The 144,179-nt window shown below is 42.1% G+C and overlaps 1 long non-coding RNA gene across 2 annotated transcripts; it reads right to left on the bottom strand.

Annotated features, from left to right (window-relative positions):
- Positions 1 to 50,069: 50,069 nt before the first annotated feature.
- Positions 50,070 to 127,829, bottom strand: LOC106497617 (uncharacterized). 2 transcript variants are annotated; one of them, XR_001294836.2, is made up of 10 exons: positions 127,765 to 127,829; positions 77,984 to 78,102; positions 74,922 to 74,997; positions 71,973 to 72,227; positions 71,651 to 71,888; positions 64,755 to 64,968; positions 59,824 to 59,892; positions 54,576 to 54,739; positions 53,356 to 53,479; positions 50,070 to 50,094 (listed from the first exon to the last, which is right to left on the bottom strand). It is a non-coding gene; the product is annotated as an uncharacterized lncRNA (long non-coding RNA). The 2 variants fall into 2 exon arrangements; XR_001294835.2 differs by lacking the exon at positions 50,070 to 50,094 and having other exon boundaries at positions 53,234 to 53,479.
- Between the last annotated feature and the right edge of the window lie 16,350 nt (positions 127,830 to 144,179).

Genomic DNA, 144,179 nt, shown 5'->3' with positions numbered 1-144,179 from the left:
CAGGCGGGTTGCCGTGTAAACAGGGCATCAGGAAAAGACGTTCCCGAAAGGGCGTTCGAAACGCAGATGTACGCGAGGCGTCCCAACCATCACGTTCGCTCTGCCTCCGCATCACTCAAGTATGTATCACCCGGTCCAAGCCGCGCACGATGAGGCCGGGGGGAAATGCAGCTAGCAGCTGACAAACTGTTGGTAAATCGCATGCCTTTCAACCTTGCACAGCAGGACAAAATAAATACGGATTAGCGCTGAGGTCAAAGTTTTTATTACGTGAGGTATTGGATGTGCAAGTGCCTGGGTTTCTGATGTTAAAGAAACCCCAAGTACTAACTATATATATGTGTGTGTGTGTGTGTGTGTGTGTGTGTGTGTATATATATATATATATATATATGTATGTATGTATGTATGTATGTATTTTGCAACAGCTCCCTCAGACACAGTCTCAGCTAATTTTTAAGCCTCCGCGGCATTGCTCTTAACAATTTAATCGCCGTATGACCTTCGGCGGTGCCTGATGCTCTCTCTCTGCTCTGGGCACACCGGGGCTGCTTTCGGCAGGGCGGCCCGCCAAGGCAGGGGGCTCGGCGCCCGAGCCGCGGTCCCTTCGCGCCGGCTGGCGACATTCCCGAGCGCTCTCGCTGCAGCTGCCCGCCGGCCAGCCCGCGTAGGGCCGCGCGCCGAACAATAGCGACTCGCCGTTGTTATTGTTATACGCATCGCCAGATGGGTTTATTAGAAACAGCGCTAAAACGATGACAGGCTCCTTCAGCTCTCCCCGTGGCTCGGGTGGAAAGCAAGGCAAGGGAGCGAGCGGGAGGGCGAAGCGCTCGCCCCGGCCCCGCTGGGAGGTGGGCATCGGTAGGAGACCAAAAATGTTCAAAGGCTGTTTTGTCACCAGCATGAAGACTGGGGAGAAAAAGCGCACCGGGAGGGAGTAAGGGCTGTGCAGAGTGGCTGGACGAAGAAAGCTGAACTGAACATTCGAATCCTTGCACATGCCAAATTCTGTATTTTTTTTTTCTTCAGTGTTTGCTAGGTTTTAAAGCCAAAAGAGGGAAAGTGCAACTCTGGGAGGGAAAAGAGCAGAGGCAGAAATGTGATGTATATAAAAATATAATATATGTAATTTGGAAATCCTTGATTTCCAAATAAGCTCTGCCTTCAGATGCATGGAAAGCAATGGGACTGAGCGCTTCTGTCCATATTCAGAGGTTAGCTACTGCATTCATGAGCTACATAGCGTTTTCATGTTCAAAACTTGTTTTTTCTTGACAAATTATGGCCTCTCCATTTCGCTAGCTTTTTCGTGACTAAATTAACAGACCTGACCCGTTGTAAAAAATAAAAATAAAATAAAATAAAAAATCAATTTTACAAATCAGTTAGCAGTGCGACATTGTATTGCTTTTACTGTGACCTTCCAACTGCGGTGAGAATGACATTTCCACTCTTACTTCACTTCTTTTTTACTTCCTATCCATAAAAGTAAACAATTCAGGACAATGTTTTACATCTTTGAAAAGGTCCCAAAACAGGATTTTCCACTGAGGCTGCAATTCCTTTGCTTGCTTTTTCTTTTCTTTTCTTTCTTTTCTTTTCTTTTCTTTTCTTTTCTTTTCTTTTCTTTTCTTTTCTTTTCTTTTCTTTTCTTTTCTTTTCTTTTCTTTTCTTTTCTCTTTTCTTTTCTTTTCTTTTCTTTTCTTTTTTCTTTTCTTCTCTTCCCTTCTCTTCCCTTTTCTTTTCTTTTCTTTTCTTTTCTTTTCTTTTCTTTTCTTTTTTCTCAAACATCAATTTTGCTACCATGCTTGCAACTAGCAATGTTAAATTCTGTTATCTTTGATTATGCTGCTAACCCAATGAATTGTATGCCCCTTAAAAAAAGAAGCTAGGGCTTTCAGCACATGAACATTACCCCAGCAAAGTCCCTGGCTTATTCTCTCTGCAGGTTCCATCTGCACATAAACTTCTTTTTACATACTATTGTTTCCTCACCACAAAAATCCAAACCTTTTTTTTTTTTTTTTTTTTGAATGAACCCATCCACTACCTCTCCACTTATCAGCCTGGAAATGTTGCTGTATTGATTTCACACAGTTTGGTAACTTAATCTTGAATAGATCTTTGTCTTGCCTTATTTTGTCAGAGGAAGTTGTTTTCCAAGAAGCACCTTTAATTCTGCTTCCTTTCAGTTATTGCCTCCAGAAATATCAACATGTGGATTAAAAACATCCCGTTTATACCTTTTGAAGGGCAGCACTGGATTAGGTATTACTGGCTTTTTAACTTCAAAGAGCTACTTTGTATTTGTAGTACTTATTTATTAGGAGTAATCCCCATCCCGCACCCACTAAGGATAATCAGAGCTTTGCCATTGAGTAAAATAAAAGCAGGATGAGACCATATGGTTCTTGTTAAACAAGCCTCATCTTCCCATTGTTAATGCTTATCTCCAAAATAAAGTATTTCTACAGAAAGCATATTCCCATAGTGTGTTTTGTTTCCAATGACCAGCTGGTTGCCAGTTTGTTATTTGCACCGCAGTAGACCACTTTCATCTACTCCTCTTGCAGTCCAAGAACACCATTTGTACGTTGTCCAACTTGGAAATGTTCATCTGACTCCATTGGTCATGGGCCTTTTAACTTGAAGTGGCAAACTTCCAGCTAGCTGCCAGTTGAGTATTTACACTGGAATCTTTCTGAGCCCAGAAATAAACTATTTGTTCGCCATAAACATCAGCAACATGCCAATAATTTCTGCAGCACACATGGAGGAAGGTACAGCCTACTGCACTTCAGCGTTGGCTTTTCAATAACCTCGCAAGTAGCTCCTTGGGGAGATGCTGCTTGTCTTGAGCCAAGACAAATGGCTCTATTTCCCCCTCGATGCGTGCACATAACTTTTATTTACATTCAGGGGAGTTGCACATGCATATTGAGAGGGAAGCACGGGAACCAAAATTAGGATAGTTGGGCAGGCGGCTGACAGCTTCTCCTGAGACCCAGCACTGCCCATAAGGGCCAAACAGCCCGGACGGCCGTAGTGCAAAAAATCCGGTTGCGGTGGCACTGTGAGCAGCTTGCTGTGCGTGCCCGCAAGGCGCAATGCTCAGGATACTTGCCGGGTAAGAGGTAACGCTGCACGTTCCTGAATGCAGCTTTTCAGAAAATAGAGTGGCCTGATTCCTAAGGGATTTTGCTTAGGAGATTGCTATTACTTCCAGCAATACAATTTTTGCTTCCTGAAAGAATATTATACTTTGGGCTCTTTTCAGTAAAATAAAAGATCAGTATGAAAAAAAAAAGTTATGCTGGGTTCTGTGATTTAACTTAAGGAATGTTATGCAGTGGCAAGGGTGTGTTTCATGTACTACTTTGTTCAACTCTGTTAAAATAAAACATTTCCTTTTTACATATTCCTGTGGTGACCTGCGGATGGGAGAGGCCAAGGAAAGACTTTAGTGAGTGCAAAATGTAAACTTCAGAAATGAAAAACACCTCTTTTAAACAAAAAAATAATAACAACAACTCCCCTCTCCCCCATTTGCTTTTCCTATACAGTCAGGCAACTTATGGATAGCCCCCCCTTTTTTTTTTTAACCTTGGTTGCTCCAAGAAAATAAATAAAGTATTGGGTTGGAGGAGAACTGGCACTACCGAAGTATTTCCATGTGTATTTAGAAAAAAACTCGAAGGGCCATTCGGTATGTGGAAATGCCCAGCTCCCCATTGACTTGCAATGAGATTTGGGTTCTTAAGGGCTCAGATGCTTAAAAAAATCCCCTTTGCTTGTAGAGGTCACTTAAAAAAAGGTACAGTTCATATTGACCTAGAGCGACAGGTAGAGAGAAGATAATACACACTCACTGCTGCCAGATACTCCATGACCTTGGGGAGAAAGCGTCTATACAGCACAGCTAAGGACCTCTAATTCCAGCGCCGCAGCCTGCATGCGCCCACAGCCAATGAGATTTCTATATAAGACCTATCAATCAGCTTTAATTCTCACTTCGGCTAACTTCTCAGTGCTTGAATCTGCACCCTCAGCGTTCTTGCAGTTTGGGTGTATGAAATACATACAAACATATAGCCATATACCACATACCAAAATTTGATAAACATACATTTTTCATACCTCACCTAAGGCTTCTCTTACAATTGAATGAAGGCAAACAAAATATTTTGACGTCTTAAAATACATTCTCTTTTCCAGGAGGGCAAATAAATAGACCTGACATAAAATAATGTCATAACAATCAGCAACTACAACTCGATTGGAGCTGCTGTAACTTGAAACTCTTAAGAGAAGGTTAAAGTAACTCATGTCTGAATTCCTGGCCACTAAAAAGAATCCACTCCTTCTGCTGTGGGTTTTTTTCCTGCATTGGTAATCCTATCTACAGCAATCTCCGAGTTAGCTAAAATAGCAAAGCATTTTCCCCAAATGCTTAAGGAAAGTTGACATTATGAAGCTGCTCTCAGGTACCGCAGCCTATGGATAAGCGCCTTCAGTTTGGGAACTGGAGCAGACAGACTCAAAGAGTGAGCCAGGGCATTTGGACTCAAAGGAAAGGGGCAAATCAAGCCCTTTTGGAAGAAATCTGGTTACCAGGGGAAAGCTGTGAGTGTCTGCAGAAGGCTAATGGGCTTGAGGAGAGTGATTGGGAGACTGGGAAATAACATCAGGTTTCCAGAGAAAAAGTCGAGCAGTTGAGGAAAGACTCTGAGAACTTAAAAAGAGAGGCAGAGAAGCCTGGGGCTAATCTTTTTGCTGGTTTATTTTTTGCCCTGTTTGTTTATTTGCTACAAGTCAGATTTTGGAGCAATTAGTAAAATATCATGCAAATATTCCCTGTGTGACTGCACATGAATAAGTTTAATTTTGCTGAACATTTGTCTCATTGTTCCCAAATACATCTGCTGTTTGCATTAAGATAATCTGCTAAAATATTGTGAAGTAAATTACAGTTTTTATAAGATATTTATGAAACAACTTCTTATTTGTATATTAAATGCCTTGGACTACCCTGGCCTGCTTTTTTGGCTTGTGTCTTCCTTCCCCGGGAGCATCCATGCCCTGTTTCAATTACGCGCAGTCTGCAAGCAACTGGGCTGAGTACCATCTTGTGGAAAACTTCCAACTGGCTGAGAACGGCTCAGTGTACACTCATAATAGGCTAAGGGAATAACACCATATCTGCCAGCAGCCTATGACAAAAACAAAACAAAATACAAGGTTGCAAATTCGCATAAATTGCCTTGTATTTGCATCAGTCCTCCTGGCACGAAGCAGCCCAAGCATGTGCTGCTCCATTCGGAGCCCCGTCTCCGTGAGCGGCATTCCTCCGCTTTGCACTCCGTGCGAGTCTCCACCGTCCCCGGGCCGCGTTTTAAAACCGAACGCGCGTTTGCAAAGTGCATGGGTCGAAATGAGAGAAAGACGGGGAGCCGCGCTGCCCCTTGCGCTGCTGGGGATCCCTGCGGTGCCTGCGTCTGCACTCGCGGGATCCGAAGTCTGCGCGAAGAAGGCTGAGGCAGAGGTGATGGGACCGAAACATTTTAACGCCGCTTAACGCCTGCACCCACGGACCCCTCTCCGGTTTTGTATTAATGCTACCTCCACGGAGCTCAGCTTAAAAAAAAGCACCAGCCCAGCAGCACCGGTCAACGGCTTAGTTTTCCCCTTGGTCTGCAGAGGAAAAAGCAGCGCCGGCAGCCCTGCGGTATGCGGCGATCGGCTTCTTGCTGAGCGAGCCGGCGTGCGCAGCAGTCAGCGCGAACGGCCGCGGTCGCCCCCAAGACGCACACGGCCACGCTGAGGTACGGAGCAGCCTGCCTGGTTTTGGAGAAACCGTGCCGTGCCGTGCCAGGGCGTACGCTGCCGCGGCCCTGCCGGCCCTTCTGCGCCCGGCAGGCTTGAAGCGGCACGGGGACTACCACCGCGGACGCGGAGGGCGGCGCGAGTCTGCTCGCCCTCGCGCTTGGCTGCGATAGCCCCGTGGCCGGCTCGCTTTGATAAAGCAAATATCGTTCCGGCGTGGGTGGCCGTGCGAGGTTTCCTGCGGCAGCGAGAGCGCGCTGGCGGGCTTGCTTGCAAGCAGGAATCGTTGCCCTGCCTCGTGAAATCGTTCCCCGATACCAGGCCGCCTCCCCGCGCTTCCTCCCCTGCCCACCCCGCTTTATGCGGTCGTGCTTTCCTGCTCCCCGCGGGCCTTGCTTGCCTCGCAAAATGACAACGCAATAAAACAAAATAATAATCTAATCCATGTAAGGCTTGATGTCTTCATCCTTCCTTCGAAAAAGTGCCAAGGGAGCTTTGGCTGGATATGGACGGCAGGTTCTTGGCATCGGCAAGGACTTTTTAAGAGGGGTACAGAACATTTTTCAAGCCCCGAGTGCCAGCATCCATCTCACGCTGTATGGGCTCCAGCGGAGAGAAGCAGGCGGTTCGGGGAGATGCGTCCCCCGGTCGGCTCAGGTCATCCCAGCAGCTGAGGGCTGCGCGGGAAGGGGGACGACTGCCGGCAGGCACGCCGGAGAGACTTCAGCGGCTCCTGGTCTCATGACCCCCGGCTCCTTGAGGACCTTCGGGTTCCCGAAGAACATTTTGTGGCCGGGGTAATTGCATCGTGCTGACTTCAAACTGCCGAGGTGTGTCCGGAAATAAAACCAGCCCAACACGCCAACCCCAAACTTGCTGCGCATGCAGGCGGCCACAAAGCCCTGTCCAGCTTCCAGGCCCTGCTTTTCTGTTTCAGTTGCATGATTATTAATGAATTTGTAATTGCATAGGGGACAAAAATGATAAACATATGGTTTAGGGCAAATAGATACGTGTCATGAATATATACATATACACACAGGCATACGTTCTCTCTCTCACATATCTATCTATATATTTTTGGCCGCTGGTGTCTTAGAACCCAAATACACCATTTCATTATTTGTGCTGGGAGTGCTGAAGGAACCTACAATTTATTTATACAGTTAAATCAGCTACAGATGTGTGTGTGCTTTTTCCTTCTTTCTTTCTTTCTTTCCTTCAGTGTTGGCATTTACGACATCCCTAGTTTTTTTCCCTCTCTCATTCAATAAGGGCATCTGAAAAGCATTGAGAAACAGTCCAGCGCTCCCTCTGTGATCCTGTCTGCAGCAACGGGGATCCCACATTGCTTTGGCAGGGGTGCGCTTCTCTACCTCCCCAAAACGAAGGGTTTGACAAATTGAATGGGCTGCAAACACCAGGAACTGAGGAGAAAAGGAAGGTTTCTGCAGCAGGACAGTTTTGGTTTTCCCCCGGTGCTCCACCAGTTTCCCATTTATTGACCGAGGGACTGTAAGGGATTGCACCGTGCTGTTTTGTGAGACACCTAGCATTTTGGTCACTGAATAGCTATGAATGAGACTAAGGAGCACCAGCTTCCCCCCTGCATTCACTGGAGCCCATAGGACGCCGAGGGTGGCTTCTGCTTGTCATTTTTAGTGACAGGGAGAGCACCTAGTCCCTCGCCGTGCTGGGGTTTGGCAACCCCTTCTGCCTTCATGGGCCCTGGAGCTGCAGCTTGCTTACACCAGCCTTGCTTGGCATTTTGGGTTTAGCCCTGTGAAAATCAGGCTCAGCTTTACCACGTTAGGTGATGCAGCCAAAGCTAGATAGGCCCATTCGATCTCTAGGAGCGTTATTAATTTTCTCATTAATATTTTTCCCCATTGTTGTGTTTTTTCTTTGAATGAGATTCACAGGAGCAGGGCACCAGCCGTTCCAAGCAGCATGCAACAACTGCCAGCAGAAATCAGGACAAATATTGCTCTATCCTTTTTGGCAGGATGAGGTCTTTGTTTTACTGTGGGTTTTGCTTTACCTGGAAGATAGTCATCAAGGCGTATTAGCCCCAGGAAGCAACTTAACGCTGAAGCCAGAAAATGTAGTTTAGATTCTTTTGGCAAGAGACTGATGTTTCCCAATATCACTCTGGATGCTTAAATGATGTGATAATAAGTATATTAGAAGCATTTAGTAGCTATGACTATTAACCAATGATTCATTTGAAAACTTCCGAAAATGCCTAAATCTGATGTAGGTTGAGATCCTTTTCACTGCCAGGGAGGAGCGGAGTTGAGTCTGGCACGCGTTAGCAATGCCACGAGGGACAAGTTGCAGCCCCTGTGGCCGCCCCTGACAGCCCCTTCCGCTCCGGCGAGGCAGGCTGGTCCCTTGTGCAAGCTCGAGACCATCATCACTCCAAGGACATTTCCAAGCAGGTGCTGAAGACACCACCACGGAAAGTCTCTCAGGAAAGCTGGTCACTGAGTCCCCGAGGCAGTCTTTTTTACATTTTCACGTATTACGAGGAGGATAACTTGGTTGCACTGATTTGCTTTGTAATAATTTTCCAGTACCAAAATTATTTAATCATCTGGCTCATCCTATGTTATCTGAAAAGGTACAATATTTCTAGAACTGTATCATATATACAACTGTATGTATGCAAGTCCCCCAAAATGTACACTAGATATATATTCATTATATATTATTATATATTGGTATTATATATATAATTTTTCTTAAAAAGTCTTGTGTATTGTCTTATAAAAACATGCATGTATGTATACAGGCATAAGCACATACCTGTACATACATACGTATAGCATGTATATGCAATAATATGCAGCATGCCTGTGTGTATATATAAATATATTTCTATGTGTATGTACGTACACCTGCTGGGTTATGTAAAGAAGAGTGAATATCAGAACAATGGTTCAAGGCACATCGACTCCCATGGTACATAATACGAGGCTTCACAACAGCTCACAGGCTAGACAATATAAGCAAGTTCACTTACACAAAACAGCATTCTGTTGCACATTACGAGCTGCTTTCATTAAAATTCAACACTTCTTTTAAGTGGCTTTTCTTGCAGACACTACGCACAAGCCCATTTTCCTTTTGCGCTCAGCAGAGCAATCCTCCCCTCTGCTTGGCAGCAAACTCCTCCCAGCACTCCTGGGGCAAGGGCAGCCAAGATAAAGATGAAGCACGAGCAAAGGTAAGGCTCAACGACGCCCTCGCATTGAAACCGCTCATCTCCTTCCGAATGGAGCTTCTAGATACGGCAAAGTTGAGAAATGGTTTGATATTTGGGATGGTTTTTGCTCTGTGCTTTTGTACCCTGGGTGGATGGGGTCTGCATGATCAGGAAACAGATTTTATTATTTGATATGAAGCACTGATTGCTGAAACAGTCCGTGCAATGAGCCTGCACAGCCAGAAGATCTGAAACATTTTAAAAAAGTACTAATACCTGGACTGCAGCACTGTAAGGCACTGCAGTGCCATTCTGAATCAAAATATTTACTCCTGACATTTTGCAAGAGGGAAAAAAAAACACAAAACAAAACTGGATGTAATTCAAAGTCTCTGCACAGTCACTGGGAATCTTCCAAAAGACTTTAGTGAGAGCAGGATTAGACCTTCCCCTATATCTATATAAAATTTGTTGCCTTTTGCATATCAAAGTGGCAAAGCCTCTGTTCTCTTCAGCTATTGCTTTTAAGTATTCTATAAACAGACTTTTATCTGTCTAGAAAAAATGCTTAGACAAGAAAGACGTGCTCAGATGCGAAGACAAACTTGGCTGGGTTCCTGAAGTGAAAGCAATGCCAATAAGATGTGGGTTGGTCTCTAGATAACTGTCGATAACGTGATTTGGAGAGTTGTTAGAAAATCCTGATGCTTCATGGTTGCTGTTTACATCGATAAACCCTTCATCATTCCTTCCTCGTCCCTCTCTCGTCCCTTCCTCCCACAGGCGCAGGGCACCATATCGCAGCCGGCATGCGACTGGCTGCAACAACTTGATATTTCTTTCTGACTGATGCCCACAAGGAATACAGACAAAAACAAGGTCCCCCCACATGCACTTCTCTCTCCTGAAAATAGACCTCTGAGAGTGGGATCGTGAGGTGTCACATTAACTGTGACCCAGTGACTGGCTGCCAATAAAGCTAAGTTTCAAGAAAAAGAGGTGGTTATTTTTAGCCTGGTTTAGTCCGCTTTGAGAGCGAGGAACTGAGATTCATGCGATGGTGCTGTTTGTCTGTTTATTTGCCTGTTTGTCAGTCCTGTCACCCTTGGGCAACAGTTTAACTGCCAGCCTGTTTCAACTAAAGCAGGTGCCACAGTAGAGCTCTGAAGGATATTAAGTTCCTAAAAAGTTCAGGAAGACACAAGCTGAACTGAGGAAAAAAGATGCAACTTAGTGCCACCACTGAAGGAGAAGCTGCGTGCTCAGCTCAGCCATGGTATTAGACACTAATGAATCCACAAAAGTGAGAAAATAAAGTCAGTGAAAGGAGAATGTTGACAGTTATGGCGCTTGTTGAATTACTTGTTTCACTCAACTCCATTTCTTCAAATGCCACCTTCAGCTCTATTTCCTTTAAACAAGTTTCTGTAGACCAGATAGGACTTCACCTCCTATATAATTTCTGTGAAATTTTTGGAACCCTCCTCTCTTCCATCGAACTGCTCATTGATGCCTGTGTACCCCATTAATAGATTAAACCTACCAGAAATGCAATAATTTGGTTGATGAGACAACTTATCAAAAGAAATTGTATGCAGTCAGGCTCCAGCCACACCAAAAGCTTCTCAGGAACAGCACGAGTGGAAGCGATAAAACCAACCATCCCCCTTCTCCAAATAATTGCGGGTCAGAAATTTGAACAGATGTTGCTCCAAATCTGTGCAAGGAACCAGTATGCTGGGAAGGAAAAGGTACTTTTGCAAAGTCAGTTTTTAGACTATAATTGACCATAAGAGTAAATGCTGGAGGGAGTGAGGTTGCAGAGGGTCACTCTGGTCTGACGACATCCAGGCTGCTCAGTGGATGTAAACAGAGTGGTGAAATCAGAGCAGAAGTGGAACATATTAATGTTTCCCATAAATTGTACCTCTATATTCATATACATGCATACTCACATGCACATGCACACACACATATAAAAATCCTCTGTGAATCTATGAAAACCCTAAGGATACTCATGGGCTGGTCTTCATTAGCATTTGGATGGAAAAAGTATTTCCTTGTCTTGTTTCTGGACACTGAAAAACATCAGTGCTTTTTGTAACAACTTCTTGAAATATTTTCAGCATGTGCTGTCACAGCTTTCCTCTGCACCCAGGGAATTATGGAAAAAACAAAGACTGATGGATCTGCCAGAAAGAGCAGTGGCACAGTTATGCCCACGCCAGGAAACAGAAGAGCATTTCAAGCTTATGCTGAAAATTCAGATTCTGTCCAAGTCTTTGGAGAGCAGATGTCAATTATGAATCACATGATTACTCTGCCATATTTTTCCTGGTTATGCTCATTGACTTAGATAAGGCAACATTTTTCACCTACAAAATATGTTGCCTATACAATAAATAATATGCACAGTACCACAATAAATATTCAATATATATGGTGTGTTCATTATAGTGGTCCTGGTAGAGTTACAGCAGAGCATTCAAGGCTGAATTGGCATTTTCATTATAAAGGCTGATAACTCAAGATCAGTAGCAAAAGACAATGAAATACCATCTGCTTGCATGCAAACAGCTTTTACAGAGGGGGTTTAAGGTCTTGATGTGAGCAGTTCTGCATAGAGGGCAAAAAAGAGAGAGCTCATGAGACGCTACCTCTCACTGTCAAAACTCTTCATCTGCTTTTGTTCCTACTTAGACAGTAGTTGATGCTTTTCCTAAATCTCCAGCTTCCGGAGCCATAAGATTTTGTGAACATCGGCATTTTTGTAAGAGAATATGAAGGGGTATTTTCTAGACTTTCTGGCACAAGGGAAAAGCTTTGTGAATGTGAACTCTACGGCTCAACAAACAAGAACACAAAAACAATACCTACAGGTTTTAAAAGTCGCACAACTTCTCTGCTGCTCTTGGACTTAGCACTGCGGACCAACCACACTGCCAGCAGACCCCGGTGCGCTCAGTCCTCGCCGAAGACCAGGACAGCTTGGGGCCGGGGCCAGTGCAGACCTTTGCCATGGTGCCACATTCAGCAAGGAGAATCAGACCTACATCCACTCCCTTACACCAGCCACCGGGGCTAGGCCAGCTGTGGCATGTTACATACTTCCAAAAACGTGGCTTCTTTAGACCCAAAATTGTGATCTGTCTAAGCAGTGTAGCCTCTTCTCCTCTTCAGTGCCATTTCTGCCATAGCTCAGATGTGATGCGATGACTAGAACTCAAGGCAATATTCCTGCCTCAGCTTCATGTCTGGCTTATACAAAGTCTTCCCGATATTTTTGGCCAATCCTTCAATCACCTTCCAGCTTTCTTCCAATGGCTGCCTCAGGTGGAAGTTTGCACATAAACAGCGTCGTTTCTACAGGAGGGTTTTGAAGAACGGTCTAGTGGTGCCTGAAAGAGGGTCGGACAGGCTCGGGTGAGCAATGTTGCTGGTGGATCAGAGAACACGGTATTTTCCAGCAGAGGGTGTTAAAGAACAGCCAGGAGTCATGATGGTAGGGGGTAACCTCTTCTTTCAGCACAGCTGTTTGCAGAGGGCATGTCTGTTTACACCTTGAACTAATCACAGTGACAACCAGCAGGGAAAACCTGGATGCGGGGAAATCCATGGGAATTTTGCCCAGATTTTTCCCTTGAGCTGTTACACTCCACATGGAACCCAAGTGGTTCAAACGCATTTCTTCCAATATATGATACCTTTCCCTTCAGCAACGGAAGTCATGCATCCAGACAGATTTTTAGCTCCTACCCAGCATGCACCTTACATAGCCTCATGCTCCTAGCGCAGTAAAAGGAGGGCAGCGAGGCCACCAGGCGTAAATACAGTTAAGTGGAAGGACCCACTTCTACCTGGGTAATGGCTCGTTGCCCATCTTGACATTTCTACCAGGTGAGTTCCTGCTGGTTCTGTAATTCACCCCTTCCCGGGTGGCTCTGTATTTGTGATAAGTACTATTTGCACATCATCACAGCTCCAGTTTGGCAGCTTTTAGAGTCTGTTTCCAAAAGAAGCTGTCACAGACAATAAACACCAAAGTAACCCCACTTCCAATTTAATTGTTTTCTCAAAATATCACTAGCAATTAGACTATATTAGCAACAGATTGTTTGCAGTAGCTCGTTCTCTGAGTCCAAACTGGTTTCTTTCTGTCTTACAGTCACACAAAACATCTGAAACTAGGAAGCACCTAGGGTTTCTTCATTGTCAGAATCAAGTAAACAACTGGTAATACTTCTACAAAGCCAAAGTGTCTGAAAAACACAGGAGAAAAATATGCAACGGCTGGATTTTTTTCATGTTTATAAATTTATTGGGAAAGTTTAAAGAAAATACAGTGACAGCCTTGCCTGCAGTACAGTAGGGAATGACAGTCAATAAATAAAACTAAAGGGCTGTGCAATAAATAAATACAAAACTAATATAATATGTCTGCAGCAGGCTGATCAGTTTTAAATCCACTGCCTTGGGCTGAATTTTACAGTAAACAAACCACGCCTGTATGCTTTTCTCTTTCGGTGATGTGCAAGCCCATTTATTTGTGGTTGGGCTCACCTTCCACCCCCCGACTTTTTGCCCAGCTCTGTTTTCCTTTCTTTTCTTTTTTTTTTTTTTTTATTTTGGTAATCCCAGTAGAATTTAACATTGCCCAAGGGACTAGCTTTAAGATACCGCTCCTCTCCTCCTGAGGTGGCATCCGGGCTTTGCAAAGCTGTGCATGCCCGCAGGAGAGCAATACGCGCGCACACGCGTGCTCGCTGGGAGACAGCAGCCCCGGCGTTATTTTATATACGCGCCCTTCGCTTAAGCAACTGTGCGGCGAGCGTCAAACGCGTCAGGCGGCAGCCCTGGGGCTTTCCTTGAGCTTGGCTTCTCCAAGTAAACGTGCCCCTGTTATTACCTTTAGCCCTTGCTCGGGAGCCCCGCCGCACGGTTGAGGCGGCTCCTTCCAGAGCCGGCATCCGCGACAGCCTCCCCGGCTCGGCGACTGCGATCACGGGCGAGGTAATTTGCTCGATGAGAGCAGCCGCCCCAGACAAAGGGAGCGCAGCGGGGTGAGGCGGGCGCCGGTCTCGTTTGCAGGTCTGGAGCTGCCTGGCGAAGCTATTACAAGTGACCTGTGCCCCGGCCCACCCTCAGGTGAAACGGCTCTGCCCGCTCGCCAAACGACAGGCTTGCGGGAGCCGGGCTGCCGCTGCGTTAATCATCCCGACGGTATCAGCGGGACCGCGGGCCCGGCCCGGAGCTATGCAGATGCAAAAGCAGACAAACTGAAAAAAATAACGGCTTCTCAAACTTATTACGGTGATAGTGTTACTTACAACCAATCTGTCTGCAGTTTTTTGGGCTGCAGAGATAAAAGCCCTCGGGAAAAAATGTCAGTGGCTTGAGTTTATTTATATGTAAGGTAACCATGAAAAATGTCGGCGTACCACTAATTGCAGGGCATATTTATTCTGCACAAGTTGTTTTCCACATTAGCACAGTTGTTAAAATGCAGTTTTGCCTCAGGAATATTATAACTTTATCTTCTGTAATTATAAATGTGGATGTTGCTGGGGCACTATATACACTGAGGAAGAAATGTAAGAAACGGGCAACGCAAAAAGGAAAACAAACATAATTAAAAATGTAATGTAGTAATTATATGAAACATACTTAGGAAGTGGAGACCCAAGGATAAGACAGCAAAGCAAGTACGGCGCATTACGTCCTGGTTTTAGATTTGTAGGCTTTCTCACTTCAAATCTCTCCCACGGTTTTCAGTCGAAACCAACTAACAAGGACCAGTTGGCAGGGCTGAACACTGATGTGCAGCATCATGTTAGTCTGTGTTGTTCAGTCATTAAAGTATAAAAGCAATCCAACTGAGAGAAACGAAGCACAGAAACCTGGAACACAACCTCACATTATAGTCACAGTATGGCAAATGATTAACAAATGACAGTATAAAAGTATCTTCTGATAGAGCAGGGAATATTCTAATACTCAGTAACTCATCTGCAGAATATTATGCAAAATCCTTAGTATTCCTTGATGAAATCATAACTAACTCTGTATGCTTGAAGCAGGCAACACTAAGGGTCCCTGATTTGCCATATGTTACAGGTAACACGCAAAGTATAGATGCAACTACTTCCCCAAGAAAGACTTGTCAAATGAAATGTGTAATTTTCATCACGGTGATAAGAGGCAAAATTCAGAAACAACTTGCTAATCTGGGCTAAATAATGCCAGAACTATCTTCCAGATTGGTACAAGCTGCCCCATCCCCACTTGCCTGGGAGTGAAAGTTTTCGGAAATGCCAAGAGCATGGCTGTGGTGCTGGCCATAGCCAGAAAAGCAGGGGGCAACTTTGTGCGTCACCTCACTTCGACTCTTCCCATCGGGGCAGGCGGGTTTGGCAGTGTTTGGAGGGGAGAGTTGCTGCCCACTGTGCCATGGTGTAGGCATTTAATGGAGCATGAACGTGCACTGTACTATTTCAAGGTTTTAAGTTTTTGTTTGTTTGATTGATTCCTTATTCATATACCAAAGTGTGGATCATGCCATCCAGAGCTTAAAAGACAGATAACACCAAATTTCCATTAGCATCTGGGCAGGGACCAAGCAAAAACATATTTATTATACACCTACAATTCACATAGGCTTATGAGCAAGTGAACCCATTGACCTACTCCACCATGCCAGGCCACGTGGCATTACCAGAAACCAGGCAGGTATAAACAAGCTGGAGAAATTAGCTACTGTCTGGAGGCTTGCCAGCCTCCCTGGCCAAAAATCTTTACAATTTCCCTCCATCTCCCACTTGAACACCCTGTCCCATATGCTACCGACCACATACTCCTTTTCTTTTTTTCCCCCCTCCGAAGAAACTTACTGCCCTCTAAAGGCTCCTCGTGCTTTGCTATCCCTTCTCTCACCTCAGCACTTCCTCCTGCAGCTATCCCTCGTTACAACCTCTCCACTAGGTTTTTGGCGATCATCTCCGGTTCACCTAATAAAACACCCCGAACTCTGTCCCCTTCTTCTGGTCACAGATATGTGGCCCACCAGGAAGCTGTGCAATGCTGCACCCTAAGACTTCATGAGGAAAATTGAGAGCATTCATTAAAAGACTTGGGCCTGATTCTGCCTGATTTGCCTAAGCTAAATTTTTCTGAAACTGGCTATGCGCTTCTTACTTATGTTCCTTCTTATTTATCTCCTCCAAACTCATTTATCCCTCTTTAGGGTAAATTCAGTGGTCCCTCCCATCATGCTATTACTGCTCCCCAGGCCAAACAACACAGTGCCCCATCATGTCCCATGCAACAACCAGTAAGATGCACGACTCTCCGGTTGCTTCATGCAGCAGAGCGCCCCAAATTGTATCACCTTAGAGTCATCATCACAAAGGGCTGGAGGGGATTTCATGAGGTCGCCAGTCCATTCCCTGGCCCACGGCAGGATCGTTTCTACCTGGGCCATTCCTGAGAGATGTTTATCTCTGGGGTTTTAAGGTCTTCAGTGCTGGAGGCACTGCAGCCTCCTCAGGCACTGTCTGTGGTGCTTCACTGCCCTTATCACAAGAAGGCTTTAACCTGAATCCTCCTCAGTGCAATTAAAGCCCATTACTTCTTGTCCTATCTGCAATAGGCGTGGAGAAGTGATTATTCCTTTCCTCTTTGCAGCAGTCCTTTACATATTTGAGGACTGTTCTGTTGAGACAGACACTTCTCTGCACCAAAAGCACATTCTCATACAAGGTTTATCTCCCCATCACTGAAAACAGCATACTTTTGGCTATAATGTCCAGTGGTAGCATTTCTATTGTAAATTCACTTTACAAAATGAACTCAAAACTGAAATGCAACCTCAGTTAAAGCCTCACATTAAGGGAATTTAATTTTCTCTTTTTACTGTCCTTTAAAGTATAAACAAGACTATTTTTGACTTATGTGTAATTAAAATAAAAATAAGTAGTCGCAGCTTTGCCAAATGCCAGTGCTGAATACTCATCATTTAGGCCCCCAGAAGTTATCAACTGGGCTTAAAAATAATAAAGTTTCAAGGATGCATATGAAGCTCTTTGTAATTGTTGTCTAGGCCATGTTCTTTGAGACCTTGAGTTGGGCTTCTACTCATCTCAATCACCTATTCAGCCACGAGAAAATTAGGTACCTTGTTCATCTGATTTGAGCTAACGGGTATGGAAAATACCACATATCTATTTAAGGCGGCATGAATGACTCCCTGGAAATGTCCTTCATCTAAGAGGGAGCCTAGGTGCTAAAAGCCTGGCTTTCAGAGCAAAAAATTACCCATGTAGGGTTACATTTTCATAGCCTTTCTCCCCAGTGAAGCAGCACACTCTCTGTTGGTACGCTTGCTTGTTTCAGACAAAAGCTGAGATTCTCAAATCAACTCACATCAAGGCCTTTAATAAAGACACCAAGTATCACAAGACCCGTGATAAATTCACCAGCAGGTTAACAACTTCTACAAGAAGCTTAAGAGTAATGCAGCCTAAAAAAACCCATGTTCATTCCAACAGACCTTTAACCACTTTGCAGATGTCATCATCTCAGGAATACACTTCTGCTGAGGAACAGCCTGACGGCTATTTTTCTGCTTCCATGCTACAGGTACCTTCTTCTTCCTGCAGAGTTCTAGGAGCTATGACTTTTCTAAACTGAAGCTGCCTGCATTTCAGAGGAGAACAGGCTATACATCTGCTTGATTGATGGCCAACCTTTTGGTTGACTTCTGGGAGTGAGCCTTTCTTCATGAAGTACTGAGCTAGCATATACTGCCTGGTCCCAAGTGTGGCAAGCAAGCTCGGCATACATTTAAAGGTGTCTCTTTCAGAGGGCTTCTGGGGCCAGATAATTTTGAGGCCAAGGGCTCTGCTCAGGGTCCTTGCCTTGGGACAAGATAAAAAGAAACAAAGCTGGAGCAGTGTAGAGAAAAGGAATACGGGTCTCTCCTCCCTCCGCTGGTGGGAGCTGAGGAAATAATGAACTTAGGTCAAGTATTATAGCGCTTGGACGTGGCTGGGGAGGTCTGTCAAAAAAGTCCATGTAAGCCCCTTTCCCATGTCTGCCAATGGTTGATTATAGGTGCTTAGTAACGACTACGGGAAATAGGGTACACACAGAGAAATCTTCCCCCGGGTATATTCTGCTTTGGGAAACAGCAGTCTAGTGCCCCTGAGGTTATATTCACACAGTTATATTTAATAATCATCAATCAACATATCTGCCATGAACTTGTCTGTTTGCTTTTTGAGCCAATTTATATTTCTGGCTTCCGCAACATGCTGTACCAATGAGCTTCACAGTTTCATGAGGCCTTGTATGCAGAAGTACTTCCAAACGCGTTTGCTTCAATCCGGCTGCCTGGTCATTTTGTTGTGTACGCCCTGGCTGTTGCAAGAAACAGCAAATAAATATTCCCTAAGCACTTTCCTCCACGTAGACATCTCCCCCATCTCTGATTCAGTGGTCTTTCTTTCTAAACTGAGGTGGCCTTTTCAGAGGTGTCAAACACCGCTGGCTCCATACGAGCCATAGAAATGCAGCAGGCTCCCTCTGTCCCCCAGCTCGGGACCACAGCGCCGTGGGAAAAGGCCTACAGGCGCCTTTCCTAAGTGACAGCATGCCCAATTTGGGCCAAAACAGCACACGGTGACCTTTAAGCTTTTCTTTTCTTTCATCAGCTCTAGTAGTGAGGTGCACTTGTCCTCTTAAAGAAGTTAAAACGACAAGAAGAGACCCTCTTACAGCCAAGTGACACAGCTCTGGCAGTTGCTGTTAGTGAAAGGCTCTTGAAGTATGTCCAGTCGTTTCAAGCTAAAAACACATTTGGAGCTCAGGAATCTGCTCTTGGTCTTTCCACAACAGTGAAATTAGTCAGATGAATTATGTATTTTTTTCTCTTTGCTCCAAAACTGAGCTGGAAAGTCTTCCTGGGCAATTCAGTTGTTTTTGGTCACGCCTGCTTATACCACGACACCAGGAAGCTGGGGGAAGGCGTCAATGCAAAATGGTTCAAAATGTACTGCCTGCATCCAGATTTACCTCCTTTCTATCAGGAGAAATCCACCGGGAGAGACAGCTGTGCTCAGCCGCAGGTGTACAAGCCAGGCCCGAACTGCTCCTGGCGGAGCGGGAGGTTGGGATCACCTTCCATTCGCGCGAGTCCCTGCAGCCTCGGCTGCTGCCGGCCCGCGATCCGGGGGGGCGGCTGTCCCTCCTGCTCAGATGCCTGCAGAAAGGCCGATCACGGGCATGCTTCGTGCCCGGGATGTCCTGGCAGGGGGGCTGGATTCCACCCATTTTATCCAAAATATTCCACCCATTTTACCCCCATCGCTTCCAGGGCTGTCGAGCTGCGATGACTTGGAGGGAGGCTCATTCTATACATCTCACCGCAATACGTTTCAAAATCCCCCACCACAGAACTGAGGCGCTTTCAAAGCGGACTGAAAGTTAATCCAAAAGAAGGATTTGTTTCCTGCCCTGGTCTGAAGCCAGTTGAGGGTCCTTCTGTTAACTTTGACGGGCTTTGGATCACTCGATAGTTTGCTACATCAAGTAGGAAGAAAAAAACACATCTTTGATTTTCTTGCCTCATGCAGGTACTGCGCCCTTTGAAACCCAGCACAAACAAATGAAAAGCTTTAGATATTGCCATTTAGTAATTGCCTCCTGCTCAGGAGTAGTAAAGCTTTTTCTTTCCTTTCTTCCCTCTCCCGCACAACAAATTCTCCCTAGGATTTTTTTTTTCACTACAGACAGCAAACATAATTACACAACAGATCAGAACAGCTTACATAATGCCCTTTATAAAAACCTGCCTTACCTCAGAGGCATATTAGCATTTCTTATGGGTTTAAGGGGTGAGGGATTAATTACAGATTTTCAAAATATGCCTAATTACATATTTACTGCAGGAATAAATAATTCACGTTTCATAACTCACCATGAAATGACTATTTTCTTTTGAAGATTAAAAATTCGAGGCTTAAAGGATGTGAAAGTTCAAACTCTGAATAAAGGCTTCTAATCCTTTATAGATCAGCATTTTCCCCACATTAAAAATACAGTAGAAACTTGCTCTTTCACCTGAATGACTTGCAGACCCATTGAAATTTCTCACTTGGCAATTTATCAAACAAAATGAGCAAAACATTAAAAATGTAATTTGTTCATTTACTTTGGCACTTTGGTAGCTTAGGGTAGGATTTCTGAAAGTACCTAAGTGACTTAAGAGCACGAGTTTCATTGATTCCCGGGTTCTGCAGCGGGAACGGAGCAGAGGTGGGACTGGCGGCACCAATGTCTCTCGCGCGCGGGAGGCGGCTGGTACCCGCCGCTCCGGGCTGGCGCGGGGGCTGCATTTCTGCTGTGCCTGGCAGTGGCAAGCCGGGGACTACTCACGTGCTCGCGAGTTAGCATGCCTTTAAACGCTTCATGGGATTGGGTCGTTTGGAAGCATAAATCAACTTGCCCCTTTCCTGACCTGCCCTAACATCCAGCCAGTGGTTTCCTCAGTTATATTTTATTTTATCCAGAGCTAGCGAGAAGACTATCCCTTTGGCATTTAGGGAATATACAAATTATTACAGAAGAACAAATAATTGCCTCCAGAAAGAAATAACTGCTTCTGAGCATTTTACATAAAAGCTGTCTTCAACAACAATTAAAGTGATGTTCATTAACAGATATCCCGGAAAATAAAGAAGGAGCGTCGGACCCCACATGCCAGGACAGCTGGTGCGTTTTCAGGTTTCAGTAGACTTGCAAAGGAAGAGAGCAGACTGGAGAATCAGGTCCAATATTATATCTGTGTAGCTATACTTGCCAGTCAAAACCTATACTTTTCAGTTTTGGTGCATTATGGAAACCATAAAGGATAGAGAATTGGTTGGAGGAAAAAACAGTAGGGAATGGCAAGAGAACGACTTGGCTAACCCACCCCTGATCCCCACCCCACAAGACGGCTAGCTAAGGGGCGTGCTGAAAACTCCTCTAATGCCTGGCTCACACTTTCCACTGCACTGTTCTCCTGCTTTGTGAGGATCCTTAACACAAGGCCAATATTCCTTTGCAAAATAAATATATACAAAAAATATTCATAGCATGGACACTGCCAATGGAGTCTACCTATGCTTCTACCAAGATGCCTAGAAAGCATGAAAATAAACACTAAAATTATAGTAGTTGTGATAGTATAGTAGTGATTAATTTGTAGATTTGAACAAGCCCATGCATTTTGGACACATATATGAAAGTAGAACCTGCTAATTTTAGTTCTTCATGGATAGAGCTATGTATATAGAGTAATGTTACCCAAAAAATCCTCATGCTTGGATATAGGTCTGTTCTCAGTTTGGCTTTTGTCTTTTTATGTCACCTTTTTGGAGTCATTTCTTCCCAGGAGGGAAGGGGGTCCATTTTTTCATACATTTTATGCATTTTTCAATAGTTTAAAATCTAAATGTCTCTGGAAAAAAACATGTTGGTTTTCTTCGTAGAGCAATGCCTTACTTTCAGTCCTGCTTTCAATAATAATTTCAATAACAATGTATACCTTAAAACAGGAGAAAACATTCTGGGGAAAGTACTGATAAGATTGGTACAACCTAAAGAGATGACTCCATTGTAAAATTTTGTCTATCACAATGTTCTGTTTTTCTGGAGAAAAGCCCATGCACTCCACCAACATGCAGTTGGTTCTTTTATGAATAGTCATTTATGTATAGGCAGTATTTAAGTGTAAAAGCACAGTTTAAGCTTAACAATTATTTAAAGCAGGTAAAAAACCTACAGTAACAACATCACCAAATGGAAAAAGTCAGTCAGTGATATGAGGTGGGTACATCAAGGGTTGCAAGGCATCCTCAGCCATAACTACAAGGGGTGAGTACTGTAGGACAGATTTATAAATGTACTGCAAGCCATTTCAAAAGTCTTCTCCCTCTCTCGCCCACACAGTATTAATTACCTGTACAGGCTTGTGCTGATTCATTTTCCTTCCACCTCAGTAAAGGAAGATGGTGCTCAAAACACATAGCGTCAAGAAGCTACGGATACGCCGAAATTGCACTTTTGGGGGCAGGGGGAGAGGGGGAGCGAAAAAATAACACCTATAAGTTATGCTTCAAACTCGGTTTCATTCCCTGAGTCATGTAAATAAATAGGCAGGCAGTTCAGTCCCCATCCCACAGCTCCAGCGCAGTAACTCTAATTACTCATCTATAAACAATGCAGACAAGGCATCGCTCAACGCCGCGCTACGCCTCGTGGCCACACGCTTCGCCTTCTATCTAGGTAAATATTAAAATGAATATAATCTACTATATTCTAAGGGTGAAGTTATCTGCAAAGCCCGGTGATTCATGAGCTCTCCGAACGTACATAAAGTGCTTTAGTGAAAGCATTTCCTAAGGGCCTGATCCAGTCATGCCTCTCAAGCCCTCTGCAGCTGTCTAGACTGGAACAGAAAGGTCATTCAGCCACTGAAGGCCAATCCATCACTCCCATTAAAAAAGAAAATACCCAAACCGCTCCAAAGGTTCAACTTGTGGATGTGATGGGGAGACACTGAAAGAACAGCAAAGTTACCTTTCCCCGTGGGGAAGGGGGCCGACACACAGCCTGGCCCCTTCGCGGGGCTCGTTTCGAGGATTCCCGGAAAACTCCGGGCGGCTCAAATCGCACCTCTGCCGTTGATCTAGCCTCTTTAAAGCGCAATGCAAGGAGCTGCCGTGCACTTCCCCAGCGGGAGCTTTTCTGCCTGCTTGCCTCCCCTCGGCACCGGGGGGGCACGTCTGCAAAGCCCAGAGCTTACGTCCTGCGACGGGAAAAGCCAGCGCTCATCCCGAGAGACTGTCCCCTGACCTACGAGTAAGGACGGAGGATCCCCCTTCTCCCGGCCTACGCCTGGCCCCGTCGCCGCCGCCCCAGCGACGAGCCCGCGGCCCCTTATCGTCCTCTAAGAGCCGTGCGCCGAGCTGTAAAATCGCCCTTCGCTGGGGGATAGCCTGCACGCGCAGCACGGGGGACCCCGCGCCGGGGCCGCCGGGGCCGCGAGGCCGCGGGCACCTCCGCGGGGGTCGGCAGGGGAAGCCCGGCGAGCGCCGGCACAGGCAGCGAGAGCGGGGCGAGAGCGGGGCGCTCCGGGCACCTCGCCGCTGCGCCGCGGGTCAGCGGGAAAGGAGGCCGGCGAGGCTCCCGGCGGGCAGCTGCCAGAAAAATGCGTTCCAGCTGCTCCCCGTTGTTTGCCATCATCAGCGTTTTTAACGGGGTGTTTCTGGGGCCCGCCAAGGCAGCCGCTTGGGAGAAAGGGAGGAGAAGGGGAAAGAAGCCCTCCTCTCGGACCTCATCTTCTCCCTTCGGAGCCGAGCCGCCAGGACCGCTACCCAGCAAAGCGTCCACTTTTCCCCTTGCTCGTTAACTTCTGGTGCTTCTCGGCCAGGCAGTTTCCCTGCGCGCTGGGGAGCCGGCGGGCTCGCAGCGCGGCACCCGCTTTCCTTCGGGCTCAGGCGGGACCGAGCGGCGGCGGGGCAGAGCAGCGCCCGGCCGACGGCGGCGCTCGTAGACCCAGCCTGCCTCTTCAGCGGCTTGCACGTTTAGTAAGGACCGAGTTCCGAGAGGGAGAAAAACCCCAACCTCGCCATAATTCCCTTCGCAAGTTCTGCTGTAATTAAAAAATAGAGGCGAGGTCATGACGAGGGCTATTGGAAATAACAGGCAGCCCCGTAATTATAGCAGGGCCAGCTAAACCAAGGGTGAAAGGTCCCTTAATACTCTGTCAGCATTTCCACTATAACCCCTCAGTTTCAGGGGTTTACAGCCTGCACATAAATATTTGCTGCAGGCCAAAAATGGCCCTTCAAGGGGTCAGCAGAGGGAGGTAAATTTTATTTACATATTTATAAAAAACGGCCCGGCTCCATAGGAGTTGCCTCTCCACCACCAAGAGTGTGTTTCATTGGGAAAAGGAGGGCGAGTTGACAGGCATGAACCTGAGCATACGGGGTGGGTGCAGAGGCTTGAACTATATTTTATCCGGAGCAAGTGGCTCCGACTCCGCAGAAACCCATACAGAGGCAAGGATCTGCAAATAAAGTATATATTATAAAAACGAACCCTTAAATAATAAGGCTGCATTCCTACCATGAATTATACAGATAATCACTCCCACTGTTCAGCCAAGCATGCACGTAAGTCTTTGAAAGATGAAAACCTAAGGCCTTGCTAGCATATTGGTTTAAGTTAAATCAGTATTTTAATTGATTTATTTAGGCCAGCGTCGAACCTGGTGTGACTCCCTGATTTCTGTGGAAGAGTAGTGTCTTGCATCTTAGTTTGCAAAAGGGCGTCTCCGTTTTTTTTCAAGGCATACCCCTAGCTCCCCTTTAAAAGAAAACCCTATGCTTCTGGCCCCTGAGGAAAAAAAAGAAAAAAAAAGAAAAAGCCTCACAAATCCAAACTAAGATTATCCAGAAAGCTCAGAAAATGAGGCAGAGTCCCCAATGCATGAAAAAAAGCCACAACACAAACTCTTCGCTCAAACTCGCATGATACGTAAGTGAGCCTCCTGCCTCTTGGGAGGTTATCTCATGATTTTCAAACACTTGCCATTAGCAATCAAAATAGAGGTGGTTTAATTTGCAGTAAGAGCTTCTACGTTGCCTTCTGGTTCAACCGGCCTGCCCTTCTCACGTGGCCTCACGTCATGCACGGGCTCTCGATGCTCATTTAAAGGGAATGGTGACAGATAAGGGAGAGCACTAAATGATCTTGGAGCCACTGAAATTAATTTACTAGAGCTTTTTCTGATGAACACAGTGGTCCAGAGGTGAAGAAAGGGAAAACTCGGCTGAAATGATTAGCCAGGCAAAACCTTCCAGACACTATTCTTTTCTTCTGTACCCCAAAATGTTACAAAATAATACATTTATTTTCCCAGGTAAGTTCAGTTTCTCTTTCAATGTGATCCTAGAGGGGCTTGGTTTTTTTTTTTAAGCCAAATTATACTGAGGATATATAACTTTTTTTTTTTAAGTTTCTAACAAAATATTTATTGTGCAGGGCCCAGAAGATAAAAAAGATGCAACTGTTATTCTTGGTTTGTTTTGAGGTTATTTACTTAGGACTAAGCACCTCATTTTTCTTGGGTACAAAAAGTAATTATGCAGTCAAAAGAATTATAGCCCACATACTTCAAAACATATGAAAAATGTAAAACTTTATTACATACATTAATTTCTAACAAAGGACGTCTCCAGCATCAGGGTAACTGGTACAAGGCAGATAACTGATGTATGGTATATTTGTGGATGTTCCTCCCAAATGGGTTTTATAAAGGCAAACAAACAAATAAACAATTTCTTTCGTTATGTCTCTCCCTCTCTTATAAATTTCATCAGCCTCATCCAGGGGACTGTAGGCTTGGGGAGGGGGGGTTGTCTTCAGTTTTGTTTTTTTTTTATTAAGCTAAAGTATTCTGCTCAAGCAATCTGCGCTATCAGAGCCCCCCCACGAAAAGCCGCGCATGGGACAGACCCCAGCTTTAGGGAAGGCTGCAGAGCCAGGATGCCTCTCCATATCCCGGCCGCAGTTTCCTTCTTGCCTTCGGAGGGGAAGTCTGTGCTGTACTGCTATTTTTCTCCCCCCCCTTTCTCCTCCCCCAGTTGAATTTCTGCGAGTGTGGTGTTATTAATACTAAACCAGCTGGGCTGGGAGGCCAAGGTAGGAGTTGTAAAACCAAAGTTCACAGCATCCTTATCTTTAGCCGAGCCACTTTAACTTTCTAACTATACATCTGGGTACCATATCCGAGAGGAAAAGGATGGCCATTTAACATGTCAGGAATAACTGAAATCAGGTCTCCTCAGTGCCTCTCTTGGAGAAACAAAACAAAACTGAAGTGTGAAAGACAGATTCAAGGTAGTCTCATTCTTTTGTTTTAAATGAATGAAAAAAGTGAATCCTGACTGTTTTATGTTAAGACGATGACCTAATCAAACAGCCTGTTCTCCTTCCAACACGTGTTTATTAGTCTTTGCAGTTTTCAATGTAATAGATATAAATAAGTAAATATATTGTCATTAGGCCAAACCTTCTGCTCGTTGGATACATGTACCAGAAGTCTAAGCGACCAGAAGAGAGAAGATTCACAGCATCCAACAAATAGCAGCTTCCAGTATTTATTTGTATGTGTTATTTCAATCATACAGAGTTACCCACTAATTCAGCCAAACACAAACCTGTGTATCCTGATAGTCCTCCTTCAGCATGGATTATTCCAGGATTTCCCAGCCCTCTACCAGGGTCCATCTGTGCAAACTCAGAGGAGCGACATGGCAGCAGAGGAAGAAGAGGGCTCTGCTCACGTCCTGCTTCGCTCGCGGTCTGCTCTTGGCACACCCGGGCACCAGAGGGAAAGCCACCCTGACGGCACTAGCAGCGAGGATGCAGTTGTTCATTTGTCCCTCGGTCCTCACCGAGATGGACCTGGACTCAGCCAGCCACATGGAGGTCTTGAAAAGGCAGAGAAATCCCCAAATACAGTTCTGGATCTGACCTCTCCAAATTCGGTGGAAGGCTGAACTCGGTACAAACTTGGGGGCCATCTTTAATTAAAATGTAGTATTTGGGGAACTTGGGACAGAGGGGAGGAAAAGACCTGTTTCAAATTAGACCTAACTCATGACACCCAAAGCAACACAGAAGGCCGACAGCTTTCAGGGCAATGAGTAACCAGACCCTGCTCTTTCCCAGGCTACCCGCTAACTTTAACATCTGAAGCCACAAGGCTCTTTCTTTTGCCCCTTGTCTAGTCTTCTCTCCCTCCTCCCACTCCTCCCCACGAAAAAGCTTTCAGTGTTTCAGACATGCTCATCCCAGGTATCAGGAGGAAAGCGGACCGGTGCCAGCTCTCAATGGTTTGTTTGTTTGGGGCTGAAATCTATCCACTTCCATTTCAGCCGTCCATCGGCTGAGCCACCATTTGACATGCCTGGCCCCGGCAATCACAGGGGCTTGGCGGGTTAAAAATGCTAGGATTTCATTTTATTGCAGGGATATTATTCATTCTTGGGAAGGTTCAAAAGTACATGCGTCAACTTATGTCATCAGGGTCAAACAAAGTGGCATGCAGAATCACAGCCAGCTTGCATCTGCGGAGGGCTTGGGAGGCAGAGCCGAAGAGCAAGGAGAGAGAAAAATGCCTTCCAGGACATACCCTGCACCCCTCCATCCTTTGGCAGTGGGAGGGCAGAAGGTAAAGGAGCTCCTCTGAGGCCTTTGCCCCGAACAGCCTCAACTGAAAGCGACTTGCGCAAATTTTGCTGAGACTTCCTTTGCTTCTCATCCAGCGACAAGTCTCCACGTAAGGCCATCAACTAACAACGCCCGCCGAATGGCCAAAACGTGCCTCCGACGCACACCAGCAAGCCCCCAAGTACGCACACGCTAGCACAATAACAGCATTAGGATGCCATTAACAAGCTTTAGCCTTGTTTCTTTTCAGGGGAAAAACTATTTGACATCCCTCAAGCCTGGGCTCAGCGCTGCTTGACCCTTTCCCTTCCCTGCCTGCATTCAAAGAACAACTAAATAGTTGCACATAGAGAGCCCGGCCCCTCCTCGCTCCAGGTGTCTGTATTTTACTTAGGGCCCCAAGCTTGATTCAGCTCATACAGTTTCTGACAAGCTTCAGCTGGCCCTCGTCACCAGACAGGCAGATCAATTAACAGAGGGATTTTTCTTCCCCAGCTCTCTTCCTGGACCTTTAACCCCTTGTGTGTCCTAATGCTCTGTGAAAGAAGGGCAGAAAGCAAGCGCTAGAAAAAAAGAATTGCCATTTAAGGCTTTCTTCCCCCCTCCAGAAAAAGCGGTGCTTTTTCTTTTTCTCCTTGAAAGAAATCCATCTCAAACTCCCCAGCTTTTTGTAAAAAAAAAGCTTCTGGTTTTTCAAAACTTCTCATTTTTTCCCATCAGAACTGAAAATTTTGAAATTCCATTTCCCCCTTCCTCCCTTTTTTTTTTTTAATCTCTTCACATTTTGCTATTGTAGGTAATGAAAGGAATAAAGTTTAACATATTCTTTGCGGTGGAGAATTATGTTCTACTTGTTCATTTTTGTTTCTCTTTTTCCACTGCACCAGTTTTTCCAAATTGCCACATGGAAAAGATAAATTCTGGCTAAAGAAGCCAAAGACCAAGTCTGTAGCTGATGCTCTGCAAGCTTTCTTGAAAAGTTAGTGGAATATGAAAACAAAATAAAGAGATTTCTTGGCCAAAAGGGCAGGAAGGCATTAAAAGAAAGAGGAGTGAGAAGAGACCAGGGCGAAAAAGTGGATCACCAAAAACTATAAAATGAAAAACAAGTGAAATAATTTCTAACTGGAAAAAAGTGTAAATGGTTACAAATTACCCTGTGAAAGGGAAACAATGTCAACACTGACAATTTTGTTCTGCTATTTAATTTTACCCCAATTAGTCTTTGGTGCGAGTGTACAAGAGAGCATGTCAATGGCATGAGACGCTCCTTCAGCAATTCAGCAATAGCAAAACATAATAAATAAATTTAATTGCTAGTGATAATAATTAGACATTTCTGTGAAAAACAGTTCCCAGAACTACTGAAAACTATTGAGAAAAATAAATGTAATGGCTGCTCTAGAGAAATCCATTTAAATGAATTCATAGTGATAAGCAATTAATAAGTCACACTGATAAGAGTTTTTTATTATTCATGCTTACTTTTTGAAAAAAGTCTTACAATCCTTAGGACAAGGACTAACCATTTACAGTGTATACAGTTACTAGTAAAAATAGGTCCTGTCCATCACTTTAGTATCAAGGTAGTACCACCACCACCACCACCACCACCACAATAATAATAATAATAATAATAAAATAAAAATAAAATGATAAATAATAAAAACATCACACAATCTGTCAATTTAAGAATGCCATATCAACATGATACGAAACAATAAAACTAAAATGTGAAGAAACAAAGGTTGTCCTTTCTCTAAATAGCCTTCACCTAGTGAAATACGTCTCAGCATTAGCACACTCAGGCTTGCGTAGAAAGGAAAATGAGGACAAAAAAAATTCCCCCACTGAAGTGGGCATGAGAAACTTGAACTGTAGGGCAGAGTTAAGGTTATCGTGTCTTCTCTACTGCTTAAAGCACATGATTTTCTTAGCAAGGAAGGAGGGGGAGTGCAATTGATCATCTTTCTCTCTATGCTGGCAAACCCTCGTCCAGGACTTGGCAACGGAGGGTTATTTCTTTGGCTGGATGCTGTTTACTGTTTTCCACACTTACTCATCAGAAAACACGAAGTCGCTGCCGTCCCAGCTTGGGACGGTGGTAATAGCGAAGGCAGGGCACTGATGCACAGAGGAAGCAATAAGCGCAAGGAAGGGTCAAACGCTCTCTTGAAGCGACCAGACTGGGGGAACAGTTACAGGAGGGGAGGACTCTGTCCTGGGAGGAAACGGCTCCAAAAGGAACATGGATGTGTTGTGGTGGATACTCAGCTAAACATTAGCTCTGTAGCTGGAAGGGTAACTTCAGTCCTTAGGATATGTAAACAGGGGGATATAGCCTAGAAGCCTGAAGTAAGATTATCTTTGCCTGTGGCACTGGTGTGACCACTAATGGAACAGCAAAGCCAGTTCTGGTGCCTGTGCTTCAAGCGGTTGTTGATAAATTAGAGAGAAGAGCCATGAGAATGGTTAAAGGACTAGAAAACACTGGGAGGATTAGAAAACAATTGTGAGAGGCTCAAGAAGCTCAGACTGTTTAGCTTAATAGAGAAAAGGTTAAGGAGTGACTTGCTCACAGTATACAAGAACCTTCAGAGGAAACAGAAATTTGATGGAGAGCTCTTCAGTTTAACAAAGCCGTATATAAAACAAGATCCAACGGCTGGAGGTCAGAGCTGGACAAATTCCTGCAAGAAATTACCAGGAGATTTTTAACTGTGAGCATTTGGCAATTGGAGCAGGTTACTCAATATTGGGGTGGCTTCTCTGTCACGATATTTTAACGTTAGTTTTGAAAGGTCTGCTGAAAGACATGGCATCGTACAAAGAGAAACTTTCAAGAGGTCCTGCCTTCTTTACTAGGCAGAAAGCCAAACTGGGTAATGGCATTGCCTCTTGCTGATTTTAGAATCCACCAATTTCTAATCTATGCCTTAAGTCTAAAACATACACAGCTACCTTCACTGAAATATAACGGTGTGCCTGTTATTAAAAAAGCCATTTTTGGTCTGCTTCTTAAACTGCTACCAGGGAACACAGAACATGTCTCTTAGGTGAGACGAATGGCTCTGAAAACTTTTCAGAAGAGGTGCTGCTTCCTCTCAGATTAAGCCTGCTTTAAGAAAGCTAAAAAGAATGATCTTAAAGTGTTAGTCCTTAACAGCAAATTTGGGGTAACCTCAGAAAGCTGATGATTCGTTCCATTTCTCTCTTTCAGTCAGCTGATGCCGAACCTTCACTTTTGCGCGTAGATTTTGCCAGCAATTAATATTGTTCTCCTGAAACGGCCCCAGAGGGAAGCTCAGCCAGTATAAAATAACACGGTGTTTTCAAAGAAAGTTTGGAAATGTGCCACTGCAAACTTAAAAAGTGAACTCTCTAGAATGCAGAATGGCATTATCAATGCCAATGTATCTATTCCCAGACTCGCAATCCTCCTCATTATCTAATTCTTTAAAGAGCAAGTCAAATGAGCAAAATGAATGCATCCTTCTACCAAAGTTTAGATAACATTCCAGAGAGTAAACCTCTCGTTTTTACTTCTTCGTTCATCCCTACAACCCTTCACAGGCACAATCAATTACAGCAGACTGGTTTCTTGTTGACTCAACATGGTTTGAAGATAGTGTCTCTTTGAAAGTTAAAGCTAAGATGAGCAACGCCACGGGCTGATCAATCCCGCGGTCCCAAACATTTGTCAAACAGGATTTAATGAAAGAGGAGGGGCCTTGCTAACATGCTAAATCCAGCCTGTAATCCCCAGTAAAACAAGAAAACAAAGACGTTTCCATCTCCTCTTAGAGCGGGAAGAGAGATAGGATGCTGGAATGAGGCGGACATAAAATAATTGTGCACGCGGCGGCCGATGCGGGGAGGCTTTGTTGGCAAGCGCTGGCGAGGCACTCACCCCGAAACAATGGGGGCGAATTAGCATGCCTCCAGCCCAAGGGTGCGGGCGGCGCGCACCCGCGCTCGCCGTGACGGATGCTGCGCTCTTGCTGGGAGGTCACCGCTGCGAATCGCTCTTGAGAAGGCGGCATGTGACATTTCAGACACTTTCCCTACAAATGGGCTTTTGCAGCTCAAAGGAGGAGGGGGGGGAGCTTTTCGATCCAGATAATAAAGTCCATTTACATGAAAAGATGCCGCTTTCAATGACATGATTAATTTCGGAAATACCTGGCATCTGAATGAAGCAAAGACTTCAAGAGATGACTGATGATGAGAAAAGATAATTAGGCAAATGTCAGGAGTCAGTGTTTTGATTGGTGACTGTGAGGCCGGTCTGACGAGGTTATCGTACACTCGTTCCAGATGGAAATGAAAGGTCTTTGTAGGGAGTGCAGGATGAGCCTCTCATGGTTAAACATAAACTCTGCTTAAGCCTTGATTTTTCCTGGGTTTTCCTCCATTGCAACCAGCAGGGCAGCCTGCCCAGCCCACCAAGTGCTCTACCTGAACGGCTCTTCAAGTGCTACGGGGCCAAGCTTGCCCTGGCTGGATCTTAAGATGTTTTAAACACGATCAATTTATCTTTTATTCTATTACTGACTAGACTGGTCTTAGCCCTTTCAAAAGAAAATCTGGCCAGTTTGCAGCAAGGGCAAAGAGAGGCCCTTTCTCAAACGCGTCCAGATGTCCCTCCTTGGCTTGCAGCATGCAGGGCAGCGACACGGCGCTGAATGCTGGTGCCCTCCGCCGGATGGACACAAAAGCGGACAGGCCGCCGGGGCCCCCGGTGCGGCATCCCCAACAGGATTCCCCTGTTGGGATTGATGGATTAGCTCCTTTGCAGAAATGGGAGCGTTCCCCAGGCGTTCGTCTTCATCCATCACGCCACCCGGCCGCGCTTGCCACCATGAGCCCCCTCCGCCCGCTGCTTTCCATCCGTGGGATCTGCTGGCTTTGGGCGGGCGCTGTCACTCCTCAGCGGGAAAACTGCAGGCGCTGGAGACCTCACTGGGTCTCTAAAATGGTTTTTAGATGGGCTCAAGGCACCGCTCACTTCATTTCTTTACTGTTCTGGTGCAGACCGAGTATTCGCCCTGGTTCATCACTGCATTGAACCAGCCGCTAGTGAGGACCTCCTCTACGAAGCCAGGCTAGAAAGAGCAGTAGATGAAGCCCCTGCCTGATAAGTCGTACCTAATTTGGCCAGCCATCCGCCGCCGAGGTTGCTATTAGTTCATCTTCATATAATTTGTTAAAGTCGGCTTTATGAAGTACTGGAAAAAGTGGTCTCCCTCCCCCTGTCTGAATGCTGCGGCTGGGCACGGTGCGGGCTTTAATAACAGACTGGATCATGCAGTCAGAAATGGTGAAGGTTTTATAGCAGTGCATTAGCCAGAGGTGGATAACCTATCTCTAGAGGCTTGATTGACTGGAAACATATTCTTAGCCTGCTTAAAACTGCTTAGAGTGTGTCACGGAGGTCCCCCAAAATAAAACGTTCAGTGTATTTAGTGAAACCCTACACCCTAAGTACATGTAAGGGCACTGTAAGATACTAATTAGGTTGTAACATAAAACACCGTAAAAAGCAAAGCATGACACACAAAAAAAATGTTTAAGCTCTGGCCAGCTCTTTTATGTTCGAGAAATACATTAAAAATATATTCATAGCAAATATAGCAGGGCTTTAAAAAAATCTGTTTCTAATAGTAGCTCAAAGCTGGAAAGGATAGCTATTGCTCATTATGGAGAAATTCCTACTTTAAATGGTCTACAAATAATAGAAATTGTCCTTATTTACATCTTTTTTTTTTTAAATTATCATTTACCATAAGGATCAGCAAATGATCATTACCATGACACTGGTAAAAATATGCATGCCTGGTATTTTTTCCCAACTCTTTTCCCAGGAAATGTGAGGAGAAGGATGATGTCAGACAAAAATAGTTATTCTGCATGATGGCATACAAAGCTTGTATTATAATATTAATAATATGAATAAGAATAATAAGAATAATTTCAGAAGTGTAAACAAGGTTCTGAAAAATTTTTCTGGAAATTTAAAGTTCAAAGTATTGCTCAAACACCTTTCACTGAAACCCTAGCAGAAAGTCACAGTTTTTAAAGGTGAAGTCTTTAGTTCTATCTCATGAAATCACTGAAACTATAAAAGCAATGTCTTACTTCTTTTTTGAGTATCCATAAATTCTGAGATTCTTAGTATTTTCCTTTTTAGGTATTATTTCTCAGCCAAAAGACTTTCTTCATGATTATGCATATTTCTTCTGTTATGCAGTGTCACTCAACTATAACGCATTGTATAAATTAGAAACACAACCCCCTTAATAATGTTGGAATTAGTGTAATTTTTAAACATTTAAGAATATAATTATTTACCTGCATCAAAAATATTAACTACTAACATAAAACATGTGTGATGTACTGAGAGAAGTAGCACTGTCAAACACAAATTTCAGTTGATCTGACAAAATAAAGGGTACATATATAGTTTTCTAGAAAAAAATCTAAGTGGGATAGATCCCAATGCTTTTCTAAACATCTCTAATGATATACATGTATTTGTGTTGGACAAAAATAACTCTGTATAGATTTAAATATTATCATCATACCACTACCAAAAGTTTCTTTTCGAAAAAGCCTTGACATTGGTACACATCACTGAAAGGAATGAAGTGCTAATTTAATAAATATGTTGCTAGCTGTGTTCGAACTAAACACCATTAATGTATGTTTGTTGTTGTATGTGCATAAAGTTAGAGACTGCAAAAACCCGTATCAGGAAACAAGCTGCATTTTATCAATATATTCTTCCTGGGATTTTACGGCTTTGCTTTAATGTGGACGGTCACTTTTCCTCCTTGTTTGGAAAGGTACAGTTTATATTTCTTCCTAGATTTAGCATTTCCCTTGAAGGTTTTTGTGATTAACAATATAATATTTTTATTGAGTTATTTCACACATAAATGACTGGGCCCGAAGGGTATTTGAGGTTTACAAGATTTTACTAATAACTATGCTCCCCTTTGTATTAAAGCTGCTAATTAGTGCTTTTAAACAGCTCAACATTTAATTCTTTGAAGGCACCATATCAAGGGCTGATATAAAGCTGTTTATGTAGAAGGATATATAAAATGAGAAGGTGTTAAACCCAACACAAATTGAGTGGCAGGGGGTTCCCTAAAGTGCTAATTTTATGTTTGTTTTCGTCTCATTTAAAGTTAAGATGTCTGCATTATAACAGTGATGTGTAACATGCTTTACATACAGATTAACCAAAACGTGTCAATTTATGAGCCTTATTTGTATAGAGAGGTAGTCACCAGTAGTTTCATCAGTGTTTTTATGTGTGTGTGTGTATATATATATATATATACACATTTATTTATTTATATTTATATATATATATATATGCATGTGTGTGCACGTGCTTTTGCATGCAGAGATAGAGATTAAAAAAAATGTGTATGTATATATATACATGTGCAGGCACCCACACACAGATGAACACATTTTTATATCCATATTAGCCTGCCTTGATATGTCCCCTTACTTTACTGATTCTGAATAACTTGTGACTGATTAATTATGTGAGATTGCTCATTTAAAAATTTTAACTATTTCATTTCACTTAAATACACTGTGAGACTTTAAGGGCACATTTTGCTTAATTGGTATTCCTAAACTGAACTGATTTACACCCACTGAGGGTAGTATTTTATTTACATGGTGGTATTTTTTAGATGGTGGTATTTATTTAAATTGGTGATATTTTATATTAGATGGCTGTAGCAGAGAAATAAATGACCTGTAAACTACATTTTTTCCTTTTTTCTCCAAATTAGTCTTCAAAACACCCCAGAACTTCATTCAAAACAATAGAATTTTCATTTGAAAGTGCTGGTTTCCTATTTTTAACAAAAATTGAAAAACTGTTGCTTAGGCAATGGAACACAACAATTTCCATTCTGGTCAAAGCCATCATTCACATAAACAAAACCGTGAACACTCTGCGTTCAACAAGGTTTTTACAAATAATCTCATCAAGTGAATTTCTGGGTTTCACAACAAACAGTGAAGTGTGTGAAAGTCTCAACTGACCATTTTTGCCCAGACCCCGCTTCACGTCCCGCGAGCACCACCGGAGCCCTCTGCTTTCTGGGACCACTTTCCGACATGCAGTTTTCTGATATACCTCGCCATACCTCTATCGGAAAACGCAATTTCCTGCAGACACCAGCGATCGGACCATGGAAACGGAGTAACTCGGTGCAAATTCCACCCGAGCTAACTGTTCCTGGTGCAATTAATCAGTTTACAGGTCTTGAGCTAGTACAGGTGTAGTCATTTCAGGGTTCACATGCCACACTGATGAGAATTTATTTATGTAACTTAGTGGCTGTGCATAATTATGTGCTAAATGTAATGTACCAAAAGCGTTTGATGCAAACATTAAGAAGGAAAATGTCACTAAGGTAAAGCTGCAATAGGGGAAAAACATGGAAAACTATCTACTGGGGAGGATGACAAATACATCAATGTCATCTTTTTAATGATAAATTTTATTGCAAAGCAATGGGGTTTAGGACATAAATATCCACCCTTTGCATGGTATAGTAAACTTTTTTGAGAGTTCCCTTCTTAAACTGTACTCAGTCCTGTCTTTTCACTCTCGATAGGCTAGTATTAGACATCTTATCAGGATCTGGTTGTACTGGCCAACGGACAAACACAAGCTAAAAATAGACTTCCCCCACAGATATCAGTCTAAGTAAACTGCCTGTTCATGGAAAGATGATAATGTAAGTAGAATAGGAGCAATAGCATCTTTGTGAGGTTGTAACTTCAAGAACAGTGCTTCACCACTATGTTATGTTTATTTGGGCAAGCGTTCTTCTCTTTTGCAGGATGAATCACTTCTTTTGCAACCAATACTAAACTGAGCTCTAACGTCTGGGTCTGTTTATTTTACGTGCATGTATGAAGGCAGTGGGTGGAAGTGAATTGGCTAAACCCAAGATTTTCTTAGCATGATCTTGAGTAAAATTCAGTGGTTTTTTTTTTTAATTTATTTCAAAAGGCCTGTTACAGCCTTATCTCATCCCCAAAGTATATGATGAGCGGGCATTCTCAAAGCAGAAGCAGTAATGCTGTCCCCACAGCTTCAGGAGCAAGCACTGGCATTTGTGTCCGATTTATACTCTTTACTGCATGCTGGAGTATCTAGAAAGATATGTATGTGGTTTTATACTTAAAATATAAGATGAAATTCCATATATACTGCTCTATACAGCATTAGAATCTAAAATACACAGATCTCCCATTTTCATGGTCTTTGCTTCTCTGTTCCTAAAGTCAGTTTCCCCGGGAGAGCGTCTGGGAGCAAGAAAAACTGGAAGGTTGCCCTGACTCTCATTCTACCCTGACACATGTGTTGGTATGCTTTAGAGCAGCCTAGAGGCAGGTTCGACAAATAACATCTGGCAGTTTGCCTCCTAGACATGGAGTTATCCTACCTAACCTAAGGCACAGACACTAAGGCATCTCTGGTAGGAGCCCATCACTTTGTTTGCTCTCTAGGCAGTAAGGAAAGGCAGACACATGCAAAATGGGCACCCATGAGGCACATGGGATTTGGGTTTCTTTATAAATTCATATCGTAAAAGAAAAAGAAAGCAGTTATGATGTGACCTCTGGATCAAGCAGAAATGGGAGAGCAGCTCTGTCATTTCTCCTCTTTGTAACTTAGGAAGCCTGCCCATGAATCCACCTGCCATTTGTACAAGTCCTTGGGTGACACTGGCTTGTAGTGTACAGGGTCAAAGTGTCTCCACAGCCCAACATTTAGGAAAGCCAGAAGCAAACTGCCCGTATGGTCTAAGTCATTTATATTACCACAAGACGTACCAGCTTTCTCCTTTGCTTCTCTGTGAACTTATTGTACTAAAGAGTTGCCTTGTACTACTGCGTGACAGTCCAATTCCTAATAAATCCCACCTGACTGAAATGAATTAGGTCTGGGAATATGTGTTCCAGATTATTAACCAGCACCTTTGCAAGTAACTTACCATCCACATTTATTAAAGATATTGGGTGATAATTTGTGCAGTGTTCTGGATCTCTCCCTGGTCTAAGAATTATGATAATTAGTGTTCAGAGAGAACATGTCACTCATATGTTTCTCAGGGTGCAGAGAATAGCATATCATTACACTCCTTGTAGATTTGAGACAGATAACTCCAAGGCTATTCCTATTTTTTAACCTTGGTCAGCCAGGAGGCCGTGTGGCCAGAGTATCAGAGCGTGGTTCAGGAGACCCATAGTCCATCCTCAGCTTTGCCACACACGCAGCATGGGACAGTGGGCTACTTGCTTTGATCTGGCCCTGAATTTCCAGTTTCAAATTTGAATAAAGATCCTTTAGCCTGGATTTCAGTTTCAGGAGACACTTGGCCAACAAGAAACACTAGGCCTGGCAGCCTGTGGGGAATAAAAGGTACCTGCATCTTTGTTCCACTGTTCCAGGTGAGGATCTGACTATAATTCAGAGAGCTGCAAAGTGAGGACCACTCCAGGAGGAAGGATTAGTGAGGAGTCCTGCCTCAGGCTGACACATGTAATGGTGCTGCTGCTATGGAGTGACCACTCAAAAAGCTTTCTAAGAACTTCTTAAAGAAATGCAGAAAAGGGTAGAAGATAATAAACTACCAAGTGCATTTGGAAACACCAGAAAGCAGGACTTTGAAATCGAGGAGATGCTTTAACCAAGAAGAAAATGTTAAACTTCCCCAGGAACTTAAATATTACATTCAACCCTCCAAATGGACCCACAAAGGTGGGTTCATTGCTAATCCTTCTGAAGACTTTTCACTTTGCAAAGTCCTCAGAACAGAGCCCGTAGTGGCCCCAGGTAATTGACCTGCCAGAATTACGCAAATCGAAGGCTATACCGATACACTCACGGTTCAAAGTTTCAAGAGCCTTAGCCATATACTTCACCTGAGTTACACTGATCTTGGAATGTTATCTAAAAATCTTTGGTTGTTGGATTCCTCTGTCTGTTGGAACATGACGTCTTCACACCACTTTCCTGGAAGAGAAAGTAATCTACCTTGCCATATCTTTGTTTCCCTGTGCACTCATGCATATGCACAAAGGACTGTGATAACAGGACTGTCAGCTCTGCTTTCTTCACCCTTCTGAAAAACTTTGCTTTGGCTTATTTCATCGCTAGTCATTAAAGAGTGCAATAATTTCCATGATGCTATTTTGGGGAATGAAAAAAACCAACTTTTCCCTTCAACAATGTATTCCTGCTTGACTTTCATCAAAGAGTTAAACAGCCAAGGGCTTTTAGCATCTCATTTCACTTACACACACAGGCCATTATAACCTGCATAAACAAGGATGACAAGTTGAGATTAATGAAGGTCCCAAAGTGACAGAACAATTTAATTGTCAGAAATCATAGGAGGTGAACTTTGCCAGTGTATTTATATAAGACTGCCATAGTCTAAAAACTTCCCTAATTGATTATGACCAATAAGTAATAACACTGGAAGCAGTTTTCTGGTATACAAATAAGAAATGACCCAAAACAGTTAACAGTGATATTAAGATGCATGATATAAGAATATTAGATTGATAAAATAAATGACCAATAACACTCTACAAATAATTGTAGTGTTTACACTTTGAAGTTGAGCGGAGGAAAGCTGCAGCTCTGAAGAAAGTCAAATGAAATGGTCTGGCTTTAGAAAAACAACTTGCAACAATCAAGCAGAGTGCCTTGCACCGACAAAATTACAGCAAAGGCAAGCAGGAACCATTTGGATCTGAAATGGAACACCTTTAGGTCGTCTCTCTCTCTCTCTTGTATTACTTTAAGAAACTTCAAAACTTATTTTTTGAAAGAATCTTAAAACTACAGTGCATTTTTTGTTCAGAAGGAGTAAAACCAGTGCTGTGTAAACAAACACAAATACACACACAAATCTCTGATATTAAATAAGGGGGAAGAGCTCTGTGAAATAACTCTTCTAACCTTTGAAGGGGTCACCAGGTAATTCAAAGCTCAAAAAAACAACCTGCAGCTCTGTGTATTTTTGAATTCCACATGCTCATTCAGTTGCTGCCTAAATATACTGCTGCCTTTGGAGCTCACCACCTCAACTGGAAGCCTGTTCAACCTGTTCCCTTGCCTTTCTGTAATCATATCTCCTGATTTTCACTTCCATATATCCTATCTTATCTTCTAGTCAGGCTTCTCCAATGATCCCAAGCAAATCATTAAACTAATTTGAACGATAACTCTTAGAGAACTGAAATAACCCCTCTTCTATGTTTTTTTTCTTCTTTTTTTCCAGAAGGTAAGTAACTAACTGTGCTGGCAGTATTCCCCCTTCTAAATATAAAGAATATCTCCTCATTCCAGTAATATGTTACTTAAATGGCTTTGAGGGATGGCCGTATAATTGATCCTGCCTTAGAGCAGGGGAACAGAATATATGGCCTACGGAGTTTCCTTCCAGTCTTACATTTCAATGATTCTCTAATGATAAAGGAAAAAGGCAGCACTTAATACATTTCACTCCTATCACCTCATAACTGTCCCTTCACATGCCTAAATCAGGCTCGTTTCACCAAATTGTCCTCCTATTTACAATGGCACGCGTCAACGTAGCTCTTCCAAACTTCTTCCAACACACAAACCAAACAGGATACTGTAGCCCAAGTTCTGCCTCAACATTCACGAGCTTTTCTCATTAGATCAAAGGGAAAGGTAAATATAGCTGAGGCAGAAATTGTCTCCATATGTCATATGCAGCCTAACTGGTGTCTTATAAAATGATACTTACTGTCACTAGCAATCTGTGAAAACACTCCCAAATTCTGTGGGATCTTCCCCTCATCATTCTTCTGAAATGCTTGGAAAAAAGGTTAGGTTTTAACAGGAACTTTTGCAAGCAGAAAGTCTATGTTTGCTTTTCAACAAGAGCTTGAAAACGTCAGTCCCAAATGCATTGCATGTTTTTGGAGTTCAGAAAGAAAGTGCCTATATTTCAGTTTAAATTCGTTAGACACATCTTGATAAAAGACGAGGTCTGACTAACCCTCCTTACTGCTGCTTTGAGCATGGAGTAGCGCCAAGGGCAAACTCTTTCCTCTTAATTTTAGCTTCTCTCTTTATGAATAGATTGTCTACAGGATTTTTAGCACAATCCTTGTTTTTGAAAATGGCCAGAAAAATACATTATTTAAACCTCTTTCAGAAAGGAGATAACTTCTAGCTGCTGCTTGGGACATGTATTCTGAACAATGAATATTCAAAATTCAGGATGTCCTGTCTGGTCCCTGATGTATTTTAATTCTTTGATCAGATAAATGTAATTGTTTCAAAAGAAGGTATGTGCTTTGAAGGATCAGGAAAAAGAATTCAAAATGTGCCTTCACAACCAGTTAAGGTTATTTACAGAGAAGTGGGGCTTCTACAACCTTTTCCCCCTAAATTTTGGAGTTCATTTATTTATGGAATGTGAAGAAAAAGGAGCACAAGCATAACGAAAAGGGTTAACAGAATTTAGTGTTTGGGGAAGGCTCAGGTCACACTCCTACTGAGCCAACTTATGCATTCGTGACTTTTAACATCACTAAAATCCTCACAGATAACAAAACCAGAGCTCCTTAACCTTCTAACGTCATTCCAGTTTGAACGTTGGAAGCCCAGCGAGTAACGGCATTGGGGAAGCACAAGCTACAAACACCACAGTTTGGCTCTGGCACTTTTGCTTGATAAGTCCAAAGCAGTCCCGTTTGACAGGCCCTTTATATGCAAGCTTGAAAAATAACCTATTTAGCATTCCCCAGCCCCAGCACATGATTTCACTGGGAAACTATGCAAAAGATACTTTGGAAATAAATATGCACAAGAAATTACAACTCTGTCTGAATGACCCCCTACCTTGGAATGTCTAGAACTGTGAGAATTATAAGGTCAGGAAACATGTACAGGCCTTGTGCCTTGAAAAGTTACTCTTCCTTATTTGGAATCTGCGCAGACATGGAAGCAGAAGTTGTATAAACTAAAAGGAAGATTTTTTTCCTGTCGCTTACATGCCTAGTCCTTGACCTCTCCCATTTATAGTTTCCTTTAAGATACTATGCATTGCAAGTTCATTTGTTTCCTAGTAGTCCTCCAGCAGTGATCTTCGGATCCAGCCAATACTTCAGACAGAGCTAGGCTATGTAAGCAGAAGCTCTAGATTTATATGCCTGTAAAATCACAGGTATTCATTTATATGACTGCTAACAATTTTGAGCTCTGACTCTACAATTTCCAGGTAAAAGGTATCCTTACTCTCTGTCTGAAAATTTTAAACGCAGACATATAGAACTGTTTAGTCTGCTTTACTATAAATAGGAGGTAATATGTTATTTCAAACAAAAAGCATACCATAAACTACGCACTTAATTTTGACAGATTGCGCTTTCCTATATATGGCTCGGTCCTGCTGTGCTTTCAGAGATCAAACTCCCATCGGCTTCAGCTGTGTCTCCTAACAGTGCAATTCCAAATACTGCCTTTTGCTATATTTTACACCTTAGTTTTTTTTTCCTAATCCTTTTCTCTGCATAGAAATACTGTATTTTGTGTTACCCAATTGTAGGTTTGCACAGGCTACACGACAGCCTCTTAAGAGCTGAAACGTGTTTGCAAGAGGAGATTCTCTCCTTCCCCTTCCCTCTCCCCCCGCTCAAAGGGCACGGTAGGCACTGAACGCTAGACACCACCGCTGCGTAGCGCCTGACCCCAGATCTGCACAAACACGGCCAACCCCATTCACATCCTAGACAACCTTTGCAGCTAACGTTCTCCTCAGTATGTCCCCTGTTTGCAAGGTACGTTGCACCGTGTGTTTATCCTTCCGGTGAACAGGCCCATCGTACGACTGGAAGTGTCAGCGTGCCCGGCACTGACACTTCCATTACATCTAGGCACACTGGTACCTAGATTACCGGGAAGTTCAGGTTACCCAGTTAGGAACCTGACCTGCGTTTCAGAAGCCCAGAGGCAGCCGGGAGCTCCGGCTGGGGCGGCTCAGCACACGCGCCGCTGAAGGCACCGTCCCCTTGTGGGATACTGCTCCAGCTCCGCCAGGCGGAACCGGCTCTTACTCTGCCGGTGCCTCATGGCTGCGGCGTCAGGCCCAGTTCTGCCACCCAAGCCTTTGCTATGGGAGCCCTCAATCGGTGAGTTTATCAGAGAATGTCAGCTTTAGCTAAAATAAACTGAAAACAGGATGAGAGCTTTTCAGAGCCTTTAGTTAAGCTGAAAACCTAGGTATTAATAACTGTCAAAGATGCCCAGGGACTTAGTGCTGGAAGACTGGAAAAACTCACAGGGCAGGACTAAGGCTTGCGTCTCCGACGCTGCTCTTGCAAGGGCCTCGAGCCACGATGCTGAGCGCTGCGGGGTGGCAGGACCGCGCCGCGCTGGCAGCAGCAGCTCCCTCATCGCGGGGCCTCGGTGCCGCTTCCTCCGCACCTGCAGACGGATCCTCTTCGCCACGGTCAGGCGAAGCTTGACAGTAGATTCTCCACTGACTTCGACAGGACCAGAAAGGAACCTTAAGCAGTTGTCAGAGGACGACAGGGATAAAGGCAGCTCGAGCCACTTCCATTTTATTTAAAGATGTTGTTACGTGCTTTGACAGCTCAGCCCTGCACATTTAAACATCCAGTTACTGTAGCTTTAGTGAAAGTGATTCTCTCTAGCAATACAAATCTCTGGTTACCAAACATTTACTTTATGCTCTCAAAAAGATAATCTAACAACATTCGGAGTTTTCTGTTTCCAAATAAAATGAATTCAAGATATCCCCTCAGCAATGTGTTATTGTTACAGACTGTACAGCTACATTTAACTCCTTTATCTCATGCTGATCTTCCAAATAAAGTTCATTATTGTATCAGGTATGTTCACGGTTAGCAATGATTGTTTAATATTAAACACCCTTTGCCAATAAAGCTCCATATATAATTGACTGTTACAGTCTTGGTTACAGCTGTTCCAATAATAAAAGCTCTAATTAAAATCACATTCAGATCTCTAAGATAATCATTTTGGCCTCACTCACATAAAGAGTAGTACCTTGTAACTGTCCTAAAGACTGTCCTAAAGAAAGCCACTCCTCAGTGGAAGATGGCAGAATCCGTTCTTTGGTTTCGTTTGCTAGTAACTCCTCTGGGAAGCAGGGAGCTGAAATTTTTGTGCTTTCAGACATATTTTTAGCTGGTCAAATTCTTTAGAGGCAAGAAGCCCAGGTGAACTTTTGAAATATGAGAGTTAGCTGGAAATCTGTATCACTTCCTATAACTTTCTACAATGCTTTTATAACAATAATATTTTTTCTATTTTTTTCCTAATACCAATATTATTAAGCTTCATATACTTGAATTGTGAAATTCCCCTATTCCCTCTGATATTTTCTCCTCTATTGCTTTTCTATCTAGCCCAACCTTAAAAAACTTAAGAGGAAATCTACTCACACATATTTGAGTTTGGAGTAGACGATGGCATTTTGTTTTCCAAGATTCAAAACAAGAGAATCTTCTTTGCTTGTGACTGTATCAAAATGCCTACTGAGGAGATTCCCCTCACACGTGCGTAACATGCCACAGTGCAGACATAACATGCCATCTCTAAGAAACTGGAGATAGGTGCGGAAAACTGCAGTGGTTTAGAAAAGAAAATCAGTGAACTTAGAGGTTAATTTTGTGCCATGGGTTTTTTGTGCTGTAGAAGAAGCAGATCATGGCCCAAGCTGTGCATTGGCTTAATTGGATAAAGGAGAGAGAGATGCCTCCTTACACATGAAAGCGTATGTAACTCCTAAGTAGCTGCTCCCCAGAGGCAGGAGAGCACGGCTGATGCTTGAGAAGAGCAGGAATCTGGACCTCCTGTCCCCAAGACCTGCAACCCCGTAACCTCTGCATGCCATGGGACCTCCTTCCCTCCAGCAGAAAAGAGTTTATTCTTCTCTGAATGACAATCATTCTCACAGGCTGATCGAGGTGCAACTCTGTGTTACTCTTTTATATGGGAAAGGTCATAATATCTGTCCACCCTTAAGGAAATGTATCAGTATATAGTAATAATAGCTAAAACTGCCATTGCGTGGAAGAAACCAATAATCTCCCCCAGACCAGCCGGCCAGCCCTGCGGCAGGTTAAGGGGAGACCTGTAACGAGTGACTTAGGCAGAGCTGAATCTGCTCTGGATCTACCATCACCTCACCAAAACACACTCATGTACATGCCCCACAAAAACAAGCTCAACACTGCCATACACAGCATAAAGAAATCCTACGTAGCTCGGAGTGCTGCTCCGCTCCTTCATCCCCCACCTCCACATACTCAGCTTAAAGAGCTGAGATCCTCACAGCAGCGGGAACAGCCAGCCATCACTGTAGAAATGCATGGGTTCTGCCCTGATAATCTAGCCCTACAATAAACCTTTCCAAACAAAATTTAGCAGAAGCAGATGTGTGAAGTAGCCGCTTTCTTCAGCCAGGTCATCTCACTGCTGCATAGTCCAATTTTCTGAATATTAACATTACAAAGCACTAGCAATTCAACTCTTCTCTTGTTCTTTAAATAAAGCAAGTGCACGGGGAAACTGAATGCACTACATGTTTAAAGTGACAGAAATAAACATTCTTAAGTGGGAAAAGGAAACGAATAAAGTTCCCACCAGAAAACTAGCGCACTGACAACGTGATTTCGACTACAGGCCGAAACTTCAGCCAGTGCCAGCGGGTGTTATTCCAGTAACTTCAACCACACTGATCTAGTTCACACCCTCCGAAGAGCTCAACCCTTGCACATGAGCATGCAATTATGGTTATGCAGCTCTTGACCAACCGTAGGGTTTGCCCATTGCTGGGTCATCTTGAAATATTCCAGGAAAAGATCTGTGGCTCTGAGATGTCCTCTTTCCTCTTCTTTATCCAGTACCAGTCCAGCTATGGCTGGCCAAAGCTTTCTTCTTTGCTCTCAGTTCACCTGTTTATCCCGCTGGCTTGCTGGGACGGAGTGGGGAGGCAGTGTCAGAGGTACCCAGCAGAAATGAAACTCTGCCAGTTTTTGAGCATGTTCCTAACTCATCTGAATTGCTCCACACTGGGTGGGGTGATCTAGGAAAGCCCTGCTGATGTGCAGAGCAATTTTGCAAATTGTGCCTGTGTCTGTCCCATGCAAGTGAATGAACACTACTGTGAAAATAATTCCTCCTTTGCTTCTGTGCTTCCTTGCATTTTAAATTTATATTCAAAATCTGCATAGAGAAAGGGGTTTGCTGTTTCCATATGGAAATAAAACAGTTTGCTTTTACGATGATAACGTGCCAGGCTAAATAAAAGTAACCTCACATAGCACTTCCAAGTGCAAATGAATTTTGGGTAGTTCAAAACAGTGACATCTATAGAGAAACTGTAAATCCACTCTTCCCCTGCCCTTTTGTGCAATAGTTACATAGGATAATACTAGGTTTTGTAGCATCCTTCTCATTGCATCATTATAAAGTGCTTTACAAAGCAGCTCCGGTATGTCAGGTTGAGCACTTATGTTACTGTATGTTATGGTCTGAATATGCACAATAAAAGGTATCTCTTGGACCTGTGGCATCAAAAGGGAAACAAGCTTCACACCTGGTCACTGCAGCTTCCACCACACATCTGCGGTGAGACTTTTAATGTCCATCTGGTCAAATCTCAGAGTGTGAAAAAGTGGCTTTATTCAGCAGCAGATCTGAACCTCTCACTCACCATAACAACTGACCCACTTCCCCCCCTCCCCCATCTAAGAAGTAAGTATAACATACACATGCTGTATGTTTTAATGTAATACAGGGCTCCCCTAGTTGTGTCTCGTTCATTCAACAGCTTCTTCTATCTGGCACCAAAGCCTGATTAAATATTAACATGGGGTGGGTCCCATTATTTCCTGACTTCCGAGAATCCATTGGTAAATTGAGACCTAGCTGCTAAAAATTTCTGACACAACATAATTTGTATTGAACCCCCTTCCCATGCCAGAGTGCCAGCGCTAATAAATCAGGCTGTTCACATTGAATAAATCTATTTAAATACTTATAAAATATTAAAGATGCATTTGGGAAAAGCCTCTAAGGTGATTGTTGCACCCATGCACCTCACAGTAACTAATTTATTAAAGAGTTTGCAAACCTGGGAAGGAAGGCAAAAGAAAAATGGTTTCATAAACCAAGAGCAGAAGCCAATTTTTCAGCTCAGATGATGAAAGGAAGCATGCATTTCTAATCAAAAAGACAGATACGCCTTTTCTCTCCCACCATTCCCTCAACGGCAAAGTGCCTTTTCATCATCAACAACACTCCATTCCTAATGTCTGCAGAGGCCTTTCTGCACCTTCTCCATACACTAGTAATGTACACACAGCATCCCTTTGAAACAAGAGCCCATTAGCCGTGGCAGACTACCTTTTCACATGAAGTCCTTCCGTTGGTAGTCATCAGCAGAGTGCTAAATCATCCCAACTGGGCATGCTCACATCATGGCAGTGGGATAAACAGATATTTAGAGCCCCAGAATGAAAATTGCTTTTCTACCTCTTTTGAAGGGTGTTTTTTTTTTTTTTTTAAGAAAAGGTCATAAACTACCCAGGGAACATCTAGCTCTCCTCTCTCATCCCCTTTCCCCCCTCCCTTAAATACAGATTTTTTTAACAAATCCACTTTTGCTTACACCCAGGTCATCTGTAATTTTAGACCTTCAACCACCAGCCAGTCCCCTTTAAAGATTACATAGTAAACGCGACCATAAATTTGCCCCACAATAAGAAACGAGTTTGAGCGTGCCCGGGAAGAGGGATTTATGTGATTGTTTGCCTTCCAGTGGGCGTGGGGAAGGGATATAGAAACTGTCAGCGAGCGCGGCAAGCGGGGCGATACTTCACAATAGCTACCTGAGTAATGCAGGGGAGATTAAGCCTAAATTGAGGACTGCCATTTCAGAGGACAATTAATTTTCAGGCTGTCGTAAAAGCTCTGTTGACATTTCTCAGCCGAGATTTGGCTTCTTGGTAAGGGTTTAAACAGCTTCGTTCAATGACAGACAGGGGTGCTGCTGCCATTCTTTCGGCTAAGTCTGGACGCTCCCACTGCCAAAAAAAAGCATAATGCCTTCTATTGTATTTCTGTCTTTGACATGCAAGAAAGCTTTCGCGTATTTTGTTAACGCTCACTTCCAGATCTTCACCTGAGACCCCCATTCCAGAGTCAGTCTCTCAGACAGCCGTTCTTCCCTAAGCAACGGATTCAGTATCACAACGCAGAATTGGGCACACCAAAAATGAAGCAACCAAACTCCAAGTGGCCACCTCTGAACCCAGCTGGGCAGGAGACCACTTGAAAGACCCCTCTGCTGCTCCCTTTCTTTTGAACCCCATCAAGCAGCTAGGACCACCCTGGAATACACCCAGGAACAGGAGCTCCCCTGACCTTTGACGAGGCAGTATGTAGGTAAGATATGCTCTTGTGCACATTTGGGCCATTTCACAAGTCAGTAACTACTGGCACCGCAACAGATGAGCAACACCCTGGAATCATTTAAGACTCATTGGCCACTCTGGATGGGGCACATTTTGTCAGGAGTGTGCCTAAAAGCGGGTGCTTAAGTGAGCCAGTGAGCCTCTAAGAGCGCCCACAGACAAGACATAAGTGAGCTAAATCTCCAAAAAGGTCTTCTGCTACAGGTAGGCCACTGCAAAACTCCAGATCGAGGTACCTGCCTGTAAGCATCCCCGTTGGAAATGGCTGACCTTGCCCTTGGGGCCGATTTATTACCAGTGACAAACTGTCTGTCATGAGATAGCTGCTTTGTACGAATATACAAATGTTTGCGTACAGAGACCGAAAGACGAAAGGGTTAATTATCCAACAAACTCAGGCAGAGGGGGAAAAAAAAGTTTCAAGCTCAGGGAGGTTATCATTGCCTTTTGCGCAGGCTGGTTTTAATCACTTTCTTGTACCTCTCCCTGACTTCATTTATCAAGCCTTCACATAAAAGTTGCAAAGTGAGGTTATTCAGCGGATACCTCCATTCATCTCGGATGATTGACCAGGGTGGTTTGCAGTACAAGCCAACCTGGGTGATGGCATTCCTCTTGTTTTCATTGCACAGCCTGCTTTCATTTTATGCTGTAATTGTGTTTTCGCAAAACCATAACCAAGCAGGCTGCAGATCCCAGGTTCCAGATTTATTTACAAACACCCCTGACCAGCCCCCTCAGCCTTCTCCTGTTATCTGCTTTATGCTGCTTTGGATCTTACCGCCAGGAGTCTGGGGTGGATTAGCACAAGATAGGAACTAGATCCAATCTAACCGAGGGGACCTCATCAACCCATTCTTTCATCCCCACTTCGCCTCCTCAGAATAAATCCAAGTCCTGCTTCCACACAAACATTTTGTGGGAATTGGCATATTAAGGACTTCTTTTTGACTCTGCAGGAGTGGTGTTGGCCGCAAGCAGGTAACAAAAGTGCCCGTGTTAGTTGATAGAAGGAGGTGAACTGCTCCACCAAGCAATTCAGGAGACCTAAGCGAAGAGGCTACCTCTCTCAGACGACTGTTCAGGAAGCTGAGGACCATCATCTATGCCTTTGGGGTGAATGAGGCAACTCACAGATACACTCACTATTCATGGTGAGCGTATACGGATGAAGAGCAAGGAGAGAGGCAATAGCTTAACCATCTTTGTATTAATACAAATGAATGAACTGAAATTTCACCCACCAGGTAAGGCTTCAGAGCTGATCACAAGGGAATACATGATAAAAACATTCTTCCTGCCTTTTGCGGAAGTAAAACTTTCAGACTCTGGATCCTGCTGATTAGTAAACAGCTGATTCACATGTAATTCAAGGGGGCTTACTGTGAAGCTCAGGAACCTCACCTGGGGTAAATCAGCAGCACTGACAGCTCTAAGGCAGTTCACACCACTCCATTTCAAAACGGAATACAAATTTTTCGGTGTAATTCCTTTGGTAAACGTACATTGAGTGGGAAGAGCCCAGTCAGTGATTATGAAGAGTTCCTGTCAGCACCGTCCATTTGCAGTCACTTTCTAGGCAAAAAGCCTTTTAGATAAAAGTTGCATTTCCATCCAAACAACCGGGCCGGGGTGGGAGGAGAGGAAGGGTGCCGGGCAGAATAGCCTACCAAGCCTTTGTTCTATTTAAAGCATTCCAATAAGAACTCAACCACAGAATATGGCAGCAGAACTGATCACAGGGGAAAATGCAATTAAAATACCTTTCTGCATTTTGCAGCCGCAAAATCGTTGGCAAATCGCTGTAATCTGGCTTTGCTGAAGTGGAGGGCATGAGTCAATGCACCAGGAAAGAGTTTCAGCTAAGTACATTTCAAGTTAGTAAGCTTGCTCAGAGCCAGTTCAGGGACTTTTACACCTTCCCCCATAGACACTGGGATCATGAGTGTCTTTTCCTGCTGCCCTTTGCCTCCACTGCAGTGCAGAAATGCTGGAGAGACTCAGTTCAGAGACTGCATATGCCTGTTCAAGTGTAGCAGACAGGAAGATCGAAGCTCCAGGTTGATAGAGATTCTGTTGCTGTTTTTCTCCTTAAAGTTTTGCTCCTGTCTCTTAATGGCAGATTGGCTTTGCAGATTACAAATTAACTTTGAGCAAGAACAGCAAGCAAATCCACCCGGCCTCAAGCAAGCAGAGCCTTCAGGCAGGTATTTGTAGGCTCCCTGGACACAGAGAGAGAGTTCATTAGCACGAGTTTGTATATCACTGCCACTATCTTGTTGATAGCATGTTTGTCTCCATTCTTTTCTGTCCAAGGCCAATTTGAACTGGAATTCAGACAGAAATAATAACCAGAGAGGGCTTCTCGTTCATTTTTTCATCTCCTTCCAAATTCCTTGCTTGCAAAGGTAGTTCTTAGAATGCACCTTTGACAAAAAATCTTCCACTATTGCTTGTTCCTGGACTGAGATCAGTCTCCCTGACATTATTTATTCTTTTTTGTGTGTGTGTGTATTAAAGTTGAATATTAAGATTAAAAGGAGCTCTTGCTTCTTTCTCATCAAAGACCTGTGCACTCCCTGACCTCTCAGTGACCTCTGAGGTGACGCATCGAGGAGCCTAAAATCTTAGAAAAAGCAAAAACTTGAGACCATGACTGTTATTAACATTAGATGCTGAGAAAGCCTTTGATCGGGTGGAGTGGAATTGATAATAGTCTTAATACAATACTGAACTGGAATCGCTTTTGGAGGTAGATTTCTCTCTTTGTATGACCTCTAGCAGATGTCAGGATGAATGTAGACAAGTGAAAAGTTTTGTTCTTTTCTGGAAATATTTATAACACAGGCATATTTTATCATGAAGCCAATGAACAGGGTTTTAGCAGAAAGATTATTAAGGTTGCCATCCCACTGAGATGATCATACCTCACTATTACCAATGTAAATTGAAACGTTACCTTCCTGAAGAGATGAGAAAAAGATTTTGCTGCTCAGTGTTTGAGACAATAAACTTTGGGACAGAACGGTAATGGAGAAATGAATGCATCAAATTAAAACTTGGCAAGAGAGAAAAAAAAAAAAGAACTTGGGTTTTTTCCCCCTGAATTTTCAAAAGACGCATTCTCCAGATGTAAGGAAATGAACCATTAGAGTGTAAACCTGGCATTATCCCTGTATTGGATCTGAGGAATGAAGCAGATTCATTCAGGGCTGCTTTTTCTTCGAGGATGGCAAAGATTAACTGATTTATGTGAGAAATTTTAAAGGAATTTTTATTCCCCCTAAGATTTCACAGATTCCCCTGTTTTTATGACAAAAAGCAAGTCTTGAGGGCTTTTTGGTTTGTTTTCTTTTTTCCCCCCTAATTGCCATTGTAAATCAAGACCTCTAAAAGATTCTTCATAAATTAGTAAGTCCTACTGGCAGACGTTCTTCTCGATAATCACCCTTTTTGTTGCTCATTTCAATGGGCTAGCCTATTTTAAATCTCCTGATACCAAAAAGGCAGAAAAAAGCCCTATTTGAACTTTACCCTGTGATGTAATATCTCTTTGTTTGTACTCCAGAATTTTATAGGCCTCCTTCGCTATTGTACCTTATTGAAAACTCATGCCTTATTTGCTGTTCATTATTATCTTTTCAATATTTCTGCTTCTTAAGATTCCTCATCCTATTCAACATTTGTTTCAAATGATCTTTTCTGCAAAGGTATGCACTTGCATTTTTGAAGGCAACTGGCACTGTATTATTATCTGTCCATTTTCCTAATTCTCTGGGTCTCTGTCATGAGCCATTTGTTGTCCAAACAGATGTTTGCAAAGTATATTACTTAAGAGTCTGCAGATCTCAAATGTGTGGCATTCGTGGATGTTGCAGACAGTTTTAAAGACAGGAGTAGGTAGGCTTGAAAGTTCATTTACTTGTGAAATAGTAAAAACTCATAAATTGACGTGGAAGAAAGTCCATTTTAAACACATATGATACTGTGTTAAAGTCAATACTAAAACACAGTGCTGCTGTATTTTTAATGCACTTGCAAAATTGCATCTGCAAATTTCATTAATATGCTCCTGTAGATCCAGGATGGCTTCTCCTCAGGAGTCTCTACTTTCTGGATCATAAAGTTGTCTTCACTGTAATTTAGGAACCTCTGCGATGATGCATGTTCAGCTGTATTCGTTACTCAACAGATGTCTGGGTAGTTAAATTCCTCCATGAGCCTTTATCAGTACTTCTATTCTGGGATTCCCAACTGGTTCAAGATGTACCTCTCCTAGTCGGCAGCAGTACCAGTGCTCAGAAATCGATACGCACAGCTTGGGTCAGACTCATTCAGAACAGCTCTGAGGCCGCTTTTTGCCCTGACCGCCACCAGTTGAGCTGAACGAGTTGACCCCATAGGCCTTGGAGGCAACATCTCATTGGGCTTTGGTCAAGAAGGACTCGTTTATATGGACAGCTGGGGCTGAGCCCCACATTCATAATTCTCAAGACCATCTGCTCCTGTAACTGTCGCTGCTCTTCCTGTGGGGCTGCCGCCTGGGCTTGCTGCTCCTCCATAAATTTCAACAACACCTGCTGCTCTCGCCATTCCCTCATATATTACATCTACAGCAGAAGCTCTAAAGCACGCGCTGCTCACACCTCATTTAAGCAGCTACCTTTCCAACATAACGCGCCAATTCCAAGCTCGCCCTTTAGAGGAGTTTGGTTTCAGTAAAAAAGGCATGATAACGAGTTAGCAACGCTCAGGGTGAGGCCTCCTCTTCAGCCCCATCTCGGGTTCCTCGGCCGTCCCAGCCACTCTTCCCCCACCCTGGCTCATTGCTCGTCCTGGAGAGCTGCTCGGGCCCGTCTCGGCCACCGGGTTTGAGGAGTCAGCAGGGTGCATTTAACCTTCTGCCAGAAGGATCAACACCTGATAGCAGTGTGGGAAAGTTATAGGGAAACACTGCCAGCCTGCTCTATTCCCTTAGGCTACTTCTTTGCATTACATATTAAGGAGCTCTCCCTAGAGCTGGTCAAAGAGTAAAATAATAACCTGATTTGCAACTGAAAGTGCTGAATCTGGCTCACTATGATTCACAGAGTCATAATATTAGCTATTAATGAGTATTCAGCCTACTGCTGGGTATCTGTGAAAATGCTCCCAAATCTTCAGTTTAAGGAATTTTAGCCTGAATGATATTCATCCAGGAATTTATGTGTTGTCTCTCCTCTGCCTAGAAATATTTGTCATCCAGAGAGCAAAAACAATCCCAGCCACTTTTTGGTTTTCTGAGCAATCAGAAATGAAGAAAATAAACACAGTCAAAATAAATTGTTTATTTTGAATAAGCTGAAAAGCAATCGTCCACATTCTGCACTGGCTATGCACACATAATTAATTAATTTACAGGTGGCAGAATTGGTTTGCAAAACATTTCATATTAAAAAGAGGATTATATTCCCAGGTCCCAGCAGAGGGGTTGCTAAACTCACCTGTGATTTCTGCTGGTCCCGTTCTGCACAGCAACAACTGGTGAAGTTGTTGCTCTGGCACGGGAAGTTTTGACTCCATTAGAGGGACCTCTCACTTCCTCTGAAGCCAAAGTGCTTCCTTCTCCTGCTCAAAACAGGTAAGAAATGAAGGAGGTGAGACTATCGTACGAATACCCCCATTCTCAAGAAGCAGTTTTGGGTTTTTTTGCCCCTTGACTAATTTTTCTTCCAGATCAATTAGATCATGTGGCCTGATCTGATAAAAGGCAGGATTAGTTTCAGTACACTACTCATTTTCTATTTAAAAAGAAGATAAAGTGGAATCAAAAATAATTGTTTCTTCCTTTTCAGCAACTAAATTGATCTCCTTTCGTCTACACCCTTCACCAAGAATCTGACCTCTCCTGGCTAGCTAGCAAATATAAAGTCAAACACCTGCTTACCAGACACAGAACTATGTGTCTGCCATTGCTGATCCATCTGTGGAACATAAACATAACTTTCACCAGCTGCTTCTTTTAGCCTGGGCTGGTAATGGAAGCCATTATAGAGCATATCAACAACATACTTTCCTAATAATAACAGGCCAGAGCATCATGGGGTGCAAACTGGCATAACCTCACCGAAGGTGATAGTGCTGCACTGATTTACGCCATCGGAGGACCTCACCCTACTGCTTGTTTGTTTTCTTCCCACTTTTCTCATTTTACCACCCTTATTTCCCTAGTTTCTAGTTTGTTTCTGTTTTTCCATTATATATAATGAGGCAACATGTGGTGGAATAATTCCTGGGCCAGGCCCAAGTAGTAATGGATAATTACTTTGGGTACCATACAGCCTCAATATTAATGATGCTAAGAAAACCTCAGAAGATTCAGAGGTGTGATACTGCAGACTCCAGCTGGATTCAGGCCAAATGCCCCACTCATATAAACACACTCAACTCTGTTGACTTCAGTAGACTTATAACTGCTTTTGTTCTGGGTTTTCGGTTGTTTTGCAAATGTTTAGATGTTTCACAAAAGCATGCCCAACCGCATCCACACTCACATGATTTGAGTCGAGCTTGAAATCTCACAGTGCAAACAACAGATTCCTTTGCACGTCGCATGAAGGCTAGTGTACTACAACTATAATTAAATTGCTGACAGATCCCCTTATCTCTCGCTCTACTCCAGGAGGCAGTAGCGAAGCACAGCTCCTGATCAGCAACAACATACCTCTTTCCCTGTATCACATCAGTTAGGCAGGTCAGGATTCTGGGGTGACCCAAGACAACGTTTGTCCGATGTCCAAGCAGTTCGTTTTCCTTTTAGTATAGAGTGTAGAAAGGCTGTGGGGCATTTTGACCCTTCACTTTCCAGAGGGGAGACAAGGGGCAAACCTGGGAGTCAGAAAAGAAATTCCTTTAGTACTCCAGACTCCAAAATGAAATGAACTCATACACCTGGAGAGAGTTCAAATTTGGGGACACCCATCCTTTTGAGCTGAGCCCAGAAATGGTAGCAACCTCTGAGATTTACCCATTAGAATTTGCTTTCCTTTTAGTAATTTTGTAGCATAAGCTGAATGCTGAACAGTGCTTTCCAGGACTTTTGCAACTGCTAAAGTCAACGCTCACCTCTAATATATTCCGACTTAAAGTGTGCAACCTCGTTTAAAATGCACTGCTAAAGCATATATTTTCATGTATCGTTATGTCTGAATGCATGATAACCAGGCTGAAAATCAAATTATGTGTGTTAAGGTGAATATTACAATGTGACTACTGCCTGCTGTGCTGTGAATGAATCTTGTAAACACAATCAAATCTCTCTCTTTCTCTCCCTCTCACACACAGAGAGAGACACATGCATGCCCTTGCACAAGAAAAGAGATTCTTCACCTTCTGCCATCGTATTGTCACAGCAGCTCATGTTTATTGTGAATGACATCTTCAGCTACAACTCAGCATGAGCTCCGGGATGCTGGAGCTGAACATCCTACCAGGAAAATCAGCAGTGACATTAAAGTTGTTTCATGAATAATGAAAAAATAAATATCACACTTACTGTAGGTACACAAAATGCTTTGTTTAACTAAAAGCGTTTGCAGAGAAATTCCAGGTCTCTGAGGGTAGATACTATTTTATTAACTGTGGATGGAGAAGTTATTTAGATGGAGTTGTTTTCATTACATTGGTAATTTTCTAAATTATACAAATGAGAGAACATGCGATCAGTGCTGCTGGCAGGATACAGATTTCTCTCTGTACAAAACTCCAAACTGTCAGAAGATCACAAAGCAACAAATCCTCTCTACTTGCAGCTGGCAAGTCTTTCAGCAATTCACATTCTGTATACGGACATAGCTTTAGATATGTCTCCCAAGTCCAAATTTGTGTAACAACAGTTTTAATCATTTATGGGGGAAAAAGGCTTCAGAGACAGTAATACAATTGCATAAATGTATAATGCGAAAGAGAATTCAATTGTCTCGATGCCATACAAGGCAAGCTTATTACAGGATCCCAGCAAAGGATGCTCCAAACATGACTGCACTGGATCCTCAGTTTTGCTGGCAGCATCAGCATGTGTTCCTGCCAACCATCAGAAGTTCATAATCACAAATTTCAGGGAGAAAGAAACAAGCCTCATTTGAATTACGGGGTTACAGTGACCAGAGATTTATATAGAAGTTATTTGTAGTGGAAATGCTACATTTTGCCCTATTAAGGACCGAACAAACAAACTTCTTACATAGCATTAAAGTGTCAGGCAAAAGTGAAATCTCTCAGTGATTTCGGGCATTGTGCAAGTCTGAAATTCGTGAATCTAAAATGCAATGGCTTGTACTGAGATACAAATACACTTGCTTCCAAAAGTGGAAAACAGTCTTGCTACTGTCCTTTAAAATAAATACGAAGAGCTGTTACTCTCTTTTTTTTGGAATGTTTCATCCATATTCATAGCAAAAACATTGAGAAAAGCTCCAAAGTGCCAAGTATGAAAACTAATACTAAACACATTGTCAATAGCCTCCTAACTATTGCTTATGAACAGTATCTCTACTTATCAGCATGGAAGTACTTATTCTCAGAACTTTCTGAGTGGCAACCATAAATAATCAACTTCATAAACAGTGCAACTAGTAAGTAGAAGCTTACTATCAGCAATTCAAATGATCTACCTTCTCTCTCAAGGAGTGTGAACAGACTTGTTGAGGCAAGCAGAATAATGGCATCTTTTCCATAAACCTAAGGTCTTCCCTTTTTTATATACACTAGTATACTTTATGACTCTTTTTTTGTGAGTTCAAGTTGACTGCATTTCCTATTCATACAAAAATGCAAATTTCCTGTCTAAAAACACATGCATTTATTCATATTTGCTTAACAACATTCTAAATGACAACAACAAAAAGACCAGTAAAAGGAAATATTCCACTTTACTGGTAACAGTACACAAAGCCTCTGCTTTTCCGGATTCTCTCACCTTTAAACAAGACAGCAAATTAAAACGCTTTTTACAACCTGTGCCAATGCTTGCAGCAAAAGATAACAGAGACAAAAACCTAAGGTATGCATCTCTGTACGCTCCTGCTATTGTCAGGTGAGCTTAGGCAGGTGGTTCATAATTCCTCCTTACTATCTGCAATGCCAGATCATGAATTGAGGGAGAGTCAACATGTAGATCTGACACATACAAAGAGGAATATCAGGTATCCCTTGACATGTCAAGAGAGTTAAAAGCAAGCAAAGGTAAAAGCAAGTAAGCCCCACATGTTACTGGGGAGCAGTCAATTGCAATGCAGGCTGTGCTTCTATCTATTATACAAGAAAGGTAAAAAGTATCCTAGTCGGTCACTTAGTTACTTCAACCAGATGGAATCCAAAATGTTCAGAAAATTAAAAATCCATTTATTCCTCCAAAGTTGCATTCCATCTGTTTTCAGACATTTATGGAATCTTTTTGCATACAGGATATGGCAACCCCTGGTGCCTTGGAAATGTTTCTTCCCTGTGCAGCTCACAGAAAGGCAGGCTGGATATAGACAGCACTGGGGTAAGCCTTTTTTTTCAGGTGCTCTTATTTCTCTTCAAAATATGGGAAACTCTAGTCTTGTTTTAAATAGAGGAATCATAAAACTCAGTGTATTGCTGTCTGTAAAAATACAACAGGAACTTTTAATCTTAAAGAAAAAAATCAGGCTCTTTCCTACTCTTTCCACCTTGAAAATTTTAACTTTCCTGCCAGTCTGTTTCTCATTTTCAACTTGTGGAGACAATAAGAATGATTCAGATGCTATGAAGGAATGTAGCCTGGCATGTAGTGATCTCCACCCTGAAGATAAAAGTGACAAAATTACCCCAGAAGTTATGAGCTTTAGTCTTCATCAATCATTTTTCAAGAAATATTTTACTTCATTCAACTACACACTGTGCCTAGAACTAACCGGGGTATGGTCCCCTTCCTTCTAGCGTTGTCGGCATCTTCAGCCTCACCAGATGGAAGTATATCATCTGGCATGCAGGCCAGGCTGAATTTTCTGTATATGACACAAACATCCACATTTCCTCTGTTGCTCAGGACTTTCTTTCCTTTGCAGTCAGTGGCTCATATAATAGTTCAGCATCACTGAGCATTATCCTGCTTGCTGCTGAGCATATTTTATTTCCTGGTGAAGCTGGTAAGCACAGTAAGTAAGTACAGGCTGTGTCTATATTGTCAGCTAAGTTATATTCCCAGTTCTCTCCTGATCATCCATAACCTTATGTTAAATCATTCCCAGTTTCTGGGTTGGAATGAACTGACTGTACTCCTCCAAGCTGAAAGACATTCTGCATAACTCTGCCTAAGGACTGTGTCTTATAGGACAAAACTGCACCAAGTTTGGTGGTCCTACACAGTCCTCCAAAGCTATATCAACAGTCTTTTGCACCACAAACACCCTTACGCCAAGGCACAGACTGCTCTGGAGTACGTGATAAACCTGGGATTGTAAAAGAAAACCCAAAAAACAAAAACCAAGCAAACAAACCCAAAACCCTGAAAGAGAAATCACAAATGGTTGATAATTTGCGTCTGCCTTTGAGTTTGGTTTTGAATGTCGGATCATGTTTTTCACATTTTATTTTGCAACCCCAAGGACCAGAAAAAAAAGAAGGAAATTAAAATTCATGCTTAATCACATGTCTCCCAAAGCTGACACTTAAAACAAAACAAAACAACCCAGTGAGAGTATTGCAAGACTCTTACTGAAAACTGGTAGCAGTGACATCCAGCCCTTTTATAACAAGCCTGTACTTTTCATCACTCCCCATCTGAACTCCACAAGGTTTGACTTCAGGCTTGAGGAACACATGCTAAAAGACAATATTCAGCCAGCAGCAGAACTGGAGCCTAACCTTCCTCTTTTTTCGGGGCCAGTGGTCCCCTTCGGTCGCTGAGAAAGCTAACACTGGGAAAGCCTGCTGCCCAAGACGGACACAATGCAAGAGGCAAAACAACAGAAACAGAAAAAAACTACCTGGGGCAAGAAGGGCTGCTGAGGAGCCTGCTTAGAAGGCATTCATCCACGTAAGGTAGGCCCACATCTCCCTAAATGTCTACCTGCTGTCTAAGGAAATACCCATCTCCCAAGACTTGGAACTAATTAAAGGTTTCTTTCGATGACACAGAGGGACTCGGACCCGCACCTCCTTGTCAGTTCAAGTGCCTCTTTAGTTTCATCCATCCCCTGCTAAGTTTAGAAGAAAAGGCAAGAGCTGTGGCTACTGACAGAGCAAGGTTGGCAGCTGCAAAACTGAGATGCCACATTTCAGTATATAATTTTCTTTCTGCAGTGTCTCTCCCTAACTTTCCTCCTTAAGAGGCACTTAAAATCCATGTGTCTGACTCAATTATTGTTATTGTAGCTATGGAACAGAATGTGATGCTGATGAGGGCCTACCTGTCTAGTTAGCTTCCCTTTCTGGATGCTTTCTTTCTTTGATTCATCATTGCTTGTGACACATGTATTGTCTAAACTATGTTCAAGAACAAGTCTCTAATACATTCAATGGGCGAAGGTGAAAATCGGAAAAAGGAATATCAGTTGCATGCATAAATTTATGCAGTAGCTTTAAACATCCATTTCCTGAGAAATATCTCATAGAGAAACCATGTTTTCATTGTAAATTAAGAATAACATTTACATTTCTTTTGCTTCCTTTGATTAAGGGAGCACCAGCACTGCATAAATGCTCTGTCTTTAGAAACTCATTTAGAGATTCTGCGTTCCTTCAGCATTCGGTACATTATCGAATCATATCTGAAGTACTATGAATTCATACCCCAGAGGGCATGAACCCAAATTTAAAGTCATCATCATTCTGTATATTTTTGACTCAGTTGAAGGTTTTATGATACAGACTGAATGTCTTTTCAGGACAATCCTAAAAATAAGCTAATGCAGTGGGGACTGAATTTATTGGACATGTACACTCACCTTCAGTTGATGTTCTCTCTAGGTCAGTTCTCATGTGATTGGCAAGGGATCATGACAGCTTGTATCTTCCTATGAGAAACATGTGTAGACACCGGTAATTAGAACTGCCACTCAGTCTTTCCTGACAACAGCTAGTGGAGTGGCGCTGGGTCTCTGAACTAGCTACTACCTCTGGAAAATCCTGTTTCCCAATGTCTTCTTCTCTGTAGGCAAATACCTAATTGTAATACCTGTAATAATTAATTCCTGTAATTTATTATATGAAACAAAAATAGAGGTACCTTCAAGCCTAAAAATACAGCAGTTGATAACTATCTGAGAACTATGACTCCAAAGGTGCCACCTATAATGCAGCTCTCCAGACAGCTTTCCTTGACAGGTTGCTGAACGAATGACACTTCCTCACTTACGGAAATTTTTAGACGGTTCTAAGCCACTTTTGTTAGGAGTCCAATTCTTAATCAAAGTTAGTAGCATTGAGGCTCATTGCTCAGTTAAGTTTTGAAAAAATTACTGCATTTGAAAATATCAGTGTATTTTTGCTATAGTTGTCTATCCTAATCAGCACAAGAGTAAAAGGGCTCAATTGACTATTAGTGTATTTTACTCATAATTAATTCATTCACAGGCTGTTAAAATGACTGCAACTAAGAAAGAAAAGGAAAAGGAAAGGAAAGTAATGCAACAGGAAAGCAAACGGGAAGCATTTCCAGTTCACTGCTATATTTGCAAGAGGGTAAGAATAAGGCAAGATGTTTGGAAATATTTGCAAATGAAAATGATGCTGCAGTATTCCTTTGAACTATGTACCTGTTCAAAGCACAGAGGGCTGGATGCCTACAGAACGAAAACTGGATTCTATTCTAGGCTTTGCCACAATTTTGAGGAATCATTTTAGATACAGCTTCCTTGTCTGTGAAATGGGGCTAACAAGAGATCTGTAGTTTCCAAACACGGTGCCCAGTTATTTAGATCTCAGCATGTTAAATAGCATGTTTTTCCCTCAGAAAAGGAAAAAAAGACAGCCAGAATGAGGCATTCAAGCATTTGGAGATCCAAGGTTGAAATGGCAGTGAAATCTAATCTACGGAGCATGGAAATCACTGGAAACTGCCTTCAAATCACTCCATTGACTCCAGTGCATTTTGGATCAAGGTTTAGGAGAACGAATTTATTACATGAAGACAATTTTCCAGAGCAATGCTTGACTTCTCCTTGACAGAAGCAGCATGAGTGCTGAGCTGGACTGTATCTTTGGGGCAAGACTATGCTATCAAGGGTTGTATGCTGACGTTGGGTGTTCCAGGAGCATCCTAGGGAAGGAATCCCTCTCTTTCCTCCCCACAGCTTGTTCAAGAAGATGGGGGATGTTACGCTTAGCCCAGGGGTTAAACACTAAACATTTGGCGCCAGCCCAAGTGTGCTGAGCCCTGAGGAATGAGGAAACCTGGCTGCATGGGAAGGGGCAGGCACAGGTAGCTTCTTCTACTTCCTCTCTCTTCCCACCATGTCAACACCAAATTCACTGGCTACAGGAGTTTCTATAGTGGTATGCAGAGCCACTTACAGATCACAGAGCATGCCAGAGTTAGGAAGCATTGCAACTATTGCAATGTTGAATTCATTTTCCTAGTAACAACCTAGCCTAAGAGCACAGCACCAAATTCCTCATGTTAAGCGTTTTGATAAAGTATTATGCAAACGCTCTTCAAAAACCAACCCAAACATGGCAGTGCTATAATTTTAGACAGATAATTACAAGGGAACTCCCATATATGTGCTTCAGAACGAATCCAGTAGTGTAATCATGCAACGGGTCAGAAATTACTGAGTGAATAGTATCATTTCCATTTTAGACTTTTATTATAGCATGATGGTAGTGTAACTGTGCTGTATTTGGGTAATGCTTCAGCCCAGTGCACAGGGAAACAAGCGTGGAGCTCTGTCCCTTCCTTGCTGAAGTGGACACCCACCACAAACACAACACACCCTTCATTTCTATCATTGCCAAATTATCTGTTCCTGCTCTGGAAACTCTCTCTAAATTCAACACCAAGTATGCAGATTTCTACTCCATCAACTGTACCCAATTTTCAGAGGACAGAGACCCCAATGTGTTAACAGTGCCAAGCCAGACAGATCATTTATGTTAGCCTGTAATCCTTTTTTGGGGGCAGTGGGGGAGAATACAGTTAAGATGCAGGTAACTGAAAGTACTCATTGTTAATCTGACGTAAAATACATTTTAGAAATGTTACAAATAGCTCAAAAAATATCATTGCAATCCCAGGCAACACAGGCTAAAGGTTAAATTTAAAGGAAATCGCAACGTCTTAAGTGCTGAAGTAGAGTTATGGCAGCCAAGTAATTAGAACACTGCCCTTTTAGATAGCATGTAGTATCATTTTCCTTAAGAGTTCCTGATGTTCACAGTACATGTTTTAGAAACAAATTAGCTTTTTCTTATTCCTTTCCCCCACTACCCTTCACTATTGTATAATAATCTTTATACTACTTTTCCATGTACTAGTAGAACAGGTATCTTTTGAGAATAATGTTTTGAGTTAAAGATGATTGCAATAATTGATTTTTTTTTTAATGTAACTGTTTATCTGTTCAAGGCTGCTTTGTGGAAATTTCTCTTTTAGGGAAATTTGTGAAGAACTGTCCCTTTTCCAAATGGCTCTTTTCTGCCACTCTTTCCAGGGACCACTGTGTGCCAGCTGCAGTCTTTCCTACACCTTGTTGACATGGTGAAGGAACTGGAGTAAGCGTGTACTTAAAACTCCTCTTTGTAGGAATCTAAAAGTATGCACAAAAGCATGCACAGGCACTAGTAGTGCAATCCTAATTACATTTGAGTCCATTTCAATTACTGTTTAATTCCGGAAATCTTATTAACATTGAGAAGTCCCTCATTTCCACGGGTGTGTTTATGACTATCAGCATGGCTTCTAGTAGGAGAACATCAAAACCATCCTGAAGGTCTATAACGGCACAAAGGGCGCTGCAGCTGATGCCTTGGAAATGCTCTTAGTTTAGGTAGCACACAAAGGCATCTAGAGAATGATACTTCTTGAACCTGACTAAAAAGTATGCTTGCAAGATCATTAATGTATTCTATTTCCTGTAACTGAAAGGCAACCTGATAAACCATCCTTTGCCAAATTGTGCCACTAATTCCAATGGGATTGGAGGGAAATCCAAAATTATTCTTTTAAAAAACCCTCACATCCTGAAGGTACACTGCTGGCAAGTCCATGAATGTTTATGTTACACACCAAGCAATTTAAATAAGCCCCAAATCCATTACACTCACATAGATGCTCAGGAGAGATCCTCTTTTCCACTGGTTTGCAAGAATACACTAATATAGGGCCTCTTATTTTCCTCGACAACTGATAGACTCTGTATGGCTAGGAGTAAATTACAGTAGCAGTATTTTAACAACTGTGGAAAAGACTATAAAACTTTCTGCCCCTTATTAACTACTGTGTGACTATTAGGTTTATGGGCAATGTTACCATTGCAGCATAGGAACAATAACATTGTAAATGGTCTCCAAAATGCTGGGAAGCAATTTTCCCCAAGAGAGGCAAGGGGCCCTTCCATTCCCTGTAAGGTATGGTAAGGGTCACGTGGCACACACGTAAAACTAGATTAAATTCTCTGTTGCTAAGTAATTAAACCTAATTGTAAACCTGGGCAAGCGTTAATTTTAAAACCGAGCTCCCTGTTCAGAACTCCAAAATCTGTATTGAAAGTTCATGGAAAATGAAAACTGCCTCTTTAAAAGAAATCAGCTTGCAGCTCCCCAGAACGGAGCCCCTGGGCAAGTGGTTCAAAATATGATTTTTATAAACAAATCTGACATAGCAAACTTAATGCAAAACCCTATGCATATAACATCACTTATGTGTGCAACTCGTTTAAATTATAGCTGTAGAGAGAAGGGAATAAAACTGGCAAATTAACCTTTGGCACAACAGTGCTCACATACGAACAACGTTCTGCAGCAGATGATATTATTGTGACTCCCACTAGTATTGTCATAGTGAAGGGTCTGTCAGAATTTTTGTTCTAAACCTCTACAGTCAGAGTTTATTAATTCAGCCATGAGCATCCGTTCCAGACCTACCTTGGCATGTACAGTCTTAAGAGCAAAATTTTTTTTAGCACAACTTCCCTTCCCCCCGTCACCGTTTTAAAGTCACAGAATGCAAAAATAAAATATAATAAAACAGAAATTTTTGAAATACAGCATTCCCCAGCCGTTTGCCTAAAGCTCATTGGATGCCTTGCTTTTCAGTTATCCTTTATACAGAACAGACTGCTAATTCTTCCTTGAGAGAGATGACCCTTTGCAGCAGTTATGCTTAAATATGTTCAGATATGTTTTTGGCTGCAGACTGTGGGGGGGGCCAGACAAGCGGTCGCAGTTGCACTGTTATACAGCATATCCACATCCTCCCCTAACCCTTCCCAGCTATAGAGAAGATAGAAGACACATTTTCAATAGGTCAGACTTGGAAGTCATAATTACACTCACAGTTTTAAGGTTAAAAGGGCTTTAGCTCTGAAGTACATATGGCACTTCTGAAAAAAAGCCTTCATGGTATCATAACATGGAGCAAACGGTACCTACCTATCTTAAAATCCAGCCACAGAGTTATCACAGCACTATTACAAGAGAGCAATTCACAAATGAAATTTAACACACGAAGTTCTCAGCCTTTTTTTGGTGAATGCTCCACATTACTGAATATATTTCTGTAAAACCAACAAAAGCATCATATAAAATGAAACCTCTTTGTAAAATAATGATGTACTGTGAGTAGCTTTGGTAGTGTCACTCAGGCCTTGGCATATGTTTTGCCCATGTCTATATGCTCTAAAACATTTTGGTCAGAAGTTTCAGACACAGGACTTACAAAATAACTTGGGGTATTCCTTGGTAGGGCTTCTTTGCGCTTCTTGAAAGTGTGAAAAGTGTCTCCTGCCTCCTTACATATGAAAGCCACGAGGTTTACACGTTCCATGATGTCACCTGGAGAACTTGCTTAACCTTCAGGGGGACAGTAACTGAAGATACACCCCAGCCCAGGTCCAAGGAGAACGTACCTTGACTCTGCTCCAGAAAGTGACCTATAAAAGGGAAAGCATTAAGACAAAATTTCAGAGCTAAACAAGTCCACAAAATTGACATCAAGTGAACTAATGCTGAGAGATAGTAAGCAGGGCAGGTTTTAGAACCCCAACGCGTTTCCTTTGCCTGGGCAATGAAAGTGAAACAAGTGCAGATACGCTCTTGTGCTGGAGGACTCAATGACCGAAATTATCATCGGACTAAATGGCAAAACTGTTGGATAAGGAAAAAGTTACTTTACTGAAGTTACACAGAGTCACAGTAAGGCACATCTATACTATATATATATTCAAATGACATCTAGATAGCTTGGTCTGAGCAATCCTCTCTTTCTCCACTTTGTGGAAGAAACCTGAGAGCCACCTCTATTTCCTCTTCTACCTGCGGCCCTTGGGCCAAGCCAGAACCTGGGCAGAGCTAAGCAAAGGAATATGCATTGCACCTGGGACACACTCTCAGTATTGCTGGGTTAACTGTGTGACACCTGCTCTATCATCACCTCTCCTGATGAAACGGGGGCAAATCAGGACTGCAGAGTCAGTCATGCTGGCTGTACCTAGCATGTGGCCAAAGATCAGTGCACATGAAGCAGAAGGGGAAAAAGAGAGAGATTTTCAGAACCAACAGTAAACTGGGAAGAAACTTAATCCTCAAAGGTCAGATGTGCACCTAAAAGGCCCGGGCCCTGTCTTTGTATCAGAATGTTACAACATTAGCCGTAATGACAACAGTTTTGCCCTTGTGTCAACAGGACCCTATCTTCTTACATGGTAAATTAGTTGCTTCCAGCCTACCCCAGACTCCTAGGCTACAAGAAAATAGAGGCATGGCTAGCAAGATTAGAAATGTAACTTGGCATCTAAACAGTGCTGCTTTGCAGTATTTAGTGGTCTTTTAGTCCGTGTGCATGTGTGTGCGGAGGAAGGCTGGGCAGGGAGGGGGGAAGAAGCTGCCGTGTTTGGCATTCGGGAGCCAAAATCACACAGAAGGCATCTCCTCTGTGTGCTGTCACGCAGTGTCCTCAAAGGTTGCTGTCTGCTGCAGATATCAAGGGATAATGAGCTAGGGTCAGGCGTCATGATGGTAGGCGCTCGGCAAGAGAAGAGGCATTTTTATGTTCTTCGCTCCTGTCGGAGAAGTCTGCATCCTTTAAAAGCTTCAGTCACATCCATGCAGACACTGTTTCCGAGCTGCTGGGTGACCGAGGTGCTGTAGGTTGCATTAGCGCCTAGTTATTCAGAGCCTCTCCCCGCATAAAACAAGGATAACCAGGAGTTTCTGAAAGAGTTACAGTGCCCAGGCAAGTGTCTCATTCTGTTTAAATCCAGAAATTCCCTATTTTCTTATTTAACTGGAAGGCTTTGTTTCACATCTGTCCTGAAAACCTGTCTTCTGTCAGCTAGACAAAGGGTTAGTTTTCACAGTAAATACAGAAGGGAGAGAGATGCTTATATGGTTGTGTAAGTCTTTAAGGAGTTTTACAGGCAAGTAAGATGCAGCTCCAGACACTAGACCTTTTAAATCATTTAAAGCTGACATAAGCTGATCCTATGCACAGCTTATAACCATGTTTTTACTTTTCAGCTGTGACAATTACAAATTGTTTGTATTAGATCCGTAAGTATTCCTGTTCAGCAGCATTGTCAGAGTCCATTCACCCCAGTCTCATAACAGCACACTAGTTCTTTGCTTTAGCAGCCTCCATCCATTGCCTTCATCCAACTGTTACCAGGGGAAGGGCAGGAGAGATCTGCAACTGAAAAAAACCCCCTTCATCTGCAATCTGTGGTAGCTGCAATTTTCCATGTTTCAATATGGTTTTCAGACCATCTCGGCTCAACAGGAAGAAGCCTGGCATCCTCAAAGCATGTTGCACTAGTAACCTTTGAAGATGTTCAAAAGAAAAGAAAAAAAAAAAGAGGTCTTAGCCACTTTCCATGAAGTTGAATGAAAAGTCTTGGGGCCTAACTTGACTGGAACTGGTTTAAGTACTTCTCCACTACAGCAGCGGTGCGTCATATGAAAGGCTCTATTTGGCATCTATCCACAGTTATAAATAAAAAACATATTTATCTTTGGTCATGCATATAATTTAAAAGTCGGACAGAAGAAACCTTTTTTCTCCTTTTAAATCTGTAGCAAGCCCAAGATAAATTCTTATAAATTATTTCTTTTAAAAGGAGGAAAAGAAAAAAACAATAACAAAATAGTTTGGCTATTTGGAAATCTGGAAAACAGATTATTTCTTTGGATGGAACAAAGTGTGTGTATGTGTCATCATGACTTTAAACAGTTCCTCGGTTTCTCATGGAAATACTTAATTGAAGTTAATAAGATGTGGAGTTATCAGTGGCTTGCCATGATAGATTTCATATGGTCCTTCCAAGACATTTTTCTCTTCTGAAATTTACTGACCTAAGATTGTGTTAACCGGTGATCTGAGCAGCAACCATCGCAGACGATAAATTTGAGTGAAACTCTACTCAGAAACATAGAGAGGACAGGAGTTTGGGCAAACCCTCTATAACTCCAGCCTCTGTAATGCACAGATTTAAGCTTCTGATTTGTAGCATGTGTGACAATCCTCCATGGAAACCTTCAGACAAAAGACTCATTTGTCTCTTGACACTTGCAACATCGGTCAGAAGTCCTTTCAGCATCATATAAGTAGAAAAAAACCTACTGACAGCAGAATACAGATCCCAACCCAAATCTTCCCTCAAATTTTGCACTTCATAGGGTGATCCTACAAGCTGACATTCCCAGCACTTCAGAGGGCCAGGTCCACCTGCCTTCTATTAAGCACACGAGTCGCAATGGTATGTGCCAAAAAATTCTTGACTAGTTAGACCAATATGAAGAAAAGTTGCCCCTCTCTTACACCCAGGTTTAGAAAACGAAACCCCTGTATTTGAGACAGATGTGTAGTGTCCATAGTACCTTTTTAACAGCGATCGTGTATCTACACAGCCTGTTGGATAGCCTGTGAAGCCTTCTGGTATGTGCAGAAACAGGTTATTTGGCATCTGCGAAGTGCAGGTGCTTCATAAGCATCTGTATATACCCTCTTCTGAAAATATCTCAAAATAAATTTGGCTTGAGCCAATGTATCTGCGGCACTATACATGATTAAACTATTCTGAAGTTTATGTAGGAGCAAAGGTTTTTTCTAGACTGATAACAGCAGGGTTTCTAAAAGACTTTGAGTAGGCACAGTCTGCTTAACTTTGGCACCCATTTCATATCTGTATTTTAGGTAATTAGTGAAGCTGTTTTCCTAAAATTGGCCAAAATTAAGCAGCTTATCATTATTTTTCTTCAGGATAAGAAATTTGTAGAGACCTTTTTTTTGGCATAACTACCTTTTGCCTTCAGCATATTTTGCTTGAAAACTTACTCCCTGCTTCTGCAAACACATCCACTGCATATGTTTCTTTTTAAAGTTAATATTCCTTTCAAATACACCATCCCCACTGGTAAAGTCAAGTGCATGTGTATGGGTTGTAGGGTCGAGGTCAGCATAGCGCCTATCAGTAATTAAGTCAGTCAGCAGCAAGCATAGTGCACTCATTAACCTATAAGCAACCTTGGTATTTAACATACACTGACCAATACTATATTCAGGATTAAAGAAACGGCATGCAAATACCATGATATATGAAATGTAAGTGATATAACAAAAGCCACAGGGCAACACTGCGTTTGGAAATATTTGAAGTCAACACAAAGAGCGAATCATAAGATGAAAATACTCTAGCAGTTGCTTGTGCACAGGGACAATCTGGGGAACCTACACTCAGAATTAATTAACCTTTTGGCAGGGAACAAGGTGAATAGGAGCCTTGTCTTCACTCTCTAGCCAGCAAAGAGCGAAAGTCACCTCCAGAAGGCAATTCCCATCTTGGACATGCACACTCTGACTCCTCATCAACCATATCGCGGAGGGAGGGCAACTGCGCTCCTAATTCAGGCATCTCGTGTAGGCAGCAAGAAGGGAATCCAGGCTGAACTTTCTGCCATACTTCTGTTACCAAACTGTTTCCCTGTAAGACAGTCTGTAACTTTATGTGTGTTCCTTAAAATGCAAAACTGCGCAAGATTTACAAGGTTCGCAATGTATGCTGCTGTAAGCGGTATGCAAACTCAGATGCTGTGGGATTCTTTACCAGTTAAAGTTTTCATACATCCCAGCATATGGATGAACTGAGCACAGGAGAAGCAAGCCTGACTGTAATTACATTAAGCGCTTTGGCAATAAGGAAAAGTTTGTACTAGTACACAGATGGCTTTACACTACAATGCTATAAATGTGCCAAGTTTCATGGCTTTACCACATGATGCAGGGAAGGAGCCTGATCCAAAGCCTGCGCAAACCTACTGCAAAGCTCCCACTGATGTCAGTGCATTTGACTCAGGCTCATGATGCGTCCACTAGATACACCTGGCCAAAGTGAATAGTCTTTTATGGTAGAATTCAATTATTTTTTAGTACAGTGGAGAGGCTTTATGCTTTGGTGACTCCGTATTTCTTTAAAGAAGAAACAAAAAAGTCTGATTTGGGTTGAATAAAATGAATTAGACTACTCACTGTAGCTCTCATCTAAGTTGTAAGTTTAAACTTTGCAGACCTTATGGAAACTACCTGTGGGGAAAATATTACATTCTTATCCTTATGAGGCCTCCTGAGTCCTTCTGGTGTTTTTGATTCAAGTCTTCTCTTCTGTGACCCTCCCACCTCTAGTACTTCATGAAGGTAAGAGATTTCTAAACTTACTTTAAAAGTCCTTAATTTAGAAAAACAAACAAAAATTCTGTCAACCCATTCCCCAGTGTCTTACAATAATTTATTTTAGAGTAATAAATCTTCACCCTGACAGCTCTCTGATGATGCATTACATTAATACATCATAATGACAATACTTGTGATATATTATGGATATATTTTCTAAAAGGGATATCACCTATACATTCCACTGTCACAGCACAGCAGAAGATTGTTTGGAAAAAGGGGGAGAGGGGGAGGCAGAGGATGTTCCTTACCCAGAAGGCAAAATCTAACAAGAGAATGTGGAATTAAGTTGATTGCCCTTGTTAAAATATGAAAGAGAGAAAAAGAAATAAAAGATGCCTCTTGCAAACCAGCAACTTCTATCATCTCAAGATACGATTGCCTGTTTGTTCCTAAAAGATAGATATTCAGGCTGGAATATAAAACAGGAATTTTTTAATACTTGTATATTAATACAAGAGAAACAGACTCAAAAAAATAATCAAGTAAGATTTCAGTAGGGTTGAAAGACTATGATAATGAGAGGTGTGATATTTAAAAGGGTTGCTAAGAAGGTCTGCAAACAGAAATAACTAGCAGTCTCAGTGAAAACAATCTGGTGAGAGCTGTCAACATTGGAAAGAGAAAGAGTCACCAATGACTGATACAAACTCAAGACTTTTCAATGCCTGAGTATGGACAAAGTGATGACAGGGCTTTTCAGTAGGAAATAAAGTTAGTTTTTGACATGGATATTTGGCCTTCCATAACACCACTGCTCACAAAACCAGATCACAGGTTAGTATTTACTGTGCTAGGCTCTGCAGAAACAGAAAAAAGACAACTCCAGTCTCAACCGATATAAACTTGATTTCCAAGATTTAGAACGCAAAATTGGCCACTGGCTTAGAAGAGCTTTTTGCCCAGGAAGAATGAAATAACTTTGCTCCAAAGGCTCATTTCAAATGTGAATATATGGGCTGAAAAGAACGAGACTCGACAGAAACCTTTGACAAAAACTGGTCCAAACTGACCCTCCCGATGCATTTGGCTTGCACATAGGTAACTCTGACAACAACCGCAGTGTCCCTGTTCTTGGCATAAACATCTCAAGGGCAGTCAGCACTATTTTCAGCCTTCTTTTTTTCTGGAACAGAGTTTCTCCACCCTCTGTCAGGGTACTGAATTCTTAGTATTCAGCTTAGGTACATTTCTCTGGGTTCTTTGGAATGCCCTGAAGAAAGACAACAAATATCTGTGTCCTGCATTTTCTCATTAGGGCCCTTCTTATCAGGTTATCTAGGGAGGGAAAGGCATAAATTTCCTACTTCTTCACATTTGCAATTAGCCTTCTAAGGAGCTTCGTAAAACCCTTCAAGACATCAAAAGGTTTTATAGTGGAAATAGTCTTTTAACAGAAATAACCAAAAACATTTCCCAGACTTGGCCCTTTCAGAAATTGCAGGTGAGGACTGTTGGGGTGAAATCTCTGGGAGACATTACAGTCAGGTTTGTATTTCAGGTCTGCATCCTGGATCTTGGACTGGAATAATCTTGGGTTCATTTATCTCGCTGGATGTAATATCCCTTCTGGATCTTCAAAAACTATGAACAGGAATAAGTATGACCCACAGAACCTGTTTCTCCAAAGAAAAAAGTGGAACAGTGGGCTTCTGGCTTTTTAGGGGTTCTGAGTGTGAGATGCTGTTTGGGGAAAAAAAACTGAGTTTTGTAAAATACTTAAGGTGGATTCCCTTTAACACCAAACTGTCTTTGATTACCCACAGTCCACAGAAATCTGAAGCCCCTCTGCACCACACTATGACGATTCCTGAGGTGTTGTGCCATGTGTGATTGGCAGAACTGTCTGACAATAAAACCCTTCTGTGATCTCTCTTCTTTTACATACTTACCTGCAGGTGCTCAGTGTGCCACTGCAGTCGAGTCCACTGATAATTTTTCTGGCATGGCAAATATTCATCTGTGTCTCTGCACACTTCAGAGGACTAATGAGGAGAAGAGCACAGGAAGCACTGTTGGTCTCTGGTTTTGCTGATGCTGGACCAGAGGGGTAGTTCTGACGCCTCTTTTCTGAAACGACTCAGAGGACTGAGGTATTCGTTCGTTAGCTGGAGAACTAGTAAAAATTTCCTGTGAGACAAAGATGATATGATTAAGTTTCACACAAAACAATTAGAATATTAAAATATCAGTGAAATCAAAAGATATATGTACCTGCAAGTGTATTTCAGTGTGCAATCATCCCAGTTGACAAGGAAGTTTGGTTTGAGCCTGTGGCACTAACCTTAGCTTCAGTGCTCTCTACGAAGGGTTGTCTTGGACTTTGCTGTTACGACTTTTGTAGAAACACTTGAGGGAAGAGCCTCAAATTCCTGCTGGGGATTAGCAGGTCTCTCTCCGTCTCAAGACCGCTGAAGATGGAGTCGTCAAGAGCGTAAGCAAAGCTGTGACAGAAGTGTTGATGTCACTCTGGTGGATACACAAAAACAAGCAACGATGCCCAATGCAATGGAGTACAATAAACACGTTCTCTGAATGTGAATGGAGTGTTTCTAAAAGGTGCTTGTTGACCTCTCAGTCCTCAATGTGCAAAACAGATCTAAGCTATAATGAATATAGAGAGATGCTACGCAATAGCCATGGTGCCTTGCTAGTAAGCCTCTCTCTTGAGGGTCTATTACAGGCAAAAAGAAAAAAAGGTTCTAATGGAAATCAGCTGATACAATCAACCCTACTAAATCCACTGTCACTTTTCTGTGACCACTTGCAAGAGACTATTGTAATGTTATTTTTGCAGTGCAAGCATTTGTCCTTTAGCTGTTGCAGGGGAACAACCAGTTCATTTTGTACAGGATACCGCTGGCCATCAGTTTCTCCATACTGCTGCTCTGAGTCAAACAAACTGCATTACCAAGCCTCATCTGTGCTAAATTTCTTGGACAAGCCAAATGTCCTCTCACATCCAAAAAAAAGATCCATGTCCTCAAAAGCACCAAGGAAAATGTTTGTTTACTGAGTTGTAGTGGGGCCAAGTATATCTGCAGGAGTTACAAAAAATACCCCTGCTTACTGATGTTACAGCAGGGATGGCATCCCAGTTTTTGTCAGCAATGCAAAAATGCTATTTTCTGTCCTAGCCCAGCCTCCACTGCTGCCTTACCCTGGGGTGAGCTGGTGAAGCAGTGGTGCGAAAGCTTTTCCAATATTCTCCCTGTAAACAGTGTCTCTGTATAATTTTCTCTGATGTTTTCTGTTCTTAAAAACAACTTCTGCTCTTTTCATCAAACATAGCTCTGGATAAGATGTAATTTTAGTTGATATTAGAATCTGAAGCATTCTTTCTGTCTTCACTTGTTCCAGGCATCGAATATTTGTAGCAGGGTTGTTTATTCTTTCACCCTCTTCTGTCTGATGTTATTCAAAATTCAAGAAGTAACTGTCAGAATTGTACTGCCTTTTCATGCTGGAATACAGTAACTTTTAGGTTCAGTTTTAAACCCAGTGATATGGACATCTGCTAAAAAACCTGAAACAGGGCATCTTTATTACTAAAGCTAGCCGACTCAAATTATTTAATTAAAATGGTCTTTGTTATTTTTCCTTATATGTCAGGTGAGAAGCACATATAGACATTCCTGTTAGGCATCATATAATCCATTAGATTATTACTGAAAAAAATTGCTCAGCTAAAAGTTCATGCAAAACTAGTGAAATTACCCCAAAGGAATCTGTATTTCAAGACAATTTTCTTGCTGAGTTTCAAATATTAAAACTCTCCCAGTTGTTAAATAAAGAGTGATGAGAAGATGCATGCACTTTGAATTTCCACTGGGATTATGCCTGGTGTGAGACAATCATGTTGTTAGATATTTTCCTAAACACTAAAAGAACGTTATAGAGTCTGTGAGAGATGTTAAGGGGAACAAGGTACTGAAATAAAAACATTTTTATCCCAGATTGGCTACTTGTTATGCTTTCACTGAAACTGCTTGAATTAGACAGGAATTTATCCAAGGTTTTATTATCCAAGACACTTAAGCTCTACCTGGTTTAATGGATATACCTATTAGCTTATCTATCTTGTAGTCAGTGAAAGGTAGGTACATCAGCCAACGAAAATCCATGCAAGTCCCATGGATGTTTATCAAAAATGACATAATGTTCACTTGTTTACCCTACCACCAGTATCAGAGCAGAAGTATATTTTGAAATCACAGCTGACATTCACAATACTCTCTGCAAAGCCACTTCTTAGTGGAAGGGTCAAATATTTGCAACACCTGTACTCACTCCTTTCTCCTCTGAGGTCTGGTGAGATGTCAGGTGCTCTTGACAGGTATTTGTAGGTGAGGTGAAAAATGGGGAATGGCAAAAAGGAACTTCTAAAAACAGACTGCAGTCTTAAAATTGACTAGGTCATAATCCCTAGCTCATAATTAGGCACTGAGAAACACTTACATCAGGTATGAAGAAGCTCCGGTTGAGAAAGAATTTAAAGGGCTTACTGTAACTTTTCCTGAAATGCTTCACCTTGGAGAAGGAAATAATACTAATGAAAAAAATTTCTTACCTGAAAAATGTTTGTTTTGTATTTGATAATAAACCTGACAATATTGACAAAATTGACAGAAAACACTGAAAATAGTGTATGTTTTTGTTCCCGTACTCCTTTAAATGTAGCTAGGCAAAAAGAGACGGGAACTATCTTCTTTAAGCTTACTTCCCCGCTCTGGCAAGAGTCCATCTTTAACAACTTACAGGAAGCTACAGAGTTCCTTTATCCCTTTTTATTAGTAGTATTTTTCAATAATATACTTAGGACAAGGATGGCTAGGAGAACTACTAATTTTCATCTCACCCTATGTTCAGACAGTTTTCACCAAGGAAACTGTTTTCTAGGAAGTGGGGCATCCAATATTTAGGAAGAAATCAAAGATTTCCAAATCCTCCTATATTTGATTGTCTTGATGCTGCATTTTTTGAAGGAAGATGTTCTAGAGGGACTTAGTAGTTTAGAGGGAAGCTTGTTTGGTTTGTGTTGTTTCCTGTTTAATTGCAAGCTTCTTCATGGAATGTTTAAAATGCAGGCAAGCAAATCACATTTGTGGATCTTGGCCTAACATTTCTCTGAGTATAAAGAATGGGTAGTAAGAGGAATTTTACCATGTATTCCATGACAGGCAGCTGCATAGCTGGGAGGACCTGTGAGAGTGACAGGGAGTTTATGTACCCTGGAGATCTGGAGAAAAACAAAGAGAAATAGTAAAGAAGAGGGAAAAAATTAAGCAGCAGTATCAGCAGTTACTATAGCAGAGCTATAGTGTTATTTCATTTTTTTGGACTTGGTTTAGAAAGAAAAATAATAAGCACATTTTTTGTTTTATTATGTTTGGAGGTAGTATATTTAAGCAGAACAGACAGAGTGGGTGATATGAGTGAACATCTAATGATATTATTAATTAAGGGGAATTTCAAGGCCAACCAAGAGTGAAGGAGACATGGTCTCTGCTCCTCAAGCTATTAACAAAGTGGTGCCTCTTCCATTTCTTGTCATATCCAAAGACAAACTGGGACAAAAAAGAAAAAAAGAAGATGAAGCAATGCCAAAATCAGGATCTAGGCAACAGCTAAACTGTCCCAAAGCCAAGTCAATAATGGCAGCAAATCCAAAAGCAGCAATATCAGTTGTAGAAGGCGCTGCACCTTCTTGCTCTCTTCTGGGCTCTAATCAGAGCCATCTGCAGGGTGTTGGTCCACTTGGAGGTTGATGCAAAAGATCCTTACCTTTCCAGTCATGCCCACCAAGCAACAAATAGATTTCTCCAAATTAGTTTACAGGACATGTGCCCGTGTGGTAGAGAGCACACAAACCAGTTCCTACAGTCTATACCTTGGTAGCCTCCATCTGGGTTTCTGTAGGGATGTCCTGTGGTTTGGTAGCTTCATCTCCATTTCTACGGTTTTTCCAAAGTCAATGACAGCTCTTAAGAACTTTTGGAAATGACACATGCAAGTTTATCTAGGGACTCCAGAAACTGTGCCAGTTCCAAAAGCAGAGCTCAGACCTGTGTGGGGTGTTATCACGTACTACTAAGCCCATTTTTCCAACAAGTAAGTTGCTATGGTCTGGGCTACAGCTTGCTAAAGGGGTAGCAAATGTCAACATCCAGCTCATACCTCCTAAGCAAGCAACAAGCGGCTTTACAACCTGTAGAGTCAGAGAGCCTCTCTCTCCACTGTAATCAGAAATTCAATGCTGCTTGACCTCCTGATTTTTGAATTTGCTTTACTATACCTGAAGCCTCAAAAAATTATCTTTTCAAGAAAAAAAAAAATTGTACTCAAGAATTGAACATGTGTAAGACAGTTTTATATGTGTAAGGACAGCAGTGAGTTATGGAATGAACTTAATATAAATTAAGGGAAGAACATCAGCAATAGAACAGTTTGCAGTTTATGGCATCGCTCTGCAGCTGTCAAAAAAGTAAACCACAGGAACTTAACTGGGAATTTGAATAGAAATGCATATCTGAACAAACAAATCCTTGACAACTTCTGCGGAATGAGGGGGTTTGCAGGACTCATGGTGGTGCAAAGAGGAAGGGAAGAAAAGCCAGCGCCTGCAACTGCGAGCACAACCTGGGATAAGTCAGGTCCATTCCTATCTTTTTCATGGATTGTCTTTGTTAACAGCGGGCAATTTTGAACTCAGGTCACTCAAAGCCCATAACATTTTACCGTCTACAGTTTCAGAACCCGAGAAGTGTCATGTGTGCTAGGATCTGGCATTCCTGATCAGCAGTGTCTCGCTGAGAGCTCCTGCTACCTCACAACTTTTGCATCTACCTGTTCTGTGTCGTAACAACTCTACGCTCCTGAGCGCTGGAGCTGACGAAAAGCAAGGGCATCCTTTTATACAAGGCTGGAGTAAAGCAGAAATGAACGCCGTAACTACCCACAGACATCCAATGGGCCAACGCTTCCATATTTTACCTACAAATGCAGGTTAAGCGGAAAGAATGGTAAAACTCCCATTGACTCCAACAGGGCCAGCATTTCTCTAACTTCAATGAAATTATTTGTCAGGGCAAAACAGTTTGGCCCAGTCTCTCTGTCCCGCCTCACCTTTTCCAAATCCATTTCCATTCCTCCACTGAAGAGACGTCTGACCACAACTGTTTCATCAGTAGCTAAATTGCAACTTTATGAAAGAGAGATTTTCATTCTACGTATTCATTTATTTAATCTGTGTACCCCCATGAACTAACATCTTTGCATTTAATAGGCAGTAGCGGGGCATGCTAAAGCAAGGCTATGTTCTGCTGAAACTGCAAGAAGAAACGCAAGAGCACTCCTAACTTCAGGGAGTTTTGTGGAGAGAAAATAGGAAGTGAAACAACTTTAAAAAATGCACACTTTTGTAATGCATTAGAGCCTTCATTGCTTTTGCCAAAACTTCACTTTAAGAAGAACCAGCTGTGGATTTGATTTCTATGTTTCTCAGCCATAAGTCAATAGGGGATTCAATTTTAAAGCACAAGACCTATAACATACAGTGTGAATCATCTCTTGTCTGCATATAAGATAGCATAGATAGATAACGTGCTTAGTGAAAGCTTTATCACCAAGGAAACACATTCATAAGCATTGAATCTAGCACCTTAACATTTACAGCTCACTTTAAAAAAATGCCAGCTGTAAATAAGTCCATACCCATAACTAGAAATATGCGGCATCTATCACTTGCACCTATTGTAAGAATTACTCACTGCCTACGAGTGGCAATGGGCAAAGCCAATTTGCAAAAGTTCAGAGCTTCTGGAGATTTGGAAGTCTGATCTACCAAAAGTTAATTGTTTCAGAGAGATAATAATTTTTTGGTAATTATGTCCAGCCAATCCATAAGTAACCCCTCTCAGAATAGGTTTTATCTAGTGCCACTTGCTATTTCCTAAAGGTCATGGAATGTCTTTCCCTCACCTCTAACGGCTCACCTTTCCTGGGTGCACTATGGGGAAGCATAATTCCAGCAGAGTGGAAATTCAGTCAGCAAATGAGGCATCGACATAAATATTCATGGGGGAAAAAAAACTTTTGAAAAAATGTTGAGAAAAGAGAGTAGGTAAATCATGGCATCCTCAGGAGACCACTAAGATATGCACTGACAATTTACATGGATTTGCTTAAAATTTTGTCTGTAATTTAAGAAGTGTTATCATACCTACCGACTTATCACCTTGGCATCAGCACTTGGGCACCTCTTGAGCACTGGGCACTTGATCGAGGACAGACCAGTTCCTCAGATGGCATGCAGCACCCATTTGTCATATCCTTGATTTACAACCTGGGAATTAGTCAGGGAAATTATTCTGCATATTACTCAGGGAAATGCTTATGACCCAGTCAATATATAACAGTTGTTCAGTTTTTAAAATATGAACTTGACTTTCTATCTAGGATTATCTCCCCTTTCCCCATTTTGCAATCCAAAGACCTGAAGTGAAGGCCAGCCATGGGATAAGCACCTGGTTTCACAGGGACCATCTGCATGTGTAAGGTTAAATTTCTGCATAAGAGCTTGAAGACACGCTGGGCATTATCTCAGGATAGAGTCCCAGTGGAGTTAAGCAGAGCTTAATATGGTAATAATTCAATTTCAAGAGAAAAATCTGCAGGAAGAATTTTGAAAATGTTTGACTGTGACTTGCGCTGCTTGCAGCTGAGGTCACTGATAACGCTTTTACTGACCTTGGTGGGAAGAGAGGGAAACTGATGCTGCGTGCCTTTAAAAAGCCAGCTCCGAAAACACACAAGACACTCTGTGTATTTGACTCCTTCCAGTTAGTCCTACAAAGATACCCATTTGCACAGACCTTTGTTTAACTGAGCATCGTCTGAACTCAGTTCATATCTGGCCCATGGCTGGCTCTAGAAGACCAGATAAGTACAACTAAATGGAGCCATTTGCCAACTCAGGACTCAAATCACAAGCAGTCATAATAAAATCCAGTGCCAGCAATAGCCTGACACGTAAAATGCCAGACTCCAGCATCCAAATTTGACCACTCTGTGAAGAATAATACAGAAAGGATTACTTTAAAGCCATTGACCATGAAGAAAAAGAACACCCACTGGTGGGTAATGACGCAATCTTGAACTTTCACACCATGTCTCGGTAAATATTACTGCACTATAATTGAGTTCAGCAGGTTCCACGAGCATACCCATACTTTCTTTTCCATTTCTGGATGATTTCCATTGGTGTTACGCAAAGGACACTACTGTCTGCTGTGAGGTTGTCTCTGCGAACCTGAAGCACATTCTTATGAACTGTTTATTTCACACTTGTTTGTAGCTTTTCAACTCTCACATCCTCCCTAATGAGGACAGTGACCACAGGGCTATAAACATACTTATCTTTTGTTAGCACAAAATGAGGGGAAATGTTAAGGTTTCCTCCTTTTTTCCCTTTTTCTTTTTTTATACAGCGCCTTTTCTTCAACCCTGATGCCATAAAAGAAGGTGATGTCATAATTTATGATATTAAACTGGTTACTAAAATGTCATTACACAAGTGATGTTTTAATTGATGATGTTAAACTGGTTAGCAGGAAAGTGTCAAGTGTCACTTTCATGACATAAACTGCCAGTTATGATTATATAATATCAATTATTCCTTGGAAAACTGCATTAGATCAGTTAGTTCTGAACCAAGTAGTTGGGGCAGGTTCATATTTTTTTAAAAGCTGTTCATCCAGTTCTCATTATTAGGAGTAAAACATACTTTGGATGCAGTTTAGACTTTTATAACCTTGAAATATAATACCTATCTTTCTTATGTGCCCTTTCAGCTGCCATCAGATCAACAGTGAGCTAAAAAGAAAGCAGTGAGATAAATTTTACAGACTTAACTGAGCTGGCCTTGTTCTATAATCTTACAGAAACCAAACTTCTGAGCTGAAGGTAGGCAGTAATAACAAAACATAATTTTAATAGTAGGTTAAATATAGAACATTAGGATTTGCTGACAGGATGCTGGTTACTATGAACCCTGCTTCGATGCTGGTTCTCTTAAATCTTCAGTGTCTAGCTGCTCTCCAAATTCCACTAAATCTTATTTGGACAGAGAACCAAAAGAGCACAGGAGTATTACAAATGTGATCTAGAAAAACTTAATTCCTCCTAGGAATAGTTACAAGTAAAAGCAGCAAGTTCAGTTCATGTATACTCTTTGGGTCTAGTAGGGCTAGGCTGACTTACCACTGACTCTGCTCTGATCTAGGGAACTCACATTTCCTTAGAGCAGAACTGCCTTCCGTTCCTTGCTTTCTGTGACGCATCTCCAGCTAACTAACAAAGTCCTTCCAAGAGGTCCTGGTAAGAAGTTAGATGCAATGTAGGAGGATAAGATTTTTCTGGGAATTTTCCAGCTGAAATCTTATCTCTTTTATAGGAGAACGGGTACATTTACACTAACGTGGAGGCAAGCAACAGGGCAGGTCTTATCTCTCGGTCAAGACTGTTGGTGGACTGCAGATTTGTCTGAGTTTAAATAACAGCATAGTTCCAATAGATCAGTGCTGGAACCTATTGTAAACACAACAGAAAATTACAGTAGAGAGATAAATGCTGTACAAGGTTATATCCACGCAACTACACCAGCTTTGGGAAACAGTGAGGATTGCAAAGAGAGTGCATTTGCATGAGCAGCCAGTAGCAGGCCCAAAAATGGACTTTCGCACTCAAGGAATGATTGGCGAGCTCAGATACCACCAAGGGCAGAGTCCTTTCCTGAAAAAAAAAAAAGCATTTGACCCCAGCAATAACCGGATAAGCCTTGCAGTTTGGTTCAGCCGCATGTTATCACATTTATAAAGGTCATGAGAAGCACAGCTTGCTACTCGAGACGTATTTCTTTCAGATCAGCCAGCTGGCTGTGTTGGGAAGTTCAGCTGACAAAACCGTCCCGCTATTACTTTCCTGCACTACTTTGTGCTCACACCAGCGTCGCTTTATTTTGAACACTGGCTGTGGAGGTGTCTAATGGGCTTCCTGAAAGGGTCACTCTTCACTCCCACACATGGAAGAGGATTTCTTTGTACTCTTCATTAACAGGAGACCCTTTCCTCTCCCTCCTCATAGGTCACTATGCACTTCGGCACTCCCCAGCAGCCAGCTTCCCCCTGCATTTTATCCCCCTTCTCCCCACCACCACGTTTCTCCCGTAAGTCCCCCTAGGAGAAATCGGAGGCTGCGGGCTGTGAGTTGATGGTGACACGAGGTGGCTTCACTGCGGTTTGAAGGATGCACATGGCCCTTACGTTGCCTTCCGGGCAGAGGGCAGGGAAGAGCCAAGCCTGCCTTACGCAAAGGCACGCAGTGAGCCCCCGGACGCAGCAGCGCTGCTGGCTTCCCACGGCTCAGGCCTCCCAATAAAGAGAAGGCAAGGCAGGAAATTTCCAAGCAGACGTTCAGATGCTCTTCCTCTTACGCGTAAGTGAGGTCCATCACTAATGTTGACCACAACTTCAGGAGGGAGGTCTAGGAGGCTTGCTCAGAGCAACAGCAGCAGGTCTGAGGGAGGAGCTGTGAAGAGGCGAGTGAGGAACGCGCTCAGAAATGCTAAGAAACGCGCACGGGATTTTCATTAAGCTTAATGGAGATGGTGGAAATTAATCTTCAGGGCAAGGCTTTGAAAACTTACCTCATGGTTTTATCAATGCAAAAAGAATCTGCTGTCTCTTTTTACATCTCGTGTTCCCTACGTGCTTTTGCAAGTAATGGATTTTGATATTAACCCACTTCTCTACCCTCCTAAAAAGCTTAATGATGATTAGTGGGCTGAGTGGTCCAAATAAATAAATAAATAAATAAAGGAAGGAAGAAAAAAGCAAAGAGAGAGGTTTATTATTGATTATCCACATGTAGCAGGCATTTTATTACCCACATATCTCTAAGTGGCAGTCCACCCGTCAGACTTTGGGGATATACAAAATTCCATTAGACAGCAGATCTTGAACGCAGATGGCTGAATAATGCCAGAATTGTGACAGTTCATACCCTTAACCTGGCACCAGGTCTCTTCTATCCCACAGAGATTCTCCCTGGAGACAGTAACTATTTTTCTCTTTTTTCCGATCTGCTCTCATTACTGAGAATATACATTAAAGTCAGAGAGAGAGCTAGTGTCAGGCATGCAAGTGATGTATCACAACAGTACCATTAACATAACAAGTCAGATAAAATCTAAGCATTAAAGTGTGCACACTTGTCGGCATGACAGAAGGTTGAAATCCTGAGAGACAGAAGACGCTTACGAGAAAGGCGAGGATGGAAATCCTCTCGAATTCTGCGTAGGTCCAACCTGCCCATCCATGCAGTTGTTGCAGCATGGGAACGCACACGTCACACGCTGCAGTATGCTCAATCTGGAACAAGGTTCCAGCTCACAAAAGCGAAATTCCTTCTACCGAGTCATTGTAACTGAAAGCACAAATTCAGACAGCGGTGTCTTTAAAGCTATATCATAATTTATAATTGGTTGTTAATTAATGTCAGATCACAGTGGAATTCCTATGGAATTACATAGTGGAGTCTTTTTAATTACCAGTTTATAATTATAAATCTCATTGGAATGAATAACATAGGAACTGCAATAAATAATAATGATCTTGGAAGACTTCTTTGGCTAGTAAAATCTTCATGTGTGTATCTTTGGGAATCTTACAACAGTAGTCTTCAGTTGGATCTGAATACATTTTCCACGATGCAGGATTCCCCTTCATGCATTATGCAAAAAATTTTTTTTTTTAATCTTAAGCATTATGTTGCAGCCAGAGCAATTACATCTTGTGAAATGAAAAAATGTTTCTCAGGTCTCTTAACACTACATCTTGTGATATGTGTACACCGTAGATCACTAAGATAAGTCTTCTTCCAATGTTGCTCTGCAGTTTTGTCATTCTCCACTGATTTACCCACAAAAAGCCATGAAACTAGCCTCAGCTGAGAGATATTCTCCATGCAATCAGGTAGTAGAGGCCTGGAGCTTATTTTTCAGGTCATCCTGATCTGGGCTGCACTTATATTTGATTGAGGATGAGGTGACTAGGACCGTACATGTTTGCTGTTAATTAAATGCACCCACGGCAGTTTGTCCTCTGTTCTGTTGCACACATTTGTGCCTCTCTAAACACCCATGGGTCGCTCTAAATGCCGTATTACAACTGTAACAGCTTTACACCAGTGTCCCATAGATCAGAAGCTGATCCAGGATTTCTGCTGTTATGAACCTATTTAATGATCTTTTTTCCTCCCTTCTTTTGAGGACAGTGGAGGCACAGAGGAATAATTGTAGTTTATCTTTGTGTTGGCTGAAATGACACCGAAATCTGAGAAAACGTTGCTAAGCAAAGGAGGAGGAGGAGGCAGCTGCCTCCCACATCACGAGTGCCACCACGGCATGGGACCCTAGCACACACCTCCTCAGCTCTCGGCTGGACTCATTCACAAGCAGCTCTTGGACTTCACCTCAGGAGCTCGGCTGGGAGGAGGAGGAAGACTCTGATTTGAATTCAGTAATTTTTATCCTAATTTGATTCACTTTTTCCCACCGTTTGCTGGTTAGTAGTCTGTCCCGAGCCTCCCCAGCTTGTTTCGAAGTTCCAACAAGCCCAGTCACTTCCTCTCATTCTCGCGACTGCTAGCTACTGTTTTCAGTCTTGCTCCTAAGACTAATTCTTCCTCCACAAGGACATGAGTAACTCAGCTGTTGAGGCCCTCCTCCCCTACTTCGCACAGTTACAGCGGTTTTCGCTGCTCCTTGCCCTTTTCCCTGGGATTTCCATAGCTCTGTTTCCCTGTGCCTTTGATTCGGCAGCCCTGCACTTCTCCCTTTGTCCCATGCACAGCTGTGGGAATCTGTAAACCTGCCAATTTGCACTCTGTAAAAACTTGTTGCACATCTGATGGGTTTCATTTTGTGAGCCAAGAAACCCGGGCTTACAACTTAATTGATACTAACAATTCAGCAAAGGAGCTATGGCCCTTACCTAAAATAAAAGACAATCACAGTGAATCAAAGGTCACATTTTAAAGAAATGTGCAGAGGAACATCAGGAAATAAGAACAAATGTATTCCAGACTACAGTGGAGTTAAACCAGAGGTGAATTTGGCTAAATAAAACATAAGAAACCTATTTCCTGTACTAATTACTCCCCTTCTTAGAGAAGTGTAATGTTGGCATCAGCCTTCATTCTAAATTGCACCACAAAACCCCAACACTTAACGGTGTTTTAGCATACACATTAGGCAGGCATTTCACAATTCTTAGTTTGCCTAGCTGTTGTTTATTTGCTGACAAATTTTAATTGTAGATTTTATCAAGTGGAGAGATGCTTCTTGCATAGCAGAACTCCCAAGGAAACACACATTCGGGCTTTAAAAAGAAGTAACCATACACTATTATTCGATTCTCCATTTGTTTTTCATTCCACTTTCCAAAAGTGTCCATGCAGTAAACACAGGCCTGCACTGGCAATAGGGAAACTTCCACGCACAGAAAGTGGTTTTCACGGAGTAGATAGGTTGCACACGCAGCACTGACAGTCACTAACCGAGTCAGGTAAAAGGACAGATCATTTCTTCTAATTCATTTTGTCGTCGTGAGAACCAAAACTACAGTACGTTAGCAATAGACCGGCATATGGACACTGGAATTAATTGGACTCAAGTTTGCGTTGCCTTAAATCATGGGGTCATGCAAAGGTGGGGAGAAGAATGCATAGCCGTATCTTTGCGGGATTGCGTTCCCCGTTCTGCCGGAGATAACGGAGCCCCAGCATTTGGGATTGCTCATTACTACAATCACCAACAGCCCTGCATACATATTCAGGGAAAGTGTCAGAGCTCTCACATTTGTATTCATTTTACTTTGACTTGACTGGAATCATAAAAGGAATGTGTAAACGAGGAGAGCCTGTTGCTGAAATGAAGTTGAATTTTTTCCCCACAGAAACTTGGGTTCATGACAGCTTTTTCTTGGGCAGGACATTAGCCTTTGGTAATTTATTGCTTTTAGATTAAATCTGGGGAAACTCAATATTGCAGTTGAATGATTAGAGCAATACCCCTCGGAGTAATAAATTTTCTTTGGTGCTGTGCATCTCCCGATCATGTTTCCCTTCTAATTACATTTACATAAATGATATTCTGCAAAATTAAATTAACATTCAAACCGTTACGCTGGCAAGGAGAGACAAAAATTAGTTACAAACTTACATCCCTAAAAAAATGAAATGACACCTCGCCCTTTTCACGAACTGAATCACCGCTATCTCCCAAAGTGTCACACGCACAACTGATCATTCTAGTTGGTGAATCACTCGTCCAGCCGTTCTGCTCCCCTTCTTGGACATTTATAGTGTCAGGTCCTGGTTTCCACAGGGTCTCATTAAATAGGAGCAATTGGTGACGATTCAAATTTGGCCTGTTAAGTGCTCTGCTCAGACCTAGATTTGATTTCTCCAGTTTTGGCCGCAGCCCTTCCTCTGGGCTTCCCTGCCGTGGCTCCTACCCACCTCTCCTCCGGGAGGGAGCCAGAAGGTGCTTGGCGGGGCTCCCCGGGAGCCGGGACGCGGCCCCGCGGTAACACCCTCCCTGACAGGCTGAGGAAAGATGGTCCTGCTCTTCAGACGTCCCTGCCGAAACGCTGGCTGGCGAGCAGCGGGATGCTCTCCTGGGCTCTCCTCTGCCTCGCTCACAGGCATGCTGGCTCCCAGAGCAAGCCTGCAGTTGCCAACAGCAGGAACCGTCATCCCGATGAGAAAAAAAGCATGCCAGTGTACTGCTGGCATTTGATGCCAGTCCTTTAAAAGCATTTCCAAGATGTGACATTTAAATTGATTGCGATACATTGTGTTGATGTGCCTAAGGCCACTAATCTTCTGCCTACTCAACCTATTTTCTCTGCTCTGCGTGAAGAACGGTAGCTTTTGTGGAGAAAAAACGTGGGGATTACTTCCTAATACTTCGAAAAGCACTATTTTTGTTGTGCAGCGGTCGATTTGCCCCTTTAGACACCCACCCACTGTAAAAGCAGAATATGTCCATCTCCTTTCTAGCTTATTTTGTCTTGTGGTGCCACTAACAAACAGCCAAATAAGTGTGCAAAGAATGCACGTCCTGTTCTGTTGGCGTAAGGCACCCCTGGACTATATTTGCTTACCATACATCCACTGGATTTAAGATCACATTATTTTCACTCAGGAATTTGTTTGATTACTGAACCTTATCCTGCCCTCCTGATAAAGAACAGGTATTGCTACATCTCTAGTGATATCAATTTTTATGCAAGTATGCTCAAACGGTGTGTGCAATTTTGAGGGACTGGTAATGCATGTGACAAAAAAATCAATATATATTTATTATACATAGTGTAGATATAGTACAAGCATATATATAGTCAGGAATGGAACTAAACGTGGCAGCTTTACTGTAAGTGTGTCTATTTGTGTGTAAGTGTACCGTATGTGTGTAAATTAGGCATAATTCAGTGTGAGGAAAAATGCACTTTTTGGAGGAAATTTTAATGTAAAGATGTCAAGGCCATTGATTAAATAAAGACTGTGTACATATGATCCTACTTTCCAGTCTGAAACCTTGACATTTTCAGAATCTCAGTTTTTGAAAACCAAGTTTGCATTCAACGATTGAATTCCCTTTTTGAAATACACCAACATTTGCATTTTAGCATAGTCAGTGTACTTGGCAAAGAAATTCTTGTTTTGTTTTGTTTCGTTTTCCAAAAAGAACACTGGGCAACCTGGCATTATTTTGAAAGCCCAGTTTCATTTTCTCTAAACTTCACAGTTTCTAGACTTCTATGGGCTCTATAATAAATACAGTTAATTAGTTGTAGCCATAACATTTAGATGCCATGTTTGCTCGAAGTGTTTGATTGCAGCGAGTCATCTGCATGAGAATCCTCTTTCCAGGGCTGCATTTCATTCCTGTCTGCCTCATACTGGTAGACAGAATGGGCCAAACACTTCAGATTTCTGTTAAATAACCTCGTCTTGTGGCATTATGGCCTAGGCCATTTCAGAGTCATAACTGAAGTCTTTGGCACACAAACCACTTGGAAAGATCGGGCCAATTTATGTGTTTAGGACCATATGACAAACATTGGTTTCATTGCAAGGAACGTTAGGGCGTAACACCAAGGATGGGGTGCAAATCATGTAGGAAATCTTGGTGCAGGTTCACCACCATGACTCTTGGAAAGGACAGGAGACCAGATTTCAGTTTAATGGAACCGACTCATAGACCATATAAGACTATGAACTTTCAGTGAAATCTATGAGTCAATGAAAACTCAGAGCAGACAAGGAGATGGGGAACATAATAGCACCAGACCAGCAGGTACATTTACAACAACAACGTTATACAACAAAATTCAATAAACCTTTCCTTCCTCAAGGACTCAGAACTATAGCTCTAGGAGACAGAACAATATAACCAAAATGTCATAACTAACTTCCATTGCTGGCATTAAACTTTAATTTACTTTATTTCATCAGTCTCTTACGTTATTGCCATTATCATTGCCACAGTATTTTTTCCGTATTTAAAAAACAGCATAGCTTCAAGACATATCAGAGAAGCATAACAAATACATGTCTGAGAGAGCAGTCACTGAATGATGAGAGAATTCTTATGATTAAGAAGAGCAGTAAAGAGAATATGTGAGGTTTTGGTGATGTTATCAAGAATTCATGACTACACACGGGTCTGATTCAGATTGCTGAGGTTATCAGGCACTATCAGACTCCAGGCACTTTGGGCAGTGCCTGTGAATATGCCAAGACCATCTGCCATCTACAAAGAGAAAAAATACATATATCTAGAAGCTGGGTTCTTTGCAAGCTTTCTGATAAAGCTCCACGGCAGGGTCCAAGCATTTTGAAAGACTCTGTAAAGCACAGATACTTCATTCAGCTCATGATCCAGGAGATACCATAGATCTGAGTGACAGAGATGGGAGCAGAAATACATATTTGTCAAAATGTATCTCAGTGACAAATGCAAAAGGCACCTAGTAGGGATGGCTCAGACTTCCTATTCTTTAGGATAGTTGGGAAATTGTGATCATATTTCATATCTCAGGAACACTGAGAAGAAGAGAAGATTCAAAACTGCATTTGCAGATTATCAAGAGGAACTTGAATGATTATGATGATTACAAGCTAATTTTACTACAAACATCAGGGATAGTCTCTGCATATTAGCAGACATTGGAAGCAGGCATGAATCAGCATGAATCTCATTAGCCACAGCACAAAGATCTGAGACATTGCTCAATCCAACAAGAAAATGTCCTAAAATTAAGATAGTTTATGACTATATAGGTTAGAGCACAAACATGAAGACAAACAGTGCTGCAAATGGCTAAAGGCAAGGATTAAAAGGGAAATATAATTACATATACCAGCAACTACATCTAAAAGGCCTAAAGTCTCTGAACACCAAAACTTTGTGAAGATGCAACCAAAGCAAGGCATAGGAACTAAACAGCTTTTTAAACACAGACAACCTTGGCCATCCTTTTCACCAAGCCAGCTACATGAATCTTTTTTGACTATATGAGACCTTTTGTGCTCCTGCAATTTAGCTCTCAGGCGGGATTACTGGAAAAATTGTTGTCCTCTCTCCAGCCCTTGAAAAAAAAAGGCAGTTACATAGGTAATTTGAGAACCCGATTCCTGCCAATATGCAACATAGTAAACAGATGTAGGAAATCTCAGGGTGCTCCGCGAAATCTCAGGGTACACACTGAAGACACTACCAGTACATCTTAACCTTCTTCTAGAGGATACTGCCACTTACTACAGGTGGCAAAACCAAGCATGTGCCTGCTCCTTGTTACAAGCAAGCACATTAACCCAAACTTCTGATGGTTTGTTCAAACAGTCTGCCTTTGGCTATAAAACTAAGGCCCGGAGTGACTGAGGTGTAGACACAGTCGGTTCTGCCAACTCTCCTGCAGGGAAAGGTCCATGCAAACAATATCTTAAAACATCACATCTGTTTGCTTTAGTCCTTAGAAACAGGATCCTTCTGTGATGCAATTATTATCCTGTCTTCTTAGAAAAAACATGCTCCCCACCCCCCTGCAAGCAACTGTAGTAGCTAGACAGCAGCCACTGGCACACTTACAGAATAAGTAAGTGGTGAGCTGTTGTTCAACAGCTTGCGGACGGTTTTCTCTCTTGAGATCAGAAACTCATGGACAAAGAGTGTTTGGAAAGTGGAGAATGATCCTGGTCAGGAGAGATTTCTGAAGCGTTTAATCTAATTGCTCACACAAAGATCATTTTAGCCAGTCGTAGGTGACTAGCGTAGCATAGCTACAGGATAGTCACCATGTTCAGGGACGTGAATATCAACAAACATTCTTGACTGCTTCAGTCTCTCTCTCATTTACCACCCTTTGGCACCTGCTTTGAGTGAGACCACAACTACCCAAGGAACAGGCAAATAAGAGGAATTGAAGCTTTCTCTCTCAGTGCCCAAATTTCTCCACTTCTGCATTCTGAACTGCCTGTTTTTTGTTGTTAATGATGGTGTTTGAAGATTAAATGTTATGTGCAGCAACAGATGTTAGTGATCTCATTCAGAGCTGAATACCTTTTTACACATGGTTTGGTTGTGCACCAGGGGCCAAGAACTTTGGCTGTAGATAAGCAAAATCAAAATCTGTGTAAACTGGCATATTGAGTCCATTGTCTATAAACATTCATATTATGAGAATGAGATCAAACCTGCCAAGGGACATTATTATTTTGGGAAATACATTTGCCCATCACAAAAGAATGACTGCAAAAGAGTGGAAAAGTGGTGATTATTGAGCTATATACCATTGGCCAAAATCTGTTCAAAAGCTCCACTAATTGCAAGCAAACACAATCTTGGGGAATAGAGAGAGAGAGAGAGAGAGTCATAAACGCGTATAGAAAAAACATCCAAGAAAGAAGAGGCAAGGACATCCCCTTAGGAATAAAGCAAGGAAGCACTAGAGCCTGGCAACTTCTGCCCTGCTTTGATTGGATGGGCAGCAGCTACTAAAGGGCAGTGCTGAAAAGATCAGTGCTAGGCCAGATGAGATTTCCCTAGGAGTATGAAAAACAACAGGCTAGGAAATGGAAGAAGAAAACCAAATGCGACTGGAGTGCTGCAATATTGATCCATTTTTCAAGGAGTTACAGATCTTAATGTAAATACCCACAGATCATATCAGAAGGAAACCACCAGGAAGACGTCCCGGGAGCTGTTGTTAGAATTGTTGTACTTAAGCATTTACATTGCTATTATTAGCAACATGGGAGCAGTGTTCTCTTCAGAACTGTGAAGGAAGCAGCTTGAGAAGGAAATGTCCAGCTATCTGCTCCACCTCACATTGCATCAGGTTAAGCTGACTGCTAAGTAGGGTAAGGAAAAGGCTTTTCCCAAAGGTTTATTGATGGGGACCTGGGAGATGCGAGTAGATATCATGGAAAAATTCTCATTGACATCAAGGTATATAAAACACAGTCAGTCCTGTACAGTCAGAACCAGGTCTTCTTATACTGAGAAGGAGGTTTAATGGCACGCTGCTGGAGAAGCCCCTCTGTGCCTCCTTGGCTTCGAGTGGAGTATTATTCTCAGAATCAGAAGCCTGTTCTTTGGCTAGAATAAAAACATTTATTGTGATTTGCTTCAATGTCCATGATTAATGTTGGCCTTTTAAAAATTGTTTCCCTTTGTGCTATGTAAATAAAGCTTCTTCTCAGTGTTGTTGCGATGCTGGCTTTCATTATGCATGGCAACAGAGAGGCTGACGATGCTTATGATCATTAGCAAGAACCATATATGTTTCTGGAACACAAAATTCAAAAAATAAGAGCAAATAGCACTGAAGTGTTCTTTGAGCTAATTCTCTAACCAGAACATGAAAGTTCTTTTAATTTAGTGTAAGTGAACAGCCTTCAAAGCAAAATAAAATCATTCTGAAACTTGTTCTTTATTCTTCTGGAATGGAGTCAGAGTACTGGAATAGAGTCAAAGTGCTAAACCCCTCTATTTATGACAATAACATTAAGTATTGGCTTTCTTATTTGATGTGACTTCTCCTCACAAGATCCTCCAGGCACTGTGCATGGACCACCTCTAAAATGTAAATCCAGTACCATACTTCTATTTTTCTGTGGTAATAACTCACTTTCACAACAGCTTCTTGGAAGAAAAAGTCAGCAATGTCTAGAACTTTTTATACCATATACATCTTTTAAGTAAAGATCATAATGAAGACTGTTTCCCTCCCATTTGTTCCAGTGGCAACAACACTGCTGACAGCTTCCACGGAAAGGTAGTTTGAACAAAGCCTAGGAAAAAGGACAGTTCTTCAGGCAGAGCGAGGCTGCATGACTGCACTAACTCCTGTCGAATTTTGCCAGTCAATACCAGCTGATGATGTGTTTCTGAATGTTGAACTTCTTGGAACATGTTTTAACAGCTGAATTAAAGCATGCAAAATCCACGGCATCAACTAAATCTTTGCAGAGCTTCTGTGATCTACGGATCACAATTTGGAAACTACTGATTTAATCCATCTTCCATCATGACAGGTAACAAAAGGTCCTACCTCATTCCTAAGGGGCATAATCAACAAGGTTTGGGCAACGTGAGAAGTGAATGGTATCAAGATCTTACTGTTTACTAAATAGCAGTGGGAAGCATATGATTTATATGATATCAAAAGAGTGTTTCATTCTGATAAGGTCAAAGGGTGTGGTGCCTTTCAGAAAAGAAAAATGAATCAAAATAAAAGGAAGTACCCCCAAGCTTCTGTTTATTACTAGTCTGAAATGTCTGATTAAACATTGAGATACAACTGCATTAAAGTTATGTTTCTTCTTAACAGGAGATTGAGCTGAGATGCCAACACAGCCTTCCTTGCTGTGGAAATATACTTAGCGACTTAAGCATATATATGTTATGTATATCTAGGCACCGAGAGACCGACATTCAATCTGTCATTCAACAAAGCTCTTCCTATTTCAAACCAGCAGAAGTCAAGTGTGTTCTCCTGGTCATCCAGGCCCTTCCCAGATCCGATTACTATGTCTCTGATCCTCTTTGCGTCGCCCCTACCCTCTCCAATACACAAATGCTAACTCACAGACTGCTTCCCATGGCATTTTGTTTCTTCTATGCTGAGTCTTACCTGGGAACACGTTTTCTGAACTGATCTACGAGGTCTCTGTTCCCTCAGGTCTCCTTGAAGTTTCAGAAATTGTTGTGAAGAATATAACCCGACTGCTTTCCTGTTTCACCCATCTCTCAGCAGTGAGTTGCTGCTTAAGACAGAGATCACAGTACTGTAACTGATCTGAAATAAAGGAAAACATTTAACCTACAGTCCCTCATATTCAGAACAAATAACTGTCTCAGTGTCCCTTGCACATGTTTGATGGAGTCAGAAACAGGTTATTAATGAAGAATAACTCCATAAAAATGAACTCACTCCAATCAGTCTTCCGGCACTATGACATCAAGAGGAGATGCCAGTCAAACAGCTAATATTAAACCTGTAAATCTTTACCTATTTAGGATGCTCTAATCATTTCCCATGAATTAATACCATAAAATGTGATTTATAGCTTAAGGAGGAAGATCCTTATAACCATTAATACACAAATTCAATCAACAGACATTTGGAAATTACAGATTCACTGGAGCTGTCTGTTGCTCAACAGAAAACCCAACCTGCCCCCTTCTCTTCAGGCAAAACAGGGCTTCAAATAACAGAACAGGGGCAGTTTCATCAACGCACCACTCCTGGAAACCTCCTTACACAGCCTTTCTTCAACAGATGGTCGTCTTAATTTGGTACAAGGTACAAGATTTACAGACAAACCTCAGCGACATGGGAAGAGCATATGGCATCAGATGAAGCAATAAACAAACGGAAGAGCAATGGTCTCTTAGCAAACAAATTCCCTTGCTTTTCAGGGATTGCTATGACCCTGCCAGTACTACATATATATGTGAGAGAAAGTATAAAAATGTTTATGTTTGTTTTTACATGAAAAAGGTTATTTTGATGCTTGTATAATTTTGCTGCAAATTATTAATGGCAGTCAATGAGGTCCTTTAAGCATAAAATCTCCAGTAGGTCGAGTTCATCGGAAACAGTGCCTGGACGCAGTTTATCTGCCGTATTCCCCAGCACACTAGCCCTGCAGTCTCCTCCTATGCAATGTTACCTCTCAGCCTCCAACATGTCCTCGTGCCTGTCCTGCCATCACTATGCACCAAACACTGCCACAAGCATAGGAATGCTTGCGCCACATTTCCTCCCCTTTGCCCCCCAAGGTGCCCTGCCAGGCCCCCAGCTCTTGGTCTCATCTGTTCCTGGCTGGCATTTATTTTTCACTTTGCTTTGCCCCACAAAAGGGGCTCGTTCGTGTGCTGCTCCTTCCTCTGCATCGTCTGATCTAATGCCCCTTTCTCTTGCTGGCATCCTCACACATTCGTATGCACTGTCCCCCTTTTGTATATATACAGGACCAATTTTATCCTATTCAAACTTAGGCATTTGAAATGCCAAAAATAGAAAACAAGTTGCCATTTGCTTCCTTTACCATCCACGAAGAGAGACAGTATGCTGACAGGCTGCCTCGGGTTTTACTGAGCAGAACTGCCCTTTGGAGACACCTCTTGGTTTCCACGGACAAGAGAAAGCTTAGGGTTACTGGCCTCCTAATGCATCACTTAAGTGCTTGCAGGGGATGAATCCAGGACAAAATACAGACATTTTTCCAATCTCTGATTTGTGATCCTTCCTCTCTCTCTCGACCTCCATTTCCTTTTTTTCAATATCCAAGCTGCTTTTTCTTGTCTGGTTCACTCAAACAACCTCGTTTTAACTAAACGGGAAGCCTGCGCCACCAATTCAAGAAGAGATTTCATAACAACTTTCCACTGTGAGGAGAAGGCAGGTGACAAACTCTTTATATATTTTTGTAAAGTTTCCCTAACAACTTTTTTAATCATTGACTGTTTCAAAATCCAGACTACCCTATCAGTACAGAGTGATGATTTTTATACTCTTATGCAGAGAAGAAAAAAACACCCTAGAAATTGGGAACAGTGAGTATTTGTTCATTAGCAGAGGATAAGAGGTTACCAGGGAGCCAGAAACCGCTACAGAAACGGACAGCTAGGCTTTTGCCTCGGGGCATTTACAGCTTCCACTTTTTCTCCTCCATCTTCTCCCTTCTTCCCTCATCCCACCCACAGCATATGTCTGCTAAAGGTCTCAGCCTCAGCAACAGCACTGGGAGGAAGCCAATCTCCAATTCATCTCGGGATCTTAGAGTTTGATTTAATTTTCCATCCAGCCTGGCTGCTTCTTTAGTAATGATGCACATCCTGGCTAGCCTGACAAAAGCAGTGCTGGTTTTGCTGTAGCGCACCAGCACGATGGTGTTTCAGGGGGAACCTGATACTTTTGCTATCGGTCCAAGTGCAGCAGCACTCAGACAGCATCCGGCTTTGTTACAGACGGAGAAACTGCCAAAATGTCCATTAATTCCAGTGGTACCAGACTAGGCCCGCGGAAACAAGATGGAAAGGATAAAAGTCAGGGAATGTGATGCAAGTGGGAAGAGAGAGGGGGCAGCCTGTGCCGAGGGAGCGTGGAGACGAGGCAACACATGGTGAGAAGGAAAGGTACGTGCAGAAATAGAACATTTGCTACAGGAAGAGTAACAGACACCCCAAGGAAATTTCGTAGTTATTGTTCAGAAGTATCCTTTTCTCCTTACCAGGAGGGTTATGATTGATGATTCATTTTTAAAAAATGAAACATTTAGCTCAGAGTAGTTTTGGAGGGTTTCAAAGGAAAGAAAAGCTGTCTACGGCAGGAGGAGCTGGTTGGGTGGAACAGACTTCAAGTTTAGCTGCTTTTGTTACTAACACCTACAAAACCTTTTAAACAAGAACCTTCCTGACCCAGAGAGATGTAAAGGAGGAGAAAATTGTATACAAGAGAAATGGAAAAAAGGAAATATATAATAAGGACTTTGGCTGTTCTCTTTATTTAATGTCATGGGACTATGAATTTTCTTCATTCCCCTTGTATGAAGGCTCTAACTATGTATCTTTGGCAGCTGACACAGCGGCAATATCTCCAGTTTGATCACTGTCAACACTGCATTGGCTGCACTTTCAAATCATCTCAGCACCCAGCAGCTACTGATTTTGTTGCCAAAATAGTAGACACACTCTCAGTAACACTTTCCCACCTGTATCCTAATAACAGATATTACACTGGAAAAAAATCATCAAAAGAACACTTTTATTTGGCAAACCCAAGATGAACCCATGTTTATTGAGCACACCTCACCTCAGGTCTGAATCAGCCAACCTGTAATGAAGTCCTAACTTACTGTCTGTAGAGCACTTGAATGACTCAATCATTTAAATGCAGCATTAAAATCCAAATACCTTTTTACTGTATGTGAGTATAATTAGGGAGTCCACAAGGACCCGAGAACTGTTAGCAGGGCAGTGATTTCTGAAAACAAAATATCTGACAGTCAGGTAAATATTCACCTCAATCTAGATTAAAACCAACACCACCTGCACTATTGAACTCCATCTTCTACATTGCCACTCTTGACACAGACATTTATATACCTTTATTTTGTACTCTTCAAAACTGGACAAGCACAATTTACTGTAGGAAATTGAAAATCTAAGCTCCTGGCTAATGTCAGCAAAACAAAACAAAACAAACAAAAGAAACCAATTTGCTTGCCCATCAAAAATACAGTATTGCATTTAATGGAGACCACATAGTTGCAGTGGGAAACACACTATACTCACTTAAGATCCAGTTCATTAAATATTCCCTATATTCTTGGTATAAGAAAGAACAGACCGCATGTGTGGGGGAGCATAATCTCCTGGAGGCAACATTTTAGCTTTGATTTCCATTAGGTCTTTCAAGAACACACCACTCAAACCCCTCTGTCTAAACGCCCCTGCTGTGCCAGTGATCACATAGTATGTAATGTCAAGCCTATCTTTGTCAGGACTGGGATCAATTAGAAGGTCCAATATTCCAGTGGCGTGCCTGACTCCCAAAGCGTCGCTGCGCTAAGTCCACGAGAGCAGCAGCGACGTGGCGAACGGCTCGCTGCGCGTGCTTTTGGCGCTACAGTCTGCATTACGCTTCCACCCTGGTCCAAGTCAGACGTGCCTGTGCTGTTTTGCACGCTCAGATTTGAGGCGGACAGCTTCAAGCAGGGACACGGCAGGCCTCGACTTGCCCCATCTAACCACCGGCTCTCACCCGAGGAGTCCCAGCTCGGGGCTGATGCACCCAGGCTCCATAATCAATGGAGGGCTATAAGCTCTCCGGGAGATGATTCACCCCGTAGGTGGGCTGAAACACCACCTAAATGTGCTTATTTCTCTCCGGAAACTGGAAAAGATTGTCGCTGGTGACTGGACTATTAATTTATTGAGGTGGGATTAACCTGGGAGGCAAAGAGAGGTGGTGCAGGTGAAGGCATGTGGAAGTGGCACGTGGCAATGCTGCTCCCTCTGCTCAGCAGGACCTCGAAACCAAGAGCAAAAAAACCAAGGGGTGCAAAGTTCACGAGCTGCTCCTGAAATCTCCGGCCTCAGGGAAGAAGACAGTAAAAGTCTGTGAATATAAACAGGGACTTTACGGGAACTTGACAAAACCTGTATTTTTATAGTTATTTGCACATAATTGCCCATCACATAATTCACTGCAGAAGATGGAGAGATTCCCTTTGATTCCAGGCAGCACTGGCATGAGCCCAGGCTCTTCTGTATGGGGAAATAAACAAAACCAGAGCCACTTTCATCTGGTCTGGGGGCACCGGGAAGTCCTACCACTCGACCGCGTTGTGACTGGGATTTAACCATCTCCTTGTGATTGTGTTTTAACCGTGATTTGTAATGGAGCCTGACTTTATTTCTATTTGTTCCCTTCAACAAATATGCTTTCAGCTGAAGTAAGTCACTTCGCTGGTTCTCTCTCTCTGACCTGAAATCAGTCACCTGATTAAGGAGATATGGACAGTTTTAAGAACAGGGCCAAATTGGGAAAAACCTTTCTTTTTGCTCTTTTCAATAGGACTGTCCTACAGAATGCGGTCGAGCTAGTCAGAGCAAAGAAACCTTGCAAACATTACAGAGTTTCATAAAAACTAGAAGACTGCGCAGAATGCTTTTGTCAACTGAAAAATATGCGTCAGTAACCCCAATTCATTCACCCTCAACAAAACAGCTACAAGCCTAAGTTTTGCCAGCCTACAGGCCTTAAGAAACATGTAATTTCATAGTAGCAATAGGACACTTGTATTTCAAACACTAACCCAATTTTTAAACTTCTTTAGGAAACGCTAAAATTGTTTAGCGAGCAGGGTTTTCTAAGCAGAGAATCAAGCTGTGAGAAAGAATACAAAAAAGAAAAAGAGCATTCACTTAAACATTTTCAGAAGCCCCTAAAAATGCCATTTTCACACAGTAAATCCGCTGCACTTGAATGTCTGCTGGCTCTCTGAAAGGAATGCTCTTCACTGGGATGCAGCCTGCTGTGGTCAAGTATGATGGAAATAAAAGTGTTGCTAACGGTGATTGAAAAGGATTCCCACTGCTGCTGGCCAGGGTTGGCTTTCGATGGGCCAATTCTGTGGAAGGGAGAGCAACGGGAGACAGTAAACTTTCTCTAAGGCTTACTAAACTTTGAGTCACCTCTGCTTCCCTTCCTTTTACCACTAGCCTGTCTCGTTGTTTCTCCACCCAGCTTTATACAAACCCAGGGCAGACCAGACAATTATTGAAAACTTCAAGATGTGGCTTTTTGCACAGACTGAGCGATGCAAAAAAAGGAACAAACCATGGGAATAAACATTAACACAGCAGCAAGTCAGAAGCACAAAATACTACAACGCTGCGGGTTATCCTAGGAAGCAAAGTCAAGGACAAATATCCAACCATCCGCACTAATCACAATACTTTATATATTGAAGGCAGCTATCAGGAACAGGGCTCGGCTGTGTTAGGCATCTTCCCTCTTGATGAAATCAGCTCTGCACAGCAACAGAGGCACACAGAAACTCGGCAATTAAGGCACAGAGAGTAAGTGGCAGCCCTAAGGGCGGGAAGCAAGGCTGAGGCAGGGAAGCAGGAATGGGACTTCTGTCTCCCGAATCGCAGGTCAACACATTAAGCACAAGACATACCTCTGCTCCTCAGCAGGATCCTACTGCTTTTAATGGCTCATACAGGGAGTTCTGCCTGACATGCTGTAAGATCAGCATGGCTCCACTGTAGATTTCCAGTATCGGCTGACAGTTTAACTGGACTCCATCTCTCCATATATCTGACTAATTACATTGCCTCAGGATTTCAGAAGCATCCTGTACTTTCAGGCTCAGAGGAAGCTCAGTAATCCAGGCCCTTTGGCAAAGGGAAAGGATTAATTAGGGGCATTAAGGAGGAGAAAAAAGCAAAAAGAATTAAGGAAAACCTGCCTTTCCTGGGAGTGGAATTGAGCTGCCTGAGCTCCGAAAGAGCAGGCATCTCCCAGGCTTTGCAATAGGGGCCATGCAAAGGACGGTTGCGCGTTGTGCCGAACACAGCATTGCAGGTGTGCGGTGGGTGAGCTCCCAGCCCACCAAGGAGACTGGCCCACAGCAGAGACACCCGTTCCGGGAAATGCCTTGGGTAATGGGTGCCTCGGCCAGGATGGCAGCCCGCGATGCTTAAATGAGTTTATTGGCCTACCGCCTCTGAGGTGCAAGAGCAGGGTGTAAAGTGGGGGGGTGTAGTAGGTTATGCACTTGGTGCTAGATGGCTGATTTCGGCCTGAGCTGAAATCACCAAGGCCTGCCTACGTTATTTGATCCAGGCTCTGCTCACTGATCCACTCCAGCATGACCAACAGGCTCCATTAGCGCCTGCTAGGATTTCAGCTCCTCTGTGCTAGGTTCACTTGCTCTGTATTCCTCGACAGAGGGCATAATGGAGAAGACAACCCAAAACTTACATGTACTTTTAAGGGAGATTTTGATGGCCCCAAAATAATTTCAATTTACTGCTTACAATCCCAGCAAGAAAGCCGACCCTTCCAGGCTATTTTCAGTATACTAAGAGCATATCAAGGTCTAGGAGACAATCTCATATGGCACGATGCAAGCAGTAATTGGTCCCTCTTCGCACTGCTCTTTTTTGATCAGTCTCGCTTAGCCTTCTCCAGTAAAATGCCAAGTTGTGGATCAAAGACTCTAGAGAATGCTCACTTTCAGGCCCCAAAATACACACAGATGTGCAGCAATTCTTGCTGGCTTTTTAACCTCTCTCTTCTAGGTACCTATTTATTGCAAGTGCACAAATAAAATGGTAATCATTTTGGGCTGCCTTCTAAAATACACTTACCATTGCATTCCTGACTGGAGAATACAACTTTTGCACCCTGTAGGTATTCATTTACGTAATACCTCTCTCTGGCAAACTCCCTTATGCCGTTGAAATGGTAGTTAGCTCTTTGTCAGTCTGTGCTAATCTTGAGCGCACCCAACCTATTTTCTGTACCTGTGGAGGCTGGCTAGACGGCTGGGAAGTCCAGTGTGACAACAAGGGGTTTGTGGAGAAGCACATGAGCTGGCCAGAAGACAGAAGCCTAGGACCTGCAGTGAAACTCACTCTTCAAAAGCATGAGTGGCATCATCAAAAGCATGAGCGTGCAAGCACCATGCAAGGCGAGTACACCAGACTGGTTAGAGTAAATTCTTTTCTTCTGGATCTAAAAGCAAGGTGCCTCGGCCATGGGTCCACAGCCCTCCCTTGGGTCCTCTGCCACCAACACACTCCCCAACTTGCTCGCAGGAGTCATGACACTAAGAGACTGCACAGCTCCCTGAAGCACATCAGCAGGATGCATTGGACTCTGAGTATATACTGAATAGGGAGGGCAGGCCTCGGTCCAGCTCCCGAGGAGGCTCGCAGGTCAGAGGGACAGCAGGCCTGTGGGTGCAGGCTGGGTGTGGCTGCAACACACCCTCCAAAATACACCCCAACGCCAGCTGGGAGCGCTGCGGAAAAGTGTCCCGAAAGGGCAAACAATGCAGTTCTCCCGGTTGGGGCAGGGCTACCGGCCCTACATCGCAGCTCGGCACCAGGCACGCTGGTGGATCGGGGCTGCTCTGCCCATCGTTGCTGCTGAACAGCCCTACCCAGCAGCCAAAGGAAGCCGTTTTCCATCAAACATAGACTAGGGAGAGGACATAAAGAAGGAAGAACAACTAGAAAGAGTATGTGGCATCAAAAGCCCTTGCTTTTCTGGCTTGCTATATCTTCTAGCTTTTTAATGTATTCATTACATTTGCCAGAGCAATGTTTCATCTTCATCCTGCTGATCTCACTGAGCAACCAGGATTTGCCTCAGAACTACCGAGCTGCAAGTGTCTAAGGAGGAGCAGCATGGCCTTCTCCTGGGAATTTATTCGGCTTCTACTCAGCCTCACAACAGCTTTTTCTCCAGCTGATTGCCTCTCCCAGGCTCACGCTGCACTCATTTTTGACCCTTACCACAGTGAATTAGCTGGATTCTGGTGTCTGCAACATAGTCTCAAATGCACAACTAGCTTCACAAGAAAAGAAACAAGAAAAAAAAAGGGCAAACCATCTTTCCTGGCCCCAACAGGATTTTAATAGTGTCTTAGTTTCCTGATGAACTGAGAAATCTCTTTTAAAATTCAGGCATAGACTAGAACTTGGCTTGGTGGCCATAATGACCTTCTTGTGTCTCACTTTTTCCCCTGTAAAAACAGGGTTCCTCATACTGAACTACTCAGAAAGACCTAGAAGTGAAAATCTCTGGGTGACAGAAAGACATTACTGCATTAGGAAACTTCTCAGTAGAAAATACAAATAACCTTGTCATGCTTTTAAGAAATCGAAAGGGAGCAACAGTTTCCTGTGGGAAACACGAAGCCATACAGAAGAAATAGGTAAAGATGGGGTGCCACCATGCAAGGGCTATGCTAAACCCTCCCTTACCTCCTTTGGAGGCTGGTAAAGGGCTTTCCAGAGTCCTGCTGTGAATTTGTTTCAGTGTTTTCTAAGGGCCCTTAAAAACGCCATTTGTCACAGAGTAAATCCTGGATGTCTGGCTACTTTCTGCCTGGAATGCTCTTTGCTGGGCTGCAGCTTGCCAGGGGTCAAATATGACAGAAATGAAGTGTTGCTAATAGTGATTGAAAAGGATTCCTACCGTCTGTGGCCGGTGCTGCTTATTAGGGAGGCCAAATCCGTGGGACAGAAAGCAGCAGGAGACAGCAAACTTCCCCTAAGACTTACTAAACTCTGAGTCACCTCTGCTACCGCTGCCATTCTGTCAGCCCGCTTTGGAGAAAGCTGATATTATAATTACGGGTCTGGGCGCGGGCCCGATGCGCAACCCGAGGCGTTGCTCGGCTGCTCGGGCAAGGGCAGCGGGGCCGGGGAGGCCCAGGCGGGCGGCGGCGGGCAGCCAGGCGAGCCGCGGCCGCAGCGCGGGGAAGTCGTCGCCGGCTGCTGACGGTCGGAGCGTCGCCTCAGCAGAGCTCCTTTGCTCGCCCTTCAGCGGGGGCGTCCGAAGGGCTGCTCGAAGCGCCATCCGCCCCCCTCTCAGGGAGCAAGTATTGATAGCCGGGAACACTGTTCTCTGGGGGTTTACTTCCCCCGCCCCACCGTTTCGCTCAGGAATTGACGCTATTCTTTTTTTTTTTGGTGGTGGGGGGGGGGTGGTTTGCATGAGCATCCGCACCTGCCGGATTAAGCTTTCACATCAAACCATTTTTTTCCTGGATATAATTTAACTTCCTCCTGTATGGTCTCTTCTAAACGTTGTAAACACATTCCTTTAAACCCCAGGCACAGTTTATTATTAACAAGTTCAGCGCCAAGAATATTTACCCACCAACAGGAGATAAACTACCGATTTTAAATAGGCAAGCGCGGCCTTATTCGAGCAGGCAGCCACGAGGAAGGCGCACCAGAAAGCCACAACATGGAAACAAAAACCGAAGACGGGCCCAGGCCCTGCTCCTGTGAGCTCCACATACGCGCGAACTCCTAGCGCGTGCGCGGTCCTTCTGCCTGAGGGGCTCCTTCCCCATCTAAAACCGAGCGCAGACAGAAATGCTGTGCAGGATCAGGCCTGGAGGCCCAGGCTTGCAACAGACCCATCAGGTTTGCGGGGTGCTGAGCAGGCTGCTGCCCTACTGGTTTCAATAGCAATAGTGGGGGCTTAGCACCTCGGGGCATCAAATTTCCAAGCCTGGAAGAGACCTGGGCTCTGGAAGGGATTAAAGTCACATGTGATGTATTTGGAAAGGCCTCAGTTCAGTCTCAGCGCGCAGTAACAGCAACTACCATTTATTCTGGTTACTACAATTCATTTGGACAGTGTTTACAATATCGGCCCCTTCCTCCATTATTAGACAAACAACTTTGATAGGTAGCCTTTTATTTTTTACAGCATTTCAGAGCAGAATAAACGCAAAGCCCATGTTATTTATGGAGTGAGCTTTCTGTATGAGGTGCCTTTGCCAAGGAAGCGTGGATTCACATAGTGCACACACTGCGTACGTTCAACCAGACAACAGTGACCCCGCAGTCAGTAAGGAAAGGGAGGAGGGATAAAAACACAGGCAAGACACCACCTTTTCCATGCCCCAGCATCGGAAAATCCTCCCCATAAATTGAAGCATGTGCCAATATTTCACTGACTCACAAAAGAGAAGTGATCAAAACTGGTGCAGAGGGCTCTCCCCGTTGGGCAGAACAGCAAGAAAACAAGCTGAGGCTACGTTGCCCTGGCTGGGCGTATTCCTCAGGGAATGCCACGCCAGCCGCTTGGGGCAGTGCGGCTGGTGTGGAGTGACCAGGAGTGCTGCAGGTGGTCACGCAGGAGCAACCTCATTTGAAAGGCCTTCGAAAACAAAACTTTAGGATCAAGATTTTTTTTTCTTAATTAATGGAGTAGCACTTCAGAAGAAAGGAGAAAGAAGCAGACATACAAGTTTTACTTCACATATTTTGGACATCTGCTACCACACAAGAACCTTTTCTACAAGGAGGCACTTCATTCAAAACTAATGCACACGTTCTGATTTCCTACCACACCCAGCACCAAAAGTTCCAGCTCTATCACTTTGGTTTTGCTTCATTTCGGATCCTTCATACCCTCTAATAAAGTCAGCAAAGTGCATGGACATCACCAAAAGAGGACTGGGTTATCGAATCAAAATCTGAGGGAACAGTTTAACAGTTGTACTAAGCTTAAGATTTAATTATATGCACTTTTACAGATATTAACTATTGACTTGCTTTATTTATTTCATTATCAAAAAAGGCTCAATAGCTTGTCAGAAAAGAAACAAAAAACTTGCCAAATGAAGAGTTTCAACTGCAAGCTCAGATACATTTGCCTTTTGGAGTGAATGCAGTGGTAGTCCTTACTGTATCTTCAAGACAGAAAGTTGATCTGAGGTCACAAAAGTGTTGTAACAAAGACTGCAGCATATTATCCTGCTCAGAGGACAGATTTCTCAATATGACTAGGAGGTTTATGAACGCTAGTTTTCTTTTGTCTTCCATAAAAAATGTGCCGTTAAACCCAGATGGACCAAAAACTGCACTCCACATTATTAAGAGGTCCAGTCCTCCAGTCCTCCAGTTTCTCTGAGCCTTTTGGAAACCAGTTTCTTTGAGCACTTTTGGAAACCATCCCCTCCTTCTAGACAAGATCAAAAATTATGTTGCCTGTTGCTGTAATGCAAAATTAAATAATATTGCTAATTCACATGTCATGTTGCAGGAATGATTGATATAAATAAATCTGGGGGCTGTTTGATAAGAAATATACAAACACATCCCTTCTCTTTCAGAAAAAGTTCATACGAGCCAAAGCCATGCTTCTAATGTTTTTTATCAGATCATTCCTCATTTTGAATATTTTCCCACGACTTAGTGCATTTTTTAATAAAAAGATAAAGTCTTTTTATAGGATAGATTTCTCCTTACACAGTTAATACTGGGGCAACCTCAGGTCTTCTTTCAAAATATTTGAAACCAGACTTGCTGCATTAACAAATATGAAATAGAACAACAGTAAAAGATTAACTTGTGTCAACACTCAATGTCTCTGCTCTTAAATTATCATCATTTATAGCACAGCAGCACCTAAGAGCTGTACTCATGACCCCTTGTGCTAGACTCTTCCTACACAACTGCCTAGGAAGACACTGTCTGAAAGGCTTCAGACTCGAAAACGCTCATCTTTTGGTGACCTGCACACAAAGACCCTGTGACTCCAACTCTGCAGTGAAGAGGATCTTCCAGCTTGGAGATAAAGAAGACCAGCAAGAACCACTGGTTATTTATCTGGATATCAAAACTACCTGAAGTTGCAACACCCGATGCTAAGAAACATTTTGGCCAGGACATAAAGCCTCCTGTTTCAGGCTACAAAGCCATCCTCACTTCTAAATGATCAGAAGAAGACTAACTTTCGGACAGCGGCAGATGATCTCCTGTCTTTCTGATGCAGATAGTGCCAAATTCAGAAGACTGAGAGACACAATTCGGCACAGAAAATCCTCTCAAAATTTACCACCTTTTGTAAGAACAGACCATTTTCAGATTAGTCCCTCAAAACTGAAATGCTGTACTTTTCCTTAAATATTTCTCTTTAAACCTTGCTCTCCTTGCAATTGGCATGGTTAATGGAGAACACACAATAACTGATGAATTTATTTGTCTCAGGAGTTCAATTTTACAGATTTTCTCCACTGCCCATGGCGTTCACAACTGTGTGGGCGTCCAAAATCACAAGGTGTACTCTCTTAAAATAAACACCAGCCTCAACTCCAGAGCTGAGTCTTTGGTGTTATTCACTGCAACTGTGGTTTGCTACGTGCACATTCCCCCACGGACGGGAGTAACTCTCGGATGGGATAAAGCTACCTTAGCCAACTTGATACCAGACCTGGCAGGAAGAGCCTTTCATGGGATGGGCCATGTGCAAGAGGGACCGCGACTGCAATAAAAGCATGCGCCAGGAATTCACAACCAGTATTACTGTCCCCAGGGGGACAGTTATTGTCCTTGTGCAGAAGAAAAATCGAAAAACTCCTTCCAGCTTCCTGACAGCTTTCCCCCACCCCGTCGAGAGTCAAGAGAATACAGCTCAAAATCTGCCTTTCACGTCTTATTTGTGCACCAAAGATTTTGTGCCAGTGACCTGGGCAGCTAACTCTCCTGATCTGACATGAAAGGGGAGGGACTAGTTTATAGAGGGAAATATTTCCTTCTGTACTGAGAAGAGTTGCCTCAGTGCTGACTTGTTTTATTACTTTTAAATTACAATCCAATACACACCATACCTTGGCCAAGTCTGACATCTGCTTTCACTGGCTCTCAGTATTTGCAAAAGCTCTTCATGAAATGCATGGGAACCACTTTTGAAAAGCAAGGCGTTCACGCCTTGGCATAAATAATTAGAATGCTACAAGCTTTTAACTCTTTTTGAGGTTTGTTGCCTTCTTTTAGCTTCCACTTCAGGTTTGTTAACATGCAGACAGAAATAAGGCCTGTGAAGCAGTGTATCAGTCTTGTATCACACAAAGGTACTTCTGCTGCTGCGTAGATCCAGACCACTTCCTCCAACACACCACCACAGCCCCATCCCGCATATCAGTCAAAGTCTGTGGCCTTTTAAAAATCTCTTCTGGGGAATCAATATTGCAATACAGTATATTTTCCTTCTTAAAATGTAAAGCTACTGCAAAAGTGTCCCTGTTTTTCCATACATAATTGCTGTTCCTTGCTTTTTTCCTAATGTAGAAATGTGTTATTCCCCTAAAAGAGAGAAAAAAGGAAAGTCTAGCACTCCTTTTCCCCAGTTCTATGACAGAATAGCAAAAGGAGGTTAACTATCAACCAAACTGTCACACCACAGGCAAAACAAGAGGGAGTAATCCAGTAGGTGTGCCGATTTCCACGTGGCCGAGTGCTCGCTGCTTACCCCCTGCTGCACGGAGGATCCTGGAGCACCAGATTTTCCTTTGGGTTATTCTTTCGTGTCAATACACGTGCTGCTCTGCGCTCATGGCAAAATTAATGCTGTGGCAACACTGTCCATTCTGAATGCACAATCAGAGGCATAGTGCAAGAAATTCATGGGAATAACAGGATCCAATCCTTGGAGTATTTTTGAATCAATAGACCCTTTATTTATATCGTAGCTGTATTCCAATTTATCACTTGCAAATATCCTCTGTAATAAATAAGGGAAGGAAATGGAAATATTACAATGAAATCGTAATAATTCAATTCTAGCTCTGCACATAATAAAGTTGCAGAGGGAATCTGTGCTTTTTTGGTTGCCACTAAGCATCAGCAACAACTGATGGTCTTAAGTTAACAAGCTAATATTTCATCCATGGATACCAGAGTGATAATGGCTAAATATGCCAGTCGAGGGAATGAGCACATGTGCAGCTATTTGCCTGACACAACTTCTGCTGTCATGGCCTATTAAAACCAGTTTACATGTGCATGTCGAATTTGATGAATATGTATGTGACCTCTTTCATAGCTATCACTCATTGGACTGTAGCCCTCATGGCAGAAAAAAACAGCACCTCTCATTAAACACAGCTTGAGTTACAGGCATGTTATGTTAATATTCCTTCAGAACTTTAGGGGATTTTCTTCTCCCTCTAATAAATCTTCAGAATAAAATAATTTAAAAGTATAATTAATAAAACTTTCCTATTTTTCTCTCCTCTTCCACTTGGTGAATGTGTTTTGGAATTTTAACTAATAGAAGAGATGGTAAATGAGTTTATGGATACCATACACAACTGGCACCCAAATTTGACTTCTCTTACATAGGTCCTTGATCAGAATTACATATTTAAAAAATTCATTCTGTTCTGTTTTGGGTTTTTTTTTTAGGTAAAATTCAGACTGCCCTGTCTTGAACATCACACTAGATTCGAATCTAAACTGTGCTGTGTGTTAGGGTCTAAAAATTTGGGTCAATGTTCCCTGTTACCAAGCAGTTACCTTGCATTTTCTGTATCTAGATGGAAGTGGAGCTGAACGCATTAAATGCGTTGCTACAGAAAGTGTTTTTACCAAATTTCCTATTGAAATTGCAAATTCTCAAGAGGCAGAGGAAAGCATCCAAGCTTTTGGGTGTTTATGAGAATCCAAATGAACCTCTGAATCTTTTGAGGTTTCTTCATTGCTGTTTAAAAAGCATAAATTATAGAGTATAAGCAAGGATGCAGCCAGATTGTGGAGTCCATATATGGTAAATATTTACTCACATGAGCATTTCCACTCCATCTGCTCTGCAGAAAGAGAAAATATTTCACAAACTGACACTTAATTTGGTAATGCCAAACTAGAAGAGGCACACCCACACAGGCACTGGTACTCCACACCATCCACAAAGAAAGCCACAATCTTCTCCCAGTTATATGGGTTTGATACACCAGTAACTGGAAGAAATAAGTAGGTCTGCACTTCCGTAAAACAAAAAAGGAAATGAATGTGCTAGTTTTTACAGGTTAGTTGGTTGTATCTTGGACCACTGGCTCACTACAGTGGGATAGATTATGCTATTAATGGTTCATTTGAATGTGTCCCATCTCAGCGCCTGAATGGACAGGCACACGTAGCCAGAGAGGTCACTTGCCTTTCATTTGCAATAAGGCATCATTTCTTGTGACTTACTGTGTCCAAATACTTCAGGATTCTTGATTTAGCCACTAAATGAACGGCAAAACCTGTTTGCTTGACGGAGGCGTTGACCTCGTCATGGGGTAAGGGAAGGAAGAATTCAGCAAGTGACAGAAGTCGGCACTCAAACGATGCACGGGCTTCCTGGATTGAACTAGTACATGATAGAAAAATAGTTTTCCATCAGAAAAATCCATCAAAAAAAAGTACTCCATTATAATTTCAACAAAACTTTCTAATTTTCTGAAGTAAAGCTTCACAAAAAAAGTCTAATTCCTACCTTAGTTTCACTAATGCCAAAATATGTCTTCTGCTAACATCAAAAACTTTCCACTTCATTATGGCAAAAAATATTTGTTTGATTATCAGTTTGTTTCATTTCAAATTTGATTCTATATTCATTTTAATAGAGTGGGTTTTTTTATAATTGCTTTATTTCACAATGTTTCAAAACTAGAAAAATGAAATATTTCAATGTTCCCTAATCAACAGTTAGGGGTTCTTTTGGAGATTTGTACTCTGGAGTATATTTTACAATGATGACTCTTCTTTTTAACTTTAGCTTGTGTTTAGACTTAAGAACAAACTTTGGATTCTTAAAATTTCCTTCATCTAATTATGCATAAAAAAAATTTTGCATGCAGAAAGTTCCCAAAGATAATAGATTTGAAAGAAAAAAAATTAAACAAAAATTTACAAGAAAAATAAGGATGGGAAAAAATCCAAGCCACTTAAACATTCAAATTAGATTAGATATTGAGAGCTAATCTGGCCCATGAGGGACATTTATATTAGCTGAGATTCCTGCCCCAAAGCTTTGAATTAAGAAAAGGAACCTAATCAGCCCAACTTATACTTTAGCAAACTTGACAATGGAAGGAGCTAAAATTTCTCAAGAAGGCTATGTTGTTGGTAGAATTTCAAAATATGGATATTGCATTATTTATAAAATTTGACTTTTTTTCTTCTGAAAGGTTTTTTTAAATCTTTTTTTTTTGTGTGTCAGTTTTTTCCGTAAGAGTCAAGAGCTCTGTAGGAATACAGATGCATCAGTTTGCAGTTTCTCCTTTCCCTTAACGCAACAGAAATGTAGACACTGTCAAAGGAAAGATCAGAGTTTGAACAAACTCTTGATGTGTGGATAAGAAACACACCATGCTAGGGAAACTCTGCAGGATGCACACAAATCCCCGCAGCAGTCAGCTATACTTCGCTGCAGCAAATGGTGTGTTGCTCTTATGAAGTTGCTTAGCTCTATCATTCAAACCCAGCTCCTAATTTTGTGATGGATCCTAGTGCGTTCTTTGCCCCACAATGAACAGGCAGGTCCCCTGGTGAGGACACCTACATGTGGGCTAATTCCTGTGCAATGCTCCGAGCATATATAAGTGCTTGCCTTGCTCTCATACTCTTCCCTTCTTGTTTTCGGCCACTCTTGGCCAATAGGTTGGCAGGATCCGACCCCAAGCCACAGGGCGTTCTCCAGGCTGATCATAAGGATGGTGCAGAGGAAGCCTGAATTTCCTGTGTTTTATTTGTTCTGTTTGGTTATCTTTTAAATAAAGATGTGGTATTGCTACCCCACATCTGTGCAACATGCAGCTCAGCTGCCTGGGAGTAGCTCCGTTCAGCCTCCTCTCTACGACATGCCTTTTTACAAATTCCTCACTGGAAGATCTGCAATCCTCATTCCCTGCAACATGAGCATGTTTTCTGTCTCAGCTACCTATACTAGCACACCACTACTAAAACTAAAACTAAACAAAAAATCCACAACAACTGTCAAAACAGACTTTCCCCCCCTGTAAAATCCCATGGTTTTCAATTTTCTTGAGGTTTTGGGAAATACTCCTATTGCCCTGAGGGGCAGAGAACTTCAGACAAGGCTTGTCCAAGAGATCCTTCTTAAGAAACCAGCCTTGAAAAGTTGGCTTTCCTGCAGTCAGTTTCTGAAGGCAAGTCATGAATAATGCAAAAGCCAAACTGTGCAGTTAGTTGTGCTTTACCACCATACCAAAATAGCCTTTGCACCAGCCTGTCCAAAACAGAACTTAAAGCACTTCTTCATACACAATCCTACATACTTTTTGACTTGCACATCCCTTTTTGAGTATGCCTAAGATGAGGTAATTTATGCGCTCCAAGTTCATTTAGTGAATGCAAAGCCAAGAATGCAGTTACAGCGTAAGCAGAGATAACTCATAAATTCCATTTTTTGTATGTGCCAAGCATGCAAAAATGACACACAAATTCTTCCTGAAATACAAATGCCAAGAATATAAGTGACATTTCATAACCATTAATGAAAAAAAATCTTCACTGATTCAAAGAAAAATGAAGAAATAGAAATGACACAACTTATAGATTTGATAAGGAAAAATACTGCCAGGAAACCAGAAATAGATGACAAAGTCAAAAAGTATCCACTCTGGCTCACCCCATGAATTGATACGTAGGGATAGCTCTTCACAGTCTGCTTCTAAGGTTAGAAAATGTCCATATGAAATTACAGGGAACTACACACTTTCCATATCAGCTCTTACCTAATTAAAGTAATATTGAAACGAAATGTGCCTGTCATATTCCCTTGTGACCAAAGAGAAGTACAGAAGTATCCATTCTGAGTCTCTGAAATCAGATATACATTTTCCTTTAAATAGACACTTTCTGGGTACATATCAAGATAATTTAAATAAAACTAAATTTAATTCAATAAAAATCTTATCATTCTCTTGTGGAATAAAACACAGAAGAGTTTAAAGGATCCCCAGGGTAATCTTCTGGTACCCACAGTTAGAGCCAAACATGCAATCTCTGCTAATAACTCTTATTTACATATATATTAAACACGTATAGCATTAGGAGATAAGTATGTATTGATATAGCCATGAAGTTTAGTGGTTCCTTTGAACACATATTTCTAAAGTAAGTACCTTACTTACAGTTTAATAGAAATTCTGGTTAATTTAGAGATTATGAACTAGATATATATTTCTAGGAATTCCTGGGAAGTTCATTCTTTCAGAAAATAGAAAATTGCTAGAGATCAGTATGGGAGAAAATAAAACCCAGCTTTTCAAGGGGTAGTAAAAACTTGGCTCAAAGCAGAAATGCACTCACTCACCATGTAGGAAAAAGCTAATGAAGAATAAATCCCAAACTTCCAAATATTGTTATAACTTTTCCACCTCCCCCCAAAAAATTGGAAGAATCTTTCCTTAGCCTCAACCTCTTCCCCACCACCCAATTTGAAATATGAGAAATCATTGAACAGAATTTCATAAACCTAAGTTTTACAGTGAAAATTACATTAAGTTAACATAGGAAAGACTAGCAAAATTAGAATTTTAGGATTAAAGATGGTCATTGAGCTAAAATTTGCATTGACAAACTGAGGTAAATTCACTGAAAAAGATCAAGCAAAATATATTTGATAAAAGGAAGTACTTCAAAAGGGAAATGCCAAAACCTTTTTTTTTAACTTTGAATTGCACTTTCATAGTCCAGATTTCAAAAGCCAGTGGCTTCTGCAGAGTTTACCAAGTGCTTTTGAAAATGTAGCCCTAAACAAACATTTTGAATTTCAGACAAGTCTCCTCTTAACCAAAGCACCTGCCTATCAGTGAACTGAGTCGCAGATGATCTACAAATGCACAGGCTGCATTAATCAACTATTGCCTGGTACAGAAGCCCTGAAAGCAGTGGCCCAAGGCAAAGCACAGCTTTGATGAAGGCTGTATAGGTGTACACAACGTGCACCTAGGAAGTGCTGAAGGCCAGAGCAGTGCTGGCTGCTGCCCGAGACCCATTTTGGGAAGTCTTGACTATGTTGGAGAAGTGGTGGCACAACTCAGCACTGCCCAGTACTTGTGTTTAGCGTGTTCACTCGGCACACGCCTCATCCTCTTTCATTTCAGCAATGAGTTTTGCCATCGACACCAGTGTTACACAAGCGTGTACCAGTGCAGAACCGAGCCCCCCACACCTGGCGTCACCAAAAGTGTGCAAAAATTTCTCACGCATAGAGAGAGGTCATGAAAAACATTTGAGAAATCACCATAAAGCCCAGTCGCACCCTTGCACCAGTGACATTATCTGGGTTTTTTGCACGCTGCCATCAAGCGTCAAGTGGATGGGATCTCCCACGGGAGCTGGGTGGGAGCTGGGACATGGCTCTGTCTGGGGACATGGCAATAGCTGCCGAGCACCTTGGGGTGCCACCGTGCTGGTGAGCAGAAGCAGAGCACCCACGCTGGCTGCCCCCTGGTTCTTCTGGCGCTCGCTCAGTCTCTGTGGCATGGCTACATCTTGGTTATGGTGGCTCCAAATGACTCATTTTTGACGAAAGCAAATTGCTACCTTCAGCATCATGAAACGGTGGCCAACTTGCCACGTTCAAGAGCTGGTAGGACAAGTCCTGCTTTCTCCTTTTTGTTAATTCGGAATGTGTTCCCCAAACTGTCCAAACAGTCTCACAAATTGCTAGGCAGCACTTTGCGCACTTTTTGCCAACATGTATATTTGTGCTCGCTTTTAATTCTTTTTCATTGAGACAGGACTCTTCCCTTCTGCCCACGTTTCACACTGCACCACTTCAAATGAGATTAAGTTTGGGCAAAGAGGGGAGTCCGTGCTTGCGGCAGGGCCATAGCACATTAAGTGAGTTTATTTTGGTAGCACTGTGTTCTGTCTCCAGTCACTGTCTTTTTGCACATAATCAAAACATGAAGATTTATTACAGGGTGCACTAAAAATATGGCTTGAAAAGAACAAAAATAAAACCACAAACTTGCTTTACAGCTGTGGCCTTAGGAATGCAACTGGATTTAGTCTGAAATGGGGAGTGGTGATGCTGCCAGGTTTCAAACACAACTTATCTGCTCAGGCTCTCAGAGCAAGCTCTCTTGCTCCTGGCATAGTCCTTGGAGAAAGAAGGGACTTAGGAGACTTACAAGATGTTTCATGGTAACTTAATGCACATGCAACTGGATCTCCAGGTCAGTCTCTAACAGTAGTTCAGAATCATCTCATCATTTTATCATAAAACTCAGGGTCCTGGGTGTATTTCTTAAAACTCCAATCTCTAGAACCAAGAAACTGTAGAAGAAAAGCTAAGGTTCCATTTTCATTTCTTTATTTTAAATGCATTTATAGCCCTGATGGCTACAGAGAAAAATACATCTTGAAAAAGGACAGCACCTGGTCAGATCACATATCAAAGACAAACTGAGAAAAAATCCTACACAAATTATTCCTGTAAACCAACAAATGAATGACTTAGAAGCCAGTCTCATGGTATTCTGAATGGCCGAAACAACTAATATTGGTGATCGCCACAGGATTTTTGCAGTTGCCTGGCTTCAGAGGATGCATGCTACAGGCAGAGTTTATGGAGAAAGCTGGAGCCCTCTCTGCTGGCCCCACTCCCAGCCACATCATTTACCAGCGCAGCGGAGTCCGAGCAAGGCCAGCACCGCTACTGCACCGATGCACAATCTCTCTGGTGCAACTGCAGCTGTTCTTACATTAAATCAACAGCAAAAGCTGTCTAGTCACTGCAGCATCACAACAGCCTGGCCACACGTCTTTTATGCAGTCTGGGGGTAATACAGCATTTGACTGATGATTTCAATTGTACTCAGGGTAGGTTCCGTGTGCTACAGATTACACCATTTTTGCTGTTACTCAGCACTTCTTTGCCACAGTACCTAGCAGCAAAACCAGCTCAGGATCCCATCCTGTTTCATCTCCTAAAACAACATACAAAATCGCAGTCTCTGGACTCACAGGATAAAATCAAATACAACAATTTTAGACCTGCTTTGTACTATCTGAGCAGAATCACTGGAGTCTATCATTGTTACACCTGGAATCACAGAGAACAAGCCATTCTTAGAAGTATCTTTTCTCACAACAGTTCTGCCTCCTATACTACAGGTACTCCCTCTCCCCCCCCCTTTTTTTTGGTGGGTAGCTATAAATCAGATATTCAAAGGTCTGAAAAATATTTTCCAGGAGCAACCCAGTCAAAGACAACTAGCTGTCTGTCAACCACAAAACCTTGTACACAAGAGTCCTGGAAAACTATTTCCCCAAACTGCAACTTGGTCTGTGCTGAGCACTCCAGGCTGGCAGAGAGGGCATCTCTGCATTCAGGCCTCAGCGATGTCTTCTCCAACTGTGGCATCCAACCCAGGGGTCCATTTCCCATCACTTCCCCTATTGCTGTCATACCTGCACTCCTTGGTGAGCCAGTAGCAAATAAGTCATCTAGACATCATCTTAAGGTCAACCCAGTTAGAGAATTTCAGTAAACTGATCTTAAGGAAGAGTCAAGCGTGCAAGTTCTTCGGTGATCAGGAAATGGACTGCACATCTCTATTAGACAGTGGAAATCACTGGAACTCTCTTGCCACCTCACAGTTAAAAGCTGCACATTTAATTGATTTATCCTCAACTTTCAGCAACAGGAAGGTCTGAGTGATGCTTGCTGTGACTTTCAGCACCTAGTCAGTAATATGGGCTGGGATTCTGGAGTGCTCTAGTTTGGATAGTTTTGCTCAAAGTGTCTCTCCTTATTAGTTTGTTAGCTTTAAATAGCAGCAGTGATGAAAAATCAAAAAGAGAAAGGAACTGACATTGCTAAACACATGCTGCATACAATAATTCGACCACTTAGAGAGAGGTAGGTTCTCTCATTGACCACAACTTAGAGGTTTGTAGATCATGAATGTAAGAGAGCAGAAGTTATTATGAAACTTTAAAATTTGTGAATGATGACAGAATACAACTTTAAGAAATTAGTTTATCTCTGTTTACTGTACTAATCCATTCTCATAATGGATGCCTATAAGCAAGTATAGCAGAAGATGAGGTGTGTAAGGCAGGGATGCAACATTCTTGGTCAACATTACACAATAAATCAGTTTTATCTCCAGTTTCTTTGTATTGTGCTCTGCAACTGTGCCAATCTATTACATCTTTAAAAAAAAATTTCATTAAGCTAGAACTTAAAACCAAAGGGAAACAAAATTCAGAGGTATTTCAAGCTTGCATTTGCAGATGTGATAGCCTTACATTGCAATGCATTTGTTCCCTTTGATAGAATCTCTTTGCTCAAAGGGGAAGAGTTTTCAATCACACACAACATGCATTTCCACTTTTTAATAATTTTTTCAGATCTTTCAGAAAATGTTGGTCTGGCTTTCTATGGATTCTCACAAAGAAGACTGTAAAATGCTCATGAATTTGGCACAGGATGTTCCAAGCGCCCATGTGTTCTGCTCGACACATGTAATACCAATACCATCTTTTCTGTCTTTAAACTCTGGAGGGAGACATAGGCTCCACAAAACACAGCAGACAATCCTGACTGGTTTGGATCATAGTTTCAGTCCTAATTTCTTTCTTTGATTCATCATGGCTGGCACAGATAGAAGCACTTCATTAAGTATACTGCCCTTCCACATCTAGATAGCCCACTGACTTAAGAGTTACTTAAACTTGCAGAGAATTATTTGAATGGTGTTTATCCCTGGCCTTTCTCCTTTGGGCTCATATGGCTCTTCAGGTACAGTCTTAAAAGGTGAAGCAGTTTCTCTCTCCTGTGGGCACACACGGAGTCAAAGCCAGCTGAAGGCTCTATATTACAAACTAAGATGTGTCTGCTGCTTTATTCACTGACCTTTCCACAAAAAGGCTGGACTCTTCAGCTGAAAAGCACGCAAAAAAGGATGAACCATAATTTCCCTCTCTCCCTCACCAGACACCAAACACACTGCAGTAGTGGCCCCAATGTAGTCCCAGGTGTCCCGAAGCGTACAACTGACATAGGCTACAGAACCATGTAGTGGTTAGATTGGAGCCACGATCATCATGCCTACTGGCTCCACAAAAGTACAACTAGTCACAGAATCACTGAAATGCTGAGGTTGGCAGGGACCTCTGGAGATCATCTAGTCCAACTCCCTGCTCAGAGCAGGGTCATGTAGAAGCAGGTTGCCCAGGGCCGTGTCCAGTTGGATTTTGAGCATCTCCAAGGACAGAGACTCCACAACCTCTCTGGGCAACCTGTTCCAGTGTTCAACCACCTTCAAAGTAAAAGGTTTTTTCTTACATTTAATAAGAATTTCCTGTATTTCAGTTTGCGCCCATTGACCCTTGTCCTGTCACTAGGCACCACTGAGAAGAGTCTCTCTCCGTTTTCTTTACTCCCCCCATCAGGTATTTATACCTGTTGATAAGATCCCCCCAAACCTTCTCTTCTCCAGGTTGAACAGTCACAGCTCTCTCAGCCTCTCTTCAAATGAGAAATGCTCCAATCCCTTAACCATCTTTGTGGCCCTTTGGTGGACTCACTCCAATATGTCCATGTCTTTCTTACATTAGGGAGCCCAGAACTAGTCCACTATTCTGAAAAGATACTGAGTTGATGCCCTATTGCCCCTACAGAAATTTCAGGCTACTTGGAGTATATTTGTGCTAAACACAGTTTAAAGGTAGAAAAAATGGAACAAAACATGTATCTGAAGAAGTAGAAATTCACTGTTGATTGGGGAAGTAACTCCTTGTTCTTCTGACCTACTCCTAGAATATAAGATTATTTTTGGCCAATTTTATTGATGTAAATCACTTTTAGCTCTTTATTTATTTATTCTTATTGATTGAAATAATAAGATGGGCCTTTCTTTCTTTTACCCGGAATGAGAGTGGTGTCCTGTAGCTTGCTCATGCTATGGAGGATTGTGGTCTTTGGATTTAAATGTACAGTTCCCCCAAGGCATATTGGCACAGTGGCTTTTCCCTCACTGAGATCTGCTGCAGAGCCCTGCAGACCCATGGTTCAGCCATGGTGGGCAAACCCATGTTTGAAATGAATAATGAAACTTGGCTTTACTACTATATAAACCTTGGCTATTTCGGCAATGTTGTTTTGAATGGATCTTTCCCTTTAATGCTCAAGTTTCTGGAGTATGTTTAGCTTGTTTTCATTAAACACTATTTGAACTGCAAACATTTCTGACGAAACTTCAAGAGACGAGCTTGTGGAGATGACATGCACTAGCATTCCCTATCTGTGATATATGCCATGGAAAGTTATAAACTCTTTCTTGTACCTTCCAACTGTTCTGTGCTTAAGTACCTTGCTTGATGAAATCTTGTTTCACAGTCTTATTAATAAAAAAACCAATATTAACGGAGCTTTTCTTCCACAAAACAGAAAATAAAGAAATATCCAGATTAGGCTGTTCCTCCTCCTATCATCCATATTTCTTTTTCAGTTGAGTTTGAACCTTTTTGCCACAGATTTATAGATAATTTTCCAGCCTAGCAATGAGAGGTTCCATTTTTAGAGTTTACGTTTCATACAAGGGAAAAAAGGATTGAATACATACTGTGTGTTAAGTATTCTGCTATCAGAAGAGTTTACTTCATTTTACTTTAATATCTTTGAAGAATTATATTGTAGTCTTTTAGGTTCCTCACAAAGTCAATTCTGTTGTATTTTTTTCCTCTCATTGGTGCTTCTCTATAATAATTACATGAAGGAGTCCACAGTATTAATGAAATCATTAAAATAAATAAATGCATTCATATTTCTACAAGGCTATCCTACAAATGCCTCTCCTTTCAGTTTTCTATGAAACCCAATCCTCCTGCTTTATACCACTTCCCTAGCCGTGAGGTTCAATTGCAGGCTTCTATGACCTGGTGCTCATTTATTATTTGACTGTCCTTCCCCCAACAGCCTCTTCCAAGTTCTTCACTGTGGTCTCAGAGTTATTAATACTGGACATCCATATCATCAAGAGCAGAACTTTTTAGCCTTGAACACGAGAGGCTCGGCCAAATTTGCAATAAAGATTAATGCTTTGTTTTCGGGAAAACAGCACACTACTGCGTTGTCCAGCTATCCCTTGCAGAATTTTTTTCCAGCCTTCCTGCCAGAGAACAGGACAACTGGAGGTCTTTTCATGAGCTTGCTTGATTGTCTAGAGTGTTGAGATCTGCAGCCTCTGACACAAGCACAGTCTGAGCACAATTTAACAATCCATTGTTACTTTTCACACCACCATATCCAAAGTGGCAACTTCACACCCTCCTTCTATCTTTCGTATTTGTTATTCACTGGGACTAATCCCAGCCTAAGACTTTACAGCCATATAATCCTCACAGATACTCAGATAGATCTCCCTTTGCTTCCCTATTCAGGGACCAAACACCTAGTTATATTATCCTCACAAACAACAAATATACAACAATTCCTAGTTCATCTACTTGGTGATCCTTCCGTCTTGCTGAGTACACAATACACATCTCAGCCTGATAATATGTCTGGTCATATAGCCAGAAACAAAACTGAATTAATGGAAAAGTTATTCTGTCCTCGAAATCAGTACTTTGAGGTCATTGTGAATAATCACTTGTGGAAGAATTTGCTGGAAAAAGCTGAAAGTTAGTGTGATCTGTTGCTAAATAAACAGACACATTGCAGGCAGGTGTAGGCCATGTAACTGCATCCTTCATTGTGGTGGAGGAACTATTGGACAGATATACTTATACTTTGGAAGGATGTTGAAAAACTGGAGAGAATTTGGAGTCAGGTAAATGAATAAAGGAATGGAAAATATACCTTGAAATGAGAGACTCAAGGTGCTCAATCTATTATCTTAATGAAGAAAATGTTAAAGGATAATTTATTAGTTTGTAAGTGTTTATTATCAAAGGGAATGAAAATTGATAATTGATGACTCATCAATCTAGCTGACAGGCTCAACAGGATTAAATGGATTGAAGTACAAATTAGACAAATTAAGGTTCAAAATATGGCGCACTTTTGTTTTTCTTTACAGGGAGGACATCTGCTTAAAGGTTGCAATAGATGCAATAGATGACTGAAGTCATATTGACATGTCAACAAAGTCATAAAGGACATATCTGAAATTAGATCACAACCGCTGGACTTCAAGAAAACTTTTGGGGAAGCCCCTTGAGCTACCCTACACAGGCCATTAATTTGAAAGGTCTCCTCTGTTCATAAAATCCTAATCAGAGTTACTTAGACCACTTTTTTTTTCTTCTCCTAACATATGATCCCATATTGCATGGCAATATATGTTTCAAGCCCTCCTTCATCACCAGACAAAAGAGCACTGCAGGAACAGAGAGGAGGAGCAGTATTTTCTGAACAGCCAACTCGTGTGAGAGAGTGTGATGCAAACCACTGGAGTTGATAAACATTTTTATCGAACAGTTAAGAAGTAGAATAAATTAGAAGGTAAGGTTTAGGCTTTCCTTTAGACTAAGTAGCTCATACAACCCTTCTGACACTACATTACAATCTGTGCTTTGGCTTAACAATTAAATAGTCATAACTTTTCCCTACAGCCTACCTTTATGAAGAAAACACATTCTCTGCCCTGCAATCTTCAACAATGGGATTAAGTATTACTGGCAGACAATACCACTTAAAATGTTAGCTGTATCAACCTCCATGATGAATGAAAGAGCTATTAGTCTGCAGTGCTTCTTTTAACAGGAGGACAAAAAAAAAAAAAAAGAAACAACTTATGTGCCTTTTTGGAGAAAAATACCTAGAAGGCAATATACCTCATCTAGATACAAAATTTACATGAAAAATGGTTACAGGAAGATTATTTACATTCTTTAGTCGTTACGGATAAAGAGGATGCTTACTGACCCATCTTTCTAAACAACAAATTGAAAATCCTCTGTGATAAAATCTCCCTGCATTGTGATTTCCAGTTCTGTCAGATACTACAGAAAAATGGTGTTCACTTAGCATATCTATCTACCCAATGACTGATTTGTGGTCTTTGCAATTTAGATACTCAGCCTCTCTTTCAACTCCACATGGCTATTATATTTGCTACAAATTGTATTAAGCGAGTGTATGTTTAGGGAAACGGGCACTGCAGCCTCAAAAGCCGGGTAGCCTGGGGAGACTGTGTTTCTCTACCCAAGTGGTTCAGGTGAGGGCTGTCAGAGCTGAATGTGGAACTATTCAGCCTGGGATTTGCTGCTGTTGAGCCTCACTGCTGGTGCTGTAAGGGGCTCTGAGGCCAAGCTCGTCTCATCTTGCCAAGCGGTATGGGGGTGCAGCAGAGGCGGAAAGTTACTTCATTGACTCAAGCTGTGAATTACAGATTATATATGTGTTTTAAATTCACAGAGTGCTGTTCTGCCATAGGACTTCAGGAAAGGCCAAATTTTTTGAGAGCCTATTACAGCACAGATAACACAAAATGCCCCTACTTTATATATAAAAGCATAAAAGGGAGAGGATTTGGTACCTTTAATGAGATAACTTATTACCTTTGCTGAGCATCAGACTGAGCCTTTCTTATGCTGTTTACCCTCAATACCACAGATAATGCCACAAAACATACAGCCTATGCAATACTTGTGCAATATTCTACTAGGGCCTCTGCCTGACAATTCCTGCCTCTTGTTTTCCCTTTTATAGCACAGATATGCAATCTGTTTCTCAGAATAAACACCTCAGAAGGACAAAGGCATGAATCAAAGCTGTACATCTAGGAAATACAGTTCTTCAGACCTGATGCTTACATTATTATGTCATCCTAGCCAGCAACAAGGTAATTGTACATAATGTGAAGCAGATCAACTTCTGCAATCTTCTCTAGGAAAAAAAAAGGGGGGAAAAGGAAAGGAAGAGGTTACTATACTCTGAATTCATCCTGAAGAATTTATCCATGGGCACTTCCTCACAAAGTACACGAAGGAAGCTCTAACATGGGAGGATAAAATCAGCCTACATGCTGCCAACATTTATATGGACTCTGAGGTCACTTAGGTTATGTGATGGTTAAAGCATATGTGGTACCAGATATCAGCTGACCAACTTACGGGAATGAATACTGTGAAAAATATCAATGTGAAGAGGGGAAAAAAGAAGAGGGTCATTAGTGCAAGATGCTTGAAACAACAAGATGCAGCGAGCAGGACAGAGCTGCTGATGAGAACACTCAGGGGATGCAGTATGAAGATCTCTGGACTGAGTGAAGTGTCGTGGTCAGGGAAGGATAATAAAAAGACTGGAACGTACACCATCTGGTATAACAGAAGGGAGGACGGGAAACATCAACAGGGAGTTCTATTTGCTAGGGAAAGCCAGACGGTGAAAGCATTGATTAAGATTATTTTGTTGATTAGGTGGTACTCCTTGATTTATGTGCTGGTGAAGGAGGAGTATTTACTGTGCAAAGGCTGTGCTGTCCAGGCAGCTGAAGTCAGATCTGACCCTGGGAGCTTTAGCAGATCTCCCCATGGAGGGAGGAAGGGTCACGCAGAAGCAGGGCAGGATACAGGAGGGTGCCACATTGCAGAGCAAAGAGAAGGAGCTGCGAGGATTTGTGATGGTGAAGTGATACATCTCTTTCTAACATAGGGAAGTAGCATGTAGGGGGAAAGAAGACCCTGTGGAGAGAGAGCTGCAACAGGAGAAGACATTCGGACAGCAAATGGGAAATAGTCGGTTGGGCAAAATATATGCGTATATATGTGTGTGTGTGTGTGTGTGTGAGTGCACACATGTGTGTGCTTATGTGTATATATATATATACACATATATACACATATATTTTTTAATATCTGCATATATATAAAAAATACATCCACCATAGGTATATCCTATATGTGTGTGTATATATATATAGTGTATGTATGCATCTCTATCCATCCAGGGCCAAATAAACAAAGGATGTAAAATTGTTGAGCTATTTTGGCACCAAAAGACATCAATTTACTCTGCCCAAAGACCCAGGCTTTTCCTGGCACAGAAAGGGTGAGAATGGAAGCGGCAATATAGATCAATGGCTCAGATTAGAGTCACTCCCAGCTTCAAAAGTCCTCAACGACGACGCACAGCAGGGGCAGTGCAAAGGGTACACAATCATAAAGCTAATCTGATAAATTTAGTACCCACCTCACTGAAAGGTGGCACCTGGTGTGGATAGGAAGCCAAGAAATAAGCCAAGGATTTAAGGGAGAGGGCTCGCACGGCACAGTATTATTGGTATCAATCAATCAGTGGGTAGGACAGGAACAACATGACATCGGCAGCAATGCCCAGCCAGTGAATCAGCAGTGGGAAAAGGGCAGTAGGTGAGCAGCACCAAAGAAAAACATCAGGGTTGCCTAGAATAAGTCACTGAGAGTGTTTTTGCAACACTAAGCTCAAGAGGCATGAGCAGTGGAGAGGGATTTGCGAAACCCCAATGGCACAGCACTGCTCATTTCCCTGACGCTGAAACTGTGCGGAAAATAACCCAAAATGTCTGAATTCCAACAAACCCTGGAGAAAAAGCAAACAAGCATTTACTTGTTGTTTAAGCAAAAAGAAAAAAGCAAAACACATTTCATGCTAAGCTCAGAAAGGTTTTTTCCTCCCCTCAAGACATAGGACATGTTTTATACTACACCAAAAAAACACCATTTAAGGAAAACCTTGTTTTCCTGCAGGTGAATTGTCACAACGTGAAAAATTGTAGATTCCCACAGATTTCTAAACCAATAAACACACACACACTTTCTTTCACAGCTCGCAAATCTCATCAGTAAATGTTGACTAACCTCCAGTTGCTCTAGATAACCTGAGTACAAGTTAAGTATAACACAGGTAGGTTAAATAGAATGCAAAAGGGAGTCAGATACGCTAATGCAACAGCATGGACAGGAATAAATTCAGTTCCCATTTCCTTTAAACTATATAAATGGGAACAGCCCTAAATATTACAAGTATTACATTCCACTATTCAATAAAGTTGTGCTGAATAGAATTATCACCTTGAAATTACAGGGTAAAACTCCCTATACAAAAACAGATTAAAGACAAATTAGACTGTGGGCCAGGTCACTATGATTGTTAATTAGTGATAATGGAAATACAATTAGCATAATGAGTTCCAATTACTGTATATGGAGAAATATGAGCATAGTGCTTTCATAAATCTTGGTTCCAAGAAAAATAAAATGCATCTGGTTTAACAAAGCATGCCCTTCTCCTTTGCAAAAAGCTTCCTGGTAAATATCTTTTTATGAAGCTAAACCTTTCTTTTGATGGGTTGTGATTTGGAAAAAAAAAAAAAAGGCAACAGAATGGATTTACCCTGTCTGATAGCTGAACAGTTTTGTATTAGCCTGGCTTCTGTTCTAAGCTTCCTAGAAAATCTTACCATCTGTTTCTTCAATTCTGGGTTAAACAACAAAAGACAAAATCATAGACCATTACATCAAATGCACTTATTGTCTTTGAAATATCTAGGGTTTTCCTCCCTTCTCCTTTTCTCCTTCTGATAAGCTGTGAAATTGGAAAGCCAATTATATTCACATATGTACGCAATTCTGAATGGCTTTTCAAAACCTAGTGCAAAAACAAGTTGACGAAAGACAACAGCTTTACAAATAGCAACAGCAGCATGTCTGATGGTTACTTAATGAAGTTTTTTTTTTTTAAAGAGTCAATCGCTATTGTACAGGCATTTATTTTCATACCAGCTTGACGCTTTTGCTAGAGTAGGTACAATCAGGTTGGATTTACTGAATAACACACTAGCTTAAATTAAAAAAGTGAGGATAAAAGTTATGAACCAATAGATGCCACGCATTCATGCTCTAATGAAAATAAAGACTTAGTAAAGCCCTACAGACTTGCAAGCTTAAATCTACAACACTGTTCAAGCTAGCTCTCGCTAACTAGACTGTCAGATAGCCAGTTTTGGAGTTGTTCAGTGTTTCTTTGGGTCAAAACGGGGGTAATGTGGGCATGGAATCAAGAACAAGAAAAGGTCTGGCCATGTGTGAGGACTAGTGAGTTTAGTGAGTTGTTTGGTCCTCTCCCTTCAAACTGAATCAGCCCTCTTACTAGGGTCCAGGCAAAGACCTGGACCAGGATAACACCCAAAAGCCATGGGTAGGTAAAGCAGAAGGGAAGACATGAATTGCCCAGCTAGTCATGCTGAACTTCTAAGGTATCGGGGAGCATTCATTAAGAAAAACTATAAAAACGTGATAATGGGAACGGGAAGTGGAAGGAAACGGTGGGCTGCATAACAACAACAGGTCACCCTTACATCTGGTAAACTGCAGATAGAGCAGACTGCTTACATTTTCATCATGTCAACAGCGTGTTAATTATCTGTAGCTGCAAATGAACTCTCCTCGCTCACAACAGCCGTGATACTTAGCAGCTACACTGCAGAACCAGAACCAACTCAAAACATACCCCGGTTGTCAGTCTAGCATGAAAGCAACACGGTATCATATAACCTCAGTGTAGTTTCAGTCCCTTAAAGCCTAATGAAACATGCATTTTGGCAAAGCATACAAGGAAGAGGAGACAGTAGGTAAAGCACTGCCTTGGCCACTCAGTGGAACTGCTGGAGCTCTACAGAGCATGAAGACTTGTCCTGGTGATGGGATCGCTACCTGATGAGATCCTATCTGCTTCATAGATTGAATACCTCCTGCATAAGTAGCTCTAGCCCCGGAGGGAAGATTCATCTATTCTGATTTTAGCCCTCTAAAAATCAAAAAACACTTCAAAATGCCATGCAGTCTGGCCCAGACCTTCCCATGGATACTGATGGCTCATATGAATGTCAGCACGATAGCATTTCTGTGCTTTCAGGTTGCTATTTTAAAGACCTAGGAAACTACACAGAGCAACGGAGTTAAAAGAACAGACTGACAGCTAAGGGAAGTGGCCTGTGGAAGAAATAATGAGTGAACACGTCACTAAAGATTGTATCTTGACACATATGCACAAGAAGGCTGAATTCAGTTTGTACAGGCAATCATGATTCTCACATTACCTCACTTTGCAACCTTAGCAAAGGTCTTTAAGGGTTGTTGTGCACTTGGTTATATTCATCTGTGAAATGAAGATATCTCAAACAAGATCGTTCGGATAGGCACAGTATCTAAGCACAATAAGAGGTATTTGCAGTGATAACAAAGCTTACAAGATAAGTGGATGAGTCAGACCATGGGAGAAAGAGAGAAGGAGACAGAGGCACAGACACAAAAAAATGCCTTTCCTCTGAGCACACGCAAGTGTCAGCACATTACCTGGCCGTGAGCCTTGCCCACTGACACAAAACATGTCTAAGACAACAACAAAAGCTTCACTGGGAGTATCCGAACGCAAGAGTATTTGGCCAATTAGGGGAAGACACTGCTCTGCACCTTTTCTTGATAGTGGCTGCCCTTTGGTTGAAGAGAAGGGCTTGGTGGGACAGCTGACCCTGTGCCAGCAGGAGCTGTCATGCTGACACCAGCAGAGCCCACTTATGCCCCTGTAAACCCAATGCAGCTCCACGTTATTTCTGAATTTACAGCATCATCCCTCAGAGCGCAGGCAACTATTTCCCCAAATGAATGATCTCAATCAGAAAACCAGTCCTGTAGCAAGGGATACATATGGCCATCACTCCCAAGAACAGCTGTCAAGCACTAGTCCTGCCCACTTCCCACTGTGCAACGTCCGTGGTTGCTCAGTCAAGCGAATGACCTTATAAGCCCACACAGGTCCAATCTGAACTGAAAATTATTACCAAAAACTTATTTTCCTTAAGATTTTGCAGTCTAACAATGAGAAATAATACACTTGGACTGCAAGTGAGTCTAAACTGCTTTTGTTACAGTTCTTTTGAGTATAAAATCTCTCTACATTGAAATACAAAAGCCTCTGTAAAGATGAGTGCTAGACCCCCACCCTCCCGATCCAAAGCATGCTGTTCGATTTAGCGTGTGCTTCACTGAATAAATAACATTCCCAGCCCTGACGCTCTCTCTCCAACATGCTGAAGTACTGATAGATTGCATTGCTCTATTCTAAGTCTGTCTGGAACTTGTGACATTTGGCCAGTGATTTGGTAAATGAACTTGGAATATTTGACCCATGCAGCTGAGATTACACCTTATTTAGTCTGAATGGACAAGATCCTTTGTTGTACCCAAAAAACTTGATAGATACGCTAACCTTTTCAGGTAGTTCCTCTGGGTATTTAGCTATGAGAAAAGTGACACTCCATGATGACTGCTGAATCTCAAATCTCTTCCACATATACACATATAACTAGGTATTCTACTGAAGTCTGCGATATAGGCAAGTCGGCAACAAAAGGTCCTTCTCCAAAACTGCTGATTTATGTAGACCTGCCATAAACTGACTGATACAAGTGAAATAAATCTGTTTAGAACTTAAAAGACATGAAACTTGACATTCAAAGTAAGTCAGATTCAGCTATTTCATGTTCTATCTTTTCCTGTGCTGTATCTCTAAAATGAGATTAGCTAACATAGTCGGGGGCAGTGGGAGGGATAAGTAGGTGTAGGTTTGGACACCGAATCCTAGCAGGAGTCTCCTACCCCTAACCTCTTTGATTCTGTGCTTCAGCAATACATTTCTCACTAAGCTTTGATCTTGGATGACATTTTTAACTTAGTAACATGCTCTAGGACAATCTCAATACTTCACAGTTACATTATTCAATGCAAGAAATACTTCTCAGCAACTGTCATGTTTTGTGCTTTTGAGATACATTTTTATATCTCAACAGGGCAACAGTGCTGTTATTTATCAACAGAAGTGGAAGCCAAAATACTGATGGCTTGCCCCACCTTGCCAACTACTTGAATGCAGAGAGTTGGCTGAGAAAATAATGTGTCCATCTCTAAACTGTACTCACTAAATATTTGGGGGATCTTTTACAATGGTTGGGGAGCTCCAGCTGGTATCAAGGAGACAGTTGCAGAGAAGTCCTGGGTGAAGTCTTCAGAACTTTTACAATTTTCCATTAATTCTAATCTTTTTCTCTCTCTCACACACATATACACATATTCTCCTCCCAAATCTATTATGACCCAAGCAAAAAATCTGAAAGAACCCATGTTCTATGTCTCAGACTCCTAAAAGACAGCTTTTGCTTTCTTCCATTGAGAAGTTTGTGGTAGTTAGTCTTTTGTAGTAAACATTACAGAAAAGGGCTCTGAATTAATAATCTCTTGCATACTTAACTACTCCACAAGCAAGTTATGTCTCCTTGATTTTTGAGCTGACGGTACTGGACCCTCCCAGGTTGTCCTGCATACAAGGGCTGCTGGTGGTAAACAGCCAGTTAGAAGAGCAGGGGGTCAGCAGATCACAGCAACACAGTTCTCAGCTCATGAGAGTCAAGGTTTCTACCACATCATTAACTTGAGTATAGTGATCATCAGCAGTATCTTTCATTTGTAATATCCACCTGGGCCAAAAATGGTCCATAATGTGGTTGAATTAGTACTGCATTCAAAAGCCTACTTCCAGAGGTTAGTACGTTGTATCTCAACATTAACACTGTCTTCTTACTTGGTGGAGATTTTGTATTCAATAGATTTTGCTGGTACCAGGAATGATTAAAGTGCTATAGATACTAGTTACAATTCCCAGCAAGTTGGTTGGTGTATTAAAACAATACAACTCAAGTCCAAGCAAACTTGCATATCCTATAGCTACATGGGAGATTATGTCAAAGGAAATGCTACTCTCATATTTTACTGCTTTAACTTTTTTCTGCCTTGTTTCCCATGAATTAGAAACACACCAAGTTGAAGAGGTATCTCTGAGTATCTCCCAAAATAAAACAAGGATTATGATTAGCTAATCCTCCTGTTCTTTTAATGCTATTTCACACAAAACTCTCAAAAATCCTTCACATAGGCTTGCTCAGCACAGTTCTTTGAAGAGTAATGTAACGCCATACCACTGCAGCCTTTATGCGTGCATTTCTGTGGTCCACTCGATACACCCTACTATGAAGTGTCCTTATGAAACGTCTGCCAACAAAAAGGACAGTAGAGAAAATATTCTTGAGAGTTAATGATATAGCCCCACCACGTTGCCCCACTGGCATTGCAAGGAAGCTGGCATGAACTAAATAGCAAATGCAGAGTAGCCTCTTATGAAGCCCCGGTTACAAAGTACAGCTTCCCTTTCTCCTTTCTCTTCCCTTTTTTCATCTTTGTTCTCCCTCTTCTTCCTTGAGAAGGGCAGAAATACTGAACGAAAAAGCAGTTGCAGCAGCAACAGTAGCAACATACCTATTTTCTACGACAGCGAGTTCCCCCTGGGATGAGGCTGGCACTGGTTTCCATCAGGAAACGTAATTCTCTCCTTCAAGTGTCAGAATCTTACCCCGTAACTCCTAGTTTGGCTGAAGCCTATTTTTTTTTTTTCTAATAACAGAGCATGTTTTTTACATCACAAGTATTGTTTATGTCTGTGAAACAGCCTTTTTATGTTTTGTTTTTCTGATGCTATGGGCGTACATCAAGCATCACAATGAAAGAAGCCATCCATGAGGTGCACTGCACCATGGACAGATTATGTAAATATTTTAATGATCTACCAGGCAAATAACAAATTTAAGAGAAATATAATTATCTTTAAATCCCGCACATTGTAAATGTTTGCTTTTAATCCTTTACATAACCTTATTAAAAATTTCAAGATGGATACATTCTCCCACTGAATCTGACAAACATCTGGTTTACAAGAGAATCATGTGATGAAATTCCATCCAGAATCCCATTTGCTCTTCAGCATGTTTTCTCCCACTATCATTCATAACACAGAACTTCTGTGTTTTGTCTGGGATATAAGACAGTACAACAATATGTTTTTATTAGGAATAATGCACAGTTCTCTCCCTTATAGAATTTAAATCTGCTATCTATGGGTAGGTATAGTCAAACATATTGATAGTCTCCCTTGTGAGTTCTGCTGACACTTGGGTTTAATTGTAGTGAACTTTGAATTCCTATCTTAAGGTCAGTTATTAACTATTGATGAATTCTCCTTTTCTCCATTTAATGCTAAAGTATTCATACTAACCAAGATAGATGGGAACGCTGAAGAAATTTTTCAAAGCCATTGCTGTGCAAGATACCCTTACACTCTCCCTGCGTGACAAATGCAAAGCCCTTCTCTAACGGCGGTGATCACTTATGTTCAGCTTAAAAACAAAAACACAACACAACACCGTGCTGCCGACCCCTCGCTGCTTCTTTCACCCTGTATTATCTTCCTGGAAACAAAAGGTCCCATATGCTACTGATTAGGGGGAAACATTTTTTTTTTTTCCTCAGGCACAACCTTGGCTACCGACCTTGAAAGCGAACGGGGTGAGAACGGCGAGGAGCGAGCCCCGCGCCGCGGCACGCCGCCCAGCCCCGCCGACAACCGCCCCCACTCCCCCGGCGCTCCCAGAAGGGAAAAGAGTGCCCCGCCGAGATTTATAAACACATACATAATAAATGGGAGGCTGAAGTTTAAACTGTTATGAAGCATTCTCTACTCTGCTTCCGAAGTCCCCTGTGATTTAAAGAGCTGACATTTACTGTGTGCAGGCCTATTATTCAGAATGACTGTTTGTGTATAGACAATATTTTAACATGGCTTGCTGTAGATGAAAAATTCTTATTAAGTCAGAAAAACAGTTTAAGTAGGTAACACTCTCCCAGTTTGGGCTGCTATACGTCTCGCTGACCTGCTGGAGGAAACGCGTGGGGAGAGGCGAGCCTGCCTGTGCCGGCTGCCCTGCTCGGGCGCGGGGCAACTGTGGGCCAGACCCCGCAGACGCCCGGCAAACCCGCGCGTGAAGCCAGTGAAGGCTGTGGTTTCCTTCCTGTCTCCTGTCCAGCGACGGATACAAAGAGGTTAGGTGTCACTTTTCTGCATTTAAGCCCTCCTCTGTCATGCAAACCTTGCCCAGTGCTGGAGCTATGAACTCTCTGACTGCACTGAAGCCAACGGTACAACTTGTGCTCATGTCCCCCATGGTCTTCAAAAGCATTTGGGTTACGAACACTTTATATCTGCGAGGCAAGCAATTCCCTGACCTTGCCAGCCTGGACATACCCTTTTTTTCTCACCACCTTGGTATGTTCACTCTGCTCAACTTCTCCAACCTGTAGCTTCATGCCACCATCCCAGTGGCAACCAACCAGGAGTTATTTCTGAGGCATCTTCCACGCATCGAGCCCATTACTGCGACAGCCTGAAATCTGATAGGAATCACCTGGCACTCCTCCAACGTAATCCACAAAAAAAACCCCAACAGACTAACCGGAATTAAAGCATACATCTCACGTTTTGATTTTACACTGTAGTAATTATAAAATAGTCCTAGCAGACTTAATACCTTGTTTTTGTACAACATACCAGTGGATCTCAAAGTACCTCACCCAGCACATTCACATGCTTCGCTTTTCTTCTTAGCCAGCCTATCACTTGCATACCACCCAGGGCTGCAAGTAAAATCTTTCATTTTCATATACATTTTCAGGTATTTTTAAGACAGAGAAAATCACACCCAACTGCGAAATAACAAAACAGTGATACTAGAACATACCACTGCTGACAAGACTGGCTACATCTCTCTGGCATGTAAATTATTCCACACAGAAAAGCCCATTGTACATTATTTTATTGTCATTATAGTTGATAATAATGCCCAATTCAGAGAGTACTTCATGCATAATATATGGATCTGGCTAAATACAGCTAGACTCAGATTTTAAAGGTGGTATATATTGATTTGGTTGAGAAAATCATCTTTCTTGAAGACTGTACTAAAATAAACACTTTAATCTGATGCCTTCCCTTGGACTTTAGTGTAGATTTAAATAGGGATTACGAACAGGAGACTTTGACCCTGAATTTTAGGTCCAGATTTCTATGATCAGGAACTGCACTGCCGATATTGTTCAGTCATTAGATCCATCCCTCACATGGTTTTGGCTCAACCTATCCATTACTCCCCTGGCCAATTCCCTGGCACATATTTGTGTATTTTCACAGATCACAGACCGATCCCAATAGGCAGACTCCATGCAACCATGTTAATTCTGAAGGCAAAAGTGTTTAATAACATGCAAGTGAGCAGCTCTGTGCCCAAGAGCCTCAATGCCACAGAATGGTCCACGCCTTAATTTCCTAGCATATATGTACATATGTATATGTATATACATATATATATATATTGCTAAAGATTTTGATACCCCTTGGACACAACAGGAAGACCTACTGGAAAAGCAACATTATAAGAGATGGGCTTGGGGCAACCAGTCTAATTCTCTGTTTTTCTGCATTTCTTGTGCTACAGAACCAAAGTTCAAATGAAAATCTTTATAAAGCGACCACGGAAAAATTCTAAACAAAGAAAATAGGAAAAAAAATTACAGCCAACCTGTTATTCCTAATATACTTCTCTGTGAATGGGCTGAAATAACTAATTGTCAGCAGCTGATCAAGAAGCAACAATCTTAGCTAAAGTCTGTGAAAAATCAGCAAAGACAAAAAAAACCCCAAACAGACGAATTTTAAAAGCTTCCTTCCATCCAAGAACTTCAAACTAGAAATGGAAAAATATTTGCTTTTTTCCCCTTTATAAATCACACATTTTAATATATACTATTTTTGAACACTTTATATGAAATATTAGTAGTTCAAAACAGATTTAGCCAGTTTTAGGGTTTCTACTGAATACATAATTTATAAGAACTTTTGGCTTCTTTACCTTCATTATAAGGGCGGAATGGAATATAATACTATTTGTGCATCAAGAAGCAGTGTATTACACAAGGGTTGGCAGCCATTCCCATACAATACATAGCCCTCAATCATTTGGTTTAGGCATTTTTCCTATTTACAAATTCTGCATCTTACACCCTGCCCCATCCCCCAGTTAGGCCAGTTCTATTTAAAGCATAATACTGCACACATAATTTGGGCTTTTTTATTAATATCTTCCAAGGTATCATTTTTTGGAAGAAAGAAGAAGAATGCACATAATGGAGAGCTCTTCAAGTAAAGATTCTCTCTAGAAACAGAAAAGTCAGTTTTCATTAAAAATGGAAGGCTGAAAAACAGAAGAAAATCAAGAACCCAGTGCTGGCGATATCTTCTCCCTTTATGCATCTGCCACATTTGAGGCACGGGTTACAGGGCACCAAGAGTTCAAATCATTTCGTGAGGGGTGGCCACTCCCTCCTTCAGACATCGTGTTTACTTTGCATGGCTGTTTTCTCTCATGGGCACTTGGCTAGGTTTTCATGGCAAGCCCCTTGCACCCTTTTTCCCATTCCAGTTCTGTTTTATTCCAATACACAGGCTGGCAGCATGCTACAAGGCCAGCTGAGTCTTTCAAGTCTTGGTGGAACTTATCATTTTTGAAGGGAGGGAGTTTTCTGGGAGCCTTTTACACATTTGGCTTATTCACTGCTTAGTCTAAATTGCTTTTATTTTTATCTTTCCACAAAGATATGTGACATGACACAGAAACCTCCCTTCTATGCTAAATATCAAAACAAATAATGAAACAATATACTCTTGGCTTTTCCCTAGGACCTAGAGCGTATATACAAGTCTGAAGCCAATGGAAATGATGCCTTTCATTTTAGAGGATAAAGGATCAGGCCTCAGCTTTATGTGACACTGAACTGAATAGCAGGGCTCCTAATGACTTCACAGGGACTTGGATTTAGACGTGGCAGGAAACACAGCTAAAAAATCATAAATTCAGTAAGATGAAATTCCAAGAGTGTATATTTGATAGAAATAGGTGAGGACTGGAAACGTGCAGAGAGAAAAAAGTCCAAAACCAACTGTCTACAGCTGTTAAAAAATGAGCTGGTGTCATGTTGGTAACCCTTTAAAATAATGGCCTAATCATTATTAATTCCTTCGATATTTAATGTAATAACATTAATCATGATGAACTCATTTGGTATTAATGTGAATGTCAGATGCACCTCTCCACATACATGCACATCATTTTGGGATTAGATCTTCACTATATAATTCTTTCCGTATCCTTCAGAAAGTGCTGAGGGCGGTTGTTTTGTGACATTGACAGAACGATAGATAAGTTTGTTCCTCAGTTCATCACAGGTGCTACTTACACACAACCATGCCTTGTGTTTCCAAAGTTTGATACCACCTCTAAGTACCTCATCTTCTGAAGGAAGCAATTATAGCATCTAGAGATGGGAGGGAGAGAGTGGGAGACACACAGGAGGCCGTTGGCAAAGGCTGCATGAAAACTCAGGACATTTTTGCTCTCAGCTGCCATCTTCCATATGCTACATGCCCTGATGACCATTATGAGCCAGAGCCACCCTTGATGTGAACTAACATCATAATATTGAAGCTGATATACTCAGGATTTGGACCACTAAGAAGTTCTCTTAGTCAAGAGCAACATCACTATGGCTTGGCCGTTCATAATAATCAAGAAAGTCTGAAGGCATCACCTGGATGTAGAAGTTTCCAAAGGAGGCAATTTCTAGCATGCCTACTAGCAATGCCTAAGATGTACAAAAAACCACTAGTCTTATGCTTACTTTTCTGGCAGGCACTCACTAAGAGAATATAACTGGGTGTGGAAGAGATGGCCATGCAATGGAAGGGAACTGTGGCAAAAAAAGGATACACTGAAAATCCACATTATCAGGGAAATGTCACTGAACCATCCTTTTTTCCAATTAACATTTATTTTCAATTATTGTGGCAAAAGTTTTAGTGTTTTATGTCACTGAAACTCATACAAGTGTCTTGTTACAGCCCTTCCCACCCACACCCAATAAATATAGCTCTGTGCTGTCTGTTGCTTGTTTCTCAATAGCTTGGCATGCTGTTAGTTAAAATTCATTCTTTTAAAGCATAGTATCCATTTAGCTTCTATCCTCTGAACTTTATCATTCATTATTAACACTGAAAGCCAAAGTGCATGAGAGAAGTTCAGTCCTATCGGCATTTCGGATGAAAGTAACGTCTCGGTATATTAGCGGTACACAGCACTATCATACATAAAATGCTGCCCGGTCCTTCAACAAAGCAGCCGTATCTCAGTGCCTAATAGGATCACTTACTTCAAATGTGACACCACCTTCTTTGAAATATTTGTTTAGATTTCATAAACATATGAAGGTTCTCAAACTCAAACAAAACCTCCAGCCTTCAGTCCAAGCTCTGATTCTAAAGAGCTTTCTGCTCAATAAATCAGAGCCTGAATCCAGGATTTTTTTTTTCCTGTCTTCCTTTTTTTTTTTTTTGGATAAAAATAAATGTCATCTGGTTTTGACTGCAGATAATGAATCATATTAAGAATTTTAAAAGCACTATTCTCTTTTTTGAGACCTAATTTCAGACCTATTAACACTTTAATATGAAACAGAAGCCCATCATTTCATTAGAAAAGGAATAAGGCCCCTCTTGTACCATATGTTGTTTCTTCCTTTATAAAAAATCCTTTTGAAATCCTAGATTGGGCAGCATCAGAGCAGCATGTAGATCTGGCACAAAGGCAACATATAGGTGAGCAGACCTCGCATCAGGGAGATTAACCATTTCAAGCAGTATTACAGGTTTCTGGCAAACCCTCCTTCACATTCCTTACAATAATAAATGATCCAACTTAACAAATGAACTATTGCAACACAAAAAAAAATCCTGGTGGGGGCGACCCAAAACACATGAAATGTTAGCATGTCATCTCCACAAACTTGCCTATGATTACACCAGGGACAAACAGCTGCTTCTTACAAGTGCTTTTTGGCACATTATATATTTATTAAATAAGTGAAAGAAAATTATAGCTGTCCCCTTTCAATATTTACATTTAAAAAATGAGAACGTCTTTAAAACACACAGAACATGAATGCAAGAGCTGGTGTGATAGCAGAGAACCTTATTGCACATAATTAACAGACACATAATGTCTGGTTACTAGTAATTTCCTTCTAGCTGAGTAAGGAAATAATTTAATCATGTTGATCAAATGAATCCCATGAGCCCAGCGTAACATTATGCTTTTTTTTTTTTCTCTCTAAATCTGCATTAACTGATAAGAGTGTATTTGGTGAAATCACGGAACCCAACCTTGTTTAGGTATCTTTAATAATACCTGAAATATGGGCATGATTTTAGTAATTGGTTTAATCAAGCATTTCAGTAAAATCTTTTCTAATTGCTGGTGCTGACTGCAAAGAAAAAAAAAGAAGGAGAAGAGAAAAAAGAAATAACTTAGCATGTTCCTCATTTGGAACAAAAGCAAAATATTTTTTAAAACTGCAAATTCCATGTTTCTCTCTGTTACAACCAGGAAGGTATTTCTATAAAGATATGTAAAAAAATTATATGCTTTAAATAGTTGAGTGTTAAACAACTAAGTATAAATTACTATTATTTGCTCCCCTACCCCACCCCACCCCCAAAATATCTCCAGGTGCAATACAGAAATATGCAGGTAGAATTTTTCTTTTTTTTCTAAGCTACCGTTTTATTTGATAATACATCATTTGCCTTGTCATTCCAGGGTTTCATAGTGAAATCTTTTGTGGGATTCTGCTATTGTTCTCTTTGAACTACTTAGAAAACGCACTGAACTACCTTCTGTGCTATCTCAGGTAGTTTCCTGTAATGAGGTGATATAATTTAACACTTACCATAATACATTTTATCCATCTATTGTTTGCTAAATAATTCCTGCAATAACACTTTTATTCTTTCCATAATTCTTTAGGGTAATGCTGGAGGAATAATATTTTTACTGCAGTGATTGATGTCGGATTCTCCGGCATGAATAGACCCCGTGAACACAGGTTATTGATAAGCATAAAAAAAAGCCATATGAAAAGAATATCAGGGATCAAAGGGTTAATACCATTTTATGAGGTTGTAAAAATCTACCTCAAGAATCTTGTGTTAGCAATATTCTTTGTGTAAGATGTATGTTATTAAAACAAGTAGCAGCATCTGAATTAAAGTGACAGTATGATGGATGACTAGTGAAGTGGAATCAGAGTCGTTTGCAGCATTTTGGGCTAGATGTGGGAATTCTGCCTCAGAGGTAGAGAGCTTGGCAGACGCATTGATTCTAGGCTGATGCATGTTCATAAATATGCCCCCAGAGAGGTGTGGCCTAGCAGAATTTACAAAATTATGTTCATGAATTATTTAACATTTATTTATGGATGCTATATTTAAACTGCATTTGCAAAGGCGAATGGACCATAGCACACATAGTGATCTTTAGATAATGCAAATTCTGCACAAGACGGAGACAGTTTGCATACTTCACAGAGAGGCTAAGTCTATCAGAACTAGGTAAGTGATATGTCAGGGTTGTGGCTTTGCACACTACAGTCTGCGGCGCTCCAGAGAGACTGACAATTCCAGGAAATACCTGACACGTTGGCAGCTCTGACCTCAGCAAAAGAGAGCTCCTAAGACAAAGGCACTACAGTGGGGGTGAAGACTCCCTCTTTAAATAAGCAGACTCCAAACTTGCTTCTGAAACCACTGTGTCTGAGGGTCTGCTCACAAAACAGGCAAATGGAAATTGTAGCCCACCTCTCCAACTGCCACATGGCTCCATTGATCTTGGTACCAGATCCTATATTGCTGCAACACTGGCGGTGCAAAATTAAGCACTCATAAGCACGAAATGCAGAAGTTAGGTTGCACACGAAAACCCTAGCCTCTTCCCATTGTGCATGTATATAGCTCACGATCCTTTTTTATGTGACCAAGTTGTCTCTCAATTAATACCACAGATTTTTCTCTGCTAGATACACACAAACAGCTCAAAATAGCTGGAAAGCACAATCTGAATCCAAACTGCACACAGTGAAACAAAGCTATACCAAATATTAAAGGTGAAATGGAATGAAATAAAAAAGAAACCCACTGTAAAGCAGTGTATCTTGCTCTAGAAGGGATTACCCTTAAAGGAAAGGAAATCTTTCACTTAGCACTACATTGCTATTTCTTCAAAAGACATAATTTCAGATTTAATTTTCGTTGTAGGAAACACAAGCAACGCCGTCACATGGGAAATTGCTTGCTTGCTTGCTTGCTTTCTAATCCTCTGTGGTTGCTTTACAATGTTGATCCTGCATAGAGCAAGGAGAGGTACATGCTGCGCCTCTGCAAGCAGTACAAATCAGAGATGTACCAAGATCCAGATGGCCCCTCTTGTTCCAGAGAAGTATTTCTCAGATGATGGTATGTATCGAAGAGGAGTGTGATGGCCCACATTCAAGGCAAGTGTCTTCTTCCCTACGGCCTCTTTCACTCCTTGCCACTCCAGGAGGAAGGAAGGAAGTAGCCTCACTTATGACCAAAGAGTGCTTGTCAGATGGAAGGGAAAGCTCTTCATTGCCTCAGTCACTTCACAGCACACAGCTAACACCACTGTCTAGCTCCATGTGCTCATAAGCAGTTTAAGCTTCCTCTAAGAAGACAGGTGATGGGATGATTTCTTTGGAAAATTTTCTCCACTCGCATTTTCCTGAAATAAGGTTTCTAGGAATACAGTTTTTCACTACTTCACCTGTTCTACCAACAGAAGCTATCGTTCTATGACTCTCCTTGGTCTCTAAAGTATGCAACTTCATAACACTTTGAGAAGGCTGGAAAGTGTTACTATCTCCCATTTTGCAGGTGGGACCTGGGTGGAGAGAGATTAAACAACAGCCTCAGAGGGAGATGAGGTAGAGATAATATCTCATGGCAGCTATCCCATACCCCTTCTTTTCCTTACTACCTCCCTGATCACCGGCATCTTATGTTAGGTGTTGCACAAAGTAAAATGCCTACACACTATTCCAGGTTTGAATTCAAGCACACTTTCAGCAGCACCACCAGAAAACTGCCAGAAGGGGATCGAGGAGCTGATTCAGATGCTCTCACATTGTGTTACCTTTTGGAACCTGGATTGGATCTGTGATGCAAAAGGTCCTGAATTCAAGATTTACTGTTTACAAATCCTTGATAAGGGTTGGAAAGGTCTCAGGAAGGTCATCCTGCCCATGGGCTGCCCTCAGGAAAGAGCCTCTTTATCCAACCATTCAATAAAAACTCTCAGGACCTGAGATTCCTCAATCTCCTTGGATAATTTAAGCCAGTCTTTAACTGCCCATACAGTTAGGATGTGCTCCCTGCAGTCTAATCCCCCTACTTTCTTTCATACCAATGGGACATGAAGGACAAAGGATTCCCTTGCTCTGTGTAGCCTCCCTTAACATAGTTGATGCCTGTAATCATGCCCCCTCAGCCTTTTCTACTCTAAACATCCCTAATACTTTGTCTGTCCTCAGAGGTCACATCTGGCAAACCTCTGAGCAGCCTCCTTGCTCTCTTGGTAACCTTGTCCACTGGGGCACATCTTCCTCCTTCTCATTCCCAAACGTTGGCACAACACCACAGCTGAAGTCTCACCAGTGCCATAGAGGAGATGAATGCCCTTTACATCTTGTAAGCATGCCATCTTCCCTGACTTCAGTATATTTGCCTTCTTCCCAAAGTGGGTTCATGTTCAACTTCACATGTGCTAGACTCCCTTTAGATCTTTTCTTTTGCAAGATAGGCATTTCCTGGCTCATATTTGTTGAAGTGTTTATTTCCACCTATGTGCGCAGTTTGGCATTTGGTCTTACTGAGTGCACCCTATCCTTTTCAAGCCATTGCTCCTATTTGTTAAGATCATTTTGAATTCTAATCTTGTCCAACAACCTGCCTGTGGACCCTCCCAGCTTTGTGTCCTCTGCAAATTTAATAAGTTTAATATCCATTTCATTATTCAAATCATTAATAACAATGTTGAATGGGTCCTAGACAGAACTTCCTCAGTACATCCTTCCAGGTTGACAATAAACCATTGATAGCTAGCCTGAGTGGTTATTTTTCTAACTTGTTTTGTACCCACCTGAAAATTGTTTCCCCTAAATGAGACTGCTTATGGGAATATTTCACTGTAACATTTTAAAATCTGTCTCTTAAATCTCAGGATAAAGCTTGATCGAAAATTAGATTTGCTGAGCTAATGGGCATCCGGCACACTTTTTCCCAGGAGAAATGGAAGGGTATGAGAGAAAAAAGAAAGAAAGAAAGAAAACTAGTATCGTGTCCAGCACAATTACACCTTCTAGTTTTTGTTTCACATCCTGTTCCAGATGAAACCCATGTGTTTCAGATATATGTTTTCAAGCTATGGCAGAGATAGGCTGCCTTTGAAAACTGTGAAACTTCAGGTTTCTCTGAAGAAAGAGATTCCCTTCATCCTCCTCATCATTATTAGTGTCATCTTTAGCTCATTTCCAGAGGAAGCAAAGAAACAAACCTGATGGTCACCATCTTGGTGCCGGTCTTGGACGCCAAGTGCCTCCTGAGGGCACGTCTGCGATGCCATCGCAGGCTGGCTCTAGGGATGTGGGTCTCACAACTCAAGAGCAGCAGAACCACCACCAGAAGGCTACAGCGCACCACGTGCCTGCCTGTAAGCAATTGCTGCTCTTCAGCTGGATGGCATGGCCTAGCATTTCTCAACTCTGAATACAAAGAGCGGCTTGGCTAACTGTTCATCCAAAGAACCTTACAAACCTGATATGAAACAGTGAAACAATTCTGCCCTTAAAGGAATGTTTTGGAAAACACTGTTTTCTCTACTGCATAAGAAACATATTGTTTCTATTGAGGATTACACCACAATTTTCTCCAATTACCTTATTTTGGGAATCGATTCATCAAATGCAACTTCCCACCAGAGACCTTGGAAATTGTACAGCTTTTCACTCTGTTCCATTACAGTTTTATTTTAATACTGTAAACTTTCCAGCTGCAAACAGTGATTTAAAACAAAAACAAACAAACAAACAAGCAGTTCAGCACTTTTCTCTCTTGTGTCAACATGAAGGGCTCATTGGCCATAATCTTGCTACTTGTAATAATTGCACAGTATCAAATGGCACTTTTGGCAGCAAGCCTGAACATAAAATTTGGGTTGGATTTTTGGTTTTTAAGTTTTGGTTAGAACATATTCATTTATGATTTCATTATTTTAGACAAGTCAAATGGCTGGCTCTGATCTCTCCATCAATTTCTTTAATTAAATGCAATATTCTCCAGCTCTCTGATGATTCTGTTCTAAAAGGCAGGTCCAAATCTCAACTTACTCAAAGTTTACGGATGTCTCAGTGGGGCCAACCCAAGCTTGGATCACTATGCAAAAGTTATTAGAGGCAATCTATTTTGATTTTCCAGCATATTTTTCTCTGCTGCATCCCTTGTTCATCTGGAAGCAACTCCTGTCTTTTCTCATTGATGAGGTGAACTGGTATGAATGAGCTTATGATTTCTGCTCTTTGCTTGAGTGGCAGAAAAGAAGTAAATAGAAAAATTGTCTCAAAAATTTACAGGAAAAATTTGGCTTTCACAACAGTGAAATTACTAGTGCTCAGTGGATCTATCTCAAAATGTTGCATGCCAAAGAAATAAACCATGAATGATTGGGATCGTAAGATTTCTGTTACCAGATAAATCATCACTTAGTCAAGTTCTCTGGTTTTCCTGCCTCTGCAGGGTCTGGATTTCTTTTTCTTTCCACTTTTAGTTTACTGAAAACAAGAAATGTGTCTGAGCTGGAATACCCAGACCTGAATCGAAGGCAGTATTTCAAACACTTCTTTCTCTCCTTAAAAACTCTATTTCTGCAGTGGTTGGAGTGCTTCCTTCAGTTTCCGAATACTTAACCCATCAAGTGTGGTCTTTTTGATAGACTAGAAATGCTTCTCAAGGACTTCAAAGAAACTGTCTTACTCTTTAAACATAGCATGGTTTAGAAATAAATACTAAAACTTGAAGCTCTGATTTAAAAAAAAAATTTACAAGTTTTTGGTGTATTCCTGTTCAATTAATGTTCCTATTTTTGCAGGAAGGTGGATAATTTCCAGGAAAATAAACTCAGCAGATGTACAGCAGCAATTTGCCCTGTTTAATTAGTGCAGAAAAAAATAGAATTTCTACATGCTGATGATGGATGGGTTTGTAACAATTCAAACCATGAAGTACCAGATCCTCAAGATTACCAGAATACTAACAGTATCTTACAAAACTCTAACTTCTCAACCCAAAAGGCACTGAAGCACTTTCTAAACTATCATCAGGCAAATCCCTATTTGCTGCTAATCTGCATTGTCCTTTGCAGACAGTGGGGTTAAATCAGTTTACGCTTGCTACGGCTCTGGCCAAAAATCTCTTTTGTGCTTTTGTAATGTAACTCTGGGCTTCTGAAAGCAAGGACACTGAACCAAACTACTTCCTTTAGTGGACACCCAGGGAAAATGCAATGCCCTTGCAAGCAAATTGGGCTTTACCTTCAGGATATCCTGATTCAATGTTCAAATTCAGTGCTGACAACACAACAACTTCTGTTGAGGACACTGAAGACTGTAGGCACACGTATGGAATAAAATGTTCTCCGTCCTTTTTCACATGAATTTTGTAGACAAGTGTTTGGTGCCAGTTTTGTTTGTATCACAGAGGAGTCCAATAAACACAAAAGAAACTGGATGACAAAGAAACTGGGTTGCAAAGATTACTGCATTCGAGGCTCTGGAGCCTCTGGGGAGGAAGAGGAGGAGGAAGAGGAGGTAAAGCCATCCTTCTCTGCAATTTCACTTTTTTTTCCAACCCCAGAACAACTGGGCTGCTAGATGTTGCAGGTAAGGGGAACTGTGTGCTACAACGTGCATTAGGGACACAAACTAAAGCTCACTATAAATGACACAAGACCACTGAAGCTAATGGAAACACCCTTGTTGAATTCAAGGGGCTTTAGACTAGGTGTTATGAAAGAAATCCTAGCCCCTGCGCAGTCAGTGGCAAAACATCCTTCAACTTCAGAGAATCCACAAACTCACCCAATACGTGTTATTTTTTCACTTTTCCCTCTCTCTGCCTGCTTCATTTATCACTTTATTTATTCTATTGGATTTATTGTCCTCTGACCCTTCACTGTACTTGGAGTCACAGTTTCTCCTAAACAGAATCCAGACTCAATAATGGTCAAGTCTGAGATGAACTTCTGAACTTACAAGGTTCGAACAGGTTCAAAACAAAACAGGAACAAAAAATAGTTCTGTTCAAGTTATTTTCTTCTTATGTTCAACACTTTTGATTTTATTCTCTAGGCAATTTGACACACAGATTTAACCATGTGTGAAAACATTTGCCAGGATGGGATTGATGCCATAATCTGAAAACATATATGTAATTGGCATTGACACCAAGTTTGCATTGGAAGGCCTTTCAGCAAGTTTGATAGATTAAAAAAAAAAAAAAAAAAAGCCAAACTTCATTATTTGGGCCTTTGGCAAAAAACCCAGGCTGCTACTGTAGAGCCATGAAATACTTCCTACAATAAAACAAGTAAAGCTCCAGCAGAGAGAGAGGTGAATCTGACACTGTGGCACATTTTTGGATTCCATCACTGTTCATGAACAGCTTAGCTATCATAAAAAAATTAATTACGTTTCTAATCTTCTTGCTGCACAGAAAAGATAGGAAACCAGAAAGCCCAAACTTTCTAAAGCATTCAATTCTTAAGTTGGTTTGAGCTTGGTTTGTGGAAGCTGGCCTCCACATTTCCCAGTGGTTTGGCTGCAGACAAGAGAGATCACTGGTGCTGGAGCAGGGAAGACTGGTGCAGGGACTGAGAAAGGTCCAGCAAAGGGGAAGGAGGGAAGAATAATTTATAACTCCTCTCGGAGGTTGCTGGCTGCAGACAGTTGCTGAGAGTGGCTATCAGGGCAGAAGAAAACACAAGTTTTGCTTTGCCTCCTATTTCCTGACCCCCCAGCACTGCAGATGCTGTACGATGCATTCAGGGACAGAAAAGTCATTCTTAATCATGTATAAATATGGAAAACTGTCTGCTTTAGCTTTCTTTGCCTCTCTCACCATGCACTTTCAGGTGGGGCTAGTCCTGCTAGCAGGGAAGGAGGGTTTGCAAAACCCATGTGCAAAGGATTAGACCTTTGCTGGGGGACTCCTGGGCATGAGAGCCATGCGGGGCTGACTCATCACCCCCGGCTGTGACGCAAGCTTAATATTGCTGACAGCAAGCTTGGGAAGAGGTCTACAGTGGAGACAGCAAGGAGGATCGGCAGGGGAAAGACCTGTTAAAACCTCCCTCTGCTCCAAGGACAGAGACACTGGCCAAATATCGAGCTGCCCAGGAAGAGCCCTGGCCTCTGATGAACAATTTCGCTGAGGATTTGAGCTGCCCTGTTGGTATTAATGCTGCTTCAAGCCCAAGGAAAATTAGTATTGCTCTACGTACTTGCGAATCTCCTAATTTCTGTGGCACACAAATATGGAAGCCAAACTCTGCAGACTGCCTGAGAAACAGCAGGACCTTGCTTCTTTGGGATGAAAAGTTTCCCCATCCTTGAAAATCTGGTAACACTTTATGCACCCAAATGTTGCAATAAAGATATTGGAAATACCCTTCTATAATCCACCAGCACCCTCAGACCACCATCCATCCTGATTTACAGTCTCTCTTGTCCCTCTGACATTTACCATGATCCTCAGTGACAAATTTGGCCCAGGTTCTCTGGAAGCCTCACAATGGACATGAACTTTTAAGTTCACTTTGTTGGCTGATGGCACCACTAGTGCCGCTCAAAGTTTTGCCACTGACTTCATCAGGACTGTGCCCAGAGCTAGTAAAATTGTACAGGATGAGAGTCCTTCTTTTGCTTAAAAAATAAAAAGGCATTTCGGTGGTCCTGCCAGTTTTAAAAAAAACATGCACGGGCATTACCAGCAAAGCTGGTATGACGAATGCAGCAAAGGCAAAAGAACAGGGTAGCGGTGCAGGCAACCGGAGCCACTGCAACCGTAGATCTGAAGCCTCCTCTGTCCTTACCCGAAGTGCAAACTTTGCTGTCATCTATAAATCAAGCAGTTTATGAGGCTGCAATATTTACACTCTAATTAAAAAATCATAAAGCCAGACCCCTTCAGTTTGTGAAAAGAAGAACTCGGGATCTGCTACTGAAACGTGGCGTTAATCAGTAACTCCTAATGATCTGCTCCGCAGCCTGAGAGGTTACGTGCTTATTCAGCTACACATAACAAACAAGATAATGAGAGAAAGTGGGAGAAGCGAAGGGAAAACGTTATGGCAAACGCAGGGCTTTGCTACCACCAGGACTCGTTCCTGACCCTTCCAATCCACATCTTGCGCTTTGTTTTCTCATTTCCCCAAAGTAACAGACTTATAACGTACAGCTTTGACAACACACTACGTACGGAAAGACCCTGAGACATTTTCCGCATGTGCAACCCCGGCAGAAGCCCAAAATAGCCCTAGAGAAACACCTGCTTTTACCTTTACAGGGCCAGAACTGCAGTCCCTTCCCCGTTTATGAAAAACAAGCCTTAAGAGTCACCGTTTCCGCGTGAGTTTTTCCGAGTTCTTTAGGGAAAGAGCTGATTTCTGAACCCGCCATTTCCCACTAACGCAGCCAGAAAAGGGCTCCCCAGCGAAGGGTGGGGAAATCCAAGCGCTGCGCAACGCTGAAAACAAAAATTACGACACAACGCGCCAGCTGTGATTAGCGCTCCCAATTCCACGCTTAAACTGGCGTCCATCATTTAAACCTCC

The sequence above is a fragment of the Apteryx mantelli genome, chromosome 3, assembly GCF_036417845.1.
Source record: "Apteryx mantelli isolate bAptMan1 chromosome 3, bAptMan1.hap1, whole genome shotgun sequence".
NCBI lineage: Eukaryota > Metazoa > Chordata > Aves > Apterygiformes > Apterygidae > Apteryx > Apteryx mantelli.
Note: the sequence above shows the minus strand (reverse complement) of the source record. Positions and strands in the feature narration are given on the sequence as shown.